The 131932-nt window shown below is 40.1% G+C and overlaps 1 protein-coding gene across 1 annotated transcript; it reads right to left on the minus strand.

Annotated features, from left to right (window-relative positions):
- Window positions 1-7760: 7760 nt before the first annotated feature.
- LOC122054976 (short-chain dehydrogenase TIC 32, chloroplastic-like) lies at window positions 7761-82760 on the minus strand. The gene is made up of 10 exons (XM_042616382.1): window positions 82602-82760; window positions 82274-82514; window positions 82119-82198; window positions 81892-82045; window positions 81725-81803; window positions 81558-81642; window positions 81432-81484; window positions 53147-53290; window positions 9757-9766; window positions 7761-8383 (listed from the first exon to the last, which is right to left on the minus strand). The coding sequence occupies exons 1-10, from the start codon at window positions 82717-82719 to the stop codon at window positions 7761-7763; spliced, it is 1587 nt and encodes a 528-aa protein (XP_042472316.1). The 5' UTR covers window positions 82720-82760.
- Between the last annotated feature and the right edge of the window lie 49172 nt (window positions 82761-131932).

The following is a 131932-nucleotide window of genomic DNA, read 5'->3' on the forward strand; positions in this document are numbered from 1 at the left end:
GACCAAGTGGATGGGATACTGTCGGAGTACACCTATCCTCCTACCCCAAATCATAAGCCAGGGAGCGCAATGCTCTCATCTCCCTGAGACAATCCAGATGAGGGATCCCTGACGTGCTACCACGCTGCGTCACGCTACCCATAAGTGGACCAGCGGAGCACAGACAGAGCAAACTGCCACACACCCTGCCTGATATACCACTAATCCATGAATGTTTGTGTGTGCAGATCCATGAAACTGGCGATGAGCTCAACAATAATGGGGCTACCAATCGCACAGCATGCAATCATGCAAGATGGTGCATGAAACTAAGCATGGGAATATCCTGAACTTATCCATCTCTACATAATATGTACCATAGGACAAAGAATCAAATAAAAGGTCTAGGTACACAGATCAGATAAGATATAAAAACCTAGATCCTGAACTTAATGAAGCATGGTTATGTCACTACCCCTATAAGCATGTATAATCAGGTAGGTACTAACATGAAGTGCATAACAAGTAACAAAACAAGCATGTAATAGGTATCAGGTAGTGACCAACCGATGCAGATAAGAAACATAATCATTACTATTTGTTAAAAACATTACTATGTATATCAAATGACAAATCTAAAAAGATAAGTCAAAGTACCCGCCTCCAATAAGAGAGGTCAACTCCGGTCCAAATCTGACGTCGAGATGCTCGTCTCGCGTCAAATTCCTACATTACCAATATAAATATATTTTATTTAGCTACAATTCTTATAAATAACTAAATAAAATCTCTAATCCTAAATTAAGGTAAAACCCTAATCACATAAAAACGTAAACCTAATTTAACCTCTTACCTCAAGTTCAGCCAAAAAGATTGCTGCCGGAAGGAGGTCCAGCCGAACCCAAGGTGAGCTGCTGGATCAAAGAGCAACCCTAGCTCTGATACCAAATAAATTGGTATCAAATAAATCTCGAAAATCGCAAAATACTAAAACCAGACATTCTATACCTGTAACAACCTGACACGCAAAGCCAACAATACAAAAACCAAGCATCAAAAACCTAGCTCTGATACCAAATAAATTGTCACGCCCCGGGAGAGTCCCTGCCAGAAGAAATTTCGACAGCATCTCCCCTGTACGGGTGACAATCTGAAACTTTCTACATCTATCCAAATACCTTGACCAACACGGCCGAAACAATATATATATATATATATATATATATATATATAAACAAGCAATCACCACGCAGTTTAATAGTAAAACTAAACAAATGCAACGAATAGAAAACCAAGTCAAAAATCCTACTCAACTACACCCATAAAGCTCAAAACCGATATCCTACTCCACTACACCCATAAAACACAAATCACAACGAACTCACCTCTTCTGTCATCCAAGCAGGCATGTAGAAAAAACATATCCAAATAAAACTCATCGACAATAAAGATAACACAATATCCAAGTGTCAAAACTAGAACAAGTCTAAAAAGTACAATAGGAAAACCAAAAGATAAAACACATCCTCATGATCTGTAGGAGACTAGCGACTGGAACTCCTCCAAACAACCTCAACCTGAAAATAGTAAATATCCATGGGGTGAGTCAACTCCTCAGCGGGTAATATTGACATGCATAGTAAGAAAATAACAATTAGCACTAATCATGCATACAGTCTCCTGGTATAAGAATGATAAATGCAACTGAAATAAACAGGAGAAAATTGTACTAACCAGGACCTGGTGTATGGATAATCAACCGAGAAGTATAGGAATCCTGTATGCATGTCAAACAAATGCATCCATTCAATATGCAGCATACAAGTGCAACAAACACAAGCAATAAATGCATCAATGCGTATGATGTCAATGACATGTCCTGGTCACCCCTACTGCCAGTCAGCCATCTCACACACGATGGTGAGACCGAGTGGGTAGGGCTGTGACAACCGTGCACTCTGTCATCACTGCTCCTGATGAGTGACCGAGTGGACGGGATGCTGTCGGAGTACACCTATCCTCCTACCCCAAATCATAAGTTGAGGAGCGCAATGCTCTCATCTCCCTGAGACAATCCAAAGAAGGGATCCCTGACGTGCTACCACGCTGCGTCATGCTACCCATGAGTGGACCAGCGGAGCACTGAAAGAGCAAATTGCCACACACACGATGGTGAGACCGAGTGGGTAGGGCTGTGACAACCATGCACTCTACCGTCACTGCTCTTGATGAGTGACCGAGTGGACGGGATGCTGTCGGAGTACACCTATCCTCCTACCCCAAATCATAAGTGAGGGAGTGCAATGCTCTCATCTCCCTGAGATAATCCAAAGGAGAGATCCCTGACGTGCTACCACACTACGTCACGCTACCCATGAGTGGACCAGCGGAGCACTGACAGAGCAAACTGCCACACACCCTGCCTGATATACCACTAACCCATGAGTGGTTGTGTGTACAGATCCATGAAACTAGCGATGAGCTCAACAATAATGGGGCTACCAATCGCACAGCATGCAATCATGCAAGATGGTGCATGATACTAAGCATGGGAATATCCTGAACTTATCCATCTCTACATAATGTTTACCATAGGACAAAGAATCAAATCAAATGTCTAGTTACACAGATCAGATAAGGTATAAAAACCTAGGTCCTGAACATATGAAGCATGGTTATGTCACTACCCCTATAAGCATATATAATCATGTATGTACTAACATGAAGTGCATAACAAGTAACAAAACAAGCATGTAACAGGTATCGGGTAGTGACCAACCGATGCAGATAAGAAACATAATCATTACTATTTGTTAAAAACATTACTATGCATATCAAATGACAAATCTAAAAAGATAAGTCAAAGTACTCGCCTCCAATAAGAGAGGTTAACTCCAGTCCAAATCTGACGTCGAGATGCTCGTCTCGCGTCAAATTCCTACGTTACCAATATAAATATATTTTATTTAGCTACAATTATTATAAATAACTAAATAAAATCTCTACCCCTAAATTAGGATAAAACCCTAATCACACATAAACGTAAACCTAATTTAACCTCTTACCTCAAGTTCAGCCAAAAAGATTGATGTCGGAAGGAGGTCCTGCCGAACCCAAGGTGAGCTTCTAGATCAAAGAGCAACCCACGCACACAAATTTCAAATCCACAGGACACAATACTTATACCTCACAGCCGTGCTTGTTGCTCCACAACACTCAACCTCACCTTACAACCCTCATCAAGTTGTTGTCCACCAACCGGATCAAGAAGAAATGATCAGAATTCAACACAACAACCTATCACCAACTAATTTCCTGCAACGACTATGCATCTTACCTCTTCTCCAATCTTATTACCTCAATCCGCAACAAAGACAAGAAGGTGCAACATCTGATCAGGAGGAAAAAGGAATGAAACTGATCCACCCCATTCCCTAAACCAGAACAAGAAGGATTAACGCAAAACAGAGCCCAATCAATCGAAATCCGGCAACACATTACCTTAAGGATCGCTGCTAGGGCACGGAAGGTGGAAGTTGTGTTGTCAAATCACAGCAGAGGGGGCTAGGGCATGACCTCCGCGATAGAGGGGCTCTGTAGCTCCAGCGATAGCTGACGGCGTCGTCAATCGGAGAAGAACCGGAGATCGACAGAGGGGAGAGATACGGGATCGAGCGACGTCGGCGCTGGGTCGGACCTGGTGGTCGGCGCTCGGACTCGTCTCATCGCCGCAACACGACTCGAGTAGGGAGAAGGCGGCGGTGTGCAGCGGGTGTGTGGCTCGGAAGGGAAAGAAAAGAGAGGGGGGCAACCAGCGAGGTTTGGGATACTGTCGGGTTCGGGAAGAAGAAGAGAATGCTTTGGCGTCACGGAAGAAAAGGGGGAAGAAGAAACTGTCCGTGTGCGGTTAGGGCAAGGGAGGAGACAGTGCGGGTGAGGCGTCGGGCACACGGGGAGGAAACGAAGGAAAACGGCGTGTGGGGAGAAAAGAAAAAGGAAAAGAATAAAACAAAAATAAAAATGAAAAGCAAACTTTTCCTCGCTTAAATGGGTAGCCTAAACAGGCTTTCCCGGGGTCCAATTTTATCCCCGTAAACTCGTCCATACGGTCTCTGAAAATTTTAGAAAAATTTCTAAAAATTCTAGAAAATTCCGTAATGGTTATTCGCCCATTTTCGGTATTTTACATTCTCCCCCACTAATAAAAATTTGGTCCCCAAATTTCGTTATCTACCATCAGCAAGTACTAACAACAGATAAAGAGTATAACTACTGAAAGGTAAATTGAACCACATACCTCAAGTAAAAAGGTGAGGGTATCGAGCTCGGATAGTATCCTCGAGCTCCCAGGTAGCCTCCTCGTCTGAATGATGTTGCCATCCAACTTTAACCAGTCGGATAGTCTTGTTCCGCAGCTGACACTCTTTCTGGTCCAGAATCTGTACCAGAACCTCCTCGTAGGTAGCGTCAGGATGAATGGGAATTGAGATATCTGTCAGCACATGTGTCAGGTCAGGTATGTATCTCCTTAGCATAGATATGTTGAATACATCGTGGACGCCTGCCAGGAATGGTGGTAGTGTCAGACGATAAGCTACGGCTCCAATCCTCTCCAGGATCTGGAAAGGGTCAATGTACCGTGGAGCTAGCTTACCTCTGAGGCCAAATCTCTTCATCCCTTTCATGGGTGAAACTCGTAGAAATACATGGTCACCAGTAGAGAACTCCAGGGGTCTCCGTCTCCGATCAGCATAACTCTTCTGACGGTCCTGCGCCTCTAACATCCTCCGTCTGATAGTACGGACCAACTCTACCTCATGCTGAGCTCTATGAGGTCCCAACAGCTGGGCCTCTCCAACCTCATCCCAGAGGGTGGGTGTCCGACAAGGCCTACCATACAACGCTTCAAACAGTGTCATCTGGATAGCCGAATGAAAGATGTTGTTGTAGGCAAACTCTACCAATGGCAAATGGTCCTCCCAACTGCCTCCGAAATCCAATACACAAGATCTCAGTAAGTCCTCTAGAATCTGAATGGTCCGCTCTGACTGTCCATCTGTCTGCGGATGGAAAGCTATACTGAAACGGAGCTGAGTGCCTAAGGCCTGCTGCAGACTCTGTCAAAATTGAGACGTGAACCGTGGGTCTTTATCCGAAATAATACTCAGAGGAACACCATGTAATCTGATGATCTCTCGGCAATATAGATCTTCCAATTGATCCAGGGAATCAGTCTTCCGGATCACTAAGATGTGCGCAGATTTGGTTAATCGATCAACGATTACCCAAATCACGTCATGGCCTCGATGTGTCCTAGGCAAACCCACCACAAAGTCCATAGTAATGTGTTCCCATTTCCACTCAGGAATAGGAATTCGTTGAAGTAATTCGGCAAGTCTCTGGTGCTCAACCTTCACCTGCTGACAGACAAGACATCTAGCTACGAATTCCGCGATGTCTTTCTTCATACCGTTCCACCAGTAGGAACGCCTCAAATCTCGATACATGTGGGTCCCACTTGGGTGGATAACAAATCGAGAGCGATGAGCCTCTTGAAGTAGCTCCTGTAAGACCGGGTGAGACTGGGGTACGCATAATCTACCTCAGAAATATATAATACACTCCTCATCTCGTGCGAACTTGTTCTGTTGCCCGGAAGCTATCTGGTTGCCAATGAACTGAAAATGTTGATCACCGGCTTGGGCCTCTCGGATCCTAGTCCTAATCGACGGCTGAGCAACCATGGTAACAAGAATACCCTGCTTTGTCTGTCCCTGCTCCTCAAGGCTTAACTCGGAGAAACCCTGAATCAAGTTTGTGACTGAAGCTCGGTGGCAAGCCAAAGTCCCTCTGGACTTCCTGCTGAGTGCATCGGCAACCACATTAGCTTTCCCCGGGTGGTAGCTAATGGTATAATCATAATCTTTCAGGAACTCCATCTATCTCCTCTGTCGGAGATTAAGTTCCTTCTGGGTGAAAATATATTTGAGACTCTTATGATCCATAAGAATCTCAAAGGTAATGTCGTACAGATGATGTTACCAAATCTTCAAAGCAAAGATGACGGCGACTAACTCCAAATCATGTACTGGGTAGTTCTTCTCATGTTCCTTCAACTAACGAGAAGCATAGGAGACTACCCTACCATACTGCATTAGGATAGCGCCCAAACCCTGAAGAGATGCGTCGGTGTATAGCACGAATCCGTCCTCTCCAGAGGGTAAAACCAAAATCGGAGCCGACACTAATCTCCACTTCAGCTCCTAGAAGCTGGTCTCACAATCTTCAGTCCAAGTGAACTTCACGCCTTTCCTGGTCAAGCGTGTCAGCGGCATAGCAATCTGAGAGAAACCCTCGACGAACCGTCTGTAATATCCTACTAGTCCCAGAAAACTAGGAATCTCCTATACTGATTTCGGCTGCTCCCAACTGGTGACAGCCTCGATCTTCTGAGGGTCTACTGAAATACCTCGACTAGAGACCACATGTCCCAGAAAGCCGACTAAGGATAGCCAGAAAGTACACTTGCTAAACTTCGCGTACAACTGATGTCGTCGAAGAGTCTCCAAGACTGTGCAAAGATGCTGCGCATGTTCCTCCTTGGAACGCGAGTAGACCAATATGTCATCGATGAAAATGATAAAAAACTGATCAAGATACTCCAAGAAGACGCGGTTCATCAAATCCATAAACACCATTGGAGTATTGGTAAGCCCAAATGACATTACCAAAAACTCATAATGGTCGTATCTGGTACGAAATGCTGTCTTCTGAATATCAGATTCTATGACTCTCAGCTAATGATATCCAGATTGTAGATCAATCTTAGAATACACTGATATACCTCTGAGTTGATCAAACAAATCCTCGATCCAAGGTAAGGGGTACTTATTTCTGACGGTCATTGCATTCAGCTGTCTGTAGTCAATGCACAACCTCAGTGTACCATCCTTTTTCTTGACAAATAATACCGGAGAACCCCATGGAGAAGCACTAGGGCGTATAAATCCCTTGTCTAAAAGCTCCTGGAGTTGAACCTTCAGTTCTTTCAACTCTTTTGGTGTCATACGGTAAGTAGCTTTTGATGTCGGCGAGGTTCCCAGAATCAACTCAATAACAAACTCCACTTGCCTTCTGGAAGGCAACCCTAGTAGCTCCTCTCGAAATACATCCAGATACTCTCGGACTATTGGAACGTCGGAGAGCTGCGAACTACTACTGTCGTTGGTACTAATCAAAGATAACAGAAAACCCTGACCACAATGTGACAGCAGCTTCTAAGCCTGAATCGCCGAAATGGTCGATATGCCATCATCTCTTATGCCAGTGAAATCCCACGAGGGTTGGTTCGGAGGCCAAAATGTGACCACCCTCGTCTGACAATCAACAGTGGCATGATATGCTGACAAATAGTCCATGCCAAGAATAATATCGAACTCGACTATTTCTAGTACCAAAAGATCTACCGTAAGTATCTGATTGCCAAAGTCTAACGGGCAACCTTTGACCTCCTGGGTGACGTCGAAAGCATCACCGGATGGTAGAGAGATGGTCAGTCACTGCAGTCTGAATGTGGGTAATCTACCAATCTCCCTCATAAAGGCACGAGATATAAAAGAATGCGAGCTACCAGAGTCTATTAGCATATCAGTAGATAAGGCATAAATGGAAATCGTACCGCAGAAAATGAATCTGTTGGCTCGCTGTGCATCCTCTTTGGTGGTCGCATGAATACGTGCAGTCTCTGGCAAAGGAAGAGGTGGTAACGCTGCCAGCGGCTGCTACATCTGGGCAGATACTGTACTAGTAGCTGAGACTGCGTCTGGTACTGAACCAGTGGCTGGGGCTGCCAATACTAGGCTAAAGGCTGAGGCTGCAGCTGATACTGGGTCCCACAACTGAACTCTGTGGTACCATAAAGGTGCCGGAGTGCTCATGTCCATGCATGCCATATGCAGCTGCTGCAAGGGGGCGGACATCTGCTGACGACGTGAAGATTTGGCTCTCTGCCCTCCTCGCTGAGTCCCTGACTGACTGTGTTGTCCTCCCTGAACAGTAACTCCGGAGGCAATATGCTGAGACTCAGCGGACAATCTTGGCTCTAATGCCCAGGCAGTTTGCAATAATAGCAAACTGACTATCCCAGAGAGAAGGCTGAGGTGATGTGGTCTCTGGACCCACATCGGAAATAGTGAATGTCGCTGGCATGTTGTTTCCGATTCTGCTGAGGAGACAGGAAACGTCATGAGGAAGACTGCCCTGACTTCTAAGGCCGACCAGATGCCCCAGAAGTACCCTGCCCTGGCCGACTGCGACCACTCTACTGCTGTGTAGCCTGTGTCAGCTGGATTTGTCCTGATGTATGATCCGTCTGTTTCCTTTTCTTGTCCGGATATGCTCTCTGCTGCGTTGACTCAATCATAAGAGCTATGTCCAATGACTCCAAATAAGACAAATTCCTAAAGCCGGCAAGCTTGACTTGCAGATGTCCATCCAATCCCTGAATAAGCTGATGCATATGGGAACTGTCCTCAGCAACTAGTTCTGGACAAAGTCTAGCTAACCGATTAAACTCGGCATTGTACTCTGTCACTGATCGGTTGTTTTGTCGCAGACTCAAAAAATCCTGACGACGAGTCATCTGATAGGCCCGTGGAAAGTAACGGCTCTCAAAAGCCTCTCTGAATCTGGCCCAGGTGATGTTCTGCTCGCCTATGACGGAACGCTGCATAACCCACCAAGTGTCGGCCTCGTCCCGTAAATGGAAAGCAGCCAGCTCCGCTTTCTCCTACTCGGAACAAGCCATGTAGAAGAAGGTCCGCTCCATGGTCTCTAACCAGGACTGGGCCACACTCAGATCAGTCTCTTCTCGGAAGAGTGTGAATCGACTCTTCATCGACTCTGCCAATGCTGGGATCCGAGCTCGTGCCATGACAATATCTGTGAGGTGGGTAGGGACGGCTGCTGGAACTGACAGAACCACTAGGAGCTGGTGCTACAGGTAGTACCACTGGATAGACCGGGGGAGGTACTCCCGGTGCTGCTGCATAAACTGAGGCATATGCCGCCGGTGGCACTGCAGGGTCAACATAGGTGGTCATGGCTGGAGGTCCGGTGGGTGGTACTGAATGTGGAGCAACTGGTACCATTGGTGCAGGTGCTGGGTACACTATAGGTCCAAGAGGCGGTGGTGCCTGGTACGCCGTAGGCTCAATCGGTGCAGGTGCAATACCCCTGGTGGTACCGTAAATACGGTAGGGGTGGGTATAACGGTGCAACCGAGGTAGGTACCACTAAAGGAGCCATCGGGGTCTGAGAGCCCAACGCGCCCGTAGTATCCTAAGTCTGTCCCTGACCGACAGGCTCAAACCCAGTAGGGATCTCTGGCGAGTCTGTTGCCAGAGATTCTAAAGTCCTCTTACGTGGCCGTCCAGCACCACGTCTCGCAGCTACTCGTGTAGATCTCCTCATATCTGTTAAGTTATAACACAAATATCACTACAAGTATAAAAATTATAAAATTACCTTTATAACTATTTGTCGTCTGGAGATGTTCCGTCGCTATCCAGTCCCCCTTTTATAACCTCGGAATTCTGTACGAGAAAATCAACGAAAATCCATACTAATCCAAAACGGAATTCTGAAACACAAACATAAAGAAAATTCGTACAAATCCGAAAATACCAGTTTGACTCGCAAACCTAGCTCTGATACCAAATAAATTGGTATCAAATAAATCTCGAAAATCGCAAAATACTAAAACCAGACATTCTATACCTGTAACAACCTGACACGCAAAGCCAACAATACAAAAACCAAGCATCAAAAACCTAGCTCTGATACCAAATAAATTGTCACGCCCCGGGAGAGTCCCTGCCAGAAGAAATTTCGACAGCATCTCCCCTGTACGGGTGACAATCTGAAACTTTCTACATCTATCCAAATACCTTGACCAACACGGCCGAAACAATATATATATATATATATATATATATATATATATATATATATATATAAACAAGCAATCACCACGCAGTTTAATAGTAAAACTAAACAAATGCAACGAATAGAAAACCAAGTCAAAAATCCTACTCAACTACACCCATAAAGCTCAAAACCGATATCCTACTCCACTACACCCATAAAACACAAATCACAACGAACTCACATCTTCTATCATCCAAGCAGGCATGTAGAAAAAACATATCCAAATAAAACTCATCGACAATAAAGATAACACAATATCCAAGTGTCAAAACTAGAACAAGTCTAAAAAGTACAATAGGAAAACCAAAAGATAAAACACATCCTCACGATCTGTAGGAGACTAGCGACTGGAACTCCTCCAAACAACCTCAACCTGAAAATAGTAAATATCCATGGGGTGAGTCAACTCCTCAGCGGGTAATATTGACATGCATAGTAAGAAAATAACAATTAGCACTAATCATGCATACAGTCTCCTGGTATAAGAATGATAAATGCAACTGAAATAAACAGGAGAAAATTGTACTAACCAGGACCTGGTGTATGGATAATCAACCGAGAAGTATAGGAATCCTGTATGCATGTCAAACAAATGCATCCATTCAATATGCAGCATACAAGTGCAACAAACACAAGCAATAAATGCATCAATGCGTATGATGTCAATGACATGTCCTGGTCACCCCTACTGCCAGTCAGTCATCTCACACACGATGGTGAGACCGAGTGGGTAGGGCTGTGACAACCGTGCACTCTGTCATCACTGCTCCTGATGAGTGACCGAGTGGACGGGATGCTGTCGGAGTACACCTATCCTCCTACCCCAAATCATAAGTGGAGGAGCGCAAAGCTCTCATCTCCCTGAGACAATCCAAAGAAGGGATCCCTGACGTGCTATCACGCTGCGTCATGCTACCCATGAGTGGACCAGCGGAGCACTGAAAGAGCAAATTGCCACACACACGATGGTGAGACCGAGTGGGTAGGGCTGTGACAACCATGCACTCTTCCGTCACTGCTCTTGATGAGTGACCGAGTGGACGGGATGCTATCGGAGTACACCTATCCTCCTACCCCAAATCATAAGTGAGGGAGTGCAATGCTCTCATCTCCCTGAGATAATCCAAAGGAGAGATCCCTGACGTGCTACCACACTACGTCACGCTACCCATGAGTGGACCAGCGGAGCACTGACAGAGCAAACTGCCACACACCCTGCCTGATATACCACTAACCCATGAGTGGTTGTGTGTACAGATCCATGAAACTAGCGATGAGCTCAACAATAATGGGGCTACCAATCGCACAGCATGCAATCATGCAAGATGGTGCATGATACTAAGCATGGGAATATCCTGAACTTATCCATCTCTACATAATGTTTACCATAGGACAAAGAATCAAATCAAATGTCTAGTTACACAGATCAGATAAGGTATAAAAACCTAGGTCCTGAACATATGAAGCATGGTTATGTCACTACCCCTATAAGCATATATAATCATGTATGTACTAACATGAAGTGCATAACAAGTAACAAAACAAGCATGTAACAGGTATCGGGTAGTGACCAACCGATGCAGATAAGAAACATAATCATTACTATTTGTTAAAAACATTACTATGCATATCAAATGACAAATCTAAAAAGATAAGTCAAAGTACTCGCCTCCAATAAGAGAGGTTAACTCCAGTCCAAATCTGACGTCGAGATGCTCGTCTCGCGTCAAATTCCTACGTTACCAATATAAATATATTTTATTTAGCTACAATTATTATAAATAACTAAATAAAATCTCTACCCCTAAATTAGGATAAAACCCTAATCACACATAAACGTAAACCTAATTTAACCTCTTACCTCAAGTTCAGCCAAAAAGATTGATGTCGGAAGGAGGTCCTGCCGAACCCAAGGTGAGCTTCTAGATCAAAGAGCAACCCACGCACACAAATTTCAAATCCACAGGACACAATACTTATACCTCACAGCCGTGCTTGTTGCTCCACAACACTCAACCTCACCTTACAGCCCTCATCAAGTTGTTGTCCACCAACCAGATCAAGAAGAAATGATCAGAATTCAACACAACAACCTATCACCAACTAATTTCTAGCAACGACTATGCATCTTACCTCTTCTCCAATCTTATTACCTCAATCCACAGCAAAGATGAGAAGGTGCAATATCTGATCAGGAGGAAAAAGGAATGAAACTGATCCACCCCATTCCCTAAATCAGAACAAGAAGGATTAACGCAGAACAGAGCCCAATCAATAGAAATCCGGTGACACCTTACCTTAAGGATCGCTGCTAGGGCACTCAAATCACAACAGAGGGGGCTAGGGCATGACCTCCGCGATAGAGGGGCTCCGCAACTCCGGTGATAGCCGACGGCGTCGTCGATCGGAGAAGAACCAAAGATTGATAGAGGGGAGAGGCGCGGGATCGAGCGGCGTCGGCGCTAGGTCAGACCTAGTGGCCGACACTCGGACTCGTCTCATCGCCGCAACATGACTCGAGTAGGGAGAAGGCGGAGGTGTGCAGCGGATGTGTGGCTCGGAAGGGAAAGAAAGAGAGGGGGACAACCGGCGAGGTTTGGGAGATTATCGGGTTCAGGAAGAAGAAGAGAATGCTTTGGCATCACGGAAGAAAAAGGGGAAGAATAAACCATCCGTGTGCGGTTAGGGCAAGGGAGGAGATGGCGCGGGTGAGGCGTCGGGCACACGGGGAGGAAATGAAGGAAAACGGCGTGTGGGGAGAAAAAAAAAAGGAAAAGAATAAAAGAAAAGCAAAGTTTTCCTCACTTAAATGGGTAGCCTAAACAGGTTTTCCCAAGGCCCAATTTTATCCCCGTAAACTCGTCCATACGGTCTCCGAAAATTCTAGAAAAATTTCTAAAAATTCTAGAAAATTTCGTAATGGTTATTTGCCCATTTTCGGTATTTTACAAATAATTTGAAAGAGCTCTCTCCTCCCTCACTTAACCTAGCTAAGATTCAAGATGATGAGAAGATTATCAAAAAGGTTGAAGAGACTCTTCCACCACCACCCCAAAGTCAAACAGTCCTTTTTCTACAAAGATTAGCTATGACAAAGAAGAATGAAGAATTCAGTAAATATTTAGAGAGAATTAAAGAGCTTTGCATTGAGGTACCATTGATAGATGTAATTTATCAAATGCCAAAGTTTGCTAAGTTTTTCAAAGAGATAACAACTACCCAAAGAAAGAAAGAAAGAAGGGCATGTGACCATAGCATTAACTAAAAAATGTAGCGCGTTGATCCTAAACATGTTACCACCCAAGCTACAAGACCCCAGAAGTTTCTCCATCCCTTGCAAGATAGGGACCACTATTTTTTAAAACCCTTTCTGTGATTTGGAGGCAAGTATTAGCCTCATTTCCTATTCTATTTGAAATAAGCTAGGTCTGAGAGACTTTAAACTCACCACTATGGCATTGCAATTAGTCGATCATTCATGCAGGTAGCCTATAGGTATAATTGAAGACGTGCCAATAGAGGTGAGTGGGTGCATCATACCCATTGATTTGGTGGTGCTTGGTATGGTAGAAGACCTAAAAATCCCAATCATATTGGGACAATCATTCCTTATTACTACAGGAGTTGTGATTGATGTTAAAAATCACAGGCTATCTTGGTAATAGGTAAGGAAATGTTAGAATTTAAATTGTCTAAATCTTTTAACCATGTCAATAATAGGGTGGATGCTCACCAACTGGAAGAATGGAATTTCCATCCTTATGGGAAACTGTTGGATGTTGTTCCTAGTCCGACAATGGAGGAATGGAGACTCCTAAATATAAGCCAAAAATATGTCTGCCCACGAAGGGAAAGGATGAAGGAAGAGCTTGAAGCAGCAACCTTAGGAGGGGAAGCCTCTAAGGATATAATCTGTATCAATGGAGGATGGTGTAACGCCCGCCCTCCCTGCTAATCCTAAGGGACGGGGCTACGATACTCTATGTACAAATTACAGCGGAAGACTTAAAATGATTTTCTTAGTTTAATAAAAACTTTTCTTTTATTTCCTTTTCATCAAATCCGAACTACACTATCATGGCCTTAATAATATGATATCAAAATTTGTAGAAGCATAACATCAAATCACACATACGATACTACAATTCATGATAACAAAGCATAGTTCTTTAAAAGTTTTTAAAGCAGGTTCTTATTTGGTTGTCTAGCCACTGCCACACACACCTCCTTGCCCCTCCTGCTGCTCCTCTAGCTCATCCAGCTTTTTCCTTTATCTGTGGTACAAGGACAGTAAGCTGTGAGCACTCATGGCTCAGTAAGTTCCTTTCCTACTCACTAAAACCGAAAATCATAGTATAATCAAAGAATGTCTCAACATGACATCATTTCAATTAGTCATGACATAATGTAACATACTCTTTTAAGCATATCATGCAACATGAAGAAATCATAACTAGTCATGGCATATCATAGCGTAAGCATAGCATGAAGTATAACATAATCTTATCTAACCATGACATATCATCATAAGGAGTCATGGCATATCCTACACATGGACATATCATGAAACATAACATAATCATATCTAACCGTGGCATATCATAAATCATCATAAGGTATATGCAATATGATTTTGGAAAACATGTATCCGAAAAACATGTGTATGTCTCATGACCTTTAAAACCATTTCTTCTTACATATATATACTTGAACATAATCTCAACTTAAAGGGGATCCCGGCTATGTACCACTTACATATTACGCGCAACCTATGTAGGTCCAAGGTAGCAAGTCTTGAACCCTACAAGGCAAACATACTAGGCCCGAGTCTTACTCCATCGACCTAGGGGCACTTAGGAGTCCATCCCTAACGAGGCCCGAGTCTTATTCCATCGACCCCGGGGCGCTTATGGAGCCCACCCTTGGTACAAGCCATATAAAGTAAAGTACATGTCATACTTATACATATCATACATCATAAAAGCATGCATCACTTAGGCACACATCATATCATAAAAGTATGCATCACTTAGGCATACATCATATCATAAAGGTATGTATCACTTAGGCATACATCATGTCATAAAGGTATGCATCACTTAGGCATACATCATACCATAAAAATATGCATCACTTAGGCATACATCATATCATAACAATATGCATCACTTAGGCATACATTATATCATAACAATATGCATCACTTAGGCATAGATCATAAAAACATGCATATTTTAAGCATAAAGCATATCATCAAGCATGCATAATTTAACCACATAGAATATCATGAAAGCATGCATATTTTAAGCACTTAACGTAGCATCAAAGCATGCATAATTTAACCACATATCATAACATAAAGCATGCATATTTTAAACACTTAATATAGCATCAAAGCATGCATAATTTAACCACATATCATAACATAAAGCATGCATATTTTAAACTCATATCATATCATCAAAGCATGCATAATTTTCCCATATATCATAACATAAAGCATGCATATTCTAAACTCATAACATATCGTAGAAATTCTCATCTTGTATAGCTCACAAGCATACATGTCTAAGCATAAAAGTGTATCATGTGCTCATCCAATCATAAGGAACAATGTAACATGATTAACTTGGGTACTAAGCTTCCTAATCCCTTGTGTTCTTATCTTGGCCGAAACCCTCTTAGGTGCCAATTTAGGTTTTAAACAACATCCAAGCATGTAGAACCTAATTCATCCACATATCATTTTCATAGGAAGTATTATAAACAAGATTTACTTGGACTCTAAGTTCTCCAAGTCCTTGAACCTCATTTGGCGGAACCTTAACAAATGTGAAACAAGGTTCTAAATAACATAAAGCATGGAAACCTTAACCATATTTATAGCATTTGTTTGAAGGAATATGGTAAGCACAATTGAGTTAGTTCCTAACTCCTTTAAGCCCTTAAAATTATGTCTTGGCCGAAACTTACAAGTACTCATTTAGGGTTTCAAGCAAGCATACAAGCATGTAAACTTACTCTAACATCATGTATAAATTCATAAGTGGCCTCATACAAGTAGTCATGGCCGAAACTTCCCTTAGCATCAATTTAGGTCACTAACAACATATAGCATGTAAATTTTAGCTTTCTACATTTCATATTTCATGGAGAGTGACATGAGCATGTTCAAGTAAGTTATAGGGTTTCTAAAGCATGTATTCCCTTCATGACCGAGACTCAAAGGTGTCCACTTGAATCATAGTTAAATATATAAGCATGTGAACACAATCAACACGTTATCTCAATTTCATAAGAAGCATCTTTAACACATGAGGTCTAAATTTTAAGGTTTCTAGGTCTTTAAACCCTACATGGCCGAACCTCATCAAGCATGGAATTTGTTCAAATGGCATAAAAGCATAGAAAGTCATAACACATTTCATAACATGTATAAAAGTCAAGCACTATAAGCATACATTCAAGTTGTGTCTTAGGTTTCCTAGGTTTTTCCTTTCTTTATCTCATAGCATATGTTTGGCCGAAACTTTCCAAGTCTTTAAACTAGGTTTTAGGTGGCCTAAAGTATGAAAAACCTAAACAAGTTTTATGGAAAAAATATTAACGAAACTATACTTACAAGTTTGGTTCACAAACAAGCTAGGACCCTTGTGGTCTTAATTAACATATATCATGCAACCAATTTTCCTATACTCTAATTAAGCATGGGAGCATCAAACAACTTTCATATCTTATTGTCATGGAAGTTTTGAGCATGTTAAAAATCTGTTTAAGCTATTCTAAAGCATCCACCTTACCATGGCCGAAACTTTAGAAGTGATGTTCATGAGTTTCTATCAACATACAAGCATGCAACTCTTTAAGAAACTCTATATTCTATCATATAAACATGGTAAGTTTAAATTCAAAGTCTTCCTAACCCTAAACCCTTCCTTGGCCGAAACTTGTGAGTGGGATACTTTTGGTTCCAAGTAACCTTCAAGTATGAAAACGATAATGGATCCTTAACCATTTATTTAGGGGGTTTTGTGCAAGTTAGGTAAACAATTAAATTCCCTAGCCCTTACAAAACCTTTTTGGCCAAAACTCTAGGGTTAGATACATCCCTAATCCAACATCACATATATATAAAAATATGAGAGAAAACCTTCTTACAAAGCATAGAAAACTTATCATGAATCAAAGCTTATATTAAACATTCCTAGGATCAACAAGTCCTTTCTTTGGCCGAGTTTTCACAACTTTGTTTCTAGGTTTTAAAATCCTCATAAAATCCAAAAACACATTAAATTCCCTTGTACCATAGGTGAGGGGAAGCTTACATCCTTTTCGCTTGTGGTTCTAAAGTGTGGTGATGGAAGAAGAGGTCTCTTCTTCTTGTTCTCCTCCTTTGATTTCCCTTGGTAGCCTTCCTTGTATTCTAGGAGGAACCTTGTTTTTTGGGAGCCAAAAATGGAGGAGAGGGGGCTGAGGTTCTCGGTGATGGAGAGGAGAGAATGAGAGAAATGAGAGAAAAATAAAATCTTCTCTTTACATACTCTCTTTTATGTTAAGGGGGAAGAGGTAGCAAAATTGGTTTTTGCTTTCCTTCTCCCTTAGCCCCTTTTTTTTCATTTTTCTTTTTATTTTATTTATTTATTTGTTCTCATCATTCATGATGAAACAAGGGGGAATGAATCCCCTTAATTCCCTTCTTTAAGTCACGGCAAAAGAAGAAGAAGAGGGAGAGAAAAGAAGGAAGGCAAGTTGCCTTTCTCTTGCTCTTTTCTTGTTTTCTTTTGGCTAGCTTTTACTCTCACCCTTATCATGAGTTTCCCTCCTTTGCTATCAATATATTATTCCTATCCCAACTGGTTATTACTCATTAATCCTATCATTTACATCATTAGAGGTTCAAGGTTCAATCCTTGACCATTCCCTATTTTTATTTCTTTTTATTTCTTTTTGGTTCAACATTCTACTAATATTTTTCTAAGGTAAATTCATCATTCTCATATTTATCTTAAAATCTTAGTGGGTGTTACAGTACCCCGTACCTCATAAAAAGTTCGTCCTCGAACTTTAAAATAGCTCCGGGTACTTTTGTTTCATATCGTCCTCGCGTTCCCAGGTGGCTTCTTCAAATCGTTGATTCCGCCATAGAACCTTTACTAAGGGTATTTCTTTGTTCCTTAACCTCTTAACTTCTCGGTCCAAGATCTGAATAGGTCTACTTTCGTAACTTAGGTCCTCTTGAACATGTACCGACTGTGGCTCAATTACTTGATCTGTGCTGGGAGTACACTTCTTGAGCATTGATACATGGAACACATTGTGAATGGCTGCCATGTCTGGAGGTAGTTCTAGTCTGTATGCGACTTGGCCCACTCTTTCTAAAATCCGGTACGGTCCTACGTATCGTGGGCTTAACTTGCTCCTCTTTCCGAACCTCATTATCCCTTTCATGGGGGATACCTTAAGGAATACCAAATCTCCGATGTTGAATTCTAGCGGCCTGCGCCGTTTATCGGCATAATTCTTCTGCCGACTCTGAGCAGTTTCTATTAGTTGGCGGATCTTCTGTATATCTCTGGTGGTGTCATCAATAAGTTCCGTTCGGAACCCTATTTCCTTCTTTTCACCACTTTCATACCAGCATATAGGGGATCTACACTTCCTCCCATACAGGGCTTCGTAAGGTGCCATTTTAATAGTAGCTTGGTAACTATTATTGTAGGCGAATTCTGCCAGGTATAAATATCGACACCAGCTTCCCTTGAAGTCCAGGGCACAAGCTCTTAACATATCTTCTAATATTTGGTTCACTCTTTCAGTTTGCCCATCGGTCTGAGGGTGGAAAGCTGTACTAAATAACAACTTCGTGCCGAGGGTCTTCTGAACGCACTCCCAAAAGTGTGAAACAAAGCGACCGTCTCTATCAGAAATAATGGTCTTAGGAATACCATGTAGCCGAATGATTTCCTTAACATATAACTGAGCTAGCTGTTCAGTTGAATAAGTCATTTTGATTACCAAAAAGTGTGCGGACTTCGTCAATCTGTCTACAATCACCCATATAGCGTCATATCCGTTTGTCGTCCTGGGAAGACCCGAAATGAAATCCATAGAGATTTCTTCCCATTTCCATTCTGGAATTTGGACAGGCTGTAGTAATTCGCACGATCTCTGGTGTTCAGCTTTTACCCTTTGGCAGGTCAGGCAAGTACTGACATACTGAGCCACTTCTCTTTTCATACCAGACCACCAAAATTTCTTTTTCAGGTCCTGGTACATCTTAGTGGAGCCCGGGTGTATTACATAGGGTGTTGTATGAGCTTCTTCCAGTATTTTCCTTCGCAACTCTGGGTCCTCTGGAATGCATAACCGATCCCTGAGGTATAATATCCCGTTGTCCGCGATACGGAACCCATCATTCTTCCCTTCCAAAGCCTCTTGTTTGATTCTCTGGAGGTTTTGGTCACTGGTTTGCTTTTCCAGTATACTCTCAAATAACGTCGGTGTTATGGTGAGGGTAGAAAGTCGCCCGGACATAGTTTCGACCCAAGGATACGAAACACGTCTCGGTTTCTTGATGGTTTCCCATATTGGTTCGTTTCCAGCATTAAGTAAAACTTTAGCATATTGATTGAAATTAGATAGCTGACCTGAGACGATGGCAGAGGCGTTCGCCACGTCATCCTGAGCGAGAGAGTAGACTCTGGCATTGGTCATAGTGGGAGGGACCTCCAATCTTCCTTGGCTGATTGAAGTCCCTTCTATGGCAGTATGCATCTGGTGAAGCTGTGCAGGGGTATTCCTATTCTGGTTGTTCTGCGGAGGTAGTGCCTGAGACTGAGTAGGGCAATTTCTTGCCAAATGTCCTTCCTTTCCGCAGTTGTAGCACTTTCTGGTGCTTAGGAGACATACTCCAGAATGCATCTTTCCACATGTGGCACACTGAGGGTACTTGGTTTGCTTATTGGCCGGACCACCTTTTGTGTTGTTCCACTGTTTCCTCTTTCCACTTGAGTTTCCTTTCCAGCCGGTTCTGGTATTGTGCGATTTTTGTCCTCCGGTCAGTGCTTGGTTCTTGCCCTCGTTCATTGCTTTCTGGTAGTGCTCGGTAATCAGGGCACTGCTGACTAGCTCCTCTGCAGTCTGCGGTCTATTAACTCCGCCGGCTACGTTCAGAGCTATCTCGGGTCAGAGCATCTTTAACATTAACCAGACCCTCTCTTTTTCAGTACGGATCAGTTCTGGGCACAGACATGCTAGGCGGTTGAACTTTTTGACGGCTTCGTTAACTGATAGATCACCTTGCCGGAACTCAGTGAACTCGTCATAGTGCTTGTTGGTCACTTGCATATGGAAGAATTCTTCTAAGAACTCTGTCTCAAAATCCGTCCACTACATCTGATTTATTTGTCTTTTCGCCTTTACTCGGTCCCACCACATCCGGGCATCTCCGGTAAGGCAGAACGACGCGCATTTGACCTTCTCGTGTTCAGGCCAGTCCAGCAGTTCCATTATGCTTTCCACGGTCTTGAGTCAGGCTTGCGCATCCCATGGTTCGCAGTTTCCCAAGAATGCTTCCGGCTTAAGCCTTTGCCACTGAATCAGATAGGCCTCTTGTCGGACCATCGGAGTAGGGGCTGCCGGGGGCACTGGTGCGGCTGTAGGTATAACCGGTAGTGTATTCTGATTTGTCGGTGGGGTAACTGGGTTGCCTTGCTGACCCATTAAGGTAGTGATCAGCTGCTGTTGTTCTGTGATCTGACGCTGGAGGTCTGTGACTACCTGTGTCATGTCTGGTGGAGTCACTGTCCCCTCAGTTTGGCCATTGCGTGTCCTAACCATATTTATCTAAATAATGACAAATAGACTAGTGTAAGTGGTTATCGTTTTTAGCCAATCTAACGTACTGTTTGGTTTCTATCTATTTGTTCTGGTATTATTCCTAACCTACTAATATGTAATCCTAATCTAAATTATAACTAAAAGCATAGAATAAAGCATCAAACATAAGCAAGCAAAAACATGAAACTAAAACATAAGCAACATAAGGAAAAATAAAGAATAGAGTGACAAACAATATAACATAAGGAAATAAAACATAAGCAATATAGCAAAGAAAATAAAGCATAGGCAATATAACAAGGAAGAAAAATAAAGCATAAGTCATATAACATGAAACTAAGCATAAGTTTATAACAAGAAAAATTAAGCATAAACATTCTTACTTGGAGCGGCAGGTCGGAGGCTTGATGTATGTGTAGTGAGCTGGCAATAACCTGGCTCTGATACCAACCTGTAACGCCCACCCTCCCTGCTAACCCTAAGGGACAGGGCTACGATACTCTATGTACAAATTACAGCGGAAGACTTAAAATGATTTTCTTAGTTTAATAAAAACTTTTCTTTTGTTTCCTTTTCATCAAATCCGAACTACACTATCATGGCCTTAATAATATGATATCAAAATTTGTAGAAGCATAACATCAAATCACACATACGGTACTACAATTCATGATAACAAAGCATAGTTCTTTAAAAGTTTTTAAAGCAGGTTCTTATTTGGTTGCCTAGCCACTGCCACACACATCTCCTTGCCCCTCCTGCTGCTCCTCTAGCTCATCCAGCTTTTTCCTTTATCTGTGGTACAAGGACAGTAAGCTGTGAGCACTCATGGCTCAGTAAGTTCCTTTCCTACTCACTAAAACCGAAAATCATAGTATAATCAAAGAATGTCTCAACATGGCATCATTTCAATTAGTCATGACATAATGTAACATACTCTTTTAAGCATATCATGCAACATGAAGAAATCATAACTAGTCATGGCATATCATAGCGTAAGCATAGCATGAAGCATAACATAATCTTATCTAACCATGGCATATTATCATAAGGAGTCATGGCATATCCTACACATGGACATATCATGAAACATAACATAATCATATCTAACCGTGGCATATCATAAATCATCATAAGGTATATGCAATATGATTTTGGAAAACATGTATCCGAAAAACATGTGTATGTCTCATGACCTTTAAAACCATTTCTTCTTACATATATATACTTGAACATAATCTCAACTTAAAGGGGATCCCGGCTATGTACCACTTACATATTGCGCGCAACCTATGTAGGTCCAAGGTAGCAAGTCTTGAACCCTACAAGGCAAACATACTAGGCCCGAGTCTTACTCCATCGACCTAGGGGCACTTAGGAGCCCATCCCTAACGAGGCCCGAGTCTTATTCCATCGACCCCGGGGCGCTTATGGAGCCCACCCTTGGTACAAGCCATATAAAGTAAAGTACATGTCATACTTATACATATCATACATCATAAAACCATGCATCACTTAGGCACACATCATATCATAAAAGTATGCATCACTTAGGCATACATCATGTCATAAAAGTATGCATCACTTAGGCATACATCATATCATAAAGGTATGCATCACTTAGGCATACATCATACCATAAAAATATGCATCACTTAGGCATACATCATATCATAACAATATGCATCACTTAGGCATAGATCATAAAAACATACATATTTTAAGCATAAAGCATATCATCAAGCATGCATAATTTAACCACATAGCATATCATGAAAGCATGCATATTTTAAGCACTTAACATAGCATCAAAGCATGCATAATTTAACCACATATCATAACATAAAGCATGCATATTTTAAGCACTTAACATAGCATCAAAGCATGCATAATTTAACAACATATCATAACATAAAGCATGCATATTTTAAACTCATATCATATCATCAAAGCATGCATAATTTTCCCACATATCATAACATAAATCATGCATATTCTAAACTCATAACATATCGTAGAAATTCTCATCTTGTATAGCTCACAAGCATACATGTCTAAGCATAAAAGTGTATCATGTGCTCATCCAATCATAAGGAACAATGTAACATGATTAACTTGGGTACTAAGCTTCCTAATCCCTTGGGTTCTTATCTTGGCCGAAACCCTCTTAGGTGCCAATTTAAGTTTTAAACAACATCCAAGCATGTAGAACCTAATTCATCCACATATCATTTTCATAGGAAGTATTATAAACAAGATTTACTTGGACTCTAAGTTCTCCAAGTCCTTGAACCTCATTTGGCCGAACCTTAACAAATGTGAAACAAGGTTATAAATGACATAAAGCATGGAAACCTTAACCATATTTATAGCATTTGTTTCAAGGAATATGGTAAGCACAATTGAGTTAGTTCCTAACTCCTTTAAGCCCTTAAAATTATGTCTTGGCCGAAACTTACAAGTACTCATTTAGGGTTTCAAGCAAGCATACAAGCATTTGAACTTACTCTAACATCATGTATAAATTCATAAGTGGCCTCATACAAGTAGTCATGGCCGAAACTTCCCTTAGCATCAATTTAGGTCACTAACAACATATAGCATGTAAATTTTAGCTTTCTACATTTCATATTTCATGGAGAGTGACATGAGCATGTTCAAGTAAGTTATAGGGTTTCTAAAGCATGTATTCCCTTCATGGACGAGACTCAAAGGTGTCCACTTGAATCATAGTTAAATATATAAGCATGTGAACACAATCAACACGTTATCTCAATTTCATAAGAAGCATCTTTAACACATGAGGTCTAAATTTTAAGGTTTCTAGGTCTTTAAACCCTACATGGCCGAACCTCATCAAGCATGGAATTTGTTCAAATGGCATAAAAGCATAGAAAGTCATAACACATTTCATAACATGTATAAAAGTCAAGCACTATAAGCATACATTCAAGTTGTGTCTTAGGTTTCCTAGGTTTTTCCTTTCTTTATCTCATAGCATATGTTTGGCCGAAACCTTCCAAGTCTTTAAACTAGGTTTTAGGTGGCCTAAAGTATGGAAAACCTAAACAAGTTTTATGGCAAAAATATTAATGAAACTATACTTACAAGTTTGGTTCACAAACAAGCTAGGACCCTTGTGGTCTTAATTAACATATATCATGCAACCAATTTTCCTATACTCTAATTAAGCATGGGAGCATCAAACAACTTTCATATCTTATTGTCATGGAAGTTTTGAGCATGTTAAAAATCTGTTTAAGCTATTCTAAAGCATCCACCTTACCATGGCTGAAACTTTAGAAGTGATGTTCATGAGTTTCTATCAACATACAAGCATGCAACTCTTTAAGAAACTCTATATTCTATCATATAAACATGGTAAGTTTAAATTCAAAGTCTTCCTAACCCTAAACCCTTCCTTGGCCGAAACTTGTGAGTGGGATACTTTTGGTTCCAAGTAACCTTCAAGTATGAAAACGATAATGGATCCTTAACCATTTATTTAGGGGGTTTTGTACAAGTTAGGTAAACAATTAAATTCCCTAGCCCTTACAAAACCTTTTTGGCCGAATCTCTAGGGTTAGATACATCCCTAATCCAACATCACATATATATAAAAATATGAGAGAAAACCTTCTTACAAAGCATAGAAAACTTATCATGAATCAAAGCTTATATTAAACATTCCTAGGATCAGCAAGTCCTTTCTTTGGCCGAGTTTTCACAACTTTGTTTCTAGGTTTTAAAATCCTCATAAAATCTAAAAACGCATTAAAATCCCTTGTACCACAGGTGAGGGGAAGCTTACATCCTTTTCGCTTGTGGTTCTAAAGTGTGGTGATGGAAGAAGAGGTCTCTTCTTCTTGTTCTCCTCCTTTGATTTCCCTTGGTAGCCTTCCTTGTATTCTAGGAGGAACCTTGTTTTTTGGGAGCCGAAAATGGAGGAGAGGGGGCTGAGGTTCTCGGTGATGGAGAGGAGAGAATGAGAGAAATGAGAGAAAAATAAAATCTTCTCTTTACATACTCTCTTTTATGTTAAGGGGGAAGAGGTAGCAAAATTGGTTTTTACTTTCCTTCTCCCTTAGCCCATTTTTTCATTCTTATTTTTATTTTATTTATTTATTTGTTCTCATCATTCATGATGAAACAAGGGGGAATGAATCCCCTTAATTCCCTTCTTTAAGTCACGGCAAAAGAAGAAGAAGAGGGAGAGAAAAGAAGGAAGGCAAGTTGTCTTTCTCTTGCTCTTTTCTTGTTTTCTTTTGCTAGCTTTTACTCTCACCCTTATCATGAGTTTCCCTCCTTTTCTATCAATATATTATTCCTATCCCAACTGGTTATTACTCATTAATCCTATCATTTACATCATGAGAGGTTCAAGGTTCAATCATTGACCATTCCCTATTTTTATTTCTTTTTATTTCTTTTTGGTTCAACATTCTACTAATATTTTTCTAAGGTAAATTCATCATTCTCATATTTATCTTAAAAGCTTAGTGGGTGTTACAGATGGAGTCGAACTAAAGACCTAAAACAAGTACTTCTTGGGAGGCAACCCAAGGGTTTCTTTTCTATTTAATTTGATTTTTAATTTTGTCTATAGTTTGTCTTAATCACTTTTAATTTCATTTTTAGGTTGTCTACGGCCTCCATGAGCTGGCCATGATCACCTCATGGACGTGGAGGCATCGATGAAGTCAAAAAGAAGAAAACTCAACCCTTATACACCTTAAAGAGTCGATCATGTGACCTCGCACGGCCGTGTGAAGCTAGCAGAGAAGGGAAAGGACTAGGACATGTCATTTGACACGGCCGTGTGGTCCTGGCAGAGAGAAAGAAGAGGGTGGTCATGTGAATCTACACGACCGTGTGAAGTTGGTAGAGAGGAAGCCGACCCTTGCCATGTCAATCGACACAGCCGTGTGAACCCAGCCAATAGAAAGAAGAACCCAGCCGTGTCAATTGACACGATCGTGTGGAGAAACCCTCAACTGGGTCTTGTCTTTAAGACATGGTTGTGCCATGGCCATGTCCGCCACCACACCACCCCAAACTTCATTATTTCCACCCCTTCTTTTCTCTAATCCTTTTTCTCCTCAATTCTTCTTCATCCACCTCACAATTTCTTCACTAAGGATCCTTAGACTCTCTTTTTCCAAGATCCAAATCTAGATCTAAATTCCAAATCTAAGAATCCCTCTTATTCTTCTTCTTCTTCTTCTTCATTTCTCAAGATCCACCTCTTCTCATAAAATCTCTCCTCCTTTTTCTTTAATTAATTACTCTCCCTCACTTATCTTCCCATCATGTCTCATCTTTTGAAAAGAATCTGACGTGGAAGTAGCGGATCTAGCGGAGGAAAAGAACCGGGAGGGGACAAAGGCAAAAGAAAAACTACATCAAATGGCAAAGGCAAGAGGAGTACACGAGACGAAGGTAACGACAATGAATATCGTATTATTTTTAGAAATGAATAACATAAATCTAGATATGATTTTTTTGTTGTTAGAAAGATTATTTGCACTAGATATTTGGATCCAACTATCATGGATATTTTGGGTATTAAGGATGATATAGATTAGATGATTAACGCTTTTGATTGAAATGATATGATGTACATACATCTACCAACATATCCCCGCCTTCTCCTTGAGTTTTTAAGTTCAATTAAGGTCCACTTCACTTCTAAAGAGAATGATATTGGCATTATCAATTTTAGACTGATGAGCCAAGAATTTCAGTGGATATTTAGTAATTTTAATAATTATTTTGGCCAATCCACCGAGGAATCTCACAAATTTAATTCAGATTTTAATTGGAATGGGTTTTAGAATTATATTACTAGGTTAAAAAAATCCTTGTGATCCCTCTAGAGATAAAGTTTTCCATATTTAAAATCTAGTATTCAGATACCCTCACCATGTAATGAGAAAAATCATATTTGGTAGTGGGGATAGTGATGGAATAGTTAGAAAGGTGGAACTTTTCTCTCTTTGGGTTATGCTCAATAAAGTTGATTTTGATACCAGTTTCCATTTTCTACAATACCTTATGAGAACCGGGAAAGCAATCTCAGGGTTGATAGTTTTTGGTGGATTGATCACCTAAATAACTATAAATCTGGGTTGTGAACTTGTTGAGTTAGAAGTCATTCATGGCAATTACAAGATCGACATCAATACATATCTTGCCATGAAAATGATTTGCTAGGATGAGAATGGGTTTGCCTTTCCTATAAAGGATGGTTTTCCAATACCTCTACATTATCCTGAGCGTACCACAATTCGCAACCCCACTAATTGGATTATTACTGATGCAGCTCCTGAGTTTGTTTCCCCATTGGAAGAGGACACCGAGCCCCACATCGAGCCCTTGTCATGTAGACACCTGCAACCGTCTGGACATCCAGAACCTATTAGGCATTCCTTTGCCTATAGTACGGGTCCTTCCAGATTTAATTTTTCTAATTTCCATGCATCTTTGGATTCACTTCATGAGAAGCATAGTGCCCAACAATAAATGTTGGCGGGGCACTTCAAATTGTATGATGACTAGTTCCAAGATGTACGTGATCATTTTCAGTTAGCGAGAAATTTCCAAGGCCAGGTGGTCAAGTTTATTCAGGATTATGATACTGACCAGGCGAGAATAAGAGAGTTTATAGAGGCCATAGACATCACTAGACATCAGGTAGATACTCTTTACCACTACTATGAGTACCTTGGCCAGACCCCTGATTTCTCTAGTTTCCCTTCTGGTCGATGAGGACGAGGACCTCCCTTTCCCCCACCTCCTCCGCCATATTAATTTCATTGGGGCAATGAAAACTTTAAGTCTCAAGGGGTGCTTATATAGCCTGAGTCATTTGCATTTCTTTTCTTTACATCTTCAACACTTTCATTTGTTTTGCTTATTTTTATTTACCATGTTGTGTCTTTATTTATTTTCATGTTAGTGTTTGCCAGTATTTTTTCAGTTTGTTTTGATTGTCATTTCGATTGTATCTTTAATTACTTTGTGGCATATCGAGAATATCAATTCTCACATTACAACTGACTTGTCTAATAGTAAAATGGTTAGCACGTTCGTTTCTTGATTCATGTTATTGTGAAGATAGTGCTAGTATATTTAGTGTACCTCTTTTCTCTATCTCTACTAGCATGAAATGAGTTAAGTATTGTACAGAGATAAATTTGAGTTTTGACCTAATCTTAAGGATCTTACCTCCCTTTCATTTAAGCTTGGATATTGGATAACTTTGGAATAGTTATAATTCATTCTGTTTGTTTAGTACTTTAGTTCCCATGGTGATTTCTTGGATTATATTTTGGTTACTGGATGACCTTGGATCATGTCAACTCATTTGGAAAAAATCAAAATCCCTACATTTTCATTTTTAAATTTACATTTGTGTTAGTGCTACACCTTTAAAGCACCAAAAAAATCATATGAATAAGGGATAAAAAATAGTTATCGTGAGTGGAAACTAACAGTTTACCCTTTTAAGACTGACTTAGGTTACTTGGAAAATAAATGTTATGTTTCTCTTTATTCTGAGTAGTCCTTTAAAACCTTGTGTAGTTAAAGAAGTATGAACAAAAAGTGCGGCAGGTAAAGGCCTATCACCGAGAATATTAGGAATTCAATTGGATGACGACTTGATTAAGACAGAGATTAAAACTTGAGGAACTTGAGGAGCTTGAGTCACTTATTGTACTCTACATAAGAACTTATGCTTAGGTCATACTTAGGTTACTCCATAATCATGCTCACCAATGAAACTAGTTTATAGAGTTAGACAAGTACACTAGGGATTATGATGCATTATAGGATCATATGAATTTATATTACAGTATTTTACTTGAGGATAAGAAAAGGTTTAAGTCTAAGGATATGATGTACGTAGATTATATATACTTTTATGTATACTTTGACTCACATTTACGTACTTTATTTGTGCTTGATCTATGCATTTCTACACCTCTTATCATATGTTCAGCATAATTACTCTTTTTTGAGAGAGATCTTCTCTTTGTGTGATTTTATGTTAATAGAAACCATATTTAAGATGAAAATGGCACTCGTAGATGATTAGGAGAACAAGCGAAGACAAAGGGCTTGGTCGTGAGAAGTTCACACGACAGTGCCACTTATCAAAGGTAGAGAAGACACTGGTCGTGTGATTTCATATGGCCGTGCCAAGAAACAAAGGAGGAGATATCGATGGTCATGTGGCCTTCTAGAGGAGAAATAGACATTGGCCATGTGAAATCCACATGATTGTGTGGATCGTCCAGAGACCAAGCAGAACACGGCCATATGAATCCACACGGTCATATCACCTGACCAGAGGATAAGTAGAGGTTGGCCATGTGGATGCCACACACCGTGGCACGGGTTGTACTAGGCTCGTGCCCAGTACTATTTAAGGGGATTTCTTCCCCTTTCTAAGGGAGGAAGGTTCTCCCTTTGGGAGATCCATCTCTGTGTCGATCAATATTTTTTTAGATCTTCGTTTGACGATCCTAGGCCATTTTCATCATTTCATCGACTCCAGAAGTAAAGTATTAGATCTGAAGATCACTCAACGCAATCGGATAAGCTTCTTCTCCCTTCCTCTTCTAGTTGGGTTTTGATGCTTTCAGTTCTTATGTCTTTGGATTCTTCCATTCATGCCATGGAGTAGATCTATTGTTCTAATATTAAGGGAGTAATTATGATATGGATCAATGTAAGAACTCATGGATATGTCCATTTCCTATCTATATGACATTATCATGCCTTGTATCTATTTGATCTTATGTGTATGCATTGTGTTTGAGCTTAATTCTCATGTTTGATTGAATGTTTATGTAGAATTGTTAACCCCGTAGGGGGAATACCCCAGATAGTATGATCAAGGGGCCCTAGTGATAGAGGTAACCCATTTTCAGACATCTAGAGCATTACCTTGAAAGGAGAAGTAATTCCCCACAAGGAAGTAGGGAATTGGATGTGATTGTTATCTCTATCTCTATAGTTATTAAGTATAAGTGTGTTTTTGTAATTTATGACTGAAGGGCCCTAATGACAAGGGTGACGCGTTACCAAACTTTATTTGAATCATTTCTATTTAATAGCATGGGATATTTGTAACACCCCTAGGATATCTAGCAAGATTATTTATTTTTACCATGGTTTAAATTAGGCCTTATGTGTAAATTTGCAAAGAAATAAAAATAGAACCAAAAAGAGATGACCAAGGTTTGAACCTTGGATCTCTTACTAGATACATGTATGTGTTAACCAATAGACCAAGAGAAGATATTGTTAGAGAGAGAAATGACAATATAGTTAAGAGTAAGAAAAGAGCTTCTTTCATTTAGAAGGAGAAGTTAGAGTTGCCTTCTTTCTCTCAAAAGAAAAGAGGACTCTTGCTTCCTCTTTTCATTAAGGGAGAAGTAAAGGAAAAGAGAAGGAAAAACTCATTTTTCCTTCCTCTTCTCATGTAGAATAAAAGGAGAAATTAAAGAAGAGAGTTCATTTTTTTTCTTCCTCCTCCCTCCTTCTCTTCACCGTGACCAAGAGCTTCTTCCCCCTCACCATTGCCGAGCCCAAGCAAGAAGCTCCTCTCTGGGAAGGCTCCACAAGCAAGGTCTCTTCCATAAGAAAATCAAGCGAGGATGTGAGTATCCCCTCACTGCAGTACAAGTAGTTTTCGGTTTTCTTCGTACGTAAACATTATTGAAATCGTAGAGATTTCCTTTTCAAGTTTCGGACAAGTTAGATTTGTGGTCATTTAGGTTAACAAGTTTACAAGCTATGCTTCATGTTGGGAAAAAAAAAAGTCTAGAACCTCATTTTTAAAGTTTCTGCCAAGATCAAAAAAGTAAGGTTTGGATCCAAGTTTTGTTTGGTAACAAGCTTGCCTATGTTTTCTTCATGATATAAGATCTTTTATATGTTGTTGGCTAAGCTTACCACTCCCTATGATATTAAAAAGTTTAAGAACCCTAACCTAAAGTTTCGGCCAAGATGAGTTATAGGGTTTAGGGCAAGGCTTTAAAAAAAAAAAAACTTATTGTTTATGTTCCTAAACTTGTTAAACTTTCTTATATGTGGATAGCTTAGGTGTTCCATGCTCCATGTTGTATAAAGTTTGGAGAAAGTTACTTTCAAGTTTCGGCCAAGGTTAGGAATGCAATTTAGGGCAAAGTTTTGTTAATGATAACATGTTGTTTATGCTCCTTCATGATGTATGAACCCTTGTGTATTGGTAGCCTAGATTTTTATGTTTCATGTTGTATGAAAAATATGGAAACCCTAGTCACATGTTTTGGCCAAGAATAGAAATGAAGTTTGGAGTAAGATTTTTAAATGATAACATGCTTGGTTAGGCTTCTTCATAATGCATGAACCTTTGTGTATTGGTAGCTTAGATTTTTATGCTTTATGTTGTATGAAAAATATGAAAATGCTAGTTGCAAGTTTCGGCCAAGAGAGTATAAGAGGCCTAGGGCTAAAAAAATTTAGAACCTAAACATGCTTGTTTGTGTTCATTCATGAAGTATAATACCTTGTATGTGGCTAGGTTAAGCCATTATGTCACATGTTGCACTAAAAGAATGGAAACCCTAATTGTAGGTTTCGGCCAAGGTAGAGTGCAAGCTTAGAGTTAAAGTTTTTTTTTCTAACCTAATTATGCTTGGTTATGGCTCTACATGTTGTGTGATCTTGTGTATAAGATTAGATACGTTTCCATGCTACATATTGTACAAATGAATGCTTAGAACCTCACCTTTGTTGGGATCCTACGTACTCGGCTAGAGAGGGGGGTGTGAATAGCCGCCCCAAATCGCTCGTTTCTTTCTACAAATCAGGTTAGCGCAGCGGAAAACTAAACTAGAAACGAAAGGAAGAATATCAAACCTTAACACAGCGATGTACGAGGTTCGGAGATGATACTCCTACTCCTCGGCGTGTCCGTAAGGTGGACGAGCCCTATCAATCCGTCGGTGGATGAGTCCCCGGAGAACCGGCTAATATAAACTCCTTCGGGGTGGAGAAACCTCACCACAATCTTTGCAACAGCAATAAGGAGTACAAGAAGAACAAGAACACAAGAACAACAGGAATGTAAAAACACTTGCTTGCCTCTTGTTGTCGATTGGAACCCAGATGAAACAGCAGCTTCTAGGATCCAAACTCAGCTAGAAAACCAGCAGGAAACTCACGCAGAGCTTCAGCACAATGAGAGCTCAGCAAAGCTCTAATCGCCGTAATCAGGAAGAAGAAACTATTGAAGCAGAGGCTCGATCTCCTTTTATAATCTGCGAAGAAGAAGACACAGAAACTAGCCGTTGTGTCGCAACGGCTAGGACCTGGACCGATCAGGCTCCACCCTGATCGGTCAGGGCCTGATCGGTCATGGGACCGATCGGGCTCTAGTCTGATCGGTCCCGCACGATCAGCCATATCTTCACGAGCCATCGATCGTGCTCGATCGGTCGTGGACCGATCGGGCTCTAGGCTGATCGGTCCCAGGACCGATCAGCCAACTCTCTGTGAGTTGGCTCGTCTCGATCGGTCTCGCACCGATCGAAGAGCCTCGATAAGCCATCGATCGTTATCGATCGGTCACCGGACCGATCGATACCAGAAAGGCTGGATCGATCCACTGATCGATCCAGAGCTTGGTTTTTGCCCAAACCAAGTCCAAACCAACATCCGGTCAATCTTGACCTGTTGGTACATTGCGCCTAGCATCCGGTCACTCCCTTGACCTGCTAGGACTCCCCGCTAAGTGTCCGGTCAATCCCTTAGACCCACTTAGACTTTTCTCTCCGTATCAAGTATCCGGTCACTCCTATGACCTACTTGGACTTCCCATCACCAGATGTCCGATCACCCTTGATCCATCTGGATTTTCCCTTGCCCGGCTTCACTTACCAGGACTTTCACCTAGCTTCACTCACTAGGGTTTTCACCTGGCTTCACTCACCAGGATTTCCACAACTGCCTGGCTTCACTCACCAGGACTTTCCAACTGCCTAACATCCCAGTTAGGACTTTCCCATTCACCTAGCTTCACTCACTAGGATTTTCACCTGGCTTCACTCACCAGGATTTTCCCGAATGCCTGGCTTCACTCACCAGGACTTTCACCTTCACCTAGCTTCACTCACTAGGATTTTCACCTGGATTCACTCACCAGGATTTCCCTACTGCCTGGCTTCACTCACCAGGACTTTCCACACTGCCTAACATCCCAGTTAGGACTTTTCCGTGCCAAGTCTCCATACTTGGACTTTTCCAGTGCCAAGTCTCCATACTTGGACTTTTCCCGTGCCAAGTCTCCATACTTGGACTTTTCGCGTGCCAAGCTCCCTGCTTGGACTTTTCCAGTGCCAAGTCTCCATACTTGGACTTTTTCCCGAATCAGGTCAACCAGGTCAACCTTGACCTACGGTTGCACCAATAATCTCCCAAACATCTATTCTTGTCTCATATCAAGAATACAACTCTTCCACGAGTGTCAAACATCAACATGCAACTCAACTAGGTCAACCTTGACCTAAGGTTGCACCGACAATCTTCCTAAGTCAAACATCAAAATACAACTCGAGTCAGGTCAACTCGAGTCAGGTCAACCAGGTCAACCTTGACCTAAGGTTGCACCAACAATCTCCCCCTTTTTGATGTTTGACAAAACCCATAATCAAGTTAGGTTAACCCGATAACCTAACTTAGGTTTTCCAATCATCTTCCAATGTCCAATGTTCTTTCCTTGAACATTCTCTGGACATTCTCCCCTTAGGTTAACCCGATAACCTAACTTGGGTTCTCCAATAATTCTCCCCCTTTTTGACACACATCAAAAAGAATTCCAATGTTCTTCCTTGAACATTCCTTGATATTCTTCCCCTAGCTTAGGTTAACCCGATAACCTAACTTGGATTTCTCCAATAATTCTACAATGAACACTCTCCCCTTTTTGACACACATCAAAAAGAAAAAGAGGGTATCAAGGTCAAGAGTTTCTTCCTAATGAAAGTCTCATACCTTTCATTGAAACTCTTAATTTCCCCCTTGATACTAAACTCAACAATCAACTTAGCGATAATCCCATATCACTAATCCTCAAAAGTCTTAAGGAGTAAAAACTCCCCCTAAAAGTCAACTCCCCCTTGACAATTAGGTAAAACTCCCCCTAAAGCTCAACTCCCCCTTGACCATTGCACCAACAATGTCTTTGTGAGTTCCAAACCTTTAGAAATCCAAAAACATCATTTCCATAACTGAAATTTCAGACAACAGCTGAAGAATCAGAAATTCGGCACGCCCTGATCGGTCCCCAGACCGATCATCCCTTCACCAGATCGCACTCGTGCTACTGGAACTCACTGGATCGGTCTGCAGACCGATCCATGCTTCTCTGGATCGGTCCACAGACCGATCAGGACTTATCTGGGGACCGATCCAGACTCTGATAGGCAGATTTCTGAAATTTCCTTCCCGAAATTCAGAAACTCCTAGAAAATTCCAGAAAATTCGAAAAATTGTGAAATTTTGAGGATACATTCCTCATAACATATACTATCATGGAAAAATAGTTTTCTATGAAAATAGTTTCCATTTTTCAATCTTGATACAAAGTTCAAAAACTTTGAAATAGTTCAAGTTTAACTTAACTTTGTATCACAATGTTCAATGATGAATGCTATCACTAGGAAAGCTTCATCAAGGTTTTTCAAATCAATTTTAAAATGCTTTTAAAACCATTTGAATTTAGGACCATAATCTTAGGGCTAGATGTACATGACTTGTACACAAGCTTTCCCTATGATCCTTCATTTCTTGAATTAGGCTCATCTAGGTACAAGAACTATGCACCTTGATCCTAACTCATGATCCTAATATCTCACACACATCTAAGGTGTATCAAACCACATTCAAGTCAATTTGATGTGAGATATGGGTTTAGGTATCTTAGACTAAGGTCTCATGCATTTTCTAAACACAAATTTGATCTCAATATCAAAATGTGTTTTTCATCCTTAAATCAATTCAATTGATTACTAATACAAGAGATGATGACATGGCATAAAATGGTATCATAAATGAAAACATGTGCCAATGTCATGATGTCATGGCATAGAGTTTGAAAACTTAAATAGAGCATGACATATAAACTAGCCTAAGCATTATCATGACATTTCAAATGATAATAAAACTAAACATGATGTCATGACATGTGAGGGCAAACAATCATGGAAAGATTTAGCATAAATAAATATACCTAGATTACCTATCTAAGTATCCTTAACCACTTTGCTAACCTAAAATTTAACCCTTGATTGCCCTAAAATGCCAAAATCCTAATTTTGACACTTCTTGAACTCTAGATTAATTCATGCCACTTAAAGATCAAATTTATCCTCAAAACTTGGCATGTTTCATTTTTCCTCGAGAGTTCTCTAGATTTTCCCAAATTGTGCCAATTGAGATTAAAAATGAAATCTCCAATCTTTTAGGCACATTTAACTCTTCAAAGGAGTAAATGATAATTCCATTTCATTTTCAAAAGTTCTCAAAACCTTGAAAATGCTCCTTGAGTGTCAATTTCCTCAAAGTTGGGTTAACTACCCTTCTAATCGGAGTTGACACTCTCTAACCCATCTATGGGGTAGAGAAGATGCTCCTAGGAACCCAATACCTATTAGAGCTCATTGGGTTCACTAAATATTCACTAGGGATAACTTCCCTAGCAACCCTCCTAATGACCCTCTTAGGCTTTAAAGCCTTGGTCATTTGGGACTCATCAAGATCAACTCTAGGGGTGACTCCCCTTGTGACCTTGGTGGTGGTCTTCCTAGCCCTAGATTTTGTTCCATAATCGAATGGAACACTATGATAAGTGGGCTTGACCACTTGGGACTTAGGTTTGTGACCCAAACCTTTCTTGTCCTTGGACTTGGGTTTTTGACCCCTACACCCTAGAGTCAAATCCTCAAGAGCCTTTTCTAGAGAGTCAAGTCTTGACCTCAAGACTTGATTTTCTTTCTCTAATACCTCAAGCTTTAATTTATCATTTTTCTTTGAGGTATTCCTAGGCATGTGTCTAGTTGATTTGGGATTTCTACCTAGGTTTCCCTTAACCTTAGATGAGTTAATCCTAGGGTTGGCTTTCCTAGTGTTATCCTTATCTAGACTAACATCTTTGGCACCTAAGCACATATATTGGTTCCTAGAATTAACATGCTTATCATTCTTGACAATAGCAATAAGACTACTAGCATGCATCCTACTAGAATTGCAAGAATGTGCCTTAGAGATTACCTTAGGGTTTGCCCTAGCTCCCCCTATACATGTGCTCGATCTCTTGTCCTTGTGAGGTTGCCTCCCCCTTGGACATTGGCTCCGATAATGTCCCCTTCGCTTGCATTGAAAGCACACCACGTGCTCCTTGCCTTTGCGTATCGGGATTCCGGCTTCCTTGACTTTTGGTGCCGGTGGAGTCTTCCTAATCCTCCTTGGACACTTACTCTTGTAATGTCCATACTCCCTACACTCAAAGCACATTATGTGTAATTTGCTAGAAATTAAATGGCTTGAGTTACCTAGGTTTGAGGATGGATGAACGCTCTCTCCTTCATCCCTTCCGGAGGTAGAAACTTCTTCTTCGTGCTCCGATCTTGAAGAAGAACTCACCTCCTCTTCTTCTTTAGATGTTGAGTAGCCCTCAACTTCTAATTCCTCACCTCCACGATGTGAGCTACTTGGCTCACTAGGCTCCTCTTCATGACTTGAAATGGAGCTTTCTTCATGGAGCTTGGCCAAATTGTTTCACAATTCCTTGGCATTGTTGTAACCACCTATCTTACACAATATATCATTAGGTAATGAAAATTCAAAAATTTTCAATACCTCATCGTTGACTAGGGATTGGTGGACTTGTTCCTTGGTCCACTTCTTCTTCTCTAGGGTTTCTCCTTTCTTGTCCATCGGAGGCTTGAACCCTAATTGAACACAACTCCAATTTTCAAGATTAGTCATAAGAAAATATTTCATTCTTACCTTCCAAAACGCGAAGTCGTCGCGATCGTAGAAAGGTGGAATTGTGACATCTTCTCCGAACCGATCCATTCTCAAGCGCTTGTGCTCCCCCGGGTATTGATCCAATGAAGAGCGGCCTTGCTCTGATACCACTTGTTGGGATCCTACGTACTCGGCTAGAGAGGGGGGGTGTGAATAGCCGCCCCAAATCGCTCGTTTCTTTCTACAAATCAGGTTAGCGCAGCGGAAAACTAAACTAGAAACGAAAGGAAGAATATCAAACCTTAACACAGCGATGTACGAGGTTCGGAGATGATACTCCTACTCCTCGGCGTGTCCGTAAGGTGGACGAGCCCTATCAATCCGTCGGTGGATGAGTCCCCGGAGAACCGGCTAATATAAACTCCTTCGGGGTGGAGAAACCTCACCACAATCTTTGCAACAGCAATAAGGAGTACAAGAAGAACAAGAACACAAGAACAACAGGAATGTAAAAACACTTGCTTGCCTCTTGTTGTCGATTGGAACCCAGATGAAACAGTAGCTTCTAGGATCCAAACTCAGCTAGAAAACCAGCAGGAAACTCACGCAGAGCTTCAGCACAATGAGAGCTCAGCAAAGCTCTAATCGCCGTAATCAAGAAGAAGAAACTATTGAAGCAGAGGCTCGATCTCCTTTTATAATCTGCGAAGAAGAAGACACAGAAACTAGCCGTTGTGTCGCAACGGCTAGGACCTGGACCGATCAGGCTCCACCCTGATCGGTCCAGAGCCTCTCTGATCGGTCATGGGACCGATCAGGCTCTAGTCTGATCGGTCCCCAGACCGATCAGCCATATCTTCACAGAGCCACTGATCGTGCTCTGATCGGTCTGTGGACCGATCAGGCTCTAGGCTGATCGGTCCCGGACCGATCGCCAACTCTGTGAGTTGGCTCGTCTCGATCGGTCTCGGACCGATCGAAGAGCCTCGATAAGCCATCGATCGTTATCGATCGGTCACCGACCGATCGGATACCAACAGATCGGATCGATCCATCGATCGATCCGAGCTTGGTTTTGCCCAAACCAAGTCCAAACCAACATCCGGTCAATCTTGACCTGTTGGTACATTGCGCCTAGCATCCGGTCACTCCCTTGACCTGCTAGGACTCCCCGCTAAGTGTCCGGTCAATCCCTTAGACCCACTTAGACTTTTCTCTCCGTATCAAGTATCCGGTCACTCCTATGACCTACTTGGACTTCCCATCACCAGATGTCCGATCACCCTTGATCCATCTGGATTTTCCCTTGCCCGGCTTCACTTACCAAGACTTTCACCTAGCTTCACTCACTAGGGTTTTCACCTGGCTTCACTCACCAGGATTTCCACAACTGCCTGGCTTCACTCACCAGGACTTTCCAACTGCCTAACATCCCAGTTAGGACTTTCCCATTCACCTAGCTTCACTCACTAGGATTTTCACCTGGCTTCACTCACCAGGATTTTCCCGAATGCCTGGCTTCACTCACGAGGACTTTCACCTTCACCTAGCTTCACTCACTAGGATTTTCACCTGGATTCACTCACCAGGATTTCCCTACTGCCTGGCTTCACTCACCAGGACTTTCCACACTGCCTAACATCCCAGTTAGGACTTTTCCGTGCCAAGTCTCCATACTTGGACTTTTCCAGTGCCAAGTCTCCATACTTGGACTTTTCCCGTGCCAAGTCTCCATACTTGGACTTTTCACGTGCCAAGCTCCCTGCTTGGACTTTTCCAGTGCCAAGTCTCCATACTTGGACTTTTTCCCGAATCAGGTCAACCAGGTCAACCTTGACCTACGGTTGCACCAATAATCTTCCAAACATCTATTCTTGTCCCATATCAAGAATACAACTCTTCCACGAGTGTCAAACATCAACATGCAACTCAACTAGGTCAACCTTGACCTAAGGTTGCACCGACAATCTTCCTAAGTCAAACATCAAAATACAACTCGAGTCAGATCAACTCGAGTCAGGTCAACCAGGTCAACCTTGACCTAAGGTTGCACCAACAACCTTAAGGTTCGGCCAAGCAAGTATATGGGCTTTGAGCAAGGTTTTGAAATTTAACCATGCTTGTTTATGCTTCTTTATGATGTATGACTAATTATCTAGAGTTGGTTTAAGTTTCATGCTTTGTATGGTGGCCAATGTTTAGAATCCATGCTAGTAAGGTTTCGGCCAAGGTTGAAAGAATAGGATTGGGGAAAAGTTTTGAACCCAACTATGCATGCTTATGTTTTCTCATGGTGAATGGTCTTTGATATGTGATTAGTTAAGTTCCATGCTTCATGATAATGTTATGCCTTATGTTATGAGATAAGCTATGTTCCATGATATGATATGCTATGCTCATGATATGATATGATATGCTCATGATATGATATACTATGTTCATGATATAATATGTTATGCCTTATGTTATGAGATAAGCTATGTTCCATGATATGTTATGCTATGCTCATGATATGATATGCTATGCTCATGATATGATATGCTATGCTTCATGATATGATATGTCATGCTCGATGTTATGAAGATCACATGTTATGTTTTATGTTATGATACGAACATGTTATGTTTCATGATATATGTATGAAAAGCTTATGTAAGAAGAAAAGTCTAAGAGTTGCTTCCCTTAAGTTGGGATCAAGAGCACTCTTCATGGTATGGCAAAAAGATGCTTCCCTTAAGATGGGATCAAGAGCTCTCTTCATGATATGACAAGAAATTTTGACATGTATGATAATCTATGATATGCATGATGACATGATATGTATGACATGATATTTTATTTTATATGGCTTGTACCAAGGGTGAGCTCCATAAGCGCCTCGAGGTCGATGGTCTATGAAACGGGCCTCGTAAAAAGGGATGGGCTCCTTAGTACGCCCCTAGGTCGACGGACTATGAACGGACCTAGATCCCTAGTAGGTTCGGGGCTAACTACCCTGTCCTAGGGATTGCGCGCATTTATGTATGTATGTGGTACAAGCCGGGCCCTCATGATGATATTATGTTCAAGTATGTATATGATATGTTTTAAAAGAGACATGATGCATATGTGCATTCCATGATACATGTTTTAAATATATATATATATATACATCTTGCATCTACATGCACATATTTTATGAATTATTGTTTATGCACTATCATGAACAGGTATGAGTTATGATACATGCTTACAGGATTTGATATGTCTCATGATATGTGCTTACATGATATGATATGTTTCATGCTATGCTATGCTATGTTATACTTCTTATATGAGATGATATGTTTACGTTATGTTCCCTCATGCTACGTTATGATATGTTATGTTTCTTATATGATAAGATATGTTCTATGTTATGATTCCCCATGCTATGTTATGTTATGCTATGGTTCACATGCTATGTTGTGTTATGTGCTTTATGTTTTATGAGTAGGAAAGGAGCTCATTAAGCCTTTGGGCTTATAGTTTTATGTTCCTTGTACTGCAGATAAAGACAAGGAATGGATGAATTAAAGGGAGCAGCAGGAAGGGCAATGATGATGTGTGTGGAAGTGGCATGGTGGATAGATCAAATTAAGTTTAAATCTATATTTGGTTAAATTGTGCATGTGAACTAAGTTTGGACCCTATGCTTATGATGATAGTTTGAGCTAGTATGTTATGCTCTTATGATATTTTGCTCAAGTTAGAAAATTTATGATATTAATAAGTTATGATTCACATGCCATGTTTAAGACAATCAAATGCATATGATAAAATTTTTAAGTATGTCTTCCGCTGCCATGAGTTCATATGCATTAGTATGTTAGGTGAATGTAAGTAACCCCGTCCCTCTAGGGCAGTCAGAATGTCCCTGGAAGGGCGGGCGTTACAGGTTGGTATCAGAGCAGGTCTACCTTCCACTACACACACATCAAGCCTACATCCTACCGCTCCTAGTAAGAATTTCTATGCTTATTATATTTCTTTTTATGATGCTTATGCTTAGTTTATTTATTTATTTTATTTTATTTATGATGCTTTTGTAGTATGCATGCTTACTTTATTCTTTTAAGTCACAATTTCAGTTTAGGTTGCATGATGGTAGGTTAGGGATGATAACACAACAAACTTATAAATAGTTAGAAATGATGATAACCTTTCGTTAGTCTGGTTAGAAATGATAATAACTTACGCTAGCTCTATTGTCATTAATGAAGATAAGGGTGGCTAGAAGATGTAATACCAGAGCAGATGAGACAGCACCTCCACCTGATCTGATGTATGTAGTTACCGAGCTCCCGCGTCAGGTTACGGAACAGCAGCAGATGATCACTGCTCTACTGAATCAACAGGGGAATCCTGCTACCCCGCCAGGACACCAGAACGTAGTACCAGTAATACCTATAGCTGTACCAGTACCACCGGCACCTGCACCACCGGTAGGCCCAGCTCCAGTGGTTCGTCAGGAGGCATATCTGATTCAGTGGCAGAGACTGAAGCCGGAAGCTTTCTCTGGTAACTGTGAACCGTGGGACGCACAGGCCTGGTTCAAGACTGTGGAGAGCATAGTGGAGTTACTGGATTGGCCTGAGCATGAGAAAGTCAAATGCGCATCGTTCTGCCTTACGGGCGATGCCAGAATGTGGTGGGACCGAGTCAAAGCAAAACGACAGATAAATCAGATGAGATGGACAGACTTTAAGACGGAATTTTTCGAGGAATTCTTCCATATGAGGGTGACAAACAGGCATTATGACGAGTTCACCGAGTTCCGACAATGCGATCTGTCAGTTAATAAAGCTGTCAAGAAATTCAACCGTTTGGCGCGCTTATGTCCAGAATTGGTTAGCACTGAAAGAGAGAGGGTCAGACTTATGCTGAAAATGCTCAGACCTGAGATAGCTCTGAATGTGGCCGACGGAGTTAATAGACCGCAGACCGCCGAAGAACTAATCAGCAGTGCTCTGATCACGGAACACTATCAGAAGGCAGTGAGCGATGGCAAGAGTCAAACTCAGCCGGGAGGACAGAAATTCCAGAATACCCGAACCAACTGGAAAGGAAATCACAGTGGCAAGCGGAAGCAAGGGACTGACTCCAAGGGTGGACCAGCAAGTAAGCAGCTCATGTTTCCTCAGTGTACCACCTGCGGGAAGAAGCACCCGGGAATATGCCGGATAGGCACAAATAGATGCTACAACTGTGGAATGGAAGGGCATATGGCTCGGAACTGTCCTACTCAGATTCAGACACCCCCTCCACAGCATGTCCAAAACAGAAGTGTTCCCCCACAGCTACACCTGATGCAAGCTGCGATAGAAGGCCCGCAGATAAGCCAAGGGAGACTGGAAGCTCCGCCAGTAGCGACGAACGCCAGGATCTTTTCTCTTACAAAGGAGGATGTGGCAAGTGCTTCTACTACTGTCACAGGTCAGATATTTATTTTCAGTCAGCATGCTACTGTATTATTTGACACTGGGGCAACACACTCGTTTATCTCTACACCTTTCACAAAAAAGATAGACATGCCATCCCAAGTCTTAGATTGCAAGTTTTTAACAACTTTACCTTCGGAAGAGGTGATGTCATCCACTCATATGCTGCGAGCCACACCCATCAGGATCGCAGACAGAAAACTCTACTGTGACCTGATAGTGCTTAATATGCAAGATTATGATATTATATTGGGCATGGACTTCCTGAGTAAGTACGGTGCGGCAATAGAATGCCGTAATAGAAAAGTAATTTTTCGGCATGAAGCAGAATCGACTTTCGAATTTATCGGAGAGACCGAGAAAGAAGTTAAGAAGTTTTTATCAGCTTTAAAGGCACAGAAGATGTTAGACAATGGATGCACTGGGTTTCTAGCTCATGTGGTTGATACAAATCAGGTAGGGGAACTGAAGCCGGAAGATGTCAAAGTCATATACAATTACCCAGAAGTATTTCCTGATGAACTGCCAGAGTTAGCACCTGACCGAGAAGTTGAGTTTGAGATTGAATTGATTCCTGGTACGAAGCCGATTTCTAAAACACCTTACCGTATGACGTCGGCTGAATTGAAGGAACTTCAAGAACAACTACGGGAGTTACTCGACAAGGGACTTATCCGCCCTAGTCACTCTCCATGGGGAGCTCCGGTACTGTTTGTGAAAAAGAAAGATGGGTCTATGCGAATGTGCATAGACTATCGAGCGCTAAATAAGATTACAATCAAGAACAGATATCCTTTACCACGGATTGACGATTTGTTTGACCAGTTGAAGGGTGCCACCGTCTTCTCTAAGATAGATTTGTGATCTGGCTATCATCAAGTAAAGGTGAAACACGATGATATACGGAAGACGGCGTTTCGGACAAGATACGGGCATTATGAATTCGTAGTAATGCCCTTCGGAGTAACAAATGCTCCTGCTCTATTCATGGAGCTGATGAACCGGGTGTTCTCAACATATCTCGACAAATTTGTGATAGTTTTTATAGATGATATTCTCATTTATTCGAGAACCCAGGAAGAGCATGCCAAACACCTGGAAATAGTATTACAAATTCTTTGGGAAAAGCAACTGTATGCAAAATTCTCCAAATGCGAATTTTGGCTCGACCAGGTATCGTTTTTGGGTCATGTTATCTCTAGGGATGGAGTAATGGTAGACCCAATCAAGATTGAAGCCGTCAGTAACTGGAATAGGCCAAGGAATGCCAGCAAAATCAGGAGTTTCCTCGGACTAGCAGGTTTTACCGGAAGTTTGTAGAGGGTTTCTCCAGAATCACAACACCGATGACAGCCCTCACTCGGAAAAATAAGAAGTACGAATGGACAGATGACTGCGAGAAGAGTTTCACATAACTGAAAAGGAGACTGACCAGTGCTCCAATTCTTACTCTTCCGGAAGGCAACGAAGGATTTGATATGTACAGCGACGCTTCTAAATCAGGACTCAGAGTTGTACTCATGCAGAATGACAAAGTCATTGCCTATGCCTCCAGGCAACTCAAGGAACACAAGAAAAATTATCCCACACACGATTTAGAGCTAGCAGTCGTGGTCTTTGCTCTTAAGATATGGAGACATTATCTATATGGAGCACAGTGTAAGATTTATACAGATCACCAGAGTCTGAAATATTTCTTCACACAGAAGGACCTGAATATGAGACAACGAAGATGGCTTGAGCTAGTCAAGGACTATGACTGCCAGATCTTTTATCATCCGGGAAAAGCGAACAAGGTGGCTGATGCACTCAGCAGGAAGTCGTAGGCCACCGTAGCACCCGGAACTATTTTAAGTTCGAGGACGAACTTTTATGAGGTATGGGGGACTGTAACACCCCTAGGATATCTAGCAAGATTATTTATTTTTACCATGGTTTAAATTAGGCCTTATGTGTAAATTTGCAAAGAAATAAAAATAGAATCAAAAAGAGATGACCAAGGTTTGAACCTTGGATCTCTTACTAGATACATGTATGTGTTAACCAATAGACCAAGAGAAGATATTGTTAGAGAGAGAAGTGACAATATAGTTAAGAGTAAGAAAAGAGCTTCTTTCATTTAGAAGGAGAAGTTAGAGTTGCCTTCTTTCTCTCAAAAGAAAAGAGGACTCTTGCTTCCTCTTTTCATTAAGGGAGAAGTAAAGGAAAAGAGAAGGAAAAAACCCATTTTTCCTTCCTCTTCTCATGTAGAATAAAAGGAGAAATTAAAGAAGAGAGTTCATTTTTTCTCTTCCTCCTCCCTTCTTCTCTTCACCGTGACCAAGAGCTTCTTCCCCCTCACCATTGCCGAGCACAAGCAAGAAGCTCCTCTCTAGGAAGGCTCCACAAGCAAGGTCTCTTCCATAAGAAAATCAAGCAAGGATGTGAGTATCCCCTCACTGCAGTACAAGTAGTTTTCAGTTTTCTTCGTACGTAAACGTTATTGAAATCGTAGAGATTTCCCTTTCAAGTTTCGGCCAAGTTAGATTTGTAGTCATTTAGGTTAACAAGTTTACAAGCTATGCTTCATGTTGGAAAAAAAAAAAGTCTAGAACCTCATTTTTAAAGTTTCGGCCAAGATCAAAAAAGTAAGGTTTGGATCCAAGTTTTGTTTGGTAACAAGCTTGCCTATGTTTTCTTCAAGATATAAGATCTTTTATATGTTGTTGGCTAAGCTTAACACTCCCTATGATATTAAAAAGTTTAAGAACTCTAACCTAAAGTTTCGGCCAAGATGAGTTATAGGGTTTAGGGCAAGGCTTTAAAAAAAAAAAGAGAAACTTATTGTTTATGTTCCTAAACTTGTTAAACTTTCTTATATGTGGATAGCTTAGGTGTTCCATGCTCCATGTTGTATAAAGTTTGGAGAAAGTTACTTTCAAGTTTCGGCCAAGGTTAGGAATGCAATTTAGGGCAAAGTTTTGTTAATGATAACATGTTGTTTATGCTCCTTCATGATGTATGAACCCTTGTGTATTGGTAGCCTAGATTTTTATGTTTCATGTTGTATGAAAAATATGGAAACCCTAGTCACATGTTTTGGCCAAGAATAGAAATGAAGTTTGGAGTAAGATTTTTAAATGATAACATGCTTGGTTAGGCTCCTTCATAATGCATGAACCCTTGCGTATTGGTAGCTTAGATTTTTATGCTTTATGTTGTATGAAAAATATGAAAATGCTAGTTGCAAGTTTCGGCCAAGAGAGTATAAGAGGCCTAGGGCTAAAAAAATTTAGAACCTAAACATGCTTGTTTGTGTTCATTCATGAAGTATGATACCTTGTATGTAGCTAGGTTAAGCCATTATGTCACATGTTGCACTAAAAGAATGGAAACCCTAATTGTAGGTTTCGGCCAAGGTAGAGTGCAAGCTTAGAGTTAAAGTTTTTTTTTTTCTAACCTAATTATGCTTGGTTATGGCTCTACATGTTGTGTGATCTTGTGTATAAGATTAGATACGTTTCCATGCTACATATTGTACAAATGAATGCTTAGAACCTCACCTTAAGGTTCGGCCAAGCAAGTATATGGGCTTTGAGCAAGGTCTTGAAATTTAACCATGCTTGTTTATGCTTCTTTATGATGTATGACTAATTATCTAGAGTTGGTTTAAGTTTCATGCTTTGTATGGTGGCCAATGTTTAGAATCCATGCTAGTAAGGTTTCGGCCAAGGTTGAAAGAATAGGATTGGGGAAAAGTTTTGAACCCAACTATGCATGCTTATGTTTTCTCATGGTGAATGGTCTTTGATATGTGATTAGTTAAGTTCCATGCTTCATGATAATGTTATGCCTTATGTTATGAGATAAGCTATGTTCCATGATATGATATGCTATGCTCATGATATGATATGATATGCTCATGATATGATATACTATGTTCATGATATAATATGTTATGCCTTATGTTATGAGATAAGCTATGTTCCATGATATGTTATGCTATACTCATGATATGATATGCTATGCTCATGATATGATATGCTATGCTTCATGATATGATATGCCATGCTCGATGTTATGAAGATCACATGTTATGTTTTATGTTATGATACGAACATGTTATGTTTCATGATATATGTATGAAAAGCTTATGTAAGAAGAAAAGCCTAAGAGTTGCTTCCCTTAAGTTGGGATCAAGAGCACTCTTCATGGTATGGCAAAAAGATGCTTCCCTTAAGATGGGATCAAGAGCTCTCTTCATGATATGACAAGAAATTTTGACATGTATGATAATCTATGATATGCATGATGACATGATATGTATGACATGATATTTTATTTTATATGGCTTGTACCAAGGGTGGGCTCCATAAGCGCCTCGAGGTCGATGGTCTATGAAACGGGCCTCGTAAAAAGGGATGGGCTCCTTAGTACGCCCCTAGGTCGACGGACTATGAACGGACCTAGATCCCTAGTAGGTTCGGGGCTAACTACCCTGTCCTAGGGATTGCGCGCATTTATGTATGTATGTGGTACAAGCCGGGCCCTCATGATGATATTATGTTCAAGTATGTATATGATATGTTTTAAAAGAGACATGATGCATATGTGCATTCCATGATACATGTTTTAAATATATATATATATATACATCTTGCATCTACATGCACATATTTTATGAATTATTGTTTATGCACTATCATGAACAGGTATGAGTTATGATACATGCTTACAGGATATGATATGTCTCATGATATGTGATTACATGATATGATATGTTTCATGATATGCGCACACATGCTATGCTATGCTATGTTATACTTCTTATATGAGATGATATGTTTACGTTATGTTCCCTCATGCTACGTTATGATATGTTATGTTTCTTATATGATAAGATATGTTCTATGTTATAATTCCCCATGCTATGTTATGCTATGCTATGTTTCACATGCTATGTTGTGTTATGTGCTTTATGTTTTATGAGTAGGAAAGGAGCTCATTAAGCCTTTGGGCTTATAGTTTTATGTTCCTTGTACTGCAGATAAAGGCAAGGAATGGATGAATTAAGGGGAGCTGCAGGAAGGGCAATGATGATGTGTGTGGAAGTGGCATGGTGGATAGATCAAATTAAGTTTAAATCTATATTTGGTTAAATTGTGCATGTGAACTAAGTTTGGACCCTATGCTTATGATGATAGTTTGAGCTAGTATGTTATGCTCTTATGATATTTTGCTCAAGTTAGAAAATTTATGATATTAATAAGTTATGATTCACATGCCATGTTTAAGACAATCAAATGCATATGATAAAATTTTTAAGTATGTCTTCCGCTGTCATGAGTTCATATGCATTAGTATGTTAGGTGAATGTAAGTAACCCCGTCCCTCTAGGGCAGTCAGAGTGTCCCTGGAAGGGCGGGCGTTACAATATTAATCTAAATAACATTCTGGCTTAATCACTGTGGGGAAGAGCTGGTAATGAATTTAGCTTCCTATAAGTGTATGAGAAATGAGGATGGACAATTGGTGAACCATGATATATTGATAAACATTACAATAAAATTGAACCCCTAGAATATCTCTCAAATCAAGTCTCTCTCTCTCTCTCTCTCTTTCATTTTCCCAATCTCATTTCTCTTTACTTAGCGCGTGACTCTCAACCATCAATTGTTTAACTAATTCTTCGTGAGAATTATAGCCAGTCCATGTGGGTTCGATAATATTTTATATTACTAATGATGTAGCTATGTACTTGCGGTAACGTAACAATGGTCCAAGGCACCTTCCATGAGATAAGTTTTATCCATCGAAGATAAAACTTTATCTCCCCTAACAGTCACTGAAAAGCGCCTTCTAGGGGCTAGGAGGCGCCTTCGTACTAATCATCAAAGACGCATTCCAAGCCTTTGAAGGCACCTTTGATACTGTTCATCCAAGAATGGTTAACTTCCCTTGTTAACCATTTTTCGCTCTGTTCGCTTGGGTGACACTCCGGCCGTCCAAAATTGAACTCACCCGAATCCAACTCCGACTTCTCCTCGAGCGGCCTTCCTCCCCAGCTTCTCATCCCTCAGATCGTCGCGTGAGTCCTTCTAATCCGCCGGTGTACTCTTCCACAGCACATCGTCCTTCGGATGCACCAAGCACATCTACTCCCTTCCTGTGTCATCCTTCTCGCTAGTTACATCTTCCGCTCAACTTCCTGTGTTTCTAAGCTTCTGGACACTTAGATACAAGGATCAAATACAACATGACCTAACTGAACTTGGTTAATCATATCAAAACTACCCTAGGGTACTTACAAATTTGTGTTAACAAATGCTACTTTTCTTGAGCATAACTACATGGCATATTCTAAATTCAGAAGTAAAACAGCTTTGGAAGAGTTGCTAGCTGATGAGATCAATCCCATGCCAACAAGAATTGTTGAACAACCAAGAGTGGACACCACTACCCTAGATAAAACATTGTTGTCGCCACCACGACGTAGTGGAAGGGAAATAAGATTGTCCATCATCTATCATGAAGAAGGAGAAGCATAAGTTGTGTCATTGATGGAGGTGATGATGATCCTTTAACATACAAGATGGCAAAGGATGATATTGATCGGGAGAAATGGCAAGAAGCCATGAAACTTGAAATAGAGTCTATACACTCTAATTCAATATGGGTACTTGTAGATATACTTGAAGTTATTAAACCTATTGGTTGCAAATGAATCTATAAAAAAAAAAAAAAAGAGGACCCATTTGATGAGAAAGTGGAGACTTTTAAGGTTAGGTTGGTGGCCAAGGGTTCTATCCAAAAGGAAGAAGTAGATTATGTGGATATATACTTTTTTGTCCGTAATCATACTTAAATCCATTCGAATTCTCTTATCCATAGTTACTCATTATGATTATGAAATATGGAAAATAGATGTTAAGACAGTGTTTTTGAATGACCATCTTGAGGAAACCATTATATTTAAATGATTCAACCATAATGTTTCGTGGTTAAAGGTCAAGAGCAAAAAGTCCAACTTGAGATCCATTTTCAAACATAAGAAGACATCTAGACCTTGGAATATCAAATTTGATGAAGCAATAAAATCTTATGATTTTCATAAACATATAAGTGAGCCTTGTGTCTATAAGCAAATAAAAGGAGATAAAGTGGACTACTTAGTTCTTTATGTGGATGGCATTCTAATGATGTAGAATCTTTGTCCAAGGTAAAGAGAGCTAGCTAGCTAATCAATTCCAAATAAAAGATTTGAGAGAAGCAAACTATATATTCTTAGGATCAAAATTACTTGAGATCTCAAGAATAGGCTTCTCAAGTATCATACAATGACAAGGTGATTGTCAGGTTTGTGATGCAAAATAAAAAAAAAAAAAAAAAAAAAAGGATATTTACCTTCTAGACATGGAGTTCATCTGTCTAAAAAACGGTGTCCTAAAACACCGTAAGAGGAAGAGAAGACGAGATGAATTTCTTATACATTGGCAGCTAGTAGTCTCATGTATATAATGTTGTGTAGGATACCTGACATATGCTTTATCGTGGGAGTGGTTAGTATATACCAGTCAAATCCGAAATTAGATCATTGGATAGCAGTAAAACATATACTTATATATTTGAGAAGGACGAGAAAATATATGATAGTATATTCTGATGGGGATTTGATTCCTATTGGATATTTAGATTCAAATTTTTAATCAGATAGAGACTCTTGTAGTCTACTTCTGATGCGATGTTCACTTTGAAAAATAGAGTCATTATTTGAAAGAGTGCCAAATAAATTTGCCTTGTTGATTCAACGATGGAAGCGAAGTATGTAGTATAGTTTGCAAAGCAGCTAAAGAATCAGTTTGGCCTCATGATTTTTTTTTTTTTTGGTACTCTAAATATTTATCTTTTCAAACTGACTAATCTTGGGGGTGACCAATCCTTCCTACAGAAATTTTCCACTGGTCATCAGGATAAATCCAGAAATACATTCATCCCCCAATTGTCAATGTCCTAGGTTTGTCTTGTCGATGGAGGAAAATAACTGAGAATCGAATCATAGGTGTTTGGGAACCGGTGGAATGTCGATGTCGCTGCACCTAGTATGGGGTGACTTCATGAATTCTTGAGAGATCTGGAAGTTGTTCCAGACATGCATGAACCTATTAAAACTCTATTAGTGCAGCGGTGGTCAATGCCAAAGAGCTAAGGAACCGCCGAAAAGAAAAGCACATGGAACGGAAATTCCACTTGATAAGCGCAATTGTCAATAGAGATATTTCAATTAAAAAGATCACTTCAGTAAACAATACAGCTAATCCATTTACCAAAACATTATCGGCTCGGAGTTTTAAGCAACATCTTAAAAGGGTGGGGCTTCAAAATATGAGAGGAGATTTACTTGTAAAATAGATAGAGATCGTCGATCTCCATCAATATATGTAAAAAGAAGCTCTTTTGGATCATAAAAATGGTCAAGAAAATCTCACCATTCAAAAGATATCACATTTGTTTAAGAACAAGTGGAAGAATATTAGGATATACGTCCTTAAATAAATATTTTATTTTATTTGAGAATTTTTTTAATATTTTTTGCATGCATGTTATAAATGCTGTGTAAATATCAAAAATCCCTAAATTGTTATTATGCAACTTTAAATATTGTATATAAATTATATATAGAGGATAATATTTAAAATATAATAATCTAAATTTATCCATAATTATAAATTAAAATTAGAATATTTAATTTAAAATTACTAACAAGATTCATTACATTCTGAATGAAACTATCATATCTGAATTGTTAATAATAAGACCATTTTAGAATGAAAGCGCTTTATATAATTTGATTATATGTAGGATTGGAACTGGATTAATTTTGATTTTTTAATAATTTCTGTGATAAGTAGAGCATTTTTTATGAATCAATGATGCTCATATATGAAATTGATTATAATTCTGAGTAATTAATAAATTCTTATTAATATTAAGAGCCGTAACTTCCATGAGGCTAGAAAGGCAATCACCTCAGGATCCAGCCCAATGAAGGTCCATTTTTTTAATTATATTAAAAAAAAAAGAGACATGGACCCTAAATAGCTGTTAAACCTATTCTCACGACTCTGAGGTACACACTGACGCATGACTCTTCTTTGCACGTAATTTATTCTCTAGTGTTGCTCTTCTTTGCACGCGATTTCTTCTTTGACGTTCTTTCTACCAAGGCATGGATCCACGGAACAAGAGGTAATCATAATCTTCTTCTTCGACCATCTTCTTCGTCTTGCAACACGTGACACTAATTGTAACCTAATCATGCAAAAAGGATTGTTTGTGCGACCTAATCACATCGATTCTCGCAGTGGCTATCTCACTCGATGCAGGCTAGCGGTTGGCCTTTGCTCGCGTGACTTAATTGCGTAGCACGGGGCTGTCGCACGCTACCTCAGTCGCTTGTGCAAACTACGACCTAATTGCATGGTGGTTACTGCTTGTTGCCTTGCTACTGTCTGCGGCCACCACATTGGTCTCAATGTTATAGAATACACTAAATGGACTATCAAAGTTATAGATTGAGAAAGAAAGAGTTCAACAATTGAATTATACAGATTTAATAAATATTTTTATCTCTAAAACAGCTAGACGAAAAGTGTTTATATAATTATTTTAAATATTTATTAATTTTTTATTGATGTAATATATTAATTTTTAGTTTATTTATATATTTAGTGTATATGTTATTGGTAAATTGAACTTTATTATTATTTGTCGTAGCAAAAGAGTTACTTTTTAGTATGCGCTTCAGGCCTCGTCGAACACAGGTACGGCTATGTTAATATTGGATTTTTTTTTACTTCACAAATAAATATATATTCATGGGTGACTGAGTATAAATTCAGACATCTAAAAATTCATTCGGATGCTCCAATCGGAAAAAATTGAATCGGAGTGCCCAGAAGTTTATTCGGACACTCTAATTGGTAAAAATGAATCGGGGCATCCGGACAGACTTTTGAGTGCTTGGATTTATATTCAATCGCCTATGAGTATGTATCTATATAACAATTTTGATTATGGTAAAATATTTAGTTAAATTTGTTCCGAAGATCAATTTAATTAAATTTAAAAATTTTAATTCGTGTCTGAATAATTTTAACTAACATTATAGTTGGATAATAATCCAAATCAAACACACCTATTTGAAGACCAAACTCGTCAAAAACCTCCTCAATTTCTTCGTGTTCCTTCATATTCGAGTCTTCAGAGATTCATGGAGATGGTGGCGATGTTGCTCACACTATAAGTTATTTGGTTAGTTTAGCTCTCTCTCTCTTTTGATGATGATAAAAATAAACGATTTTTTTTATCAAAAGTGTATATTTTACTAATATATTTTAATTAGCCTAAAGAGGGTTAGTTATTGGACTAATTAATCTGTCTCTCAATTGATTTTTTTAAAATTATTTTATTTATAAATCTTAACTAAACTTTTAATTTTAAATTTGATACTGATAAAAGGCATAATTTAAAGAGAAACATATATTTTTTAGATATAAATTTAAAAAAGTGACTCAGAATTCCACTTAAGATACAACGGCACCAACATAGTAACTGTCACAGTAGAATTCAAACATCAACTATATATCACTTGGGGAATATTCCAAAGTGAAAAAGCACACAGGCTCAGGAACCATCTGAGCGTAGGAATTATAAGAACTCTATCGAATTTGAACCCGTGAAAAGGATGCGATCGAGCAAGGAAGTAGTGCTGACCGGCATCACTTATTCAGAATATTAATTTAAACGTCTGAGTTCGAGTAACTATATATATATCATAACAAAACTCAAACAACTATCACAGAAATAGTGCGTGCAGTAGATACCTCGCTGTACGCCCAAAGCTTTCTTGCTAATTTCTCATTTCGACCGTGGGCGGATGTCTTCTCGATGTTGCAGTCAGCAAAATATTTCCCACTGACTCCCTTCACACTCGGATGCAATGCGACGTAGCAAGTAGTCGCTGCTCCCTATAAATAATAAGGTACACAATGAGATGCACAATCTAATTAAAGATTGAACTACTCTCTATCTTACTATTTATTATTTTTAGGATCATACTCGTCTCAACAATTTTTGATGTCGTAGGCAAAATAAAAAATTAAGACCTTATTAACTTTTTTAAAAATATAATTTTTTATATAAAATATTATTAGAGATATTTAATTTATTAGTAAAATTTAAAATGATTATTTTCTAATGGAAACAGTTATCAACTAAATCACATAGCAACAAACATAATTTATATTTATCTAATAAATATTTTTAATTGAATAAATAAAGTTAAAAATATTAATTAATAAATTATTATAATACCATTAATATACATTTTAGTTGTTATTTTTTTAAAAAAAATTGATAAATTTTAACCTGTGAAGTCTTAATACAATGGTAAAATGGTTGTTATGCGATCTAGATGTAACAAGTTTGAGTAGCATATATAGCTACTACATAATAAGGAACAAAAAAAAAGAAGAAAAGAATTGTGTAGCATTTTGGTATCGATCTAGACAGCGTTGTTGTGCCAGAGGGAGGATAGCTATACTTATTCGGTATACTTTAAATAAATCTTTGGTACAAAATTGACGATCTCACAAAGATGCAATATCAGTAGTTTTCTATTTCCATTTACTGATCTCATCTTTCAAAGAATCGCCCCTCCTTTTTTTTTAATGTACAAAAATTTGTGGAGCTCAGAATGTCCAGAAGCACGGGATAACGTTCTTTTGCAAACTTTTTCCGGGGATCCAACATTAAAGGGTACTTCGTGTACCGAACTGTCTTTTATCAATTTTAATTTCGATAAAATTAAATCACGTAGTAATAATTTAATCTTATCTGTAAATGAAATTTTTATCAATATAAAATTAAAAATTATGGATCAAATTTTTATAAAAGATAAAAATAAATTATCAACCAAATCTAACTTTAACATTAAAAATAATCAAATTTAATAATCTAAAAAAATTAAAAATTATTGACCAAATTTAATTCGACTAGTAAAAGAATTAAAATTACTAATGAAAATAAATCTTAACTAAAACTTATTTTAGTCATAATTTAAAAAACAAATCTTAACTAAAATTTATTTTAACCATAATTTTAAATATTTAGGGTCAAACTCATATATTTATAAAATAATAATAATTATATATATATATATAGATAGATAATTGTTACCCTACACACTCTTGGTCGCCTCTCACCCCAAAAGTAAATCAAGGTGCTCGAGGGTGGCTCTGGGAGCACAGACCTATGAGGATCACCTATGAGTGTGCAAGGTAAGGATGTGTAAGATAACTATGTATACTGTTCATTGGTAGCACAGTAGCTTCCATCACAGCTAACACCTACCGACAACCCCTTCCTTCTTCTCCGTCGCAACCTTCTTCTCGAACGGGTCGGAAGCTCCCCAAATTTCTAGTGCCAAAAAATCCTGACATTGTCACTCTCACCCCTCCATTCTCAATCATAAGCCCTTCTACTGCATTGTCTGAATTTCTATCTGTAGATTATTTTATTGATTGATACCTTGATCCTTCTATCTTATAATTTTTTTATTAAGGTTTAGGGCTACAGTAGATGCTACCACGTACAAGCCCTACTACACAGTAGTTGAGCAGAGAGTTAAAAGATAAATAGTATAATAGAGACATGTACATGCAGATGAACAACCGTAGGCAGGCGAGGCAGGTCAGTACCAAGGGAGTTGATCAGCCAAGACGGTGAAGGGCACCATGAGGGAGCTCAAAGGAGGAGGTTTCAAAAATGTTTGGATTGTTGAGAGGGGAAGGGGAGACGAAGGATTCGAAATATTTAGATTTTTAAGAGGGAAAGGGGAGATAAAGGGTTAGAAATATTTAGATTTTTGAGAAGGAAAAGGGGGGGGTGGGGGGGGCGAAGGCAGACAAGGCTAATTCTGATGGGGCGTGACTACAGTAAAAAAATATAAAAAATGGTGACATAGCGATGCTACAATAACGGTAGCGCATGGTTGCACAAGAGGCATCAAGAGTGGTAACATTTCTGTATATTTTTTATATTTTTTCTACTATAGTAGCACCCCGCCAGAATTAACCCCATCTTCCTTCATCCCCCCTTTCCTTCTTAAAAATCCAAACATTTTGAACCCTTTGTCTCCCCTTTCCCTCTTAAAAATCCAAATATTTTGAATCCTTCGTCTCCCTTCCCCCTCTCAACAACCCAAACATTTCTGAAACCTCCTCCTTCGAGCTCCCTCGCGGTGCCCTTCACCGTCTTCACTTATCAACTCCCTAAGTGTCGACTCACCTTGCTTGCCTTCGACTATTCATCTACATGTGTGTGCCGCCTATTCTACTATCTATCTTTTAACTCTCTGCTCAACTACTATATAGTAGGGCTTGTACATGGTAGCATCTACCATGGCCCTAAACCCTAATAAAAAATTTGCAAGGTAGAAGGATCAAGATATCAATCGACAAAATAATCTACAGATAGAAAAATAGACACTGGAGTAGAAGGTCTTGCAATCAAGAATGGAGGGGTGGGAGCGACAGAATCGGGATTTTTCAGCGACGAAAATTTAGGAAGCTTCCAGTATTGGGTAGCTCGATGTGGTGTGCGCTAAAACAAATTTCAAAATACAAGCACAGTGAAAATAAAAACATAATAATTCTTAATTATTACATCACACATACCACACATATACAAGGATACAACATGACAAGACATGATCAAAAAATAAAATTTCCTAAAATAACTTTTACTTTAGGCATACTTGATGGATGATGTGAAGTAAAAAGGGCATCAATTAGCAAACCCAATAGAGTTTGCCTCTACTCGTATCCACACTGAGTTGTCATTAAGATATCTCCACGAAGCCACAAGTCATCTCCGATCAGTACTAACCAAGTGTGAAGATGAAGCAATCTGAGAGAACTCTCATAGCATGATTTGGTGGATGGGGCAGCACCGAAATCGTCGATACTAAATTTGTTAGCACCGAAATTGTCAACACTGAATTCGGTGGCTAGAGATGGTCGGCGATAACTCTTGGGTGGCAAGAGCTTGGGTGACGGCTACAGAGAGGGAGAGAGGGAAGAGGATGAGAAAAATCCCTAATCAGATTAGATTTTTCTCTCAAAGAATAAAATCATTCATCTCTTCTCCTCATAGAGGACTATTTATACACCTCTATATGACTTGGGAAGTAAGTCATCTCCCAAATCCAATAAACAAAGCCAACTCGATCCATTACCATTAAAATTAAGTTTGGTTCAAAAATAAACTATCTTGATTTATAATTAAACCAAACCCTTTTGATTTATTATTAAACTAAGTTGTTTCATAACTAAATCAAACCCCTTTTAGTTTATTATCAAACCATAATGAATCTATATCTCCTACAATAGGCATGGCCCATCTGCGCTTCAGTTTCAATAAATATCTTTCCATATTTATCCTTTCCGTTTAGTCTAACCAAACTTTGTCTCTCTCTTGATTTAAAAAGTCAATTCTTAAACTCATTTTAAGTCTCTAAGATAAACTCATAGTACGTGTAACCTTATAGATTTCTAGTTATGTTGATCATCCATAATTAACTATTAATCATGGATTAATCATGAGTGATATCTAGTAATCAATCATGATCCCCAATTGATCAAAAAATTATAGTTGATTCCAAAACCATTTCTGAATCTTTTAGCAATTATAGTCAGTCATATCTTATTCCTTTCACTCATCTTATACTCGGTTCAGGACATAGTCTATGTGTCAATCTCCACTAGGTTGAATACATCACACCTAGCCTAACTAATACTTCCTTGTCCTGCAGATTCAAGTTACTTATACATGTGCCCAAGAGTATAATACTCTTAATATGTGATGCTTTGGCCAAAGACTTTGAGTAATAATCCTGACAAGTGGTCATAGAATATACAGCTCCTTGTAAGGAGTGGTAAATCCTTTATTGGTTATTCAAACACCTTCAAGTACTTTGACTTAAACTCAATCATTCAAGTTCATACCTCCTCGGAGATACTTGCTTAAAATGTCAAAGTATAATTCTTTATGATCAAGATGACTTGAATACCTCAAGTCGAAGAAAAATCGCACTTAAGCTACAGTAAAAGCTTCATTGACATATCCATATATGTAGAAAATCATATGAAGTCTTACAGTAGCTCACTCCAATGAACTAATTATCATAACTAACATTCATGTTTAACTCTTGACATCTCAATGTCTCTAGCTAATGAGGAACAGTTACTTAGTTAGACCAAGGAGTATAACTTGTACTAGTCTCACAGAAATGATGATGTTTGAACACATCAATTCATCGACTAGGAAAGATTTTAATACATGCATAATTACACATGTAGAGATGTTCACTAGTCATGATCCAATCACAAATTCTCTTATGTTATGAATCGTATTATGGATATTCAGTAAATGAGTTTAAGATCCAATCAAACACATATAAAATGTGCAATCAAATAGTAAATATTTATTTATCGAATAAATAGTGCAAATCATAAGGTGATTGACTGCCTTAGGACATCTTTCAAATATAACATATTCACACTTGGCCTAATACTAATCGCCATGGTATCCAATACTATAGTCCTCTACATGTCTCTCAAACCTATTGTGAGAGAAAGATTTTGTCAAAGGATCTACTAGGTTCCTTTTAGTGGGAATCTTCTTAATTTGTATTCTGTTTCTACTAATGATCTCTCTAATCAAATGATAATGGTGAATCAAATGTTTAGATCATTGATGAGACCTGGGTTCCTTTGCCTGGTCAATGGCCTCATTGTTGTTGTAGTAAACTAGTATTGCTTTAATAATATTTGGAACCTCATCTAAGTTCAGTGACAAAATTCTCGATATAAACCACTTCCATTGCTACTTCAAAAGGTTCAATGTTTTCTGCCATAGTGGTGGAATCTGTGAGTGCAATCGACCTACGTTTGATTAGGTACGATCATGATTTTGATGTATGTGTGTCAAAGAGTTTAAGTTAGATTTCACATTGGTTTGATATGTGTGTTTGAGTCATGCAGGACTTGGTGAACCCACACATGAGAAATTTGGTGCGACCAAGTTTGGTAAGTGTATCCTATGGCTCGGATCCTTGAGATCGATGAAGGATGGTGCATCCAAGGGACCATCGGACGAGGAGAAATGGAGTGGGTCGAGGGAAGCAAACTTCAAGGTAACATGAAGGATGGCAAAGGTTTAGGAAGAGAGATTCAAGGGCAACTCCGAAGAGGATGAGTGTAAGTGATTGTAAAGGGGTAGTTAATTGATGTAAAGATCAGTCGACTAGTCTAGGACCATGAAGGCACAGAATGTTTCTATGCCCAATTGTTGTGAAGACCAGTCAACTAATGAAGGTGTTAGTCGACTAGTAGAGAGTCGTTGAACAGAATCGTGGATTCTATGGAGACCCATTGGCAGTGTCCAACGGGTACACCAGTCAATTGATGTATGGACTAGTTGGCTAGTGTAGAAAATGAGTTGACAAGGGATCAACTCTTTCCTCTCTATTTAAAGGAAGCTTGGGGCATGAAGGAAATTACTGATTCTTATTGAATACTCCTAAGTATTTATCCTCAAGCTTCCAGACCTACACTCTTCTTCCTAATCTTATTCTCCATCTTGTAAAGAAGAAGAGTGCCTTGTGGGAGGTTTGCTCCACCAAAAAGGAGTACTTATAGCCAGAGATTGTTGGGGACTAATCCACTCATAGATAGGGTCTGTCCACCTTAAGTACAAGTCATGGAGTAGGAGCAAGCTATCTCCGAACCACGTTAAATAATCTTGTTAGAGATTTCTTTCTCTTCTTACTTTGTTTTCATTATTATTCTGTTATGCACTAACGAACTGTAGGAAGAAAGTAAACTTGGGGTGATTGTCTATTCAACTCCCCCCTTCTAGCCGGGTCATGATCTTTAACAATTGGTATCAGAGCCCGAATTGCCAGAAGGACTAACACCAACTGTGCACAAGAAGCATTGTCTAATCGAGCTATGTGGATGGAATATTGACCTCTAATGAAGGAAGTGAGGGCTCCTATATCTGGATCAAGATAACTAGACATCAGGAAGAGAAGTCCTAGTTACGGTTAGGCAAGGAAGTCCAAGTAGGTCGGTTAGACTGAGGAGCAAGAAAGTTCTAGTGGGTCAAGGATTAGATGACATCAAGCAGATAGGCTTGAGGCAGTGGTCTTTTGTTTGAGAAGGGATTGTTAGGTTGCAAATAAAGTTTCACATTGAAAATACATGGAAAGGATCATGGACTTGTAAGGGAAAGATATCTCCATTCGTATGAAGCCTTTTGGGTAGAGCCTAAGAGTAAAGCAATGAGGGTTTAAGCCCAAAGTAAACAATATTATATCATTGTGGAGATATCTAAATTTTTTTGGTCCTAACAGAATCTATAACGATTTCTTGCTTGGAACCTTTCCAACTTATTACACCCCATTTAAGGTGAATTATCTAGACTGAGACTTGGAATCATCCTGGTCTATCTGGAAAATGGCATCAGTATACCCACGTATAATCATATAACCCCCTTCATATACTAAGAACAAATCCTTAGTACTTAAGGATTGGCTTGACATCCACCCAATGATTCATGCCTAGATCTGATTGATGTCTAATCATGACATTCAGAGTGTACGCTATACTAGGTTACGTACATAATATAGCATACATGATTGATCTTATAGCTGATGCATATGAGATATAAATCATGTGAATCCTCTCATCTTGTGTGCTTAAGGACATAGACTTCGAAAGGTAAATCCCATGTCACATGGGAAGACAGCCTTTCTTGGATTCTTCCATGCTGAACCATTTTAGCATTTTATCAATATATGTAGACTGTGAACGACTAAGTAACATTTTTTATTTATCTTTATAGATCTTAATCCTAAGGATACAGGTTTCTTCTCTCGCGTCTTTCATGGAGAATATCTTGGACAACCAAACTTTACTGACTTTAAAATGGGCACATCATTTTCTTTAAGTAATGTGTTATCAACATATGACATAAGGAACATGACCGTACTCCCATTGAAAACTGCTTTCAAAATTTTTTCATTGTTTTAAAATTACAAATTTAGAAAAATGTTTGAAAAATACTTGCAAATCTGTAATTACTTAATCATCTTAATCATCTGAAAAGTTTATTTTCAAAACCTTGTTTCGAAATGTTTTTAAAAATTTAATAGAAAAGTGTTCTTAAAAAATACTTTAAAAACTTCTTTGGTAAAAAATGTGTTGCAAAAATATTTTAAAAACTACTTTGAAAATTATTTTGAAAATTACTTTTGAAAAGTGTGTTCAAAATATTTTTGGTAATTACTTTGAAAACCATTTCTTAGAAAAACTTCTTTGGTAATTATAATATTCTGCAAAGTCTTTATGTAAAATGTTTTGAAAATAATTTTATAAATTATTTTAAAAATAGTGCTTTGAAAGGCATTTTAAAAAAAATGGTTTTGGAAAATTATTTGAAAATGCTTTGCAAACCTTTCTTGAACTCATTAACTCCTCCCTATAATAAACCAACAAGTTTTTATACTTACTTTGACAAAATTATTACTTACTTATGTATTTCAACATTTCATACTTTGGTATACTTATCTGTATATTTTTTTATGAATGTCAAAGGGGGAGGGTTAAAGTTTAAGTAAGAAAAAATTTAAAAAAAAATCTGAAAAACTTAACCCTAAAAATGATCAAGAGAATAAAACTTATGTGTTTCATTTTTCTCTCAAAGTCATTTTTTACTATATATGTTTTGCATATTTTTTTAACTTTAACCTAGGTTGTCATTGCATCAAAAAGGGGAGATTGTTGGTGCAGTTGACACTAATGATTAAGCCTGAGTTTTGATGAATGACAAGTAGATTAAAGTTAGATGTGTTGTTGATCTAACATTGTTGCCAAGTGCGCAGGGTTGACTAACTTCATGGGTCAAGAAGACTTGACACCAAGTAGGAAGTCTAGTCGGGATGTGTGATTTCTGATTAGTGAAATCTAGATGTGGGATTTTGGCAGGAGGTTGGGATGTTCGATTCCCGATGGATTGAAGTTCGGATGTGTGATTCCGGTAGGAGGTCAGAATGTTTGATTCCCGATTGACGAAATCCGGATGTGCGATTCAGATAGGAAGACCTGGTGGATCAAATTAGACATCAAGGAGGTAGCTTGACACTTGGTAAGTGAAGGTAAGTCATTGAAAGAGACTGACTCAGTGAGGGTGCGTCCCAGTTGAGGAGACAATAGGCGTCGGTCTAATTTAGGTCTATTTCGAAAACCTAAATTGAGACCCTGAGTAGATCCTCATCTTAGGGAGACAGGATCTAATTACTAATTAATACTCTTTTCTTATGCTAACTCTATCTTGCAGGATATATTTTATTTGTATTGGGATAATACATTTTCCAAGGCAAAAGAACACAAAATGCCTCAGATGAATAGTACCCAAGGCGTCTTCAAACCATTGGAAAGTGCCTTGAGTTCTGTTCATAGAAGATGCCTTCAGGAGCTTGGAAGATGCCTTCGGTTGGATAAAATCAGACTTCATCGATGATAAGAGGTGAACTATTTGGGATAAGACTTTGTGCATTAAAGGCGCCTTCAGTGCTATGGAAGGCACCTTCAATACTCAATAAAAGAGTATTTCGACCAAGGCATCATTCACAACTAATTTACAAGCTTTTACGTGTTTATTTGACGTTTTGAGTGCTCCAACTTCCTGCTGCTGCTCTGTTATAATGTTGTTGCACCCGACCACGGCTGAGGAGCCTGATCCGATCATCTACGAAGGTGTTGGGTAATGAACTTTAATATTGTACTTAAATTATTGCATAAAGGAAAGTGTAGAATGTTACACTTTTCCAATTCTTTTATTGTACTCAATTCCTTCTTCTGACGGTTCCAAAAGAGGTATTTAGTGAATTACACATCAATAGGTCTGCGAGACCTAGATCTTGGAGTAGGAGTCGCCGAAGGCTCCAAATCAAGAAAAACCGAACGTGTGCCTTTTTACTTGTTTTATTTTCATGTTTTTCCACTGCGTACTTATTTTATAAAACTAAAAAAATTAGCTTTAAAAACCACGTGATTCACCCTCTCCCCCCTCCCACCCCCACATGTGCCTCAATCCAACACTAATAATCTAAACAAGAAATCAAACTCTGTTTCTCACCATATTAACGAAAGGTGTACGCTTTAATTATTTTACATAAGGGATTTAGTGTTGGATCGAGACGCACATGAGAGGAGGAGTGAATCACGTCATTTTTAAAACTTTTCTTTTAGTTTTGAAATCAAAGTATGTGCAGTGAAAACAAAAAGTAAAAGACACTGTTCAATTTTACTTAGTTCAGAGCCTTCGGTGACTCCTACTCTAAGACTCAGGTCTCGCAGACCTATCGACGGGTAATCTACTAAAACCCTTTTCCGGAACCACCGAAAGAGGAGATCGAGTACAAAGAGAATCGAAAGAGCTTTGAGAATGTAAAAACAAGCTACACTTTCTGTTTGAAGCAATTAAGTATAGAAATTAACACTTCGTTACCAAACACTTTTTGTAGACAGTTGGCTCGATCTCGATGTTTGGATAGCTTCTCGGTGGCAATCGAGCATAGTAGAGTTATAACAGGGCAGCAGCAGGAAGCTGGAGCAATCGGAATGCTAATCAGATGCTTAGAAAAAGGTAGATCCGCTATCTTAACGGCCCCCCTAGTGCTGGCCCCACGGATATGGAGGGAGGTTCATGCAGGTACACAGGCCATAAGCGCATGGCGGGGTAAACCCCAGGTCGTCAGTTCCTGAGAATCGACCCCTGGCCATTACGCCGGAGATACCATGCACCCACCGTCTGCGCTACGCCTTAGGGGCGCTAATTGGATGCTTAGAAGCTTGTATGAGAGATGATCTTGAATGCTTAGTCGAGATACCCTTTTATAGAGGATGGAAGGCGCCTTCTATAGCCTTGAAGGTGTCTTCCATCGGCTAAAGTTTATCGCGATTTCACTGCTACTTATCGCTAATGAGGTCTGAATTTTATCTATTGAAAGGTGTCTTCTATAGCACCGAAGGCACCTTCCATGAACAGTACTTAAGGCACCTTCCAATGCTTAAAGGCGCATCGAGTACTGTTCACCCGAGACCTTTTTGCTCCTTTTGCCCTGTAAGTTAGGTTAGTCCAACATGACAATATCTAACCTACAAAACAAGGTTAGCACAATAAAAATATGATTAATTTATGACTTAAACCTTGTCCTCTAGACCAAAATCTAATAAGGGTCTCAATTTAGGTTTCTGAAATGGACCTAAATTAGACCGACGTCTATTGTCCCTTCAATCTGGACGCGCCCTCACTTAGTCACTCTCCTCCAGTGACTTATGTTTACTTACCGTGTGTCAAGTCACCTCCTTGATGTCAATCTGACCCACCAGGTCTTCCTGTCGAAATCGCACATCCGGACTTCACCACTCGGGAATTGCACATCTCGAATGGACTTCATGCCTAGTGTTAGATCCTCTTGACCCATCAAGTTAGTCAACCATACACACTTGGTAAAAAGGTTAGATCATAATAACACCTAACTTAACTCACTTATCATTCATCAAAACCTGAGTTAGACCATTAGTGTAAATTGTACCAACATTTAGGTCTAATCATCATTATGCAAATGTATTATCTATATAAGATCACATGCATGACATAAATGATGACATGTCGCATGACATATATAATGATATAACACATCGCACACATGACATATATAATGATATAACACATCGCACGCATGACATATATAATGATATAACATATCACATGCATGACATAAACAATGCATACATCTAATGTATCTATATGACATATATAATGATATAATACATCACATGCATGGCATATATAATGATATAACACATCGTACACATGGCATAAATAATGCATACATCTAATGTATTTACATGGCATATATATACGGCATGGCATAACATAAATTATGTCATAATATTATTTGTAAATAAAATATGATTAAGAATCTGATTTTTCATAAATCAAGATTCCTATAATTAAATTAAGAATTAAATTTTTTAAATTTTAATTACAAATTACATCTAGGAAATAATTTTCAATCAAGAAGATCTTATCAATTAGGAAATAATTTTCTAATTTTAAATTTTCTAACAAATTAGGAAATTTATTATTAGAATTTATTAATTAATTCAGAATCTTTAAAATTTTAAAATTTCTAAATTATTTCATAAACTTTTTAAAATTAGAATTTCCTAATAAATTAGAAAACTTTCAAAAATAGAATTTCTTAATAAATTCAGAATCTTTTAAAACTGGGATTTCTAAATTATTACAAAAATATTTTCATAATGAGATTTTCTAAATTATTTCAGAACTTTCTAAAATTAGAATTTTCTAACAAATTAGGAAACTTTTCAAAATAGAAATTCTTAATAAAATAGAAAAAATAGAAATTAATTTATAGAATATTTTTAAAATGAAATTTTTTAAAATTACCTTGGAAACTTTCAAAAAATAAAATTTCCAAACAAATTAGAAAACTTTCCAAAAATAGAAATTTGTAATAAAATAGGAAAAATTCTAAAAATTAATCTATGACAAACTATGACTCGTAAAACAATTTTATGTTCATGTTAAAGCATGATCAGGCTCTGATACGACTATTGGATAGCTCGATGTAGTGCATGCTAAAACATATTTCAGAAACCCCACACAGTGAAAATAAAAACATAATAATTCCTAATTATTACATCACACACCTCACGCATGCAAGGATATAACACGGCAAGACATGATCATAAAATAAAATTTTATAAAATAACTTACTCTAGGTATACCTGACAGATGATGCAAAATGGAATGGGCATCAACTGGCAAACCCAACAGAGTTTGCCTCTAGTCATATCCATGCCGAGTTGTCGTTGAGACGGCTTCGTGAAGCCATGAGTCATTCATCTCCGATTAGTACTAGCCAAGAGTGAAGACAAAGCAATCCGAGAGAACTCCCACGTCACGATTTGGTGGGTGGCGCAACATCGAAATCGTCAACATTAAATTCATCGGCATCGAATTCTGTGATTAAGGATGGTTGGTGGAAACTCTTGGGCGGCAAGAACTTGGGGGAGAAGAGGATGAGAAGAAACGCTAATCAAATTAGAGTTTTCTCTCAAAAAATAAAATCACTCATCTCTTCTCCTCATAGAAGGGTATTTATACACCTCTACCTGACTTGGGGAGCAAGTCACCTCCCAAACCCAATAAACAAAGCCAACCTAATCTATTACCATTAAGATTAAATTTGGTTCAAAATCAAACTATCTGGGTTCATAATTAAACCAAATCTTTTTGGTTTATTATTAAACCAAGTTGTTTAATAACTAAATCAAACCCTTTTTAGTTTATTATCAAACCATAATGAATTTATATCTCATAGTCATGGCCTATCTGTACTTCCGTTTCGATAAATATTTTTCCGTATTTGTCCTTTATGTTTGACCCAACCAAACTTTTCTCTCTCTCTCTCTCTCTCTCTCGATTTGAGAATCCAATTCTTAAACCCGTTTTAAGTCTCTAAGATAAACTCATAGTGTGTGTGACCTTATAAGTTTTTTATTATGTTAATCGTCCATAATTAACCATTAATCATGGATCGATCATGAGTGACACCTAGTAGTATATCATGAACCCCAATTGATCAAAAAATTATAATTGATTCTAGAACCACTTCTAAATCTTTCAGCAGCTACAAATAGTCGTGTATTGTTCCTTTCACTTGTCTTATATCCACTTGGTTCAGGACATGGTATATGTATCAGTCCCCACTAGGCTGACTATGTCACAGCTAACCCAACTAATACTTCCTTATCTTGTAGATTAAAGTTACTCGTACATGTGCCCAAGAGTACAATACTCTTAACATGTAATGTTTTGGCTAAAGACTTTGAGTAATAATCCTGACAAGTGGTCATAGGGTATATATCTCCTTATAAGGAATGGTGAATCCTTTATTGACTATTCAAACACCTTCGGATACTTTGATTTATACCTAATCATCGAGGGTCCACAACTTAAGTGCGAGTTTCTTTAAGATGTCAAAGTATAATTCTTCATAACCAAGATAACTTGAATATCTCAGGTTGAAGGAAACTCACACTTAAGTTGTAATAAGAGTTTTATTGATATATCCATATATGTAGAGAATTGTATGAAGTCTTACAGCAGGTCACTCCAATAAACTAGTTACCATAACTAGTATCCACGTTTGACTCTCGACATCCCAATATCTCTAGCGAGTGAGGAATAGTCACTTGGTTAGACCAAGGAGTATAACTCATGCTACTCTCACAGAATCAATGTTGTCTAAACACATCAATTCGTCGATTAGGGAAGATTTTAATACATTTATAATTACATTTGTAGAGATGCTCACTCGTCGTGATCTAATCACAAGTTCTCTCATGCTATGAATTATATAGCGGGCATTCAGTAAATGAGTTTAAGATCCAGTCAAACACATATAAAATGTTTACTCAAATAATGAATATTTATTTATCGAATAAATAGTACAAATTATAAGACGATTATCTTAGGATACCTCTCAAATATAACATTCGACATGTTCGAGAAGAAGGTGTTGGGGCAATTTCCCTAGGTCATGTTTGACCAGATTGACTAAGCTTGAGTTGAGTCAAGCTTGAGTCGGGGTTTGAGTTTTGATGTTTGACAATATATGGAAATTGCTAGGGCAATCATCCGGTTATGGAGATGGTCAAAGGGTTGACTAGGTTGATGAGAATATAAGTCAAGTAAGTCAACGTTGATAGGAGACTTGACTGGGAAAGTCCTAACTGAAGGTTAGGCGTATGGAAAGTCCTAACTGGAGGTTAGGCGTATGGAAAGTCCTAACTAGAGGTTAGGCGTATGGAAGTCCTAACTGGAGGTTAGGCGTATGGAAGTCCTAACTAGAGTTTAGGCAGTGGTGGAAGTCCTGACTGGAGGTTAGGCGTATGGAAGTCCTAACTAGAGTTTAGGCAGTAGTGGCAGTCCTAATTGGAGTTTAGGCAGTGGTGGAAGTTCTAACTGGAGGTTAGGCAAATTGGAAAGTCCAAGTGTGATCTTGGCAAAGGAGAAAGTCCTGGTGAGGAGTCAGGCAATTGGAAAGTCCAAGTGTGATCTTGGCAAAGGGTGGAAAGTCCAAGTGTGATCTTGGCAAGTGAGAAAGTCCTGGTGAGGAGCTAGGCAATTGAAAAGTCCAAGTGTAATCTTGGCACAGGTTGTAAGTCCAAGCATGTGGTCTTGGCAAGGTAATGTTGGAGCAATCCCATCCGTGCGACCATGTGTTTTTGGTGTTTGGGCAAAGGGTTTAAGTTAGGTTCACCCTTGTTATTTGATATGTGTACTTGAGTTGTGCAGGACTGCAGGATACACATGTGACTCAAGTTGACGGCTTCGGGTCCGGTGAAGGATGGAGCATCCGAGGGACCGTGGACATGGCAGCGAGGACAAGGGTCGAGGGAAGCGACTTTGAAGCATACACGAAGGATGTCATTGGGGACGAGCCGTGGGCTTGAATGCATCCGAGTGACGAGAGCCAACGGAAGTAAGCTTGAAGGCAAGATGTCAAGGCTACAAAGAAGCGTCAAGTGAGTCATAAGGGTGAGGGTACGAGTGCACGAGAGATTGTACTCAAAGTAAAATCCTAGTTTTAGGATTTTACTGTATCGTACTGTAGCAGTACTGTATCGCTATTGTAGCAGTCGACTGCATGTTTTAGCAGTCGACTAGTGTAGTCAACCGGGCAGTCGACTGGGAGCGAACAGAATGCTTCTGTTCATTCGGTCAGTGTGGAGCAGTCAACTGCTAGTTTTAGCAGTCGACTGGTATTGAGCCATTGGGATGTAACGGTCGAATTTCCACAGAGGGCAATCGACTGTATGTTTTTCCAGTCGACTGGTAGGCGGGGTTTTCAACCCGCGGCCTATATAACCAAAGCTTGGGAGCTTGGTTATAGCTGACGAAATAGAGGTGATTAATCTCTATTAGTAGTCTACTAGTCTCAAGAGTCTTAGTTGGTGTTGTGGTGAGGTTTCTCCACCCATAAAGAGCGACTTGAGATAGCCGGAGTTTGCCGGGGCTAATCCACCGACGGATAGGGATCGTCCACCTCAAGGATACGCCGTGGAGTAGGAGCAAGCAATCTTCAAACCACGTTAAATGATCGTGTAGATTGGTTTGCATTTCTTGTTTTGTATTTTGTTTAGCTTGTTTATTTTTGTATTATTCTGCTGCGCAAGATAATAACATAGGAAGCGAACGATTTGGGGGTGACGTCTATCCAACCTCCCTTCAAGCCGGCCACCGATCTCCCTACAAGTGGTATCAGAGCGAGGTCGCTCTCTGTCGGACTAACCGCCGAGGAAGCAAAAATGACCAGCTTGATAGAACCGCCAAAGTGTGAAGGCGGAGGCTTATGGGACTTCACATATTGGATGATCAAGATGGAGGTCTTCTTCAACACGGATTGGGACACCATGATGGTGGTCAAAGAGCCGTTCGAAGTTTCGAAGGACAAGAAGGGAAAGAGACTCCGACCGCGTCATTGGACGGAGGAGCAAACCTCACGGTCAAAGGCAAATTCAAAAGTAATATTGATTTTAATTGATATTTTACCTAATGACATGATGAGTCATGTAGGTAAATATGAGAACGCCCACGATTTGTGGAGCAAGATAAAGAAGGTTCCATGGGAAGAACCTTTGTCTACACAAGAGGAGGAAAAATCCGAAGAAATGGATGAAGAAGTTCAAGTAGAGAAGGATAAATCGGATGTGGAGACCAATTCAATATCAAAAGAAGAAGAGGAAGTGAATTTGGTCACATTTGAGGAAAAGGATGAAAAAAGGTCATCCACAAGTGTGGATGAGGAAGATATAGCATCTACATCCTCAAAGGTTGAAGAAGAATCCAAGACAAGTGAAGAAAAAGAAGAAGAAATCTTGGAAGAAGTCAATCTAGTGAGCACTTCCACCAAAGCAAAGTCAAAAGATCACATTGGTGCTTCGGATGCAATGAAAGGGGACACTACAAAAGTAGATGTCCAATGGGTAAGAAGGTAATTTCTAAACCCACTCAAATTATTTTAGATACTAATTTGGGTTGTAGGAATGATGGTGCCAAGAAGAAGAAGGAGAAGAAGCACATTAGATGCTTCACTTGTGGTGAAATAGGGCACTACCACACCAAATGCCCAGGGAAGAGAGAGCTCAAAAAGTTGGGGCATTTAAGGATGTGGGAAAAGAAGTGGAGGAAGAATGGAGGCTCATGTCAAGGGGGAGCTCCAAAGGTAAAGGGTAAGGTAAACCCTGATTGAAATTTGAAGTCAAATTTAAATTCCTCCATGCATGTTAGGAAAAATAATGTTAATCATTATATGCCCATGCAAAATTTTGGTTTCAAATATCATGATAGGAGTAGGGTAATTGTAGATCAAAACCCTAGGAGACCCATTCATGGAAAATCTAAATGGTAGACCTAAGGAGACCCAAGGTATTAATCCCAAGAAGGGGAGGCATATGCCTAGAAAGGGTAGGTCTTGGAATGTCCAATTTGGACAAATTAACTCTAGGGTTAGGAACCTAGAGAAGGAGAATTAAGCCTTACGGGGAAAGCTTGATAAGTTAGAGCAATTCCTTAAGAGATTCAATGTTGGATCTAAGGAATTAAATATGGTGTTGGGTAGCCAAAAACCCAACCATGATAGATCGGGCTTGGGATACCGATCTAATCCCTCCAAGTCTAATGAGAGATCATATGCTAGGGTGGCAAATGATTATGGCAAGGGAGAGTCCTCCAAAGCTAAGGGAAAGTCTTATGCTAGGGTTGCATATGGCTATAGCAAGGAGAAGCTAATAAATGGCAATGGAAAGTCATTTAAAGGTAAGGAAAAATTAACCAAGGACAAAGTGTCCAAGGTTAAGAAAGTTAGGTTTGTAGGCCAAGTATCACCGGAGGTGCACCGATGTGGCCTAGCTATTGTGGATGAGTCACCTAGGAAGGTGACTAAGGTTAAGAGCTCTAGGGGGAGCTCTAAGAGTCAAATTGGGACCCATGGCCAATGGATCTCAGGTGAGTTTTACTTGGGAGTCTAGACAAGCCATGGAATGTGCCTAGTGATTTGGAGACGGACTTGAGTCTCAAACATAGGGTCTTGGCACAATTGAGTTATGTTTCATGCTTAGAAATATGACATTGGGGTCATATAGCATGATATTTGATTTTGGATGTATAGATATCATATAAACCAATGCTAGGGATGCTTTGTGGGTTAGTATGAGCAAATACTTCAAGGGGAAACCAAAACTAGGACTTTAGGTCAAGGTTCAATTGAACTTTTTAGCTAGTTTTATATTTTGTGTCAATCTTGGGATTTATGATAAATATATTTTTATATATATTTTTCCCAAGTAGACATTGATAAAATAGACCTCTCCACAAAATTTGAGAATTTTTAGAGGTTTGTGGAATTTCTGGTGCATTCTAAAGTTGACTCAAAAAGGCTGATTTTTGCATGAATAGTGTACCAGTCGACTACTACAGTTAGCAGTCGACTGGTAACAGTGTTTTTTAGCACCGAATGTCTCTGTAAGCTCGTTTTCATGGGGGCAATCGACTGGTACTTCTTGCAGTCGACTGATACTAGTTTGAAAGTGTTTTCAGCACTGGATTTTGACCGGGTCAGCTTATTTAGATGTATGGGATCCATGGGGGATAAATACATGAGTTTAGGGTCAGTTGGATGATAAGTTTTCAATAATTGGGATATTGTTGGAAAGCTTTTTGGATGTTAGGCAAAGGAGGAGAAGTAAGGTTTAGTTGGGAAAACCTTAGTGTCTTTGCATAGGGGAGTCTTGTAATAGGTTCTTAAATATCCCTATTGGAAATTCCTAGCTCATTGGGGAGCATAGGTGTAAGGGGAGCCTTGGGATAGGTTCTTAAAAATTCCTGTGGGAAAATTCCTAGCTCAATGGGGAGCATAGGTGTAGGGGGAGTCTTGGGAGAAGTTCTTAAAAAGCCTTGTGAAAAAAAGCCTTGTGAACATTCCTAGCTCAATGGGGAGCATAGGTGCAGGGGGAGCCTTGGGATAGGTTCAAATGCATGTTGCATTGTTCAAATGCATGTTGCATTGTTTTTGATTCGGCAGTGTAAGTCCAAGTGTGTAGCTTTGGCAACGTAAGTCCATTCGGCGGTGTAAGTCCAAGTGTGTAGCCTTGGCATCGTTAGTCCATTGTTTTTAGCATGTTTATTTGCTATTTATTTTCCCTAACTTAAATGTATTGCCAAACATCAAAAAAGGGGAGATTGTTGGAGCAATCCCAATGGTCCGTATGACCATGTGTTTTGGTGTTTAGGCAAAGGGTTTAAGTTAGGTTCACCCTTGTTATTTGATATGTGTACTTGAGTTGTGCAGGACTACAGGATACACATGTGACTCAGGTTGACGACTTCGGGTCCGGTGAAGGATGGAGCATCCGAGGGACCGTGGACAAGGCAGCGAGAACAAGGGCCGAGGAAAGTGACTTCGAGGCATAAACGAAGGATGACATTGGGGACGAGCCGCAGGCTTGAATGCATCCGAGGGACGAGAGCCAAAGGAAGTAAGCTTGAAGGCAAGATGTCAAGGCTGCAAAGAAGTGTCAAGTGAATCATAAGGGTGATGGTATGTGTGCACGAGAGATTGTACTCAGAGTAAAATCCTAGTTTTAGGGTTTTACTGTAGCGTTACTGTAGCAGTCGACTGCATGTTTTAGCAGTCGACTGGTGCAATCGACCGGGCAGTCGACTGGGAGCGAACAGAATGCTTCTGTTCGTTCAGTCAGTGTGGAGCAGTCAACTGCTAGTTTTAGCAGTCGACTAGTATCGAGCCGTTGGGATGTAACGGTCGAATTTCCATAGAGGGCAGTCGACTGCATGTTTTGGTAGTCGACTGGTAGGCGAGGTTTTCAACCCGCGGCCTATATAACCAAAGCTTGGGAGCTTGGTTATAGCTAACGAAATAGAGGTGGTTAATCTCTATTAGTAGTCTACTAGTCTCAAGAGTCTTAGTTGGTATTGTGGTGAGGTTTCTCCACCCACAAAGAGCGACTTGAGATAGCCTGAGTTTGTCGGGGGCTAATCCACCGATGGATAGGAATCGTCCACCTTAAGGGCACGCCGCGGAGTAGGAGCAAGCAATTTTCGAACCACGTTAAATGATCGTGTAGATTGGTTTGCATTTCTTGTCTTTTATTTTGTTTAGCTTGTTTAGTTTTGTATTATTCCGCTGCGCAAGATAATAACGTAGGAAGCGAACGATTTGGGGGTGTCATCTATCCAACCCCCCTTCAAACCGGCCACCGATCTCTCTACAGGCAAGTCCTAGTGTGACTTGGCGAGGAGAACCCGACAACTAGGATGAGGCCGATGGAAGCTCCAGAAGGCAATGCGTGAAGGATGGGGAGATATCCGAGAGGCGCAAGGCTGATGGAGGAGGCTAGAAGGCTAGTTCGAGGTTGGTCGGGAGTAGCCAAATGCTAGGCGTGCAAACCCAATAGGTCACGGTTGACCGAGAGTTGGGTTTGGGAAGCTGGACTTGAGTTTAAGTCAAGTCCAGGGTGTTCAATCGATCGGGCAATCGATTGAACAGGCTCCAATCGATCAGCCGATCGATTGGAGTGTACTGCGATTGTTGGAATGGCCCAATCGATTGACCGATCGATTGGGGTCAAGAAATCGCGAGCACAGAAGCTCTCCCAATCGATTGGGCGATCGATTGGGAGCTGCCAATTGATCGGTCGATCGATTGGGCAGCAGAAGCTCTCGTGCGGACGCGAGAGCACAGAAAGGCTCTGAATCGATCGGCCGATTGATTCAGGCATCCCCAATCGATCGGTCGATCGATTGGGAAGTGACCGTTGTGTAGGTTGCAGGTGATGGACGGCTGGGATTGCTGGGTGCTGACGTGGCAATCGATTGGGGATGGATTGGATCGATTGGGAGCATTGTTTAAAGCCTTGGCGGAGCGTTTTCTCCGTAGTTCTTCACGAGCTTTCTCCTGCGATTTGTGTGCGATTCACCAGCGATTTTCTCCGAGATTCTCCGCCAGTTCTTGAAGACTCTTGGGGTGCATTCCCAAGGTTCAAGAGGCAACAACAAGCAACAAGTAAGCAAGAAGAGAGTGTTTCTATTTGTATTTGTATTTCTTCTTCTTGTGTGAGTTGTTTGTGTGTGTGAGAGTTTGTACAAGGCTTCTCCGCCTTCGGTTGCGACCGAGAAGGAGGGTTTTCATAATAGAGATAGCGTCGTGTGTGGATCCTTGGATTAGTCACCTCTTCTTGAGGTGGATACCAAGTAAATCCGAGTGTTAGCGTTGTGGTTGTTTTGTCTTTGTATTCTGCTGCACATCATCAAGACGCAACCGACGAACGCGCGACGAGCCGCTAATCACCCCCCCCCCCCCCTCCCCCCTCTAGTGGGCACAAAGGTCCCTACAATTGGTATCAGAGCGAGGTCTCTCTTCTACGTACTAACCACCAAGAGAGTAAGAAGCTAGAGGAAGAAGAAGATGGACTTGGGAGGTCCACTTGGATGGGACATCCGGATTCCTCCGCCATATGACAAGGAAGACTTCGCCTTTTGGAGGAATCGGCTAGAGACATGGTTCCAAATGGAGTGGAACCAATGGGTTGTCTTGAGTGACCCATTTGAAGCTCCTACGGACAAGAAGGGTAAATGCCTCCGACCTCGGCATTGGACCGAAGAGCAACGAGAGCAATCGGAGGCGGACAAGGAGGTAACGAGAATTTTACATAATTTACTACCTTCTAATATTTTGTTGAGTGTAGGTGAAACCACAAATGCAAGTGATCTTTGGAAAAAGATCATTGCCTATCATGAAGACCCTACACAAGTCCAAGGAGTGGAAGAGCCCAAGGAGAAGGGCTCATTGATCCAAGAAGAGAAGGACCAATCCGATGTTGACACGAGGTCAACATCCGAAGAAGAGGAGGAAGAGAAAGAGAAGGAAGAGGTGAAAGAGAAGAGATCTTCCACATCCTCAAGAGATGAAGAAGTGGAAGACTCCACATCCTCAAGTGAAGAGGAAGAAATAGAAGATGATGTCATCTCTACATTGCAAGAAAAATCAAATGGGGGATCAAGCATCGACCCTACAAGCAAAGGTATAAAGATTTCAATTATTAAAGATAAAATCATATCATTTTCTTTGAGTGTAGGGAGCATGGGCACTACAAGAGCAAATGCCCCAAATTGGCCAAGAAGAAGGGTCAAGTAGAAACAAAGGGCAAAGAAAAGCTCAACGAGACCAACCCCACAATAAAGAGAAGCAAGGAGCGCATTGTGTGCTTCTCTTACAATCAGAGAGGACATTACCGAAGTCAATGTCCTAAAGGGAAGAAGTCAACCAAGGTGATTAGAGGGAGCACACATTTAGGGGGAGCTTTTAAAAGCACACCCGAGGTAACCTTTAATAGTGTAATTCATTTTAGTCATGATAAAATACATGTTAGAAATAACACTTATCAGTTTAATGCAAATTATCATGAAAGTAGAAAGTATGATAGTGTTAAGGGAAAATATATTCCTCCTCATGCTAGAACTACCACACGTAAGGTTAGGAAGGTAGATAATAATTTAGGCAATAACTCTAAGGATTATAGATATATGCCTAAATATAGAAATGCTCATAGGGGTCAAGAAAAATCCAAATCTATGGATTTAATGACAGAGAACCAAGTCTTGAGATCAAGACTTGGTAACTTAGAAAGAACCCTAGCAAAAATGGAAAATATGCTTAAGGGTCAAAATGAGCTTAACCTAGGAAAGTCTAGACAAGAGTCATCCAATGGCTATAGAGGTTTGGGATACAAACCTAAAGCCAAGAAGGATGTAACTTCCTTTCATAGAGTTCCATATAACTATGAGACCAACCCTAGATTTAGAGGTCAAGTCAAAGATACTAGGGAAGGAATCCCTAAAGGGTCTTTTGGCAAGACCAATGTGACCAAGACTTCTAAGAAGTCTAACAAAATCACAAAGAAGGTCACAAGGGAGGTCATCCCTAAAGTTGATCTAGTAAAGGTGACTAAGGCTCCAAAAAGGCCTAATAAAAGTCACAAAGAAGGTTACAAGGGAAGCAATCCCTAGAGTTAACCTAGTAAAAGTGACCAAGGCTTCTAAGAAGCCTAGAAAGGTCCTTAGGAAGGTATCTAGGGAAGTCATCCCTAGTGAGTACCTAGAGCATCCAAGGAGCACCAATAGGTGTTGCGTTCCTAGGAGCATATTCTCTACACCCTAGATGAGTTTAGAGAGTGTCAACTCCTTTTTGGAAAGGTAGTTAACCCAACCTTGGGAAAGTTGACACTTGAGAGCATTTTCAAGGTTATTGTTAACTTTCGAAAATGAAAAGGATTATAGGGTTACTCTTTGAAAGAGTGATATATGTGTCAAGATTTGAAGAGTTGAACTCAATCTAAATTGGCATATTTAAGAAAAGTATAAGAAAAATTGAGTTAGAATTTTGATACTTTCTTAAGGAATTAAGAGAAAACTCATGCTTTAATTAAATGTGATTAAGCCTTGAAGGGCAAAAAGGTGCTAAGTGTGAGGATTTGAAATTAGGTTAAATTGACACACTTGAGAGAAGCAAAAGAAATGTCAAATTGGGAATTCGGCATTTTCTTATGGATTTAAGGGAAATGTAAACTTTAATCCAAATTATTACTCTTGGAAAGAGTAACATGTGCAAAACCTAAGAAAATTGGATTTAATTTAACTTGGCACAATTGGGAAAGCCTTAGGATAATTAAAGGAAAATTTAAGTCCTAATATAAGATGTTTACTCTTTGGAAGAGTAAAATGTATCAAACCTTGAGGAATTGGAGTTAAATTTAAATTGGCACAAATGCAAAAAGAAATACCAAGTTGGAAATTTGGTATTCTATTGAGGGGTTAAGGGAAAATTTAAACCTTAATCAAATTAATTACTCTTTGGAAGAGTAAGTTGTGCCAAACCTTGAGGAATCACATCAAACGTAAGTTGACACACTTGGAGAAAGGATAAGAAATGTCTAGTTGAGATATTAGTATGTTCTTAAGGAATTAAGAGCAAATCTAAATCTTAAGTCTCAACATTTAATCCTTAAGAGGAGTAATTTGTGTCAAACAAAAAATTTGAGGATTTAATTTTTAATCTCAATTGGCACAAATAGTAAAGGGGTAAAAGAAATGTCAAGTTGAGTTTTGGCATTTCTTCAAAAAATGGGCAATTTAGGATTAAAATTTAAGGTTTAGCATAGGATTAAGGATGCTTAGATAGCCTATCTAGACATATTTTATTTATGCTAAAATGTCATGTTTGATTGCCTATCATATGTCATGACATCATGCGTTGCATTCATTTTTATTATGAAAAACACAAAAATACCATGTCATGACATACATACATCATGTAGCTATAGCATGTTTTTCTTTTGAAAATTGCTTATTTTGATATATGCCATTAATCATCATGCATTATGTCAATTTCCTTGTAATTAAGGACAAAAGATATTTATTATGAATGGAAGTGTCCCAACAAGTGGGAACATGTCAAGTGATATCCTAGATGGATAATCATGATTTTCACAATGCCTAGATAGAGATGCATGATCCCTTAGTTTAGGACAAAATCAAATATACATCTCACAAAGAACCATAAGGTGACTTGTATGTGTTTTGGTACACATTAGATACAAGTGAGATGTTAGGATGGTGAATAAAACTCAAAATATTGATTTAGTGCATCTTGTTGAGTTTTAGGTTCATCAAAACACATAGTTATGTGTCTTCTAATCATTGGAAAAGCTAATGTACAAGTAATGTGCATTGAGCCCAAAGAACATGGTTGGATATTAGTTTTGAAAATAATTTTAAAATGATTTTGGAAAACCTTGGTGAAGACTATCTTTTGATAGTAATCATCATTGGAAAGTTAGTCACAAACTAGAAGGAAATATTGAAATTTTTAAGAGTTTTCAAGTTTTTGTCAATCTTTGAAAATAGGAAGTATTTTCATAGAAAACTATTTTTCCTTGAAAGTATATACCCTAAGTAGTGTCTACATGAATTTTCGTGATTTTTCAAATTTTGTATAATTTTTTGGAAGTTTCTGAATTTCGCTGAAATTGGATTTCAGAGAAATCAGAAACTCAATCGATCAGCCGATCGATTGGATTGGATTGGATTCAATTGATCAGTCGATCGATTGGGAAGTCAATTCCTATGAACAGAAGGGTATTGAATTGATCAGTCGATCGATTGACCCAGTTTGGATCGATCATCGATTCAGAGGGAATTTCTGCAAGCAGTAGCTGGCGAAATCGATCAATGGATCGATTGAAGTGATTTCAATCGATTGAGTCCCAACTTCAATCGATTGAGAAGTCTAATTTTGGCTGGAAAAGTCTGATTTCAGCACTTCAAGTCACTTCGAGTCCCGTTAACCATTCTAAACCCCTTGGAATACATTTGTATACATTTAGGGGGAGTTTTCTTGATGAAAACAGTTATGGATTGGTTAAGATAAATCAAAATGAAGTTTAGGATGTGGTTAGTTTCAATTTCGAATTTTGGAACCTCAAAACTTCAAGTTTTGGTTTTCAAGGGTCATTAACCATTCCAAACCCTTTGGAATGTATTTGTATACATTTAGGGAGGAGTTTTCATGAGGAAAATAAGTATGGTTTGGTTAATGTCGACTTAGGTGAAGTTTAGGTTGAGGTTAGTTTCATTATTGAATTTTGAACCTCAAAACTTTGAATTTTGGTTTTCCTAATTATTTAGGAACCCCAAGTCATTGTTGGTGCAATGATAGAAGTTTGACCATGTTTTTAGGGGGAGTTACTCTTTGAAAATATAAAAATCTTTTCAAAGACCTTGGAAGGAGGTTAAACCTTCGTGATGAATGAGTTGAGTCAAACTTGAGTCGGGGTTTGAGTTTTGATGTTTGACAATATATGGAGATTGCTAGGGCAATCATCCGGTTATGGACATGGTCAAAGGGTTGACCAGGTTGATGAGAATACAAGTCAAGTAGGTCAACATTGACAGGAGACTTGATTGAAAAAGTCCTAACTGGAGGTTAGGCATATGGAAAGTCCTAACTGGAGGTTAGGCGTATGGAAAGTCCTAACTGGAGGTTAGGCGTATGGAAGTCCTAACTGGAGGTTAAGCGTATGGAAGTCCTAACTGGAGTTTAGGCAGTGGTGGAAGTCCTAACTGGAGGTTAGGCGTATGGAAGTCCTAACTAGAGTTTAGGCAGTAGTGGAAGTCCTAACTGGAGTTTAGGAAATGGTGGAAGTCCTAACTGGAGGTTAGGCAAATTGGAAAGTCCAAGTGTGATCTTGGCAAAGGAGAAAGTCCTGGTGAGGAGTCAGGCAATTGGAAAGTCCAAGTGTGATCTTGGCAAAGGGTGGAAAGTCCAAGTGTGATCTTGGCAAGTGAGAAAGTCCTGGTGAGGAGCCAGGCAATTGGAAAGTCCAAGTGTGATCTTGGCACAGGTTGTAAGTCCAAGCATGTGGTCTTGGCAAGGTAAGTCCTAGTGTGACTTGGCGAGGAGAACCCGACAACTAGCATGAGGCCGATGGAAGCTCCAAAAGGCAATGCGTGAAGGATGGGGAGATATCCGAGGGGCACAAGGATGATGGAGGAGGCTAGAAGGCTAGTTCGAGGTTAGTCGGGAGTAGCCAAATGCTTGGCGTGCAAACCCAATAGGTCACAGTTGACCGAGAGTTGGGTTTGGGAAGCTGGTCTTGAGTTTGAGTCAAGTCCAGGGTGTTCAATCGATCGGGCGATCGATTGAACAAGCTCCAATCGATCAGTCGATCGATTGGAGTGTGTTGCGATTGTTTGAATGACCCAATCGATCGGCCGGTCGATTGGGGTCAGGAAATCGCGAGCATAGAAGCTCTCCCAATCGATCGGGCGATCGATTGGGAGCTGCCAATTGATCGGTCGATCGATTGGGCAGCAGAAGCTCTCGCGCAGACGCGAGAGCACAGAAAGGCTCTGAATCGATCGGCCGATCGATTCAGGCAGTCCCAATCGATCGGTCGATCAATTGGAAAGTGACCATTGTGCAGGTTGCAGACGATGGACGGCTGTGATTGCTGGGTGCTGACTTGGCAATCGATTGGGGATGGATTGGATCAATTGGGAACACTGTTTAAAGCCATAGTGGAGCGTTTTCTCTATAGTTCTTCGCGAGCTTTCTCCTGCGATTTGTGTGCGATTCACCGGCGATTTTCTCTGAGCTTCTCCGTCAGTTCTTGAAGGCTCTTGGGGTGCATTGCCAAGGTTCAAGAGGCAACAGCAAGCAACAAATAAGCAAGAAGAGAGTGTTTCTATTTGTATTTGTATTTCTTCTTCTTGTGTAAGTTGTTTGTGTGTGTGAGAGTTTGTACAAGGCTTCTCCGCCTTCAGCTGCGATCGAGAAGGAGGGTTTTCATAGTGGAGATAACGTGGTGTGTGGATCCTTGGATTAGTCACCTATTCTTGAAGTGAATACCAAGTAAATCCAAGTGTTAGCATTGTGGTTGTTTTTGTCTTTGTATTCCTCTGCACATCATCAAGACGCAACCGACGAACGCGCGACGAGCCGCTATTCGCCCCCCCCCCCCCTCTAGCGGGCACAAAGGTCCCTACAGAAGGTTGTAGCGGAGGAGAAGAAGGGGGTTGTCGGCAGGTGTTAGCTATGACGAAAGCTACTCTATGGTGAATGAAGGAGAGAAGCGAGAGAAAAAATTTGGAAAAATTGAGTGATGATTTTGAATGGAGGGCGGAAGGGGAGAGAGAACAAAAAGAATTTAAGAGGGAAAGAGGAGACGAAGCCAGACGAGGTTAATTCTGATGATGATGATGTGCAACTACAGTAGAAATATATATATATATATATAGTGTTAATTTTTTTTAAAAAAAATCTTTCTTTAGCCTAAATTCTAAATTTTAAACTCGACTCAAGTGTCTCCAATGTATTAGAGGCGCATTCATCAAAATTTTTTTTCCAACCGTATTGAGACACCTGGATCAAATCCAAAAACCTCAATTTAATTATTTTTAAAATTATTTAACCTATTCTAAATCTTAAACTTGAGTATCTAATATATATATATATATATATATATATATATATAAAATTCTTTTTAGCTTTATAATTTATTTTAGCTTCAACATTTTAATCCAACCCCAAAACCGCTTAACTCCAGAACTTAAAAAAATAAACAAAAAAAATATGATATTGAATTTATGTGTATGGATTTGATCCAGGCGCCTCAACACAATTGACAAAAGCATCTCCAATGCATTTTAGAGGTACTTGAGTCAGGTCCGGATAAATCCGTAGAGCGGAAAGTCCATAATATATATATATATATAATACGTGCTATATATATATAGAGGCCCCATTATAATACGAGCCGCATAAATTATAAGTCAGCCCTTCATTCATTTACTAAATTTGCATCTGTAAATTGAGCTTTGAATGAACAGGACCACAAGACTACAGTAGTTGTCATAAGTGTGTATTAAAGGTTAAGTGCACAATTTGACTTCCTGCACAACTCTGTCTTACTATTGCCCGTTTTAGTATTGTCCAATTAAATGGCCCTATTTTTTTTATCATCTAATTAAAGATAGCTATATAAGATTATATAATATTTTTTAGGGTACAAGCAAAGTAGCAAACACACCAACAAAATTTTAAATTGGATGCACAAACATCCTAAAATAGATAAGATATAAAATAGTCTAAATTAAATATACTAAAAACTACTTAATAAGCAATGATAAATAAGAATACAATTTATTCATATATATAATATGAGATCAAATCTAATAGCATAAGATCAAATTCACTTCGATAAAGAGTTATTGTTTTTGTGTATAGGCTACATAATTAATTTCAACTTTTAATTGAATAATTTTTATATATTTCTATGTTCCACTAGTACGTTATATAACATAACAAACCTGAGGAATACTCTTCTTCCACAAGAAGCAAGTTGTAATAGCTCTTATCTCGGCTACAAGCGAAAGAAATCCCGAATCTGAGTTTGACCTTTATAAACTATAAGTCTGTAGGTTTGAGGAGCATACCAGCGGAGATAGTTGAGTGTCTCCCTAAGTACGTCTTAGTAAGTCCAGGATCAACAGAATTTGCAGTAACATTAGCACCCTCTTCCTGTTGAACATGAAAGTGTTTTGGAGTTGTGAATTGCTCGGAAGAAATGTATGTAATTCTAGACTTGAGAAGACAGGAATACCTTTAAGCGCCTAGCGAGCTCATTAGCGTGCAATATGTTTGCCAATTTGGACTGTCCATATGCCAATTTATCATTGTATCTGCAAAGAAATTAAAATAGAAGAAAATGATTTTTTTTTAACTCCCCTACATTGATTTGCATGCTGAATTGAAACAATGGCAACTTACGCAGCCTCGTCGTTGATTTTGTCGAATCTTATTCCTTCTCTATATGTCGTGAGGTGATCTGCAGAAGATAAGTTCACGATACGACCTTCAATCCCTGTTTCCGCTGCTGTGCTTTTAATTTTTGGAAGCAGGAGATTTGTCAACAAAAAGTGACCTGAAATCAAGAGAAGAGTACTCAGCCATTTTTGCAAATGCAAGATACTGGAAAAGCTTATAAAGAAACGTACCGATATGATTAGTAGCAAACTGCATCTCTATCCCGTCCTCCGAAAGCTTGAATGGGCAGCGCATAACACAAGCATTGTTTCTGAAAATAAATCCAACTTGTGAGATTTCGGCCCAATATATATACACTAAACATGAGAATCATGTGCTTAATTACATCAAGATATTGAGAGGTAGATTCATCGAAAGAAATTCGTCCGTAAAGTCTCGCACAGAATCTTGTGAGTTAAGTTCGAGGTATATAATGTCAATTCTGGCAGACGGAGTGTCCTGTAGGATACTCTGCTTCAGACTTTCGGCAGCCAGGCCCACCGCCGTGTTCCTAGAACCAATGATGACATGAGCACCTCTGAGGGCCATCACTCTTGCAGTCTCCGCTCCAATCCCGCTGCTTCCGCCTGTACCGCACGAACACGCTAACTCATCAAAATGAGTGAAAACACAAGTACGGCATGATCAGAGAAAAGAAAGGAGAAAGTACGTACCGGTGATGATGACGGTGAGGCCGGATGCGTCAATGCCTTCGGTGACCTGCTCGGCGGTGGAGGTCGATCCGAAGATACTTGGCACGGGGTTGTCGGTGGCTCTCAGGATGTTTCCCATCTCGCCGGAGAAGAGAGAGCCGGACAGAGGAGGAGGAGAGAGGTGGGTTAGGCTTGCCGGTGGAGACGAGAATTGAACGTCTGGTATTTATAGGAGATGAGGGAATTTTATGAGGGGGCGCTTGGTTAGATGTGTTTTTTGTTTTTACGCGGCGGCGCCACATGGGCAAATACGCGATATAACTAACTCATCGTCCACATCCGATGTGACACAGCAGCCTTTCGCACGAAAAATATCAGAGACATTTTACTTGTGAGTCGGCTGTAGATGTGGTGCCCACGGTATTAAACGAAGTTTTAAAAAAAATGGTTAGCAGGTGAAGGAATTGATTAAAGGTTTGATCGAAATCCTAACTACAACGGTCAGTCGAACTGCTGGTTCATATATAAAATTGTAATTTTATATTTTTAAAATTATGATTTTTTTATTTAATAATATTTATAATATTTTAGTGGTGTGGTTCAGTATAAACTAACTTATTCGTTTTAAAATTTTTAATATGAAATTATTCTGTCTTTTCATTAAAGTTAATTTTTTAATTTATTTATTTTGAATTTTATTTTGTCTTTCTACTAAAGTTATTATTTTAATATATTTATTTTGAATTCTTTATATGAGACTATTCTACTTTTAACTATTAAATTTAATAATCTTATTTTATTTTTTTAATCCGGGATGGAATTAAAAATTTCATATTGATGGATGAAAGATATGTATTTACATTGAGGTGAGGGGTGACCGTGTCCTAGCCCTCGTGCCCCCTCCTTTGATTTCGTCCCGACTCTTAAAGATCGTATTTTAATTTTTTTTTTATTCCTTCAACGTTGAATTTACCGAAACTAATTTGACTTACATGATATCAAATAATAATTTATTAAAGAATATAATTTATTTAATAATAAATTTATATCTATAAAGTAAAATTCTTCTCAAACATATAAAATTAATTGAAATTATAAATATATATGTCTCATTATAATAAAATATAATAATATTAATGTTACATAAACATATTAGTGGAATCAAAAAACTCAGATGGTTCATAATTTAATAAAATATTCATCTGGATCTACCTTTGACTTCCAACTTTTTAAAGCTCCACCACTGATAATTAGATGAAAGTTTAAAAAAAAAAGAGGAATGCTAAATATCTTTAATCCCTATAGTATTTATTTAAAAAATATCATTTAATACTTTTGATCAAAAGTTAAATGTGAGAAAACTTACAAAAGATAATTGTATCTTTATCTTTTTTTTAATATTTTTAAATAATAATCTTGAGAGAGAAAAAATATATTGAATTGATCATTATATCCTTTAATAAAAATTCTTATAAAATTTATACATGCATTAATATAAACAACATAGCAACTCTAAAAGGGATCAATCAAAACTCAAGCATAATATGAATTTATTTTTTTTTGTCTGGATGCATTTCTCTCACTTTTCGTCAAAGCTCTTTTTGTTATTTTCAAGAGAGCTCTTCATTTGTTTCTATTAAGTATTATGATTTTTTTAGTACAATTCATGAACTTTTTGGAAAGTGAAGCGGTTGAAGTCTTATGTTTTTTTTCTATTTCATCTATCTACCGGAAGAACTCATATTCATCATTTTTTTGCATGTAAATAGTAGTTGACATCAATTAGATATTAGTGATTTTAGATTTATGTAATATATTAAGTGTTAGTATTAACCATAGTACCAATTATGAGATGATTGTAAATGACTCATTTTGTATCATATTTCATTACTAATAAAAGGCAAAGTTGGTTATTATATTTATTTCAATTCAGAGCCGAATGAATAAGTATAATAATAACCTTGGGTGGTAGGTTCTTATTAACATTGATAGTAAGATATTGTAGATATACATAGAACACTGCTCTTAATTATTCCTAGTCAAGTATTAATATACAAGAACAATATTAATGCGTTGAGACTAGCATGTAGGTCAACTGATGACTTAATCTCACAAGTCATGAATATGAGATATCAGGTTGACACATGGATATATATTAGAGAATATATACTGAATGATCCACCATGAGAATGTTTCATGGATCGTTATATGAGTGTCATAAATATTCTCATGTGACTATTGGTATGAATAGTCCTTAGCCCTGAAGTCACTACAGTTCCCTACATAAGGAGTTGTATACTTTGATATCGACAAACGTCATCTGTAACAAGGTGGACAAAAAAGTCGATCAATGGGTATGCAATGAACTATGTGGAGGGATGTGAGTGATGTAGATAGGATCTATCCCTTCCATATGACGGAAGCGATATTTGTGGGCCCCTTGATTAGTAGGACACAAGAAAGCATGGTCATGCGCAAATGAGTCAATATGAGATATTGAGCTTATTTGATTGAGTGTGTCTACTTAGAGATCAAGAAACACAAAGATTGATAAAAGGATGACACAGTCTATGCCTCATTGATCAATCTAGATATCAAGGATAGAGGGACCAAGTCATACAAGATAATAACCATGGAAAGGTTAAGTCGGATCTCGACATTCTCGTCACTTGGGTAGCAATGATGCTTTGCCAGATACCACTCATTGCTTATGTATCTAAATATTGATTTGGGTACATTGCCAACGTTACGAGAACCTATTGGGTCACACACAAAGAACAAGTAGATATGGAGATGGGTTCATATAATGAATCATTGGATTAAGTCTAATCCGAATTGGACTTATTGAGTAAGACTCAATTGGATCTAATTATTGGATTAAGTTCAATTCAAACTAGACTCATTGAATCAATTCGAATGATTGGAATGGTGATTCATTGAATTCAAAATTACATAAGAATCAATGAGTTAAACTCATTGGGTGAACTTGAGTTCATCAAGGAAGTTGAATGGTCAAAATTGAACCATTGGATTGAATAATCAATTTTGAGCCATTGGATTGGAAGATGAAAGTGTTTGAGCCATTGGATTGGAAGATGGAAGGGTAAAACCCTTTGGTATTCATGAGATGGATATATATATCATTTTGGATGATATTTTCATTATGTGAAAAACCTTTAGTCTTCTTCTTCTTCCTCCTTCCCTCTTTTGTGATTGCTAGCACAACCTTAGGTGGTTTCCATCTCTTTCTTGTGAGTTTGTGAGACAAATGAAGGCAAGGCTTATTCATGTGGATATCGTAGAGGCGCGAACGTGTGATCGTGCTGAGATCTAAGCTATCTGGAGTCTGTGAGCACGCATCAAATGTATAACCACTATCATGCAACTTAGTATAAGTTATTTTTATTTCCCTTTCGCATGGATCACCTGGAGGAACTAGATCTTTTCCGTTGCGTTTTCGTGTGTTTAGCACCCTAGTTCCTTACATTAAGATGTTTGATCACTAACCTTGTAGTCACAACAACCTATAAACTGTTGGAACCCCAAGGTTGGTTTTGGTGTGATCAACAAGTTAAGTTAGGTTCTGTTGTTTTCTAACCTTGTGTCTAAGTGTGCAGGAGCTTAGGAGCACAGGTACTCGAGCGGAAGACGCAGCTAGCGAGAAGGACGGCACGCGGTGCGTCCGAGGGACGAGGCGCTGCGGAAGAGTACACCGGCGAATGAGAAGGAAGTGCGCGCGATGGTTCCGAGGTACGAAAGCCGGAGCGGAAGATTGCTCGGGGAGCAAGAGACGCAGCTAGCGCGAAGGTCGGCACGGGGTGTGATCAAGGGACGAAGTCTGCGGATGAGTACGCTGGTGGACGAGAAGGGTCACGCGGCAATTCCGAGGGACGAGAAGCCGGAGGGAAGCACGCTCAAGAATACCGGAAGATGGGTTCGGGTGAGCCCTATTCCGGATGTCAGAGATCACCCAATCAAGCGGATCCGGAGCAGAAGACCCGGACCGGAACGGGGACTTAACGGAGAAGTGGTCCCGGACAAAAAGTCAACCGCAGTTGACTTTTTGCTCCGGGGCGCCCGGAACCAATCCGGGCACCCGGAGCTGTCCGGGGCGCCCGGAATGCTTCCGGGCGCCCGGACCCTGATTTTGACCAAGATCGCGATTTACGCGATCTGAACGTTGGGGGATAAAACTTTATCCCCCCCAGGGCGCCCGGAACCCTTCCAGGCGCCCCGACCAAGGCTATAAATATAGCCTTGGTCCAGAAGCTCTTCATCAGTTCAGAAATTGTAAACAACACTTGTGTGCGTCCACTGTTTAGATTTGCTTCTGTCTTTCTGTGCTTACACTGCTGTAAACGAGGCTTCTCCGCCTGAAGGAGCTCTTAGTGCGATCTTCTTCTTTGGATTAACAACCTCCCCGGTTGTAACCAAGTCAAATTCGGTGCCTCGTTTTTATGCATTATTTTCTGTTTAATCTATTTTTTTATGTGTTAGCTTAATCGTACGAGAAAGGGTTGTGTTTGATTTTTCAGGGCTATTCAACCCCCCCTTCTAGCCGGCCGCATCGGTCCAACAAGTGGTATCAGAGCCGAGGCGCTTCAGGAGGACTAACCGCCGAACGAAGCAACAAGATGGCCGGATCCAACATCCACGCACCAAAATTCGAAGGGGACTTCGCTAGCTGGAAAAAGCGAATGGAGGTATTTCTTGAAACAGATTATGATTTATTACTAACAATGGAATTTGGCTATGAAGCACCAGAGGGCAAAGCAAGAAATCAATGGTCAAAGAAGGAGCAGGCTGACCACGTGGCAAACAAGAAAGCAGAATTTCATCTGCTAAGTGTACTTCCAACACAAGAAGTCAATCGAGTCGGTACCTACAACTCGGCAAAGGAGCTTTGGGAGAAATTCCTTGAGTTACACGAAGGAACATCCGAAGCCAAACTTGCAAGACGGGATTTACTTCGTAACCAGCTTACAAACCTCCGATTTGAAGAAGGTGAAACAATTGCACATCTACACTCGAGGATTCAGGAACTCATCACCAGACTTACGAATCTCGGAGAAGAGGTAAGTAACCGATATTCGCTAAGGTATGCCCTAAATTCCTTTCCTAGAAACTCAAAATGGGCATCACTAGTAGATGCCTTATACATTTCAAAAGATCTAGAAAAAATTTCATTAGACGAATTCTTTTCAACTTTTGAAGTGCATGAGTCAAGATGTGCAGGTCTGAAGGAGCCCAAGAATAATGTCGCCCTTAAAGCTTCGAGAGACGAACCTGAGTCAGAATCTTCTCTCGACGACGAGGAAATGGTAATGATGGTAAGACGATTTAAAAATATTTGTAAATCTAGGAAATCTAACCATCCGCAGGGAAGAAAGAAAAGAACCATCCGCTGCTACCATTGCGATGAAGAAGGGCACGTCAAGGACAATTGCCCTAAACTGAAGAACAACGGGAAGGATAAGGGTAAGAAGCCTATCCAAAAGCGCAAGGCCCTAAAAGCGACGTGGGACGATACGTCGTCGGAATCAGAAGTCGAGGAGTTCTCCGTGCTCGCATTAATGGCGAGTCATCAAGACGACGACTGCGAATCAAGCTCTTCCGAAATGAGCATCGAAAGCATCAATGAAGGGGGAGCCACGTCCGAAGAGAGCAGCAGTTCAGGGGGAGAAACCGACAACGAGATCGACAAGGTAAGTGAGGTACGATCTCTTCCTCCTAATAAAATGTTTAAATTCATTAAAATTTTAACAAAAGATTGCTGCAAATTAGAAAATGAAAATAAAGATTTAAAAGCAATATTAGCTACATCTTGTCCGTTAGAAATGCTAGATAAATCAAATTTAGAAAATGAAAAATTAAAATTAGAAATTCAAAATTTAAAAATTCAAGTAGAAAACTTGAAAAACTCTGCTTGCTCATCTAAAACCAATTTTAGAAGGTTCAATAATTTGAATTGGTATTATAGATATCACCAGGGACAAATTAAAAATATCTCTAGAAAATATGTCCCTAAGAAATTTTTAGTTAATCCCGTAGGTTGGAACCTTTATTGGGTTCCTAAATCTTGCTTAGTGTAAATTTTAAAATCAAAGTTAGCACTTTAAGTAAATTAAACAAAAATTTCTTTATGGGCTTTGACTAGAAAGTGGTTGTTGCTCCAATAACCAAGAAGGCCTAGTGCCTCGCCACTGCCTGGAAGTCAAATATTGAAATAAATGTTTAATTAATAAAGCATTAATACTAGAATTATTTAATGTTTTAAAAAGTTATTCAAACATGGTTCAAAATTTTGACTTAAATTTTTTTAAAATAATTAGTTTTTTTAATTCTATTTTCAAAAATAACTTTTACTTAGAGTGTTTAGAAAAAATTTCAAAAAACTATTTTTTTCTAAGTTAAAATCTTAAAAAAATAAATAAATAAAATAAATCTCAAAATTCTTTTACTTAAAATTTTACTTAGAATTTATTCTGCTTTTATTGATTCAAAAATATTTTTCAAAATATTTAATTAAGTTTTATTGATTGCAAAAATTTTTTTCTAACTTAGAATCTTTTGACTTAGAATCTTTTTTAAGGTAGCTTTTCAAAATTTTCTAAGTCTTTAACCCTTAGATTTTTTTCTTGGAACCCCATTTTTTTTGTGATCAAAGGGGGAGAAGGATAAGTATAAGTCTAGGGGAAGGTAGCCTAAAACTATTTTTTTCTATCTTTGTGCACTAAATTGTAAATTTAGTTAGTTTATTTTTTGTCTAGTTAACCCTAGCTTAACTTGGGTTGATCACACCAAAAAGGGGGAGATTGTTGGAACCCCAAGGTTGGTTTTGGTGTGATCAACAAGTTAAGTTAGGTTGTTTTCTAACCTTGTGTCTAAGTGTGCGGGAGCTTAGGAGCACGGTACTCGAGCGGAAGACGCAGCGAGAAGGACGCGTGCGTCCGAGGGACGAGGCGCTGCTGAAGAGTACACCGGCGGATGAGAAGGAAGTGCGCGATGGTTCCGAGGACAAAGCGGAGCGGAAGATTGCTCGGGAGCAAGAGACGCAGCGAAGGTCGGCACGGGGTGTGATCAAGGGACGAAGTCTGCGGATGCGCTGGTGGACGAGAAGGGACACGCGGCAATTCCGAGGGAGAAGCCGGGAGGAAGCACGCCAAGAATACCGGGAAGATGGGTTCGGGTGAGCCTATTCCGGATGTCGAGATCACCCAATCAAGCGGATCCGGAGCGAAGACGACCGAACGGGGACTTAACGGAGAAGTGGTCCCGACAAAAGTCAACGCAGTTGACTTTTTGCTCGGGCGCGAACCAACCGGCACCGGGTCAGGCGCCGAATGCTTCCGCCCGGACTGATTTTGACCAAGATCGCGATTTACGCGATCGAACGTGGAGATAAAACTTTATCCCCAGGCGCCGGAACCTTCAGGCGCTTCACCAAGGCTATAAATATAGCCTTGGTCCGTAAGCTCTTCATCGGTTCAGAAATTGTAAACAACACTTGTGCGCCCACTGCTTAGATTTGCTTCTGTGCTGTAAACGAGGCTTCTCCGCTTGAAGGAGCTCTTAGTGCGATCTTCTTCTTTGGATTAACAACCTCCCGGTTGTAACCAAGTCAAATTCGATTGCCTCGTTTTTATGCATTATTTTCTTTAATCTATTTTTATGTGTTAGCTTAATCGCACGAGAAAGGGTTGTGTTTGATTTTCAGGCTATTCAACCCCTTCTAGCCGCATCGGTCCAACAAGTGGTATCGAGCCGAGGACTAACCGCCAAACGAAGCAACAAGATGGCCGGATCCAACATCCACGCACCAAAATTCGAAGGGGACTTCGCTAGCTGGAAAAGCGAATGGAGGTATTTCTTGAAACAGATTATGATTTATTACTAACAATGGAATTTGGCTATGAAGCACCAGGGGGCAAAGCAAGAAATCAATGGTCAAAGAAGGAGCAGGCTGACCACGTGGCAAACAAGAAAGCAGAATTTCATCTGCTAAGTGTACTTCCAACACAAGAAGTCAATCGAGTCGGTACCTACAACTCGGCAAAGGAGCTTTGGGAGAAATTCCTTGAGTTACACGAAGGAACATCCGAAGCCAAACTTGCAAGACGGGATTTACTTCGTAACCAGCTTACAAACCTCCGATTTGAAGAAGGTGAAACAATTGCACATCTACACTCGAGGATTCAGGAACTCATCACCAGACTTACGAATCTCGGAGAAGAGGTAAGTAACCGATATTCGCTAAGGTATGCCCTAAATTCCTTTCCTAGAAACTCAAAATGGGCATCACTAGTAGATGCCTTTTACATTTCAAAAGATCTAGAAAAAATTTCATTAGACGAATTCTTTTCAACTTTTGAAGTGCATGAGTCAAGATGTGCAGGTCCGAAGGAGCCCAAGAATAATGTCGCTCTTAAAGCTTCGAGAGACGAACCTGAGTCAGAATCTTCTCTCGACGACGAGGAAATGGTAATGATGGTAAGACGATTTAAAAATATTTGTAAATCTAGGAAATCTAACCATCCGCAGGGAAGAAAGAAAAGAACCATCCGCTGCTACCATTGCGATGAAGAAGGGCACGTCAAGGACAATTGCCCTAAACTGAAGAACAACGGGAAGGACAAGGGTAAGAAGCCTATCCAAAAGCGCAAGGCCCTAAAAGCGACGTGGGACGATACGTCGTCGGAATCAAAAGTCGAGGAGTTCTCCGGGCTCGCGTTAATGGAGAGTCATCAAGACGACGACTGCGAATCAAGCTCTTCCGAAATGAGCATCGAAAGCATCAATGAAGGGGGAGCCACGTCCGAAGAGAGCAGCAGTTCAGGGGGAGAAACCGACAACGAGATCGACAAGGTAAGTGAGGTACGATCTCTTCCTCCTAATAAAATGTTTAAATTCATTAAAATTTTAACAAAAGATTGCTGCAAATTAGAAAATGAAAATAAAGATTTAAAAGCAATATTAGCTACATCTTGTCCGTTAGAAATGCTAGATAAATCAAATTTAGAAAATGAAAAATTAAAATTAGAAATTCAAAATTTAAAAATTCAAGTAGAAAACTTGAAAAACTCTGCTTGCTCATCTAAAACCAATTTTAGAAGGTTCAATAATTTGAATTGGTATTATAGATATCACCAGGGACAAATTAAAAATATCTCTAGAAAATATGTCCCTAAGAAATTTTTAGTTAATCCAGTAGGTTGGAACCTTTATTGGGTTCCTAAATCTTGCTTAGTGTAAATTTTAAAATCAAAGTTAGCGCTTTAAGTAAATTAAACAAAAATTTCTTTATGGGCTTTGACTAGAAAGTGGTTGTTGCTCCAATAACCAAGAAGGCCTAGTGCCTCGCCACTGCCTGGAAGCCAAATATTGAAATAAATGTTTAATTAATAAAGCATTAATACTAGAATTATTTAATGCTTTAAAAAGTTATTCAAACATGGTTCAAAATTTTGACTTAAATTTTTTTAAATAATTAGTTTTTTTTAATTCTATTTTCAAAAATAACTTTTACTTAGAGTATTTAGAAAAATTTTCAAAAACTATTTTTTCCTAAGTTAAAATCTTAAAAAAAATAAATAAATAAAATAAATTTCAAAATTCTTTTACTTAAAATTTTACTTAGAATTTATTCTGCTTTTATTGATTCAAAAATATTTTTTAAAATATTTAATTAAGTTTTATTGATTGCAAAATTCTTTTTCTAACTTAGAATCTTTTGACTTAGAATTTTTTTTAAGGTAGCTTTTCAAAATTTTCTAAGTCTTTAACCCTTAGATTTTTTCTTGGAACCCCATTTTTTTTGTGATCAAAGGGGGAGAAGGATAAGTATAAGTCTAGGGGGAGGTAGCCTAAAACTATTTTTTCTATCTTTGTGCACTAAATTGTAAATTTAGTTAGTTTATTTTTTGTCTAGTTAACCCTAGCTTAACTTGGGTTGATCACACCAAAAAGGGGGAGATTGTTGGAACCCCAAGGTTGGTTTTGGTGTAATCAACAAGTTAAGTTAGGTTCTGTTGTTTTCTTACCTTGTGTCTAAGTGTGCAGGAGCTTAGGAGCACAGGTACTCGAGCGGAAGACGCAGCTAGCGGCACGCGTGCGTCCGAGGGACGAGGTGGAAGAGTACACCGCGGATGAGAAGGAAGTGCGCGATGGTTCCGAGGGGGGGCGGAAGATTGCTCGGGGAGCAAGAGACGCAGCGCGAAGGTCGGCACGGGTTGCGATCAAGGGACGAAGTCTGCGGATGAGTACGCTGGTGGGCGAGAAGGGAGAGAAGCCGGAGGGAAGCACACTCGAGAAGACCGAAGATGGGTTCGGTGAGCCCTATTCGGATGTCGAGATCAAGCTAATCCGGAGCAGAAGACCCGAACCGAACGGGGACTTAACGGAGAAGTGGTCCGGACAAAAGTCAACCGCAGTTGACTTTTTGCTCCGGGGCGGCCGGGTGCGCCCGGACCATGATTTTGACCAAGATCGCGATTTACGCGATCTGAACGCTGGGGATAAAACTTTATTCCCCAGCGCCGGAACCCTTCCAGGCGCCCCGACCAAGGCTATAAATATAGCCTTGGTCCAGAAGCTCTTCATCAGTTCAGAAATTGTAAACAACACTTGTGTGCGTCCACTGTTTATATTAGCTTCTGTCTTTCTGTGCTTACACTGCTGTAAACGAGGCTTCTCCGCCTGAAGGAGCTCTTAGTGCGATCTTCTTCCTTGGATTAACAACCTCCCCGGTTGTAACCAAGTCAAATTCGGTGCCTCGTTTTTATGCATTATTTTCTGTTTAATCTATTTTTTTATGTGTTAGCTTAATCGTACGAGAAAGGGTTGTGTTTGATTTTTCAGGGCTATTCAACCCCCCCTTCTAGCCGGCCGCATCGGTCCAACATAGGCTTTCTTCCTAGATTTTGTAATGTCATTGCTCTATGTATTGGTGCAATTTTATCACACCAACACTTCACTCTCACTTCATTATATGTCACATTTGATGATGAGGAGGAGATTTTTAATGATGAACTTTATTTCATTTTCATTGGATTTTGGTTCATCAATTTAGAATTGTAGCTTTTTTTTTTTTGTTTAGTAAGGGTGGTAGAATGAGTTTTTGCTGGTTCTCCCTTTCAGAGTTGCTGCTTTTATGTTGTCTATGTTGGTGCATATATAAATTTTATGAGGATTTTTACTGAGGATATAATGGTCAATTTAATATATTTTTCCCCTCTTGAGGTTATTATCAAAAAATAAAAAAAAACAAGGGCATAATTATCTTTTATAAGTTTTCTCATATCTGACTTTTGGTCAAAGGAGGTTAAATGTTATTTTCTAAATATAGGAGGCAAAATGCTACTTGATAGAAAACACAGAGGTTAAAGGTATTTAGCCTAAAAGGAATGCAAAATAAAGTAGAAGATTTTAATACCAAATAAATAACAAACTATCTGACTTTAATTTCTCTATACCCTAAGGGAATACGTAGATAACTTAAATAAATTCAAAGCCTTTGATATTTTTATTTTTATAAATTTTAAATTTTTAAAAGAAGGGGAGCCTTGGCGCAATAATAAAATTATTGATTTATGACCAAAAAGGTCACGGGTTCAAATCCTGAAAATAACCTCTTGCAAAAAATAGAGTAAGGCTGCATACAATGGATCCTTCCCCAGGACCCCGCATGACGGAAGCTTCGTACACCGAGCTACCCTTTTTAAATTTTTAAAATAAAAAAAATAATATTGAACTGCCACTTACTATGAACCATGAACCTAACCATAAGCAACGGTTTTAAACTGTAAATCATAACCATCACTACCAGAGACTAATCTAAGTAGGGGCTATCTTGGGCTCTACTTCATCCGTGCAAGACAGGGAGTAGCTCATCGGTAGTGGGGTCAATGAGGAGGAAAGACCTCAAGAGGCGACCATGGGGGCTCTGGAAGTAGGTTTGTTGATCGTAGATGTCGATTTGGATGCATTTCTGCTTTAGTTTTTTATGTCAGTTTGGTAAAAGGAATCGGGGGGAGAAGTCATGGAGTTGTGCCTTCTTCTCTTTCTACCAGATCTGTTGTCCCTTACCCAAGCTGACAAAGGTGAGATCCATTCGCATCTTTGAAATTTCCCCCTTCTGCGAGTTGATCCGGAGACTATGGTTCGAAGGAAGAGCTTCCATTCAGTAATTGTACAGGTTTCACTCGCCTACTCTTTTTTTTTAATGAAAAGATAAATATATCCTCAAAGAAAATGCACAAATTATACAATGACCAAGAGTCCCTACTCATGTCATGTCTGATGAAATATCAGATTTGAGAAGGTGCCCGAGGTATGATGTACAAGTACTCACATTTATACCAACACACACACACACTCTCTCTCTCCACTATCAGAAGTGCTCCGGTCAAATATCCATCCTCCATATGAATCACGGAGGATCAGGCATGGACTGGTCTCTGTCATCACTGTCAGGACAAACACCTCCTAAAGGTGCCTCAACATTGTATATAACCAAGCATCCTCTCTAGCTATCCTCCATCCCTCTAGCGTCGGGCTCAATGCAAGCCAAACTGAAAGTTGAAAGGTGTATAGTTTTATTTTGGCATCCCCCACTCCCCTAGCCCAAGTTGTGATCTAGGGTCCTCTACCTCTATCAACTTGTGTCGTCTCCAAGTTGCACCTGGATCTCCAATTCCCATTCATTTTTAGCAAATGATCATCTATCAACAGATTTGATATATTTTTACTGCGAGTCATTTGCTATGGACTAGATAGGTCTTTCTGGTGGATCTATTCACCCTCATTGGTTTTTTGGCAAAGGCCCAGCCGTAAACAAACATGAAACATCTTTACCACGGACCATTTACTACAGACAAAATAGATCTTTCTAAGATGGATCTATTCACCTATACATTAGCATTAACCGTACATATGCTCTCACTTGACCTCACAAATCTCACGATATACACTAATAGGACATGTGCTCTCACACCACACTATCTCATTGTATGCACTCTCATGATAGGTGTATGATGCTCCTGTATGAAACTAGGGCGCTAAACAAGTGAAAGCACGTGGAAAACATCTAGTTCCTTATCAAGAAGATCCATGCAAAGAGAAGAATAAACAAGCATCCTATACTAAGTTTTATGATAGTTATACCTTTGGTGCGTGCACACGATCTCTCGACAGCTAGGATCTCAGCGTGATCAAGCATTCACGCCTCTAACGGTATCCACACGAACAAGCTTCTCGTTTTTCTCAAAAATTCACAAAGTTGAGAAAGAAACAACCTTTGGTTGTGCTAGCAACCACATGGTTGATTTTCGGCCAAGATGAGGAAGAAGGAAGAAGAAGAAGAAGAAGAAAGGTTTTTCATCTAATAAAATTTATCATCCATAAATCATATTTATATCCATCTCATGAATACCAAAGGGTTTTGCCATTTCATCTTCCAATCCAATGACTCAAAATTGACCATTCAATCCAATGGTTCAAAATTGACTATTCATCTTCCTTGGTGAACTCAAGTTCACCCAATGAGTCTAACTCATTGAACCATCACCCAATGAGTCTAACTCATTGAACCATATCAATCCAAATTGGCTCTATAAATCTAATTCAAATTAGACTCAATCTAATAATTGGATCCAATTGAGTCTAACTCAATGAGTCTAATTTGGATTAGATTTAATCCAATGATCCATCATATGAATTCATCTCTAAATTAACTTATTCTTTGTGTGTGACCCAATAGGTTCTCGTAACATTGACAATATATCCAAATCAATATTTAGATACATAAGCAATGAGTGGTATCTAGCAAAGCATCATTGCTACCTAAGTGACGAGAATGTCGAGATCCGACTTAACCTTTCTGTGGCTACTATCTTGTATGACTTGGTCCCTCTATCCTTGATATCTAGATTGATCAATGAGGCATAGACTGTGTCATCCTTTTATCAATCTTTGTGTTTCTTGATCTCTAAGTAGACACACTCAATCAAATAAACTCAATATCTCATATTGACTGATTTGCGCATGATCATGCTTTCTTGTGTCCTACTAATCAAGGGGCTCACAGATATCGCTTCTGTCATATGGAAAGAATAGATCTCATCTACATCACTCACATCCATCTTCATAATTCATTGCATATCCAGTGATCGACTTTATTATCTACCTTGTTACAGGTGACGTTTGCCGATACCAAAGTATGTAGGGAACTGTAGTGACTTCAGGTCTAAGGACTATTCATACCAATAGTCACATGAGAATGTTTATGACACTTATATAATGATCCATGAATTCTCATGGCGGGTCATTCAGTATATATTCTCTAATATATATCCATGTGTCAACCTGATATCTCATATCCATGACTTGTGAGATTAAGTCATCCATTGACCTACATGCTAGTCTTAACACATTAATATTGTCCTTGTATATTAATGCTTGACTAGGAATAGTTAAGAGTAGTGTTCTATGTATATCTACAATCTCACTATCAATTCAACCAATTGATATATTATAAATAAGAATCTACTATCCAAGGATATTATTATATTTATTTAATTGGCACTGAACTGAAATAAATATAATAACCAACTTTGTCTTTTTATTAATAATGAAATACGATACAAAAATGAGCCTTTTATAATCATCTCATAATTGGTACTAGAACTATTACTAACAATCTCCCATTAACACTAGTGGCAATCACTGAGATATTGAATACCCATTGACCTAGTGTGACCATCATGCTTTCTTTATGTCAAAGTCTTGGCCAAAGGATCTGCAATGTTAGCATCGGTCGGTACTCTGCATGTCCACATCTCCTCTATCGATGATCTCTCGAATGAGATGGAAACGTCATAGTATGTGTTTGGATCTCTGATGAGAGTGAGGTCCATTAGCCAGTACAATAGCCCCATTGTTATCACAATAGAGGTCTATTGGGTTTACTATATTAGGAACAATACCAAGCTCTGCAATAAACTTCCTAATCCAAATAGCCTCCTTTGTTGTAGCTAAAGCAGCAATGTACTCAGCCTCTGTTGTAGAATCAGTGAATGTGTCCTACTTTGAACTATTCCAGCTCACATCACCACCATTTAGACAAAATGCATACCCTGACTGCGATCTGAAATCATCTTGGTCAGTTTGGAAGCTAGCATCGGTGTAACCCTTTATAACAAGCTCTTCATCGCCTCCAAAAATCAAGAAATAATCTTGAGTTATTCTCAAGTACATTGTCAATGTATGTACTCTGATTTAGACCAAGCAATCACTTAGATCTATCTCTATAAATCTTAATGCCTAAAATGTAGGCTGCTTCACCTAAGTCCTTCATTGAAAAATAATTCCTAAGTCAAGTCTTCACTGACTGAAGAATAGGGATATCATTTCCTATGAAAAGTATGTCATCTACATTCAATATGAGAAAGATGACTATGCTCTCACTAACCTTCTTGTAGATACAAGGTTCATCTTCATTATTGATGAAACTAAATATTTTGATCGCATCATCGAATCGAAGATTCCAACTTCAAGAAGTTTGCTTCAATCCATAAATGGATTTTTACAACTTATATACTTTTCCAGTATGCTCTAAATCTACAAAACCCTCATGTTGTGTCATGTACACATCCTCGAGTAGATTTCCATTAAGAAATGCGATTTTGACATCCATCTGTTAGATCTCATAATCATAGTAAGCAGCAATAGCAAGCATGATCTGAATGGACTTTAGCATCGCAACTGGTGAAAAAGTTTCATCATAGTCTATACCATGAATCTACTTAAATCCTTTAGCTACCAATCTAGCTTTATAAGTATGCATATGACCATCCATGTCAGTCTTCACCTTGAAGACCCACTTACACCCAATGGGGTTGATCCATTCAGGTGGATCAACCAAAGTCCATACTTGGTTAGTGACATAGATTCCATTTCGGATCTCATTTCGGATCTTATGGCCTCTAGCCATTTCTCAAAATCTTGGCCCTGTAGAGCTTTCTGATAAGATGTAGGCTCGTTGAGATCAACTAGTACTATATCACCATTGTCAGACAAGAGAAAAGAATATCTCTTAGGTTGACGACAGGTCCTATCAGATTTGCGTAGAGCTTGTGCTACTTGAACATATTGTTACTCCACAAGTTTTTGTGGTGTAACAACATCATGATCCACAACATCTTGTGGTTCATGTTCAGTTTCCATCAAGGTGTAAGTGCTAGTTTGTGCATCTTGAATTTCTTCAAGATTGACTTTACTCCCACTAGTTTTTCTAAAAACAAATTCCCTTTCTAGAAAGACACCAGTTCTGATAACAAACGCCTTGCCTTGTGTGGGATTATAAAAGTAGTATCCCTTTGTTTCTTTGGGATATCCTACAAAATAGCACTTATTTGATTTGGGTCCTAGTTTATCTGAGACTTACCGTCGAACGTAAGCCTCACAACCCTAAATCTTCATAAAAGACATCTTGGGACTCTTCTCGGTCCATATCGTATATGGTGTCTTTATGACAGTCTTAGATGGAATGCGGTTAAGTGTGAAAGCGACCGTCTCTAGAGTATGTCCATAGAAGGAAGTAGGAAGATCTGTATGGCTCATCATCGATCGTACCATATCTAATAAAGTACAATTTCTCCTTTCTGATAACGATTCCATTATGATGTTCCAGGTGGAGTGAGTTGAAATATGATCCCACACTCAAGGAGATGGTCATGAAACTCTTGGCTAAGATATTTCCCATCTCGATCTGATCGAAGCATCTTAATACTCTTACCAAGTTGGTTTTGTACTTCATCTTGAATTCTTTGAAATTTTTCAAAGGATTCTGACTTATGTCTCATCAGATACATATAATCGTACCTACTGAAATCATCAATAAAAGTAATGAAGTAATGATAGCCTCCTCTAGCTGCTATTCTGAAAGGGTCACATACATCTGTATGTATGAATCCTAACAAGTCATTTGCTCTTTCGCTATGCCCACTAAATGAAGTCTTTGTTATCTTACCTTGAAGACAAGATTCGCATGCCTCATATGATTCAAAATCAAATGAGTCCAAAAGTCCACCCTTATGGAGTTGGGATATGCGACTCTCATTTATGTGATCCAAGTGACAATGCCAGAGATATGTTTGGTTCAAATAGTTAGACTTGAACCGTTTGATATTTATGTTATAGATTGGGTTTTCAAAGTCTAGAAAATAGAGTTCATTCATAGAGGTGCACTACAATAAAACATGACATTTAAATAAACAGAACAACATTTATTCTTTATTATAAATGAAAATCTCTTCTTGTCTAAACAAAAAACAGAGATTATGTTTTTGGTTAAAGCAAGCACATAATAGTACTCTTCTAGTTCTAAAACAAGTCCAGTGGGCAAAGATAAAGAATATGTTCCTATAGCGACAGCAGCAATTCTTGTATCATTGTCTACTCGTAGGTCTACTTCGCCCTTTGTCAATGATCTACCATTTCTCAACCTCTACACATTAGTACAAATGTGAGATGTACACTCAATATCTAATACCCAAGAAGAAGAAATAGATAGATTTACTTCTATGACATATATACCTGAGGCAGAAGTCTCACTTCTCTTATATTTCAGTTCCTCTAGGTATACCTTGCAGTTCCTCTTCCAATGTTCGGTCTTACTACAGTGGAAACAGGTTCCTTCCTTAGCAACCCCACCTTTGGGTTTCAATGCATGAGTCTAGCCATTGCCTTTAGCTTGGGTCTTACTCTTACCTTTAGGCTTCCATTTGCCTTTGCCCTTTTGTACCATTAAAATAGTATTGGGCTTTGCCTTCTTAATTTTGAGTTTAACAGTTCTCAACATGCTCAACATCTCAGGCAATGGTTTATCAATTTCATTCATATTGTAGTTCATGACAAACTGACTATAGCTCTCAGGCAATGACTCCAGAATAAGGTCAGTGGTCAATTCTTAGCCTAATGAAAATCCCAACCTTTGTAGATTCTCCACATACCCGATTATTTTAAGCACATATGGCCCTACGGGACTTCCTTCTTGCATTATGCACTGAAACAATACCTTAGATATCTCAAATCTCTCATATCTTGCTTGTCCTTGATATAGTTGTCTAAAATGTTCAACCATATCATAAGCATCTATGTTCTCACGTTGCTTCTGAAGCTCAGAGTTCATGGTGGTGAGCATAAGACATAATACACCTAATGCATCATCTTGATGCTTCTTATAAGTATATCTATCAGCTCTAGTGGTAGTAGTGGGGTTGCTTCAAGAATGGGCTGCTCTAGGACGTATAATTTCCTTATTTTCTTGAGAATTATTCTCAAGTTTCTGCACCAATTCAGGAAGTTAGCTCCATTGAGTTTGTCCTTATTAAGGACAGATCACAGAGAGAGTATATTCAACATACTAGATGACACGGTGGTCTACAACATCAAAATGCAGAAAAAGTATCATACTCAGATCATTTAATTGGGATTTTAATTAAATGATTTTCCCACTGAATTCTAAAGCTTGGTAGAAGGAAATCTCTAGTAACTCTAAATCCAATCACGATGACATTCATGTGGGACAAGATCCATATTATACCTCATGTTGAGTTAGCTTTGGCTAATCATTCAAGACTTGTATAAATTAGGTAGGCAATGTGTACCATTTGGACAAGATCCATATTATACCTCATCTTGAGTTAGCTTTGACTAATCGCCCAAGACTTAGTACAACTTAGGTAGACATCATTTATCAATTACATCCTATGTAACTCTTGTATCTTTATGTGAACAAGATTATTTGTTCGTTTGCCCATTTTATGAACTCCATATTATAATTCATCTTGAGTTAGCTTTGGCTAATCACCCAAGACTAATATAATTTGAATTACATCGCATGGGTTATGCCTCTAAGTTCTCAATCCAATTGAGGTAACTTAGTTAAGTCACAACCAAAGTCTAATAGTCGGACATCACAATTGTCCTGTTACACTCTACTAAGATAAAATGAGTCACTTTGCTTTGGCAAACCTGACTACAAATGATCGAGGTAGTAGTGAGTACCGAATTTTGATAGGCATATTAAAAGGACCTAATTACGATAGCTACATATGCATCACATACATTTATGGTATATCATGACACACATCACATATATGCATAAAGGAAAAACATGACATGGTTATGACCCCATTTTTCTATGATCCTCTCAAGCCAATGAGAAGATCAAAAGGTCAGCCTATGTCTAAGCATCTTCTCCAAGTGCTTCCTTGGTCATCGTGTGTTGTTGTTCTTCTCTCTCTTTCACCATTTTCCAGTAGACTAATTCTTCTCTAATTTGTACATTACAAAATCTAAAGAAACCTCGAGTTACATTTGAGGGTAGTCTAAATTTACAACAAGAGTGATAAAAGATGAAGGCACGACACGCAGGCCGTATTATGAATTACAACATACACACACATCTAATCACATTAGGGTTAAAAGCCATAATAACCATGCACCATGCCATTTATATTCACAATATCCTTGTGACATAAATTTACTATAATTTCAAAAACAAATTATGAGTCCATGTTATTTACAACATTTTGGCCGAGACCACCTTATTGCTCACAACTTCTCTTGGGTCGAAACCTTGTAAGTATATATATATCAAACAAAATAGGTTATAACACTTGTTCATAACATGTATAAAGATGTTATATCCTCTAGTTTGTCCATATACTTACTATTTCATTCCCAACAGAGACAAAAACTCATAATCATAAAAACATAGCAAATCTATCATGCAAATTTCTATATCACACATATAAAAATTCTACAACTTAGTATATCCCTTCGCAAGTGGCTCTAATACCACTGCAAGGAATTAGGGCGCTAGACAGATGAAAGCGTAGCTAAAAACATTTAGTTCCTTATCAAGAGGATCCATGCGAAGGGAAGAATAAACAAGCATCCTATACTAAGTTTCATGATAGTTACACCTTTGTTGCGTGCATACGATCTTCCGACAGCTAGGATCTCAACACGATCAAGCGTTCGCGTCTCTAACGATATCCACACGAACAAACTTCTCGTTTGTCTCACAAACTCATAAAGTGGAGAAAGAAATAACCTTTGGTTGTGCTAGCAACCACAAGGTTGATTTTCGGCCAAGATGAGGAAGAAGGAAGAAGAAGAGGAAAAGTTTTTCATCTAATAAAATTTATCATCCATAAATCATATTTATATCCATCTCATGAATATCAAAGGGTTTTGCCCTTTCATCTTCCAATCCAATGGTTCAAAATTGACCATTCAATCCAATGGTTCAAAATTGATTATTCATCTTCCTTGGTGAACTCAAGTTCACCCAATGAGTCTAACTCATTGAACCATCACCCAATGAGTCTAACTCATTAAACCATATCAATCCAAATTGGCTCCATGAACATCAATCCAAATTGACTCTATGAATCTAATTCAAATTAGACTCAATCCAATAATTGGATCCAATTGAGTCTAACTCAATGAGTCTAATTTGGATTAGATTTAATCCAATGATCTATCATATGAATCCATCTCCAAATTAACTTGTTCTTTGTGTGTGACCCAATAGGTTCTCGTAACATTGACAATGTATCCAAATCAATATTTAGATACATAAGCAATGAGTGACATCTAGTAATACATCATTACTACACAAGTGACGAGAATGTCGAGATCCAACTTAACCTTTCCGTGACTATTATCTTGTATGACTTGGTCCCTCTATCCTTGATATCTAGATTGATAAATGAGGCATAGACCGTGTCATCCTCTTATCAATATTTGTGTTTCTTGATCTCTAAGTAGACACACTCAATCAAATAAGTTCAATATATCATATTGACTCATTTGCATATGGTCATGATTTCTTGTGTCCTACTAATCAAGGGGCTCAAAGATATCGCTTCCGTCATATGGAAGGGATAGATCTCATCTACATCACTCACATCCCTCTATACAATTCATTGCATACCCAGTGATCGACTTAATTGTCCACCTTGTTATAGGTGACGTTTGCCGATACCAAAGTACATAACTCCTTATGTAGGGAACCGTAGTGACTTCAGGTCTAAGGACTATTCATATTAATAGTCACATGAGAATGTTTATGATACTCATATAATGATCCATGAAACATTCTCATGGCGGGTTATTAAGTATATATTCTCTAATACATATCCATATGTCAACTTGATATTTCATATCCATGACTTATGAAATTAAATCATCCATTGAGCTACATGCTAGTTTGATCAATGCATTAATATTGTCCTTGTATATTAATACTTGACTATGAATAATTAAGAGTAGTGTTCTATGGATATCTACAATCTCACTATCAATTCAACCAATTGATATGTTGTAGATAAGAACCTACTACCCAAGGATATTATTATATTTATTCAATTGACACTGAACTGAAATAAATATAATAATCAACTTTATCTTTTTATTAATAATGAAATATGATATAAAAATGAGTATTTTATAATCATCTTATAATTAATACTAGGACTATTACTAACAGCTCCAACCAATCTGATGAGATGCCCTCTAAAGATCGCTTCATCCAATACAACCATACTCTCCAAATACCAATATGTATGTCCACTATATCATCTAATGTTAATATCTCGATATTTGTGCCCTCGACTGATGATATGATCAGCATGTATACGAAATATCTGAGTCGGCATGTATCTAAAGGAGTAATATCACTAGCCATATCATTGTCCACCTCACGCAAAACATGGTAGTGTGTCTTGCATCAAGTGTTTGTCTCCTTATCGGTATGAATTCCTCCGTGTAGAGTCTCATACCATCAACGTCTCCATTTCATGGTACTAAGTAACGAATGATTTTTTTTTTACAGCAAGGTCAATTATTTGTAACTGACGAGATATCAAATCAGAGTAATTTCTCCAGTTCTATAGATATGTAACAGGAAAATGTATGTTCGACATATCTCTATATGACATACCAAAATGTCTGATGGAATCAGTTACTTTAATAGGTTAATTATTCATACTTATCCAAATAATCCAGCTGAATAGGTCGCCGAGGTCTAATAGATTACTGAGATCTAACAAAACTCATTTCCAATTTCTAGGTTTGTATTGCAGCGAGCATCGCAACCTGTCGTTCTTGGTTTCTTTACTCTTGGCGTGAAAAATATGTTTTTAGTGCTTCTTTTGTTCCGGAGTATGAGAATTTTTAAAATATATATATATATTTTAGACGACAACAATTAATGAGTGAGTAAATTCCAATGAGCTATTGTTGCTTTTAAGAGAAGAAATTGAACGGGAGCCGTGGTTGTGATTGGATGATTGGACAGCGCATCCAGGGCCCATTTGTAGCCTCTACTCTCACGTGCGTAAATTTTTTTCATTTTTTTTTTATGCCAATCAATTTATAATTTAAATGATTTGGTAGATGCATGCAATGCCATAGATTTGGTAGAAACGTGATCTTATCATGTCACATCATGATTTTTTTATAAAAAGTTAATATCATTTGGTCATGCATTTATTATTGACTTCGTTTTCAAACTATATGTATTTTATGTTTTTTTTTAAGGATTTATCCATTGTGCCGAAGCAAATAAAGTTAAAATAAATTACACGGCTATTGTAGTCAGAGTTGATTAAAAAATAGAAAATTTTATTAATAATTAAAAGATCCCCTCATGTAATTTATAGGTGTTTATATAAATACTATATTTTAGATAAAGAAAGGAAATAAATTTTAAATATAGACATCAATTCTAATTGTATAGAGAAAGGAAAAAGTTTTTTTTTAAAAAAATATCTTAATAAAAATTAAAATTAATAAAAAAAGACTTTATTATAATTTAATTATAACACATAATTATTAAGAATATAAAAAATACCTTAAATATTATAAAAATAAAAATTACTAAAAAAAATATTAATAAAATTTTTAGAGGTTCGAATTAGGATCTAAATGGTAAAATTTTGATCCGAAAATTGACGATTATGAGTACTTTTATGAGATTTTAAATTCCAAATTAAAAATTATGATAGTTTGAAATTTAAAAGATCATGTTAAATTAATCCTACATTAATAGAAAAAAAAATTAATATACAATTTGGAAGGAAAAAAAAAAAAAGCAAGAAAGGAAAACGAGGAAGGAACTCTACAACGAAGACGATGGCAACTAACTCAGAGACGGAAAAACTCGTGGAGGCACGAATGAAGGGGATGGACCGATGGAGGCGACATTGCCTCTTCAACCTAATAAACTTTCGGTTACTCGACTGTGACTGTTGGATCCTGCAGTTAAAAAAGGCGGGTTTGTTTCTACACCATTCGATCAGGCATGCTTTCCCACAAAAGCTAATTAATCAGCAATTCAGATGACACCTCGATCCCTTCAGTTGGTTAAACCGCATTGATTAAAGCGACATCAAAAAGGTATGATTATAGTGATTGGGTTAATTAGGAGTATGGCCGAATTGAAGACCAAGGTTGATGGCACATGCCAACATTAAATGAGAATGGCCAAATAAAGGTGCACAATAAATGTGAGGTGGTGCCCCGATCATGCATCAGATTCAAAATCCTTCCGCACCTGACTGATGACAGAGGCACTGATTAGTGAAAGTCGGATGAGATGACAATCCCCTCTTGTCGAAACCTAATAATTCAGTCAATCACACTCGCATCTCATCCGACTACATTCGAATCTCATTCGACTATACTCGAGAGGAAGACTTGTAATATGAAGAATATTACGTGTTCAAGAAAATCAATGATCATCGCTGAGATAGGGATCGAAGTTAATTAGTTAAAATAGGTCAGTGAGTTCATTCCCCCACTCAACTTACCTGACGAGTCATCCCACCAGTCGGCTCAATCGAATTGTGCTCCACAAATTTGATCGTCCCACTTGGTCGGATCAGTTTCACCGATCTGATCTCCTTGCTCAGTCTGACTAACCCCGCCAACAAGACGCTCTAATCCTCTCCTCTAGGCTCTGTTGACCACTGCTTTGTTTTGCTCCAGTCGACTTACCAATTGAACATTATGTGCTTGGTCTTATGCATAATTCAGGTTTCGGCGATCTCGCTCAATAATATCGGCTCCGCCGATCAAACTGTCCTGCTCATTCATCTCAGTTCAACTAATCTGATATCTCTCCACTTACCTATCAAACTTCTCCGCTCCCAGAATATGGTTGAGTTGGCTACTGTGGGATAGATATTGCTACAACTGCAAAGGTTTGAATCTTTGTAAAATCGAGAAAAATATCTTCACCGTAATGACCAATTACAGTTTCCCAATCACTGTTTGAGGTCTCCTCGGATGGGTCTAGTGGCTAGCGCATGAGATGTTGTCACAATAAGGTGTGAGGTTCGAATCTCGGCGAAGCCGAGGTAAATACCTCCCTTATGTGCTAGTCACTATTCCAAAGGCTAGTAGCCGTCCGTGATTTACCTCCTCCGTGTTGACCTTGGGACGAGTTGACAAGGGCGCTAGGGGCGAACATATTCGTCTTTTACCACAATAGGATGAGCCAACCATATGGAAATGTTGGGGCGGCAGATTCGATCTTTGGTCTAACTTTCCCTATAGATATATAATTAAAAGAAGAAAAAAAAATATATATATATATATATATATATATATTAATTTATGGAAGAGGTCATGATCTCATCCAAATGTCTTTATCAGTTCATCCCCAAGTCAATATGAAAAAGATTAATTATGGATGACTATTAATTTTAGACAGTTGAATAATATATGGAGAATAACAGATATCCAATTATTAGTTAACTGTTCATCTCAAAGAGTCAATTGTCCATCCGAGGAGACGTCTATGAGATAAGAAGGATAAGATGATGATTTGAAGAATAGTGAATTTTTAATAATCATATCAATAAAAAAAATCTCCCTCGAAGGTGGAGTATAATATAAAAGGGAGATTATAACGGTAAGATCGATGGTTTTTAAGATAAAGTAAGATCAAAATAGTAAGGAGGCTCACACGCCGCTTTTTTTTTTTTTTTTTTTTTTTTTTTTTTTTTGAGTAATAAGATAAGTAAGATCAAAATAGAAAGGAGGCTGACACGTCCATTTATTGGTACCAAAGAGTAGGCATAAAAGATCTAAGATATACTCCATTGGTGGTCCTCGAGTCCACTGATTTTATTTGGATATATTTTCACAATATTTATTAATTTTTATTCCAATATAGATATTATATGTTGAATAATTTTTGAAGAAAAATTATTAAAATATGTAATACAATCTAAGTTTATATATATTATATATATATATATATATATATATATAATAGATTTTGATATTACGTGCCCGTACATGTGCGACTGTGCGCGCAGAGAATATTATTCGTTTTATTTTTTTTTAATTTTTGAATTAAAAAAATAATTAAAATATTTTTAAAAAATTTTATTTTTAGGGTTCAGACTTTAGGTTATAATTTTTAAATTATTTTTTTTTAGATTTTACCTTAGGGTTCAAGCTTCCCAATTAGATTATAGTGTTTGATTTTTAAAATTTTTTTAATAAAATAAATTTAAGTATTTATTAAGTATGGTAATATAGAGATATGTTAATGTATTAGAAATTTATATAAAGAAATATTAATTTTTTTTAATTTAAAATATTAAAAAAATCAAAAAAAAATCGTGTGATCTATTGTACGCACAGTCGTGCACTGTACGAAGACGCAAGAGGATTGATATGCTGCGCCTGCACAGTATGCGACTGCGCAGCATATCAATCGACGTTTTTTTATTTTTTTTTATTAGTTTTTAAATTAAAAAATAATTAAAAAATTTTACATTTCTTTATATAAATTTCTAATACCTTAATATATTCCCTCGACATATTACAATACTCAATAAATGCTTAAATTAATTTTATTTTAATTTTTTTTTAAAACTAAACACTATAACCTAATTTGGAAGCCTAAACCCTAGAGGTAAAATCTAAAAAAAAAATTAACTTTAACACTATAACCAAAACCCCTAGAAATAAACTCTAAATTTTTTTTTTTTTAATTTATAAATTAAAAAAAAAATAAAAAAAAAATGAAAACAGTTACTATCCTGCGCGGCGCGCACAGTCAGGATAACAAAATTTTATATATATATAAATCGGTCTATGAAATTAACATAAATCTCACCGTAATGGTGGATATTAGAAATCTATCAAATGTCAACTTTGATCTGCAAATGCAACATATTTGAAAAGCTAAAGAAACGTACCGACATGACTCGTAGCAAACTGCATCTCTATCTCGTACTCCGAAAGCTCGAATGGGCAGTCAGCACTCAGCAGTGCATTGTTTCTGCAAATAAATCGAACTGGTGAGATTTCGGCACAATAATATATATATATATATATGAGAAGATCGATACGCGATGCTTAAACATGGGAATCATGTGCTTAATTACGTCAAGATATGGAGAAGTAGATTCATCGAAAGAAATCTGTTAGAAAAGCCTCGCGCAGACTTCTGTGAGCTAAAGGGAAGGATAAAGTACGTTCCGGTGATGATACGTCGATGTCTTTGGTGATCACCTCGCTCGGCGGTGTAGCCCATGACCCCTACAATTACCAAAAAAAAAAAGTAACGACATTTACTTTGTAATTATCACTAATTAACAATAAAATTTATAAGAAAAAAATATTTATCCCTAAATTAGTAATAAATATTTATCGTCAAATTTAATGACGACCAACGAGGATTCATCGTCAAATTTAAAGATCTTCATCAAAAATCAGTGGGATTGCTAATTTGGATTCGAAAATGAATTTTATCATCAAATTGGTAGCGAATCCAGAATTTGTCGTCAATTTAGTGATGAACTTGACGACAAATTTTATTTTTGTCATAAAAAATTCCTAACTTGACCCTTCGACCCCGATTCCCAATCCCCCAAAACCCCCGATCCCCTTAACTTGGTGACGGCGAGGGTTGTGATGGCAACGAATGCTCGATTGGAAATGTGCGGTTGTAAACTTTCTCCTCTCTCCTTTGCCCTTTCCTCTCCTCCCTTCTCATTTCCCCTTTCTTCGCCGGCCGTATCTAGTCGCGATGAGGTTTGACGATTGCTAGTCATGGTCACTAGGTGTGGCGACTGCCAACCATGACCTTGAGCCATGGATCAGGCTGACTGTGAGGAGGCTAGCCACCACGCCCTTGAGGCTGGCTGCAAGGAGGCCGGTCGGCGGTTCAAGCTGGCATCCCACCGACCACTGAGATCGGAAGTTATCTATAATGAAATTTAAGATTCAATTAGACAAGAACATCGAAATATTTTTTTTAACTCATAAAATTTAATGTGATTATCTTGAATAGAAATGATCATAACCATCTCATTCTTTTTCTTACTTGGATGGCGCGGTAGTAGCATAGATGGGCATCGGGGTGGTGGGGGTAATGAGGAGGGTCAATTGTTGAATTTCCAACTTGTTCACTAATGCTCACAATCTATCTCGATGATAAGGAAAAATGAGGATGAAAAAAAATGATGTTTGATCCTGTCCGAATCGCCGAACCAAAGGACGCTGAGCACGTGGCACGATCCTAGTCGATGGAGTGGATCTCCGGCTGGTCGAACGAAGCTCCGGCAATCCTGCACAAAAGTCGAGCTGGGAAGGGATTCCCGGCGGCGACCCTCCGACGCTCAAGTCAGGTAAGTGGTGGAAAAAGTGGCTGCCAAGCTTGTGTGTTATGTGTACCTTTTGAGAAGTAAGAGGCTCTTTATATAGGGCGGGGAAGGAACTAATGCACGTCCACCGAGGTGCATACGTGTCAGCAACCCATACCTTGGTATGCACTTGTCAGAGAGCTTACCTGACACCATACTGCTACAGTCCGAGCATGCCTTCGATGGGACAACAGGACACCCCGTTGTCAGATTAGGAGTATGGCGTAGCCATACGACTTGACGGCTATCAGAAGATGTTCCCGTCTTTTACCGCCCGGCCGGGACGTCCGTCCGGCCGGCCGGGCGAAGAACGTCGTCCGGACGGCCTTAATTCCCGTCCCGGCCGGCCGGGCGGCACGTCCTTCCGCTCGGTCATTATGTACTGTTTCATTTGAGCGTCGGAACCCTAGTCCCTACCAGGGTGCCTTTTACTACCAGATGTCCCTTTCTTCTAAGTCCGATCGGCTCGTCCTTCTCCGGCGGGCCACTGGGCCCTTTGACCTCCCCGTGGCGTTGACCCCTCGTTATGGGGTTCCGGATTCTTACCACCGGATCACTTGCCTTCCCCTCGAGTCTAGTCGAAGGAGGCGAAGTCCGACTGACTGGACTGCCGATCTGACTGAGCAATGCTCATTGCATTAGGCTGCTCGGCCAGGCACAAGGATGCTTATCCGTTCGGCAGTATCTATCCGTCCGACGATATCTTGTCCGTGCCTTGTGTTTTCTTGGAATCCACGTCCGATGTTCTCCCATACTACCCATCACGTGCTCTGCGCACGGTAAGAGGAGCTCATTAAATGCGGCTAGTAACCGGCTGACACGTGGCGATCGTGCGTTTGTCAGCGTATGGCGGTTGCGTCACTTCCGGTGGGACAGCCGCCGTTTGAAATGGAAGGCTAGATGACAACCTCGATATCAATGACCTGGATCGGACGGTGGAGATTGTTCCCGGGCGGCGATATAAAGTCCTCGACTCCGTCTCCGCCGCATTTCGTCCTCCTCATTTCCAGACACCTGTTGCTCCTCCTTTCGCCGGCGACCTTGTGCTCAGGCTTTCCGGCGACCATACGGCTTCTTCCGACCATCTCCCTCGCTTGTAAGACCCTTTTTCTCGCTCCTAACGCTTTCTTCTTTCTGCTAATCGTCTCCTTCAATCGATTTCCCTCCATTCCTTGCTTGAACTTTCCCTTTCGGTCCCGTATCCTTATTTGTCGACCATGACTAGCACCTCGCAGCCGACCGACGGTGCTCCGGGTCTTTGGTACTCGAACATGGAAAGCCGGTTCGACGAGGAGGACGCCTTGCGCCTCACTCGAGCCTATGACCTGCCGATCGACCACCAAATAGTGTTAGCCACACCGGCCGATCGGCCTCACAATCCGCCGCCCGACACTGTTGTTTTCTTCCGAGACCAATTTCTGGCCGGACTGCGTTTTCCACCCCACAAGTTTTTCTTAGAAGTTTGCAATTATTTCCGCATTCCGCTCGGCCAGGTAGTTCCCAACTCTATTAGGTTGCTGAGCGGAGTGATAATTTTATTCAAACTGAACGGCATCCCCTTAGAACCAAAAACTTTCCACTACTTTTTTTATCCCAAGCAAGCCGAGTGGGGCACCTTTGTTTTCCAATCTAGGATAGGCTTCGTCCTTTTTGATAATATGCCGAGCTCCAACAAACATTGGAAGGAGCATTTTTTCTATATACGTTTTCCCGAACGGCCAACTTTTCGCACCAAGTGGCAGACGGCGATGCCATCGCAACCGGAGCTCGGCAAATTTAGAGGTGACGCGGCCTACCTTCATGCAGCCGACCGGCTAGTTGGCCAGCGCTATCATATTGACAAGCTACTCCTCCCGGGAGTAATGCACATATTCGGCTTGTCCTCTACCACAGCCGATCTGCCCTGCAGCATGAGTAAGTTTCCTTATCTTCCCATTTGTTTTGTTCTAACTGATTTATTTTTTGCTCCTGCAGCTGAAGTCATGTGGCGCGCCAAAGCTACCGAGAAGCTCAAACTGAAGGCCGCTCAGATTGAGGCGGTGACGAGCAAGGAGGTCGCCGAACGGGGCCTTGCTCCGGCTAATCCGGCCGGCGAAGAAGGTGAGGGGACACCAACTGTCCCCGAAGCCTCGGACGCCCCAGCCCCTCATGATGAGGCCGCCGGCGACATAGAACCTCCCACTGAAGCTGAGGTGGAGGGACGTTCAGCCGATGATGTGCCGCTGCGCACTCGGAAACGCCGACGACCAGAATCCGCTCCTGCCTCTACACTTGATGAGCCCCAACCCGAGCGGGGCGCGGGTGCACCGGTGCTGTCCGGGACGGTTTCCCTCGAGAGTACCCCGACCCCTCAGGGTTCTCCGAGGGCCAGCTCTGAGGTGAGCTTCCTTCCTCATCCACCGGTAAGGCCGGTACTTCTCAGAGCGAGCCGAGCGGCTCGAACTTAATAAAGACCGTTCTGCGCCTCCCCTAAGAGGCGTACATGGCTGCTGCTGATCGGCCAGTGGTCCCCGAGTAGCAGATTACCCTGACGGGCCCTCTCGCACAAGCTTGGATAGATGCTCGGTGTCGAATAGCCAAGATGACTCCCGGGCAGCTCGGTGACAGAGCGAGCCGAGCGGCTCGAACTTAATAAAGACCGTTCTGCGCCTCCCCTAAGAGGCGTACATGGCTGCTGCTGATCGGCCAGTGGTCCCCGAGTAGCAGATTACCCTGACGGGCCCTCTCGCACAAGCTTGGATAGATGCTCGGTGTCGAATAGCCAAGATGACTCCCGGGCAGCTCGGTGACAGCAACCTCCAACAGGCCACCGGGGTATGTTCTTCTTTTCTTTGTTTGCATATTCGAATTAAGTTTTTTAACCTGCGCACATTTGCTGGCAGAACTGGGTGGAGCAGATCGCTATTAGCGATCGATTGGCCGAACTGGAAGACGAGCTGAAAAAACAAAAGGCTGCGGGGGATAATGGGCAGTCGACGGCCGCTCTGGAGAAGTCCCAAAAACTGCTGGATGTCGAGCGGAAAAGGGCGTCCGATCTGGCGAGCAAGGTCGTTCGGCTTGAGGCGATGCTCAAACAACGGGATAAGGAGATCAAAACGGCGACCACTCGGAAGCAACAGGCCATCAATGATATGGATCGCATGAAGGTGGAGATCAGGGGGCTGGAGCAACGCATCAAAGATTTGGACGCCCTGCTGACCACAGAGAAGGAGAGCCGCTCGGCTGATCTCCAGAGATTTGATGGGGACTTGAAGGAGCTTCAAGCTGCCAGTGATGCCGCCCACGCCGCGCTCAAGGAATACCAAGAGGGGGAGTCGGCCCGCTCGGATGAAGTGAGGAAAGCGTTCCTCCGCTCGGAAGACTTCGGAGAGAAGTTTAACGACAAGATATCCCTCACTTTCGAGGAGGCGATCAAGGCGGCGGTGGGCTATCTGAAGACCAAAGGCCACCTGCCTGCCGAGCTGACCATCCCCCCCGAGGATCTAGCGAGCGTAATGGACACCATCCCCGACGCTCTTTTTGATTTTGATGTGTGAGGAGCGTTTTTGTAAACTTTTTTTTTTTTTTTTGAATTCCCGTCGTTCGGCCCTGCTTATCTCTATAATGACTTTTTTGGCTTGCATAATAGATAATCTTCTGTTCCTTTCGCTTTTTATTTTGGCAAGAAATTTTTCCTTCGTCACAACTAAGTGTTCTTTAAAACTCTTCCGCTCGGCACCACGCTATGCCAGACAAGCGAATTGTCTTTAATGTCTTTCATCATGCGACTAAGCAGCCGCTCAGCGTGCGAACGTCGCTTGTTAATTTGTTTGCCCTTTTAATTCCGGTTAACCATCTTTGGCTTTGCGCCTCACCTCAAAGGGGTTTTCGCTGGATTTTTGCATGCGAGCCGCTCAGACGTTTATAGACGCCTGCTCGTCTCTCGATCTTTAACGTCGGAGCTCGACGGCGCGGATATTTATAGCCGGTCGGCGTGGCTCTCGATCTTTAGCGACGGAGCTCGTGGGCCTTCCGCTCGGACGTTTATAGACGCCGGCTCGTCTCTCGATCTTTAACGTCGGAGCTCGACGGCGCAGATATTTATAGCCGGTCGGCGCGGCTCTCGATCTTTAGCGACGGAGCTCGTCGGCCTTCGCCGGGCGTTTATAGACGGCTCGTCTCGATCTTTAACGGAGCTCGGCGGCGCGGATATTTATAGCCGGCGCGGCTCGATCTTTAGCGGCGAGCTCGTCGGCCTTCCGCCGGGCGTTTATAGGCGTCGGCTCGTCTCTCGATCTTTAACGTCGACTCGACGCGGATATTTATAGCCGGTCGACGCGGCTCGATCTTTAGCGACGGAGCTCGTCGGCCTTCCAAGCGTTTATAGACGCCGGCCGTCTCGATCTTTAACGTCGGACTCGGCGCGGATATTTATAGCCGGTCGCGGCTCGATCTTTAACGCGGAGCTCGGCGCGGATATTTATAGCGCGGCTCTCGATCTTTAGCGACGAGCTCGTCGGCGCGGATATTTATAGCCGGTCGGCTCGTGGATCTCGACGGAGCGGATATTTATAGCCGGTCGGCGCGGCTCTCGATCTTTAGCGAGGGAGCTCGTGGGCCTTCCGCTCGGACGTTTATAGACGCCGGCTCGTCTCTCGATCTTTAACGTCGGAGCTCGACGGCGCGGATATTTATAGTCGGTCGGCGTGGCTCTCGATCTTTAACGTCGGAGCTCGACGGCGCGGATATTTATAGCCGGTCGGCGCGGCTCTCGATCTTTAGCGACGGAGCTCGTCGGCCTTTTAAGGCTAACTCCTTACCATGCCGAGCGGACTGGGCCTTCGTATCATATCCCGTGCTTGAACAATATTTATGCCCGGCCGAACAGCACGGGTTATTTGCTTACAAGTCTTTAAACATATAAACCTCCCGGCCGATCGGCTCAGGGGCCTTCACTTAGTAAGTCATTCGGCGAAGAATGCTCAATGTGTTTTCATCTTTTTGCTTCCTGCATTACAAGTATATAGACGACTAGCATATACACAAAAATGGATTACATTCGTGCACCTTTCATCCAGCTCGATAAGGCTGGAGATGATTTGCACTCCACGGTCGATCCAGCTGCCGTCCATCTTCATCGCGGAGCTTTTCAATAACTTTGAAGGGCCCTGCCCACGGTGCCTCCAGTTTGCTGACGTCGTCGACCGACTTCACCCGACCTGGAATGATCTGGGGATTACTCGACGGTTGTAGTTACCGCTTCATCCGCTATGCCATCAACCGAAGACGCCTTAGCTCGCTCCTCTCGACCAAATCCAGCTCCATGTCCCTCCGTTCGGCGTAGCTCTAGATCCGGACGGACTCAACGCCGACTTCCACCGGAATGACCGCCTCGCCGCCATACACCAAATGGAACGCTTCCTTTAGCGTTGTTCGGATGGCCCACAAGACGCTTCATCCGCCAACTTCCTCCCAAATGGTCGAGCCGAGCACGCAAACGAAGGATTTCCCGATTGGCCACTTCGGCTTGACCGTTGCTTCGAGGATACGGTGAAGTGTTGTTCGATGCCGTAGCTTTTGCACCAATCCTCTAGCACCTTGCCGCCCATTGTCGGAAACCAATCGGCGAGGGATGCCAAATCGACAGATGATGTGTTGCCGGATGAATTTTTAACCATCTGTTCATAGCGGCTCGGCCTCCACCCACTTGGAAAAATAGTCGACCACCACTAGTAAAAATTTCCTCTGCCCGGTCGCCATCGAAAATGGACCGACAATATCCATTCCCCATTGATCGAACGGGCATGAAACGGTTGATGCCTTCATTTCTTCGGCCGGTCAATGGGAGAAGTTATGATATTTCTGGCACGGTCCGAGCGGCGTCTGCTTGTAAAGTTGGCCAAAAGTACCCGGCCAAGAGGATCTTCTTGGCCAACGAGCGGCCGCCCGGATGCCCCCCGCATGATCCTTGATGTACTTCCTGGAGGATGTAGGCCGAGTCCTCCGAGCTCACGCATTTCAGCAACGGGCGAGAGAAAGCTTTCTTGTAAAGCTGATCGCCGATGAGTGTGAACCGACCGGCCCTCCTTCTTAGCAGCCGAGCTTCATACTCACTGGATGGTGTGGCGCCCGAGCGGAGGAACTCTATGATGAGTGTTCGCCAGTCGCTTGGAAATGTAAGGCCTTCCATCCGTTCGACGTGCGCTACTAACAGTACTTTTTCAATTGATTGTTGAATGGCGACCGGCGTTATTGAGCTCGCGAGCTTGGCTAACTCATCAGCTGCTTGATTTTCTGCTCTGGGTATCTTCTGTACAATAACTTCTCTAAAATCAGCCTTGAGTTTCTCGAAGGCTTCAGCGTAGAGCTTGAGCCGAGCGCTATTGATTTCGAAGGTACCACCCGACCGGCTCCCACATGCTGAGCTGCCTGCAAGCCAGCTATGAGGGCCTCGTACTCTGCTTCATTGTTGGTAGCTTTATAATCCAACCGGACGGATAAGTGCATCTTCTCTTCTTGAGGGGAGAGTAACAATATCCCAATCCCGCTTCCGAGCTGTGTGGACGACCCATCCACATATATTCTCCACATAGCTTCTGGCTCCGGCTTTTGCAGTTCAGTCACAAAATTGGCCAAGGATTGAGCTTTGATCGCCGAGCGGGGCTGGTATTGGATGTCAAATTCACTTAACTCCGTCGTCCATTTGATGAGCCGTCCGGATGTCTCTGGATTTAGTAGCACACGTCCGAGCGGGCTATTGGTTTTGACAACGATTGTGTGCGCCAGGAAGTATGGACGAAGGCGCCGAGCGGCGAGAACCAGAGCGAAAGCTAGCTTTTCGAGCCCGGTGTAGCGAGATTCAGCATCTTTTAAAATGTGACTAAGGAAATACACAGGCTCTTCTCCGCTCGACCTCACTAAGGCTGAGCCGATTGCATGCTCGGTTGAAGATAAGTACATATGAAGTGGCTCACCCGCAGTCGGCTTGGCTAATACCGGTAGGGAGTTCAGGTATGCCTTCAAATCTTTGAACGCCCGGTCGCATTCTTCGTCCCAGTGAAATTTTGTAGCTTTGCGTAAGATCTTGAAAAAAGGAAGGCTCTCGGTTTTGGAGATGAACCTAGACAGAGCGGTTATCCGACCTGCACCTCCCTTGTATTTCTTGGAGGGCATATCTTGTAGAGCTTTCACCTTACTAGGATTTGCTTCGATTCCCGTTCGGTCACTATGTACCCAAGAAAACCCCTTTTCCCGAACAGGCACTTCGAGGATTTAGCTTGACTCCATATTTCAGCGTTCGGAAGGTTTCCTCCATGTCTTTGAAAAGATCGCTCGGACGGATTTGATGAGAATGTCGTCCCACATAAACTTCTAGGTTCCGCCCGATCGCTCTCTGAATACTTTATTCATTAAGCGTGATATGTGGCTCCTGCAATCCGAACGGCATCACATTGTAACAATAAGTGCCGTGAAGCTGACTTTTCTTGATCTTCACGGGTGAGCGCACTTGGTGATAGCCACGGTAGGCGTCGAGCATCTGATTAATTCATGACTAGTCAGAGTCCACCAGCTGATCTATCCGGGGCAAAGGATAAAAATCTTTCAGGCAGGCTTTGTTAAGATCCCGAAAATCTATGCACACTCTCCATTTGTTGCCCGGCTTGGAGACTAATACCACGTTTGCCAGCCAGCTCGGGAACTGCACCTCACGTATATGACCGGCTTCCAGAAGCTTTTCCACCTCCGCCCGGATGATGGCATCTCTTTTTCTTTGCTTTACCGACCGAGCATCCGGTCGGACATGTAACTCGTGCTGCGCGATGCTCAGCGAAATTCCGGGCAGCTCATGTGTCGACCAGACGAAGACATCATGATTTCTTCTGAGGCATTGGATCAGCTCCTCTTTCTGTTCCTCCTCCAGATCGGACGCAATAAAGGTTGTGGCCTCCAACCGGGTGGGGTGAATTTGCACTTCCTCTTTTTCTTTATAAATTAAAGTGGGTGGCTTTTCGGTGATGGCGTTTACCTCGATCCGGGGCGTTTTCCGAGCGGAATTGGCTTCTGCTCGGACCATCTCACTGTAACATCGCCGAGCTGCTAGCTGATCTCCTCGTACTTCTCCTACTTGGTCCTCCACGGGGAACTTGATCTTGATGAAAGTTGAGACGGAATTGAGTCTGGGTCGTCCCAGTAATGGCATTGTGGGACGAGGGAGAGTCAACCACCACGAGTTTATTGTTCTTGTCCTCTGGCTCTTCTCCCGAGGTAGCCACCGAATCTGGCCGACCTACCAACTCAAGTGAACCCGTAGAGCGGAGTCGTCATAGGTAGCGCTCGGCTCGATCAATTTGCTGATCGAACGCCCTCTTGAATATGATGTTGACCGAGCTCCTCAACAAATACACGGTGAATAGTGTAATTGGCTATTACCGCTTTGATGAGCAGAGCATCGTCGTGGGGTACTTCAACTCCTTCCAGGTCCCCGGGCCCGAAACTAATTTCGGGTCCTTCCGCTCGTTCTAGGCTACAGCCGACTACATGAATTTGGAGCTGCCGGACGCTTGCCTTTCTAGCTCGATTGGAGTCTCCTCCCGAGCGGACGGTCGGGACCGTTCTCTGGACGCTTGGCGATTCTCCTTCCTTGGAGAATGATGCCGATCGGGAGTCTGTCGTTGTCGTCTATCAGCTCGCGTCCGATCGGCTTCATTGGCTCTTTGTCGCCTGTCGACTGAGGGAGATCGTCGTCCGGCGTTTCGAGGCACAGGATGAGCCACGAAGGGAAGACTTCGACAATCCCTTGTGTTGTGGGTATCGTCCGGTGGAAGGAGCAGAACATCGGGGTCCATCTCTTCTTTATCTTGGGTCGAGCGGCAGCTACCTCTTGCACATGGGACCTAACGTGGGGGGATCGGATTGTTTCAGCCCTGGGTCCTCTGGGCGGCTGATGAGCAGCAGGTTGTTTCCGCTCGGAAGGAGGAGGTCGCTCGGCTGGAGTTTCTTTTTTCTGAGCTGCTTGTGCTTCTTCCACATTGATGTATTCATTCGCCCGGTGTAGCATGTGATCATAGTCTCGGGGCGGCTTTCGGATGAGCGATCGGAAGAAATCTCCATCCACTAGGCCTTGTGTGAAGGCATTCATCATAGTTTCCGATGTGGCCGTTGGAATGTCCATCGCCACTTGGTTAAATCGCTGGATGTAAGCTCGGAGCGATTCACGGGCTTCCAGCTTGATGGCGAACAGGCTAACGCTTGTTTTCTGGTAGCGTCTACTGCTGGCGAAGTGGTGGAGGAAGGCCGTTCGGAACTCCTTGAAGCTTGTGATGGATCCGTCCGGCAGCCTTCGACCGATCCCGAGAGAGTGGTAAGAAAACTCGCACTTTACTCCATCTGTATTGATGGAGGGTTGCGATCAAACTTACCATGATCATCGGGTCGGTTGTCCCATTATACTCGCCGATCTTCGGAGGTACGTAATGCTTGGGCAGAGGGTCTCGTAGAATAGCCTCTGAAAATTGGCGATTGATCCGCTCGGGCGATGCTTCCGCTCGGGGGGCTTTCCCCTTCCTATCATCTCGTCTAGGCATTTCATCCGAAGAAGACCCCCTGTCTCTGTGAGTTGGTACGACTTCAGGGGTGCGGAACAGAGCCCGATGAAATGCGACGGTGCTCGGCCACCGATGCTGATGTTGCTTGCTGCTCCGGCCGCTCGGATGCGGCTTGATTTTGCTCCACAAGCTTGGCGGCCCTTATCTCGATCAGAGCGTCGAGTTCCTCGGTTGAAAGTGTCACCGCGTGTTGTCGTCCAGCCTCGTCCATTGTTTCCGACGGACGGCGCCAAATTGATCCTGTCCAAATCGCCGAACCAAAGGACGTTGTGCACGTGGCGCGATCCTAGTCGATGGAGTGGATCTCCGGCTGGTCGAACGAAGCTCCGGCGATCCTGCACAAAAGTCGAGCCGGGAAGGGATTCCCGGCGGCGACCCTCCGACGCTCAAGTCAGGTAAGTGGTGGAAAAAGTGGCTGCCAAGCTTGTATTATATGTACCTTTTGAGAAGTAAGAGGCTCTTTATATAGGGCGGGGAAGGAACTAATGCACGTCCACCGAGGTGCATACGTGTCGGCAACCCATACCTTGGTATGCACTTGTCAGAGAGCTTACCTGACCCCATACTGCTATAGTCCGAGCATGCCTTCGATGGGACAACATGACACCCCGTTGTCAGATTAGGAGTATGGTACCCACCGCCCGGTCGGGACGTCCGTCCGGCCGGCCGGGCGAAGAACGTCGTCCGGACGGCCTTAATTCCCGTCTCGGCCGGCCGGGCGGCACGTCCTTCCGCTCGGTCATTATGTACTGTTTCATTTGAGCGTCGGAACCCTAGTCCCTACCAGGGTGCCTTTTACTACCAGATGTCCCTTTCTTCTAAGTCCGATCGGCTCGTCCTTCTCCGGCGGGCCACTGGGCCCTTTGACCTCCCCGTGGCGTTGACCCCTCGTTATGGGGTTCCGGATTCTTACCACCGGATCAATGTCGTTTCCTTCTTGCGACTTCCATAACTACTCAAGGTTGCTATTGCTCATATCAAAGTGTGGTGTCGTCCATTTGATTTTGCCAAGTCTGAAGTTACATGCTACGATTGCAACAAGAAGGGACACTACAAGCCTAAATGTTCAAAATAGAAGCAAGGAAGAAGGAGGACATTAAAGGGTCCGAGTCATCAGATGAGTCAGATGAATAAGGACACGAATAAGCAAGCTACCTTCCCCTACCGGTAGAAGCGTACGTTGCCGAAACCGAGTCCGAGTCTGAGACAAAATCGGAAGCTGAGTCCGAGCGAAGCGACGAATCCGTATTCGTTTCCGAAGGGTGAAACAAAATTGTGAGTTCTCTCTTTACCTATACTCAGATAGATTATTTACAAAATATGATTGCATGTTTATTAAGAAAATTGGCCAAATCCAATCTCTGGGTTAAGTCACTCCAAAAAGAGGTAACATCCCTTACGGAAGTAACTAACTCGAGTTCTTTGATTGAGCAAGTTTAGGAAGAGAATTTCTTAGGATGGTTCACTTTGGATTTCAAGAATCTTGATCTGATTCTTGGAAAATAAAGAGTCGTATACAATCGATCCAGACTTGATATAAAGCTAAACATAAATCTATATCTTATTTGTCTCTTGTAAATTGATCAAATAGAAACTTAGTCCAAACCCTAGTCTAACTTGATTAATCAAGTTGGACTTAGTCAACATTGGATCCCCAAGGATTAAATTCATTACCTTGATAGACCTTATCGAGGCTATGATCCAGGAAAAGCCAATAGAAAGACCATATTCATTAGATAAACTTGTTTGATGTATGTTTTTACTGCTTTCTATTATTCATGCTTAGATTAGGATAGATAAGGACTTAGGGTTGATTCACACTTGACCAGTTAGACCTAGAATTTTTAGAAAGGAAATTAAATATTTAATTTCTCTAAAAGGCTTTATCTAGAAGTGGTGGATGATCTCATACCTAAAAAGGCATAGTACCTCGCCATAGTTTGGAAGCTAATTATTGAAATGAATATTTAATTAACTAACTGTTAAACCTTAATCTAACTCAAATGTAAATTAATCCTTAGATTTTAATCTGAAATGAAGATTAAATTAACCATCTCACAAAACTATTAAGGTTCCCTGATTGAAAATCTAAACAAGGGTGAGATGAACCTAAGTTTAAAATAAAAAATAGTTAACCAAATTCAAATTAATTAAGATCAATTCAATTAACATTAATTCAAATTAATTAATCTAAGTTATTTTAATTAATTAATTTTAAATCCTAATTAATTTCAAAATCCTTAATCAATTGTAGATTATTAACTTTCAAATTAAAATTTGATCAAGACCAAAATTGAATCTGATCAAACTTAAATCAGATCTGATAAGCTTAAAATCAATATTTAAATTCAAATTTCAAAGTTAATTATTTGCAAATGATTTAATTTTCAAAATCTTAATCATAATTAAGTTTCAAATCATAATTTTAAAATAATTAATTAATTTTCAAATCATAATTATTTTAAAATAGTATTCAAAAAGTTTCAAAATTTAAAATTTAATTATTCAAACATAAATATTTTAAAATTAAAACTTAATTATTTTTAAAATATAAAATACTATTTCAAACTTCAACATTTTGAAATTCAAAATCTTCAAATTCAAACTTAATTATTCTGAAACTCAAATTTAAAATACTTTTGACTTCGACATTTTGAAATCTTCAAATTCAAACTTAATTATTCTGAAACTCAAATTTAAAATACTTTTATCTTCAACATTTTGAAATCTTCAAATTCAAACTTAATAATTTTTAAAATTAACTTAAATTCATCTCACATAAACTCATAAGATTCACATGTCTGATAACTTAGAAAGGGTGATATGGAAAAATAGGAAAATAGATAATTATTTTTATCTTACTTATTTTCATGCTTGGACTCTAGTGTTGGTGCAACCTTAGGTCAAGGTTGACCTGGTTGACCAGACTCGAGTTGACTTGACTCGAGTTGTGTTTTGATGTTTGACGAGTTATGTTTGACAATGGTTGTATCTTGATGTTTGACAAGGATACAAGCTTGGGAGATTGTGGGTGCAACCCGTGGTCAAGGTTGACCTGGTTAACCCGAGGTGAGTTGACCTCACTCGGAAAAGTTCAAGCAGGGAGCTTGGCATGGGAAAAGTCCAAGCAGGGAGCTTGGCATGGGAAAAGTCCAAGCAGGGAGTTTGGCATGGTGAAAAGTCCAAGCAGGGAGCTTGGCACGGGAAAAGTCCAAGTATGGAAGCTTGGCACATGGAAAGTCGGAGAGGGCTTGGTAGCTCGTTCTCCGGACTGTGGTCAGAGAGGGCTCGGGAGCTCGTTCTCTGGACCGGATGGAAGTCGGAGAGGGCTCGGTAGCTCGTTCTCCGGACTGTGTCCGAGAGGGCTCGGGAGCTCGTTCTGGACCGGATGGAAGTCGGAGGGCTCGGTGCTCGTTCTCGACCGTGGGTCGAGAGAGGGTGGGAGCTCGTTCTCTGACCGGATGCGGAAAAGTCCCGGTGAGTGAAGCCGGGCGCTGAAAACCCTAGTGAGTGAAGCTAGGTGAAAGTCACGGTGAGTGAAGCAGGCGGTTGTAAAAGTCCCGGTGAGTGAGCGGGCAGGAAAAATCGGATGGATCTAGGGTGATCGGACATCCGGTATTGGAAAGACCAAGGGGTCAGGGATTGACCGACACTTGTTGGGAGTCTTAGCAGGTCAAAGAGTGACCGGATGCTAGCATGATGTACCAACAGGTCAAGGTGACCGGATGTTGGTTTGGAAGGTTTGAGACTTGGTTTGGGCAAAACCAAGCTCTTGATCGATCGATGGATCGATCCAAAGATCTGGGTATCCGGATCGGTCGGTGACCGATCGATGTAAAACGATGGCTCTTGAGTGTTATCGATCGGTCTGGACCAATCAGAACAACGATCGAAGGTAAGAAGTTCGGGAGAAAGCATGTTGATCGGTCCCGGACCGATCGGGGTCATGCCGGACCGATCGAGAGATGTTCGATCGGTCCAATTTCTAGCCGTTGGCTCACAACGCTAGTCTTCCTTCTCTTCGCAGTGGATGCGGTATAAAGAGGGTGAGGGCTTCGGTGCACTCTCCAAAGCTTTTGCTTCTTCTTGATTTTCTTCTTGCTTCGCAAGTGCGTTCTAGAGCTTTGTTAAGCTCGCTCAGAGCTTCGCGTGAGCTTCCTCAACTTCTTCGACTGGTTTCAGCTGCTGCTGTGATTCTGTGAAGTTGGTGCTTCATCTACAGATTTCAGTCGACGAAGAGAAGGCAAGTAAGTGAAGGTTTTACAGTTGTATTGTATTTTGCTTCTTGCTGTACATGTACTCCTTCTTGCTGTTGTAAGTTTTTGTGGCGAGGTTTCTCCACCCACAAGGAGTTTTTATTAGCCGGTTCTCCGGGGACTCATCCACCGACGGATTGATAGGGCTCGTCCACCTTACGGACACGCCGAGGAGTAGGAGTATCATCTCCGAACCTCGTTACATCTTCGTGTTGAGGTTTGCTTCTCCTTTTTCGTTTCTATTCGTTTTATTTCCGCTGCGCTAACCCTAATTATAGAAAGAAACGAAGAATTTGGGGCGGCTATTCACACCCCCCCTCTCTAGCCGCGATCATCGATCCTAACAAGTGGTATCAGAGCGAGGTCGCTCTTCGCCGGATTAACACCCGAGGGAGCACAAGCTAGAGATGGATCAACTCGGAGAAGACATCACCATTCCACCTTTCTATGACCGCGACGACTTCGCGTATTGGAAGGTAAGAATGAGGTATTTTCTTATGACTAACCTTGAAAATTGGAGTTGTGTTCAATTAGGTTTCAAGCCTCCAATGGATAAGGAAGGAAAACCACTCGAGAAGAAGAAGTGGACAAGGGAACAAATCCACCATTCCACAATCAACGATGAGGTAATGAAAGTATTTGAATTCTCATTACCTAATGACATTCTATGTAAGATAGGTGGATACAACAATGCCAAAGAGTTGTGGAACAACTTGGCTAAGTTCCATGAGGGGAACTCCACTTCAAGCCATGAAGAGGAGTCAAGTGAGCCAAGGAGTTCACTTCATGGAGGAATGGATTTAGAAGTTGAGGGCCACTCAACATCTAAAGAAGAAGAGGAGGAGAGTTCTTCTTCAAGTCCAGAGCAAGAAGAAGAAGCTTCTACCTCCGGAAGGGATGAAGGAGAGAGCGTTCATCCATCCTCAACTCTAGGTAACTCAAGTCATTTAGTTTCTAGCAAATTACACATAATGTGCTTTGAGTGTAGGGAATTTGGACATTACAAGAGTAAGTGTCCAAAGAGGGTTAGAAAGACTCCACCGGCGCCAAAGGTCAAGGAAGCCGGAGTCCCAACACGCAAGGGCAAGGAGCACGTGGTGTGCTTCCAATGCAAGCGAAGGGGACATTATCGGAGCCAATGTCCGAGGGGGAGGAAACCTCACAAGGACAAGAAGACGAGCACATCGATAGGGGGAGCTAAGGCAAACCCTAAGGTAATCTCTAAGGCACATTATTGCAATAATAATAAGACACATGCTAGTAGCCTTATTGCTATTGTTAATAATGGTGAGCATGATAACATTAGAAATCGATACACATGCTTAGGTGCCAAACATGTGAGCCTAGATAAGGATAACACTAGGAAAGTCAACCCTAGAATTAACCCATCTAAGGTTAAGGGAAACCTAAATAGGAATCCCAAAACTACTAGACATATGCCTAGGAGTACCTCAAAGAACAATGAAAAATTAAAAATTGAGGTATTAGAGAAGGAGAATCAAGTCTTGAGGTCAAGACTTGATACTTTGGAAAAGACTCTTAAGAACTTGGAGAAGTTATCTCTAGGGTTTAAGGGTCAAAAACCAAAGACAAAGGACAAGAGAGGTTTGAGTCACAAACCTAAGTCTCAAATGGTCAAGCCCACTTATCACAATGTTCCATTCGATTATGGAACAAAATCTAGGGCTAGGAAGACCATCACCAAGGTCACAAGGGGAGTCACCCCTAGAGTTGATCTTGATGAGTCCCAAATGGCCAAGGCTTTAAAGCCTAAGAGGGTCATTAGGAGGGTTGCTAGGGAAGTCATCCCTAGTGAATATTTAGTGAACCCAATGAGCTCAAATAGGTATTGGGTTCCTAGGAGGGTGATTCCATCACGCTAGATGAGTTAGGGTGTGTCAACCTTACTTGAATAGGTAGTTAACCTAATCATGGCAAAAGGTGGCACTTTAGGATTTTTCAAGGTGTAATCAAGCCTTGGAAATGAAATTAAGAATTATTCCTAAGGTGATTAGGATGTGCCAATCAAATTTGAGGAATTTTCTAGAGTCAATCTAGTTGGCACATAGTGATCTAAAAGTCTTGAGGATATGATTTTAGGTCTAATACACTTAGGAATATAGAATTTATGGCAAAATGGTCGAAATTATCAAAAATGGCAACTAAGGCTAGAATTAGGTATTTTCTATACCTTTACATGTTATTTGCCATATATTGTTTGCCATATGCCATGTCATGACATCATATTTAATCTATGATCATTTGAAATGTCATGATAATGCTTAGGTTATTTATATGTCATGCTTTATTTAAGTTTCATACTTTATGCCATGACATCATGACATTGGCACATGTTATTATGTATGATATCATTATATGTCATGTCATCATCTCTTCTCTTGCATTTATAATCAATGAAATTGATTTAAGGATAAAAACATAATTTGATATGAAGATCAAATTGATGTTTAGAAAATGCATGAGACCTTAGAATAAGATAACCTAAACCCATATCTCACATCAAAATTGACTTGAATGTGTTTGATACACCTTAGATGTGTGTGAGATATTAGGATGATGAGTTAGGATCAAGGTGCATGGTTCTTGTACCTAGATGAGCCTAATTCAAAATTGGGGATCATAGGGAAAGCTTATGTACAAGTCATGTACATTTAGCCCAAAGATTGTGGTCCTAAATTAAATGGTTTAAAATTATTTTAAAATTGATTTGAAAAACCTTGATGAAGCTTTTATAGTGATAGCATTCATCATTGAACAAGTTGATACAAAGATGAGTTAACTTTGAGCTATTTCAAAGACTTTTGAACTTTGTATCAAGTTTTGAAAATGGACGTTATTTTCGTAGAAAACTATTTTTCCTTGATAGTATATGTTATGAGGAATGTATCCTTAAAATTTCACAAATTTTGGAATTTTCTGTAATTTTCTAGAGGTTTCTGAATTTCGGGAGAAGAAAAATTCAGAAATCAGAAATCAGAATTGTGGACCGATTAGAGGTTCCCTGAACCGTGACCGATCCAGGGAATCCCTGATCGGTCTGGTGACCGATCAGGGCGTGCCAAGTTGCTGAATTTCAACTGTTTGTCTGAAATTACAGCTATGGAAGTGGTGTTTTAGAGTTCTAAAGGTTTGAAACTCTCCAAGACATTGTTGGTGCAATGGTCAAGGGGGAGTTGACCTTTAGGGGGAGTTTTACCTATTAGTCAAGGGGGAGTTGACTTTTAGGGGAAGTTTTTACTCCTAAAAGACTTGAGTGATATGGGATTATCACTAAGTTAATTGTTGGACCTTAGTATCAAGGGGGAAATTAAGAGTTTCAGTGAAAGGTATGGGACTTTCATTAGGAAGAAACTCTTGACCTTGATTCACTCTTTTTGATGTGTGTCAAAAAGGGGGAGAGTAGAAAGGAGAATGGAGAATGTCTAGAGAATGTTCAGGGAAGAACATTGGAAAACCTAAGTTAGGTTATCGGGTTAACCTAACTTGATTATGGGTTTGATTATGGGTTTTGTCAAACATCAAAAAGGGGGAGATTGTTGGTGCAACCTTAGGTCAAGGTTGACCTGGTTGACCAGACTCGAGTTGACTTGACTCGAGTTGTGTTTTGATGTTTGACGAGTTATGTTTGACAATGGTTGTATCTTGATGTTTGACAAGGATACAAGCTTGGGAGATTGTGGGTGCAACCCGTGGTCAAGGTTGACCTGGTTGACCCGAGGTGAGTTGACCTCACTCGGAAAAGTCCAAGCAGGGAGCTTGGCACGGGAAAAGTCCAAGCAGAGAGCTTGGCATGGGAAAAGTCCAAGCAGGGAGTTTGGCATGGTGAAAAGTCCAAGCAGGGAGCTTGGCACGGGAAAAGTCCAAGTATGGAAGCTTGGCACATGGGAAGTCGGAGAGGGCTCGGTAGCTCGTTCTCTGGACTGTGGTCAGAGAGGGCTCGGGAGCTCGTTCTCTGGACCGGATGGAAGTCGGAGAGGGCTCGGTAGCTCGTTCTCCGATCTGTGATCAGAGAGGGCTCGGGAGCTCGTTCTCTGGACCAGATGGAAGTCGGAGAGGGCTCGGTAGCTCGTTCTCCGGACTGTGGTCAGAGAGGGCTCGGGAGCTCGTTCTCTGGACCGGATGCGGAAAAGTCCTGGTGAGTGAAGCCAGGCAGTTGTGAAAACCCTAGTGAGTGAAGCTAGGTGAAAGTCCTGGTGAGTGAAGCCAGGCAGTTGTAAAAGTCCTGGTGAGTGAAGCCGGGCAAGGGAAAAATCCAGATGGATCTAGGGTGATCGGACATCTGGTATTGGAAAGACCAAGTGGGTCAAAGGGATTGACCGGACACTTGTTGGGGAGTCTTAGCAGGTCAAAGGAGTGACCGGATGCTAAGCATGATGTACCAACAGGTCAAGGTTGACCGGATGTTGGTTTGGAAGGTTTGAGACTTGGTTTGGGCAAAAACCAAGCTCTTGATCGATCAGTGGATCGATCCAGTGATACACTGGTGACCGATCAGTAACCAAACAGTAGGCTACTGAGTGTTATCTGATCGGTCTGCAGACCGATCAGGAAACAACGATCAGAAGGTAAGAAGTTCGGGAGAAAAGCATGTTGATCGGTCCCCAGGACCGATCAGGGTCTTGCTGGACCGATCAGGAGATGTTCTGATCGGTCCAGCCCTAGCCGTTGGCTCACAACGGCTAGTCTTCTGCCTTCTCTTCTTCGCAGGTGGATGCAGGTATAAAAGAGGGCTGAGGCTTCTACAGTGCACTCTCTCCAAAGCTTTTGCTTCTTCTTGATTTTCTTCTTGCTTCTACAAGTGCTGTTCTAGAGCTTTGTTAAGCTCGCTTCCGAAGCTTCGCGTGAGCTTCCTCGACTTCTTCGACTGGTTTCAGCTGCTGCTGTGATTCTGTGAAGTTGGTGCTTCATCTACAGATTTCAGTCGACGAAGAGAAGGCAAGTAAGTGAAGGTTTTACAGTTGTATTGTATTTTGCTTCTTGCTATACATGTACTCCTTCTTGCTGTTGTAAGTTTTTATGGCGAGGTTTTTCCACCCACAAGGAGTTTTTATTAGCCGGTTCTCCGGGGACTCATCCACCGACAGATTGATAGGGCTCGTCCACCTTACGGACACGCCGAGGAGTAGGAGTATCATCTCCGAACCTCGTTACATCTTCGTATTGAGGTTTGCTTCTCCTTTTTCGTTTCTATTCGTTTTATTTCCGCTGCGCTAACCCTAATTGTAGAAAGAAACGAAGAATTTGGGACGGCTATTCACACCCCCCCTCTCTAGCCGCGATCATCGATCCTAACATCTAGGACCCCTCAAAATAATTAATTTATTTTTTATTAATCAAGAGGAAGTGAAAGGAGTTAAGTTACATATTTTTCTAAATATTAAATATTTTTTTAAAATTTAAAATATTCTTTTTTCAAAATTTCAAAATATAGTTCTTTAAAAAGTTCAAAACACTTTTAAAGTATTTTTCAAAAAGGAAGTTAAAGTTTTATTAAAATAAAGTTTAACTATTTTTTGGAAAAGCAACCTTAAATATTTTTTTTGAAAAATATTTTTTTGAAAAGCAAGTTCACATATTTTTATCTGAAAAATAAATTTTTATGTACTTAACTAAGTTTTTATGTACTTAATTAAGTTTTTTTAAACTCTTTTTAAAAAGCTAAGTACTTAACTAGCTTTTGATAAAATTAAGTATTTGATAAAATTCTGATTAAAAGAAAAAGGTTAAAGTCTAGATTAAAAGAAAAAGGCTAAGGTAAAACTATAAATTTTTGAAAATCTAAATTTCAAAAACTATGTTGTTATCCTTCTAAAATTTAAGTATTTTTCAAAAGGTTTTTCACCGTCTTTAGCAATATTAAATCCCCACTTGGAATTTATTTTTTAGAAGGAAAAGTTTATTTCAAAGTATTTGAAAACCTAAATGTACCTTTCCTCCCTAAATTGTTTTTGATATATGGCAAAGGAGGAGAGAATGGTCAAAAGATAAAGGGAGTGATAAATTAAGGGGGAGCTAATACTTAGTGAGAAAATGTTATGTTTTTCTTTAAATGTCATTTCAATCAAGGGGGAGCTAATACTTAGTGAGAAAATGCTATGTTTTTCTTTAAATGTTTTTTCTTTAAACTGCTATATATTTACTTAACTTTTGAACTTGGTTGTCATAATCAAAAAGGGATAGATTGTTGGTGTAGGGAGCACCAGACGATCAAACCTGTGTTTTGATAATGGCAAAGGATTCAAAAGTTAAGATATCTTATTATCTAATAAGGTTGAATGAGATTGTAGGAAAAGTCCTAAGTGTTCTTAGGCAAAGGCAAAAATCCTAGCTGTTGTTAGGCAGGTGGAAAACCCTAGGAGGAGGTAACCTTAGGTCCTAAGGGGTGGTAACTTTAGGTTATGAAAAATCCTAGGGGGAGATAACCCTAGGTCCTAGGGGGTGGTAACCCTAGGTGGAAAGTCTTGGCGGGTCGATCACTTTGGGAGAAATCCTAGAGTCGGGGACTTTAGGTGAAAATCCTGGTAGTCGCGGACCAGGTGAAAGTCTGGACGGGTCGTGGAGTGGACGTCCAGTATGAAGACCTGAAGTCTCAAGAGCTGAGCAAAAGTCCAATCAATCTGGAGGACCGGTTTGACAATAGGTAACTTCTCCTGAGAGGAGTAGGTGAGGATGCGTTTCCCGTTGAGAGAACAGTAGGCGTCGGTTCAACATAGGGTTTCCGGAGGAAATCCGAAAGTCAGAATTGGACACTTCGAAGACTGTTAAAAGTTATTCTTTCATATTGCTTTAGCTGCTATTTGTCTAACCCTGTTTTGCAGAAGACTAACACTTTTTGCAGGGTTAGATTCGGCCTTGATCGGTCGACCGAACGTCCGGATCGATCGACCGAACACTCAAATAGAAAGATCATATTTCCAGCAAGCTGATCAGGTTCAACCAAGGGATCGATCGACCGAACCTGGGGTTCAGTCGACCGAACAATGGATAAGCATCAGCGTGGTCAAGCCGAGTTGATCGGACCAGATGAGCTAGAGATGAGATGATAGAATGACAGGATTGGTCGATCGAACGAAGACTTCTATCCGAGCAGAAGCACCTAGACACGAAACTGGGCAGGTTCAGAGGGTTCGGTTGACCTAACACCTAGATCGGTCGACCGATCAGTGACGAGTCAAACCTGATTCCGAGATCAATGGATCTAGATTAGGTTTGAGTTGGCTATAAAATAGCTTCGTAGAACAACAATTCCAAGATCAAGAATAAACAATTGTTGCTCTCTCTGACGCTACTCCGACAATCTATAAAAGACTTTTATTTCTATTGTTGTCGGTAACTTTATTATATTGCAATTGTACTTAATATCTGTACCTATTTCCGGATCTATAGTGATTGGCCAATATAAGCAATCAATGATCGCGGGCCTTGGAGTAGGAGTCGTCATAAGCTCCAATCAAGTAAAAGAAATTATGTTAGCGATTGCTTTTGATTCTTTCTTTATTTCCGCTGTGTGTTTATTTTGTGTTTTCCGAAACGAGTGAAAAAGTCACGAGTGTTATTCACCCTCCCCCCTCCCCCTTCTCCTCCTCTAGCACGTCATCGATTCTACATTAGAGTCCGCCACATCAGCAAAAGATAGACTTGATTAGAGTACTATAAATAGAGCTTTGATTCACCTAGTTTAGTACGACACTTACTGTACTTTTATTGTCACACTCTGTACTTTCGCTTTTGTTCTCCAATGCTTGTAAGAGGCT

The sequence above is a fragment of the Zingiber officinale genome, chromosome 3B, assembly GCF_018446385.1.
Source record: "Zingiber officinale cultivar Zhangliang chromosome 3B, Zo_v1.1, whole genome shotgun sequence".
NCBI lineage: Eukaryota > Viridiplantae > Streptophyta > Magnoliopsida > Zingiberales > Zingiberaceae > Zingiber > Zingiber officinale.

Excerpts from the sequence above, each read along its gene's own strand:
- LOC122054976 (XM_042616382.1), bottom strand. The coding sequence starts at position 82,719 with ATGGGAAACATCCTGAGAGCCACCGACAACCCCGTGCCAAGTATCTTC. Across the intron at positions 81,804-81,891 it reads AAAATCAACGACGAGGCTGC|ATACAATGATAAATTGGCAT; the intron begins GTAAGTTGCCAT and ends ATTTCTTTGCAG. Across the intron at positions 53,291-81,431 it reads GGAAGAAGAGTATTCCTCAG|GGAGCAGCGACTACTTGCTA; the intron begins GTTTGTTATGTT and ends TATTATTTATAG.